General features: G+C 41.2%; 1 protein-coding gene and 1 pseudogene across 1 annotated transcript; both read left to right on the top strand.

The window, feature by feature from the left end:
• Positions 1-48,151: 48,151 nt before the first annotated feature.
• On the top strand, positions 48,152-114,925 carry TAP46 (2A phosphatase associated protein of 46 kD). The gene is made up of 9 exons (XM_087670719.1): positions 48,152-48,523; positions 50,146-50,268; positions 71,629-71,715; positions 71,799-71,903; positions 72,004-72,165; positions 113,454-113,489; positions 113,593-113,655; positions 113,788-114,065; positions 114,303-114,925. The coding sequence occupies exons 1-9, from the start codon at positions 48,401-48,403 to the stop codon at positions 114,535-114,537; spliced, it is 1,212 nt and encodes a 403-aa protein (XP_087526845.1). The 5' UTR covers positions 48,152-48,400; the 3' UTR covers positions 114,538-114,925.
• LOC148011763 (uncharacterized) lies at positions 62,457-68,554 on the top strand (annotated as a pseudogene).
• Positions 114,926-144,179: the final 29,254 nt, after the last annotated feature.

Here is a 144,179-nt window from a genome sequence, read left to right as displayed (position 1 = left end):
TCCTCATATTGTGCCTTACACCTATCAAGGCTCAAAGAGTCTTGTCATAGGCCTTTGATAGGCCCTTCTTGAGCCGCCCATTACCCCCTTTTCAGCCCATGTGGAGCAGCAGCAAGTTCAGCACCAACAGGGCAGATTGCATCATTTTTTTCCAGGCTGTGAGCACTCATCTACTTCAGCTCCACACTTGGCCATTGCTTCTTGCTCTCTACCTTGATCAAGAGGGCTATAGACTTCATGTTTGATGTCATTCAAGCTTTGGGCATTGGTCTTGATCATTCGGGGCTGATTTCTTCAGATTTGGGACTGTCATAACAGGCTGAAAACAGGGCAGCACCATTGGCATTAGCATTTGTTGCTTATACTCCATTCCGGTTGTGCTATTGGATGCCCGTATGCGGTCTACATGATGCCTAGTGCCTTGGGAATGTATGCACATGATTATGCCATGATTTTGGCTTGAAATATTGGCTGATTTGGGACTGTTATTTAGTGTTATACAGTGCTGGAAACAGGGCAGCCACACTTGGCATTGGCATTTGATGCTTATACTCTACTCCGGTTACCTTATTTGATGCCCGTATGCGGTCTACTTCCTACCCGGATGTATTGGGGATGTATGCATTTGGTTTGACCATGATTTTGGCTTGAATTCGGGGCTGAAATCTAATGTTTAGAACAGTAAATACATGCTGGAATAACAGTGGGCTGAAGGTACTTTACAAGCTTTGGCACTTACCTACCGATACCGGATGTATGCTTTGAGCTTTGGCATGATGTCTCTGACATTTGGGGATGACTTGGAGCATATGTATGAGATTATGGGATGCTTTTGAGCTTCGCATTAGCTCCGTCTTCACTGGCATTTGGACCGACTTGGCATGCTCGTGGACCGCCTATGCCTCATGTCTCTGCTTGACAATTAGGCTTTTGCATTACATGCTTTGGTTTGTGACATATGCTATTTGGTTCATGTATGCCATACCGACATTTGGAGCTTGGATTTGGATGTATTTGAGCATTCCCGGCTTGATCACTGATCTTGGTTGCTATTTGGATGTCACTGAGTTGACCGAGAGCTTATTTGGGCTTATGTATTGCTTCATGGTTAATACGACCGGTGATTCATGTATGTCATGCTCTCTTGGATGCGCTTGATGCATTGACAGGGTCACTTATCACTGGTGCTTTCTCTTGGGTTGTTTGAGCTTTTGAGCTCGCTTTGTACACCTTTTGTGCCAGTGGGAGCATTTTACATGCTTGCTTGACCTTTGACAGTTGCATGCTATTGGAGCACTTACATGTATTTGGAGCAGTTTATGTCTTGAGCAGCTACATACGCATTGAGACTTTGGGATCATACTCCGATCTTTATGGATATGCATTGATGTACTCTTGGTTCACAGGATGCTTATGAGCTGAGTCTCATATTTGGATCTTTCTCTTTGAGCAGACACCTTTTTGTGTCAGGTTTTGGCAGTTACAGGAACACTTTGCCTAGAGTGTCTGGGGGTGTGCCTTTCACTGGCAGATGTTATTTTGACATGCTTCGGTGTTGAGCTCATGTTCTTTTCACTGTCATTGGCCTTGCTTATGTCCGTTTCATGCCGGCTTTGGACCTAGCATTGTTTGCTTGACATTGGATCCTATTTTGAGACAATTTGCTCTCTAGATTGCATACCTACAATTTATTACAGCAAGCAGTTATTGGTGGACTGAGGTGTACTTTTCATGCTGAAATATCCTGATTTGGTGTACCGTACCTAGTACTAAGTGGGCAGCAACTTTTGGCACACTTTGCTCGCTCTTTGAACCCTGTTTTGGTCATTTTTGGGCATTTTTTGCAGTAAAACAGCAAGCAGTTTTGGACTGTTTGGGCATTTCCAGCCTGCATAATGGCGTCATCTTCGCATGATAGTGCCATCTTTAACATTACAAAGTTGGATGGTACCAACTACTCTTATTGGAAGAGTCAAATTTGGCAGATCTTGGTGCAGAAATCTCAGATTAAGCCACTTCGGTTGAGTGGGGAGCAGCCTGAAACTATGGACAATGACGATTGGCTTGAACTTGATGAGCTATGCAAGTCCACGATTGTATTGTCTCTCACTGAACATGTACATTGTAATGTATTTGAGGAAGCACAGAGTGCATGGGATCTATGGAATAAGATCAAGAATCTTTATGATAAGAAAAGTCCGGCGAGTCAGATGTACTAGTTGAAGCAGCTTATGGATCTGCGCATGAAGGATAATGCGACTATGTCTGCTCACTTGAGCCAGTTCCACGCTATACTAAAGAACCTGACTTCGCAGGATATCACCTTTGGAGAGAAGTAACTCCTCTTTTCTTGCTTGGGACTCTGAATGAGTCATGGGATGTTTTCTATACTGCTCTTTGTGCCTCTAGTGCTACTCTAAAATTGGCAGATGTTGAGAGTGCTCTTCTTCAGGAAAATGTGAATCGCGAAAACTTGGATGCCTCTCGTGATAGTCATGCTTTGACAGTTAGAGGCAGGAATGACAGGAATGATCATGGTAATAACCGTGGTCATGACTCGCAGAAGGGTCGGTCTAAATCTTGTGGCAAGTCACGTAGTAAGTCGCGTGGGCGCAATGCAAATGTCACTTGTCATCATTGTGGGAAAAAGGACCATATTAGACCACAGTGTCATGAATTGTGCAATGAGAAGCGCAAGGATAAGGGGAAAGATAAAGTGCAGGAGAAGTCCTCTGATCGCAGCATAGTACCTGCGAAGTCCAGCGTCAAGATTGAGGAAATTAATGTCACGCAGACTGAGGAGTCCGATGGTGGTGATGAGTTTATACTTGCAGCTAGTTCTTCTGATGCTTCACACTTGACTAAGGCATCTAGTATGTATGCACAGTGCTGGTTATTGGATTCCGGAGCATCCTTCCATGTGACGCCTTACCGTGAGTGGTTCCACTCTTACCACACTATATCTGGTTCAGTTAGACTTGGAGACGACAGGTCTCTTGACATTGTGGGCATGGGTGATATTCAGTTGCAGTTTTCCACTGGCAGTTCATTTTTGCTTAGGGATGTACGTCATGTACCTGCGCTTACGCGCAGTCTTATGTCTGCAGGACAGCTGGATGATGCAGGATTTCATGTATGTTTTGGGGATTCTGCCTGGAAGATTACTCGTGGCAGACTTGTGCTTGCTAGAGGCGCCAAGTCTGGTAGCCTCTATCCTCTTGTTGTATCTGGGTCCTCAGTTGACCATGTTTTGGCAGTGGGTTCTATCCCACACGTATCACTTTGGCATGCTCGTTTAGGGCACATGTCTTTGAAGGGAATGAAAATGTTATCTAGTTTGCAGTATCTTCCGCCTTTGGATTATGCATGTTTTGACTCGTGTGATCATTGTCTTTATGGGAAGCACAATAGGTCTATGCATAAGAAATCGGGTAGGCCACGCATGAGTGAGCCCTTGGCATTGGTGCATTCCGATGTTTGTGGGCCTATGCCTTGCATGTCTATGGGTGGCGCGAAGTACTTCGTTACCTTCATTGATGATTTTTCTAGGAAAGTGTGGGCTTATCCCATAAAGCAGAAGTCCGATGTCTTGGCAGTTTTTCAGAGATGGCTTGCTCTTGTTGAGAACCAGACTAGGTATAGGCTGAAATGCCTTAGGACAGATAATGGGGAAGAATATGTCTCGCATGCTTTTGAGCAGTTTTGTGATGACAGGGGTATTAAGCGTCAGTTGACCGCCCCTTACACCCCACCCCAGAATGGTTTGGCTGAGCGCATGAACAGGACTATTCAGGAGCGTGTGCACTCTATGCTTGGCCATGCAGGCCTACCCCAGAGTTTTTGGGCTGAGGTAGTTAGTACGGCAGTGCATGTCATAAACCGATCGCCTTCCAGTGGATTGGATTTCCAGGTTGCAGAGGAAGTTTGGGCTGGTAAGCCACCCTCTTATGCGCATCTCCGTGTCTTTGGATGTGAGGCATTCTGCCATGTGCCCAAGGACAAGAGGAGCAAATTGGATCCAAAGAGCATTAAATGCATATTCCTTGGCTATGGTGAGTCAGGAGAGATGGGCTATCGCCTATGGGATCCGCAAGCGCGGAAAATAGTACGCAGCCATGATGTCGTCTTCCATGAAGACAAGATGCACAGGCAGCCTGAGAAGGTGGTTGAGATCCGCAGAGTGATCTTTCAGGAGGATCCTAGAGCTCCAGCACAGCCAGTAGTACAGCTTGCAGCAGTTCCTCCACAGGGCCAAGGTGTTGGACAGGCAGTTAGACAGGCAGTAGAGCCTGCGGTGAGACGGTCTGCTAGAGACAGACGCCCACCTGACAGATTTCAGCCCTCTATGCATTATGTTTTGGTTACAAATGCAGGAGAGCCTTTCACTTATGATGAGGCTATGCGCAGGGGTGACAGTCACTCCTGGGAGAGGGCTATGCAGTCTGAGATAGACTCCCTGCATAAGAATGAGACTTGGGATTTGGTTGCCTTGCCTAAGGGCAAGAAGGCTTTGCCATGCAAGTGGGTGTACAAGCTGAAAAGTATCCCTGGACACCCCAAGCCGGCATACAAGGCTAGATTGGTAGCAAAGGGTTTTAAGCAGGAACATGGTGTGGATTTTGATGAGGTCTTCTCTCCTGTGGTTAAGATGACCACCCTGCGCTTAGTCTTGGCTTTGGTTGCACAGCTTGACTTAGATCTATATTAGATGGATGTCAAGACAACTTTTCTACATGGGGACTTGCATGATGAGATCTATATGGATCAGCCTAAGGGCTTTGCAGAACCTGGCAGGGAGCACCTAGTGTGCAAGTTGAAGAAGAGCTTGTATGGCTTGAAGCAGGCACCTAGGGAATGGTATCATAAGTTTGATGCCTTTATGCAGTCACAGGGCTACAGTAGGAGTGCTATGGATCCGTGTCTTTACACGAAGAAAGCCCGTGATGGCAGTTTGCTTATCTTGGTACTCTATGTTGATGATATGCTGATAGCAGGGAAAGCTCATGATGAGCTAGATGCTCTTAAATCTCAACTGAAGAAGAGCTTTGAGATGAAGGATTTGGGACAGGCCTCACATATACTTGGGATGCGCATTAAGCGCGATAGGCATCAAGGGCTTTTGTATCTCTCACAGCGGGAGTACATTCATAAAGTCCTTGAGCGCTTCCGCATGAAGGACGTAAAGCCTATTGGCTATCCATTACCTTCTTATGTGAAGGTATCATAGGCCGATTGTCTGCAGACAGATGAGCAGAGGGTCGAGATGGCCAAGATCCCTTATGCTTCAGCCGTGGGCAGTTTGATGTATGCCATGATAGCCACTCGTCCAGATATTGTGCATGCAGTTGGTGTTGTGGCACGCTATATGGCTACACCTGGCAGCAGACATTGGGATGCCGTGAAGGGTATCATGAGGTCCTTGAAGGGCACAACAGATATGTGTATTTGCTATGGCAGTCAGGATACAGGGGTCGTGGGGTACACTGACTCCGATTATGCAGGACATGCAGATAGTAGGAAGTCCACTTCTGGCTATGTATTCACCTATGCTGGAGGGGCTGTCTCTTGGATGTCCAGGGTTCAGAAGTGTACGGCTTTGTCTACCACTGAGGCCGAGTATGTTGCAGCCACTGAGGCTTGCAAGGAGGCCATATGGTTAGGCCGTCTAGTTGTTGACCTTGGGATTGATGCTACACCTACACTGCATTTGGATTCTATGAGTGCCATTCAGTTGGCTAAGAATCCGGTCTTCCATGCGAAGACGAAACACATTGAGGTGAGGTATCACTTCATACGTGGTGTCGTGGAGGACAAGTCTGTTGACCTTGTCAAAATCTCCACTGACGAGAATCCTGCAGATCTACTCACGAAGAGCCTCACTACTGAGCGCTTTGCCTTCCTCAGGAGGTTGATGGGCGTTGGATGAGATGTCGCCTTTCCTCATCCCTTGTACCTATGTACATTTGTACTGTCTTTTCTTTTTCTTTTCTCTCTCACTAGGGCAGATTCGCCTTTAAGTGGGAGGTTGTTGGGGGTAAAGGCGCCTCCGCCGTGCCACCACCCCGTGTATTACTACACTAACAGTGCCGCCCCGTGTATTACTACACTGACAGTACACGCCACTGCACACTGCAGGTGGCGGGCGCCCGTCACGTCACTTTATTCTTTATTCTTTTAGAGACAGTTTGAATAAAGGAAGGCCCGGTCACACATTGTGACTGTTGGAGTTCCCATTTCTTGTCTCTCTCTTTTCTTGCTCTTGCTCTCCCGCCATAGCTCGCGTGCAAGCTTCGATCCTTCTCACCTTTCACCCCAAATCAAGAGATGGAAGCTGCGCCACAAACAAAGAAGACCGAAGGAAAGAAGAAAAACAAGCAGCCAAGCTACAAATTGCAGTTTGACATAAAATCTGCAACCGATCTCAAATGAGTCCTAGAATAACAAATTCTGGGAAGCAAAATTGAATTCACCTTAGGCGAAATTCTTGGAGTCGTCAAACGTGAATTCCATGATGTAATTATTAATGTAATCAAAAGGAAAAGACAATATGTTGGTGATGAAGCTGAAGAAATAGTGCATGCTTTTTTGCAAGTTCTTCGAGTTTTTGTGCAGGATGAAGAGAAGTTGACTTCACAAGGAATTCATCTTGAAGCAGTTAAAGAATTAATTGCAACAATTGAAGCTGAAGATAAAGAAAGCATGAATGCAAAAATTAAAGAAGTGAAACCTGAAAATGTAATGGTCAGCTGTTTCAAACCAGTTGGGCAGTCCACTCTCAAAAATAAGGCCGTCTATAGCACATGCATGAGGAGGAAGAGGCTCAATTCATTCCAAGTAGTCACTACTCCCGTACGCATTGGGCAAGAGCAACAACGGAGACAGTCGTCAAAATTGGAGAAAAAGAAACACCATGTATTGCACTCTTAGACCATGGCTCGGAGATAAACATCATGGCAAGGAGTCTCTAGGAAAGTGGCAGATGGCCCATAGATGTTGATCCAGATTAGCGAATGAGAGCTGCAAACAACTCTTCTTGAGAGTTATATACTGCATGTCCTAATGGGCAGGTAACTATTGGAGACATAAAAGAAAATTTTCACTTTTTTGTTCAAGATTCTTGTAGTTACCCTATCATTCTTGGGCAACCTTACATTTCTAAAGCCGGCTTGGAAACAAAAGCTCTTGATGATGGTTCTTCCTATGCTCAAATCTAAAGCAAGGATAATGAACGAGCTGTCCAATTTCTTACTGTCTGTGTTAACCATCATCGAAATAGAGATCAACTGCGTGATTATCCTGTGCCTCCTAATGCCCGAGAATTTAAGGGTTTTTGGGTTGCACTACTATAAAAGGAGGCTATGGCAGTACGTCATGTAAAAAGTTTGAACCTCCTTATGCTATAGAAACTATCTCTAGAAAATCTGTATGTATGTACAACCAATACTGTGGGCTATTATAAGTCTCTTCCAGCCATGACTAAAGCTGAAAGGACTTATTTATGTCATGTAGAAAGGGTGTTGAAAACTTATGACATGATGACTGAAAATGAAGATATTTCGAGTATTTTTTTTGGACTGATTTTTACTGACACATTGACTAAAATATATGTAGCTGCTCATACAAAAAATCAGGCTGAAAATCAATCCATAGAAGTATGTACATTGGATTTTTATCAAACAATTCAAGAATTTGTTAAGCAAGAAGACATTGGTTTACTCAACAAGGCTGAAGTGCAAGTGGAGACAAAAAACAAGATGATGGATAAGAAAGTCAAGCATGTGGCAGTCCCACTGCCTCCTAAAAGTGAAGGGCTAGCTGATAGGGCAGCAAATCAACCAAGTCTTCATGATCCTTCCAACATTGGTCATGAATTCACATCTAAAAGTATAAAAGAGCTCAAAACATGTGAAAATTCTTTCCGTTCGCCGGGGCTGAAAAACACTCTTTTATGCAAATGCTAATGAAACATGAAAAAGCTTTTGCATTTCAATGTGAAATAGGCTGTGTGGATCCAAGTATTGTGGCTCTTATGGTCTTTTTTATGGTCCCACATGTGCCTTGGAGCCTCAAGCACATTTCCCGTTCCAAGGGCACATTTGCCCAAATTATTTGAACTTCTAAATGAGAAGATCAGAATGAAGATTTTAGAACCTTCTTTAGCACCTTACTCAAATCGATGGTTTATCATTCCCAAGAAAAATGGATCTTTACGATTCATCCAAGATCTATAGCCCATTAATCGTGTCACAATCTGAAATGTTGGTTTGGGTCCAATTGTTGACGAGTTTGCTGAAGCTTTTGCATGTAGAGAAATTTATTCTATGGGCGACCTATATTCAAGATATGACCAATTTTAGCTTTCATTAGAAAGATAATACATTAACACAATGAAGACACCTCTTGGATTGGTCTGCATGTGCACTCTACCACAAGGTGCAAAAACTCTGTAGCCCATATGATGAATATGAAATATGCGATATTTAGTGCTTGCAAGAGAGAATCTAACCAATCAAGTTGAAGGTAAATCCTTAACAACCAAGACCACTCAAGGTGTTTGTCATTTTTTGCTTGAAGATGTGTTTTGCATATATGGTTGTGTGGGTAAAGTAACTGCAGATAGAGGAGAGTTGGATGCTGATGAGGCACGCAACTTCTTTGCTCAATTGGGTATTAAGTTGGATTTAACATCAGCCTACAATCCTGAAGGTGATGGGAAAAGTGAGAGAGGACACCAGCCTATTCTCAAAGCTCTAGCAAAGTTTTGTTGAGGAAAGATCAAAGAATGGCCTAAAATGCTAAATGCTACCTTTTGCATTATGGGCTAACCGAACTACTCACAGTACAGTGACTGGCTATATGCCAGTTGAACTTATGTATGGACAACAACCAATTATGCCAATTGAAGAATCTATTCTCACATGGAGTCTTCTACCTTAGGAGGAAGGCATCTGTAGAGAAGAATTATTGACTTTGTGCATATGGCACTAGAAAGAAGGCTTGAAGATGTTCAAGCAGCTATTGAGAAGCTAAAGACAGCAAGACTAAAGAAGAAAAGAATATTTGATAAGCAACATTGACTTCAAACAAGAGCAATTCAAGAAAATGACTAGGTGCTTGTTTATGACAGTAGCCTAGACAATCAATACATTGCTTCTAGGAAGATGGTAAAGCATTGGTTTGGCCCGTATGTGGTAAAGGTCATTCATGACAATGCCACATATTCATTGGATGAATTAGATGGAACAAGCATGAAGATACCTATAGGTGGAAAAAGAATCAAGCTCTTCAAATGAAGAGAAAGTTCAACATATGAGGTAGAAGACTTGGATATAATTCAAGAGCATGAAGATATAGAGGAAGAAGAAGAGGCTGAAGATGAAGATATCCACATGGCAAAAGATACTTCTTCTAACATTGTAGATTCGTAAGACTTTGGACATGCCAAAGGATGTGCAGGTTAGAAGGGGATGGATGTCATGCTGTTACGTGCACACTCTGTAAAAAAATCTAGAGTGTGGCTTTCTTATTGATTTAGAGAGCCAATGCCATTTTAGACATTAGTGTTAGTGTCCATGGTTCAAAAATATTTGATTTTTGGACAAGTTTTAGCACATTTTTTATATTCTAGATATTATTTCTAGTAAAAAAATCCATAAAACTGTAGATAACTTCTAGATTAGGATGACATGTAAAAAAAGCATATAGCTTTCAGCCAATTTGAGAGGATTTTATGTAAAAAGAGAGATTGACGAAATCATGCAACGCGCGATTACTGTTTTCAGGCAATTAACGGCACTCCGAAGTGGGAGATGGAGTAATCTTACGAAATTCTGGCCAAGTGTCTTGGTATTTTACCCCCCTTTCGGAGCCAATGGAAGCATCAGATTGGCGATCTGAGCAGCATGGAGGAAGGTATTACTTTATACACGTTTTTGTCTATTAGAGTTTTATCTTCTCATTATGCAGGAATAAACTAACAGGCTTCATCTCTGTTAGTATTCTTCTACATTTTCTATTTCTTTTTGTGAGTATTCTTCTACATCTTCTATTTCTTCAAACCCCTTCTCTTTCGTCTACTCCTCTCCCTGAATCTCCCTTCACTCTGTTGTCTCTTATCCCCGTGGTGGACTTTCAACACCAAACACTCCGACACTGTGTTAGGGGAAATTTATGCTATCAACAGAGGTGAATTTCAAAAGATGTTTGGGCTGATTTGGGGCCGATACCTTCAGCCATATTCAGAGAATCGGCTACATCGTTTTTCTTTTAATTCATTTCTTACTCTACAGAAGACATCTTTTCAAAATATGCAAGTATTATGTACCCCTATGGCAGGGAAATGTTTGTAGATCATTCATAGATGCTTTGAGTTGAATTAAGAGGAGCTTTTTCTCTTATTTCTTGGCTATGGTAACTTATCCTTATTAGGAACTCAATTTGAAGCTCTTTTGAAGCAAGTCTCTTTGCCCTACAAGCCTTGTAATTGACTCATAAGCTTTTGTCCCTAACAGTCTACATTGAATGTAATCATGCAAAGTTGATTCATGTTATGGCATCATGTATGAATGATGGGATGCAAAGTAGTTTATGATACATGACAACATATTGTACTTGATAAGAAAACAAGCTTGATTTGAGTTAGAACTTATGAGATAATACTCTTGTGATCTTTGCTAAGAACATGCAATTAGAAGCTCTATTAACATCTTCAAGAACTTGGCTTGAAACCTTCAACTCTTCTCTTATCTCTACCATCTCCGAAGTCTAAGCTCTTGAACCCCCATACATTCTTCTCTCTCCAACCCCTGTGATTGACTATGAAGTACCTCTTGAACCTTTAAACATTCACTATAATCAACTTATCTCTTGAAGACACATCTCCATCTATCTTGTCCAGTTTTCTTACCAAACCCCTGTGGTGACCTTCAACCCTGCTCGCTGCAACACCAAGAGCATAACCAAGCATGTAACATGAATCATAAGCATCAGTACATCACCTCGAATAATCAATAAGCACCTGGGAGCAATACGCATATGCTTTTACTGATAAAATAAGATATATCCCTGTTATTACAACAGTAAAAAACCTCTATAAAACCTTGGGGGGTTCATTATATATATATTCTCTATACAGCGTGCATTCATGGCCTATTTATGTGAATTTTTCTTGAATAAAACACAACCCTTTTCTATTCAATCTGTAAGTAACCCCTTTATATGACACCCTTTTGTATGTAAAAAATATATAAAATTAGTGTTTTAAAAACCCCTTATTTTGAACTCACGTTATATATACATATATTCATGAGTGACCACCCCCCCCCCCCCCCCTCGAGTATAAAACTAAGCAAAAGAGTGCTCAAATCAGTCCCATAACATTCCAATGCATTGGCATAACATCCCCAGATGATCCTACATCAAATAGACATCATAGGAAACAATGAGTGAAGGGCTGTCTAGAACTATAATACAACAAACTATCTCATAAATTGTGAGCTAATGGCTGAATCCAAGAGCTCCAACTAATTGCCAAAATCATGTCAAAGGTATCAGGTACAATGCCAAGTGATTGCTCAAGGCCAAGATCAATGCTCAGAGCTGGAGATTAGGTAGGATGAAGTAGACCTTAGTAAGAAAGGGTACAACTTAGTAAAAATGAATTGCTTCTGCTATCTTGGGCTCAGGGTTTGCTAGGTTGAGATCAGTAGAACACGAGGAGAGCTCAAAGGGAGCTCAATGAAGCTCCAAGATATGCCTTGATGAGCTGGGAAGTGAATGAGCAACAATACATACCACTTTAAGCCGAGCCATGGTTGCCATTAAAACTGTAAACTGAAGCTTTTCTCCGCAAGCTAAAGCAATGTCAGGTTGAGCTCCTCAAGGCCAGTACAATGGCTTTGAGACCAGTCAAAGGGATGAGCCCTGAAGTGGAAGCATGGAGCGGAAGCAAGAGAAGCAAGAGCAAGAGAGAGAGACATATACAATGTGGGAATTCCAATAGTCACAATATGTGTCTAGCCTTCCCTTTTTTCAAATGTCGCTAAAAGAATAAAAAATAAAGTGATAGTGATAGGCCCTCGCCACCTGCAATCTACAAGTGTGCAGGTATGCGGGTGATCTCAATGTAACTAATACACGAACATCTAGGCACAGGCACCTTTACCCCTAATATCTCTCTCTCCCCTTTTCTTCTCCCCTCTCTTTCCTCTCTTTTCCTTATCTCTCTCCTCTTTTTTCTTTTTTTATTCTCTCTCTCTCCCTCTCTTAAATATTATCTTTCCTTTTTATAATCCTCTCTCTCCCCTCTTTTTTCTTTTTTTATTTTCTCTCTCTTAGATTTTATCTTCCTCGCTCTAATTCTCTCGCTCTCTTCCTTGCCCCCCTCTCTCTCTCTCCTTCTTCTTCTTCTCTCTCCCTTCCCCTTCTCTCTCTCTCAAAAAGTACATGAAAACTATGTCAAAAATATTTTAAATCAAAAAAGGTTTTTAAAAATATTTAATTAATAGAGGAGAAAAAACTCTCTCTCTCTCCTCTTTTCTTCTCTTCTTACTTCTCTCTCTCCCCCCTTTTCTTCTCCCCTCTCTTTTTCTTCTCTCTCTTCTATTTCTCGCTCTCTCTCTCCTTTTCTTCTCTCTCTCTCTCTCTCTCTCTCTCTCTCTCTCTCTCTCTCTCTCTCTCCTCTTTTCTCCTTTTTTATTCTCTCTTAAATTTTATATTTCCTCATTCTATAATTCTTTCTCTCTATTTTCCCCTCTTTCTCTTCTTCTTCTCTCTCCCTCTTCATTCTCTCTTTAAATTTTTTTCTTTTCTCTCTTTCTTTTAAATTTTATCTTTCCATTCTATAATTCTCTCTCTCCCCTTTTCTTATCTCTCTCTCTCTCTCTCTCTCTCTCTCTCTCTCTCTCTCTCTCTCTCTCTCTCTCTCTCTCTCTCTCTCTCTCTCTCTCTCTCTCTCTCTCTCTCTCAAAAAGTACATGAAAAACTATGTCAAAACAATTTAAAATTTAAAATTAGCTTTTAAAAATATTGAATTAAAAAGGAAACAAAATTTTTGAATGCTTTTTAAAATTATTTAATTAAAAGAGGAGGAGAACAAAGGAAAATAAGTTTAAATTTTTAAAAAATCCTAATTGAGAGAGAGAGAGAGAGAGAGAGAGAGAGAGAGAGAGAGAGCCTACTCATGAGAGGGAAAGGGGGTTTAATTAAAAAGAGGAGGGGGAAGAGAGGGGAACTGATTAGACATGAGAAAAAAGGGGTTTTAATTAAAAAGGGTAGATTTGGGAAGGCGATAGGTTCAAGAAGCCCTCTAGAGGTTCGAAACTTTTCGAATCTACAACAAAAATAATATAGTAGTAAGATTTAAAAATAAAACTAAATAAAGAGAGAGAACCATGCTTGGTTGATTGCCATGTTGTTGACCCTTATAAGGTCTCATCTTGGGAAGGAATAAACAAAAAAAGAAAAATGTCACATAGGAAAAATAATTCAGCTCTTTTATATGTGATAACAGTCCTTATGGCATTAGCCTCAAGGCCATTATGTGCTTGAATGACCAATAGGCTTTAAAGCCCACATTGATTTGATGATTTGGCTTTCAAGAGGCCATTTCAACTATAATTAGGTGATGTGCCTATCAAGGCTCTTAAGAAATTCCATCGAAAAATGAATTGATGGATCAATTCCTGACCATTCTGCACAACCAATTATTCTTCACCTTGGGCCATTATTGGCAAATTGGCCAATCATTAGGGCCTACACACTTTCTTTTTCCACATACCATTTAGCCATCATGAAACACTAGGTGACCTAGAATAAGATCAAAGAGGCCAACTCAGCCACATGGGACTCAAATAAGGTCATGTGACCTAAGACCATTTAGGCCACCACAATGTCGTTGACTGATTGGATATAAGAGGGCCACGTAGGCCAATATGGTGATCACTAGTCTCACTAAGTGATGAAGCCAATCACTAACCCAACAATTTTACCATCAACAAAGCTTGAGACCCAAGTATTGCATGCTTAGATCCAATCGATTTTAGCTTGTTAGTTTAAGAAAAACTCAAGTGAGTTTCACTCACTTCACTAACCACAACTTGTAGCATGGCTTGCATTGTTACTTAACTTTAAGAGGATGAAGAATAATTCCTTAGGTGGCTTATTGACACGTCCCAATTAGGAGGCCAATTTTGCAAATCTTGAAAAGCTAGACACCTCAAAGACCAAGATAGACACATTCAAGCTCACAAGATCAATCAGGCCATGCATGCCTAGGGCATAGCTAAGTAGTGATTGCCAACCCAAGTATTGGTAATCCTTGCAATTGTGAAGGTACATGCACCGATTGTCATCACACTCATGGTGATATGAGCTAACAACCATCCTCTCATTTCATGCAAAACTAGGTTGTAATTAATTATTAAATGTCCACACATAACAAGTAGCTGTTATACTCACAATTGTTGGGAGTAGCATGATCACAATCTCTATAGCCCCATCCATATGCACACATCACTTTCATGAGTTGCAACCAATAAGTAGACATCAATTCACTCACTAACCACACGAGTTCACGCACATCACATTCACAAGTTGTAACCAACAAGTAGGCATTGACTCACTCAATAACCAACAAGTAGGCATCAACTCACTCACTAACCACACGAGTTTGCACATCTCACCTTGTTGTAGGGAATCCACATTGCATAGGATCACCACAACAATAGGGTTACCTTGCTCTTACACCAAAATAGGGCACACTAGGTCAATGGGGGATTGAGGCAAGAGATGTACCACTCAGACACCTAGTCAAGTAGAGTTGGAGTTGCATTGTTAGGAGGTTCAAGGGAAACTAAATAGTGCAATTGGTGCTCTTAAGGGTCAAAGCATAGAGTTGTGAAAAGCAAAAGCTCTTTTAGTTACTTTACACCCTTAGCTTCAAGTATCTTTGATAGAAAATCACACCATTTCCCAAGGTTGTGACTTGGAACCACACTGCAGGTGAGGCTAGAGCATGCATCCTTGATCTCAACTAATTCATTTGCAATGTTTCTAAGTCTTAGTAGTAAGGAAGGGTAGTTGTCCCAAACATGTGGCAATTGCTAACCACTAAAAGGATTTAAGCTTGACACAAGAGTAAAGTAGTAATAATGCCCTCACTAACTAGGGGATGGGTAAGGGAAGTACACTTTGAAATTGAGCCAAACTCCTACTCTTGATGGAAGGGCATTGAGGAGTGACAAAGAGAAGCACATGGGCAAGTGCTAAGCACACTTGACTAGGTCTTACAAAGAAAGACAAAAATACTTGATCCAAACAGGATAGCAAGCATCCACACCTACATAGCCTATGCACTTGAATCTTATTGGGAAAAGTGAAGATATGCAATTGAACGCCCCAAAGCACGTCATGAGGCCAACAGTAGCATTGTGAGAGTGTTGCCCTTGCCTATATTGAGTAGGGACACTAGCAAAGGGGATTTTCTAGTACCCTAAGGGTAACGACTTGAGGGACCACATGCACAAGTACTATATGCCCTAAGAATTCTTGAAATTATTAGAGCTTATGCCCTAGAGACACTTGAGAGTTGTAGGGAGATGTAACACTTACCCCACCATAGCCCACCTAATGCAACTGATTGAGTCAACATATGTCTAGGACAATACGTAAGCACCATCATGAGAAGGTACTATTCAACATGATCACCCATACACTCATTAAGTGTAACATATGGTACTAGACTTCCTTGGAGACATGCAATAATCAAGTCCCTTATCCTCTCACACTTTCCTTCCGATTAGACACAAGCCAGGGGACAACACTTGAAAGACCACATCTGCACAAATTCAGACCTAAAATTGTGAGACAAACATGAGTCTTGCAGTCACAAGTATCACCCACTCTCAACCTCATGTCAAGATATGAGTGTCCTTGGAAGTGTAGGGAGCACATTCTAAGAGCTGAAACCCATGCATCTTGAGTAAGTATTATCAATAAATGCCCACCACATTAGGACATGCTAAGGTTCAAAAAATCACGATCATCACTCAACTAAGCCCTTGATTCAATGTGCCATTGAGCACCTTAAACCCTCAATCTCCTCAAGGCCATTCAGGCATAGGCCACAACCTTAGGAACTCTCAACTGCATTAGGGTTAGTTGCAACCTACAATAATTGCTAGCCATTAAGAAGTAAAAACCTTGACACGACAACTTGCATGAGAAAAAATTGGAGTGTGCACACCCTAAGGTCTAGCAAAACCATTTCAAGCACAATTCTAGGGAAGGACTAAAGATTGCCTAGGAAGCCTTGCAAGTAGAAACTAAAACACTCCTAACTAGCCCATGTGAGAACTACTTGATCTCTCTAGACTTGAGAGAGTTAAGATGAACAAGGTGTAGACATGTGTAACTATTAGCCTGAGCAAAGGGGGGTTAAACAAGAAAGCTAATGTGAACTTTGCAAAATGTTGCATTACATGTTTTTGAGCTTTGATGGTTTTTTTGAAACTTTAACTTTGCATGTGATTTGTATGGAATAAGTAAAATTTTATTTTTCATCTATTCACATTGGTTAGAAATGATTGAAAACCTTTTTGTGCATCATTCGTTGTTCAATGCATTTAGGAAAAAGGGATTGTTTGTTACTAAAAGAAGTGGGTGTACATGTCAAGTCATTCAAAAAGAGGGAGAGAAAGAAGTAACCAATCACAAGAAATGAAGCAAGAAAATAGAACTCAAAAACCACATAAAATTGAACCACAACAATACTAAGAGAATGGGGGGAAAGGCAACAAAACAAACTTGTGGATTACACAAGTTAAGTGAACCCTAGTGGAAAAAGTGCTTGGGCAAAGTGTCTTTCACAAGGGCATTGTCGTGCCACTACGCGGACACGATGTGAAAAACTCTAGAGTGCATCATCATCTGACTTTCTTATTAATGTAGAGAGTCAATGTGATTTGAGTCTTTAGTGCTAGTGTTCGTGGCATGGATTATCCAAAAATACTAGATTTTTGGATAATTCTAGCTTATTTTTTATATGTTGGATATTATTTATTGTAAATATCCAAAAAGATTAGGAAAACTTCTAGATTAGGATGGCGTGCAAAAAGCAAGTTGCTTTTTCAGCCAGTTATTGGATTTTTCATGAAAAAAAGGACAGATGAGCGAAATTGCGCGTGTCGCAATTGCTATTGACGTACTAAAAATTGCACTTTGAATTGGAAGAAGAAGAAGAAGTGATCTGAGAAATCCTTGATCAGGTGTCCTGCAATTTTACCCCCCTTTGAAGCCAACGGAGCCATCAGATTTGGGTTCTGAGCAGTAACAGAGAAGGAGATGTTATTTTGATCCACGTTTTTGGTCTACGAAGAAGCTCTAGGAGATCTAATTCTTGGAGATTGTTTATGAGTAGTGCCAGACAAAGGATTTCAGGTTTTGTCAATACATATTGATTCAATTCATTGTGCTTTGTCTTTATTGTGTTTATCTCTTATCTATTCTTTTTCTTCTCTTCCATCTCCTATCTCTACTTCCTTCTATTTCTGATCCCCGATGGATATGACCTTTCGACAAAAACCCCTCTGACAACATCCACCACTGTTATATTAGACTTCATTAGCATAATCAAAGCCTTAGTCTCACAAGAACAAAAAGTGACCATGTCAGCATCAAGTTCAAGTGTTGATGACCTAGGAATTGAAGCTTGAGATTTTCCAGCTGAAATCCAATAGCTCCTTGTGCAATACAAGCAAAAAGCATGATTAGTGCATGTGGGTAGAACAACACATGAAATCATAACCAAAATAGAGAAGGAAAGAAGACTAGGAAAGGAGTTGCTACAATAGGTCGCAAGATTTACACAAGTACAATGGGTCAATAGGCAAAGAAAAGAGGCCAAACTTTACAAAATGCAATACATCTTGGCATTCGTTGGGGGTGCATGGGACGAAGAGTTAACACTAACATAGAGAGAGTACTGAAGCTGACCTCCTAATCAAGCTATTGCTGGATAATTTTGTTAATGAGTAGAATAGTGTTGCACTAGCTACCTCTATCCTAGCTGGATTAGATATTGCACCCTACACCAAAAATCAAACTAAAATCTCAATAGTCACTATACAAGTTGAGAAATACAAGATAGGAGATGTCCCATACAATTTCGAGCAAGTCTGTGAGGCCAACAACCTCCAAGATGTTGCCCAACATCCACAAGCCTTCAAGCTATGCTTTGGAAAAAAAGAATATACCTAGTTTGCCAATCTTGGTAATGCTAAACACAATGATTTTAATACCTTGAAGGACCTCTGTATTAAGAGATTCTTTAAAGCAGGATATACAAATAATCTAATCATCAAGTTGATGAATGTCAATCAAAAAGACAAAGAGAAAAGTTGTGATTACATCACTCATGTTCGGAGTCTCTACAAAAGGATTATGATAGTGGAATGACCCACTTAGAAGGTGGTCTCCATTGTATTCATTAACGAGATAAAAGAGGAAGAGCTCTACAAGACACTAGCAAGCAACTCAGGTTTGCAAAGATGAACTCTACAAGATAAACTCATTGTATGTATTAACGAGATAAAAGATGAAGAACTCTACGAGACACTAGTAAGGAACTCATGTTTGCAAAGAGACACACTACGTAGGGTTTTCAAAGAGGCAATTCATGTGGACAACATGCTAAAGAAAAGATATGCCAAAGCTATACAACCCGCTGTGTCAACCTTAACATCCATAGCGAGAGAGCCACAATTCATAGTTAGCAACTCCTCATAGACATCCAAAGTAAAGGGAAGAGTTCAGATACCTCAAACAAAGTGGTAGGACTTAAGTTTGGAGATGGCAAAGATTTAGGATGCCTTACGAGATGATGACCCATAAGACCACACATTCAATGCATCCACCAGGGCAACAATCATCTCTCGTCAAAATGTCTAAATCCTCCACCATGCACATGTACAAATTGCAAGAGAACGGGCCATAAGGCCAGACATTGTCTCCTACTAAGAAGACTTGCATATCCTCAAATCTATCCATAGCTATTTTATTCGATGACCGTTGGACCTATAGTCACACATCCACTGAGTGACACACCAATACACTTCATGGAAGAACCAACTAAAGAGGAACTATACATAAATCCATATGTTACATATGACAAAGAAGGATATCCTGTCATGATGTATTTTCAACCAATGCTAGAGTCATGGCTTAGGTAGGGGACAAGGTCAAGGCATGGGGGGAACCCACTGTTAAGAACCACTGACTTGCTAGACATGTGACCTCCCCAAACATATATCATCTAGATGTCCAAAAATTACACAAGCAAATAAAGACAAGGTGGACTTGAGGCATCCATGCTAAATTAAAAACATGTATGATGATTGTTTGAGGCAAAAACCCTCCACTATCTCGGCTATTGTACCATTGATGCCACTCAAGCCCTTCAATGTCGAAACACTCGATGATGAGGCCATGTTGATCCCATTAAATGTCATGAATAGAGGTCAATAAAAACATGCTAGCATTGCAATGCCTCAACCTAGCAACTTGGATGCCTCATTCTTAGGCAAAAAGAATCGAAAGAAAAGGAAAAAGAGAACCAACGTGGAACTAACACTTAAGACCTATAGTGCAATAACCTTGACAAAGGGGAAACAAGTTCTTGATGTTGGAGCCAATACTTCGGCTCCCAAAACAAACAAAAGAGGGGGTGCTAAAGTGGGGGAATACTCAAATCCCAAGCAACAATTGGATGGAATCAATAAAGTGAGAAGCTGGGTAAAAGAGGCTTAAGCACACTTCTAGGATACTAAGCTCATAATGGATGAAGGGTTGCAAGACTTGTCAGCATTGAGCCCACTCGCTTCTCCTACCTACATGGGATAGAGGACAACTGCATGCCTGATGCAACTCCTCTCCAAGCAAGCAGAGCCATGGCTCATCAACATAAATTGCAACATGACCATTGGAAACAAGACATTGAATATGTGCATAAGAAACCAAATGCTAGCCTGCTAGCTACTTTTACCTCAACGTTGGTGTCCCTACCATCAGGATTGTTGTTGAAGTAAAGCATTGAAATTTTGAATCAGAGAACCAATGCAATTGGAAACACCAATCCCCCAAGACAAGGAGACTCCACCAAAAAGAAAATCATAGACATAGGAGCAGAGATTAACGTCCTTAGCCATATGGTATTGCAAACTTGGGGTAACCCACCTCTTAAAACTGTGTGATTTAACATCACATTGGACAATGGTACAAAGGGTCAAACCATTTGGGGTATTGAAGGACTCACCTATCAAAAATTGAAAGGGTCAAATTTTCAATGAACTTTATTGTCATAAAGGGAGTCGAGTACAACATCTTGCTTGATCGACCTTGGATGAGAAGTGCATGAGCAATGGAGGATTGGGGTAGTAGCTTGATGTTCTTTGAAAATTGCACAGATGTTGTTAGGATTGAGATGGATACTTGGAAGATCTCACCCATTGACCTAGATGTCATCTCCGCCTTGTTAAAGAGCAACACTAAATCCATACCAAACTATGGTCCACTCACGAAAGACATCCCCTATCTTGATGATGAGTGAGATTGGATACATATCCTTGCTACCATTGACTTGCCCTTCTTGAATGATAAAGATGATTATAAGAAAGTAGCTAATGCAGCTAGTAATGTGGAGAAACAAGGAGATATGAGGAATGACCTAGACCAAACACCACCTTCAATTTTGATTTGCATGATGGCACCATGCAAAGATAGCCCTTGGCATGTTCTACCATGTGCCTACAAGGAAGTTGGAATTCATGAAGATCCTAGACTTCTTGAAAGAGAAGATGCATGATGACCTTGGTGCAAATCTAAAACCACTTGAAGATCTTTTGGAAGGCCAACGTTGGAAGTGGATCAAGGTCCATGATTTGTATCTATTGTATAATTGGGCTCTCCTTGAAAGAGACAAGGAATGGTAAGATTAATAAATAGTTATGGATGATGAGTACTCTCATGCAGAAGACATAGAAATCACATACATGGATTGTGAATCAAAAGAAGAGGCATCAACCATTGAACTCGTAGCCATAGACTATTACACTAATGGGCATGCAATTGAGCCACACAATGTATTACCAATAATTTGTGCTAAACTACACACTAATTGCTCAACCTCTATACAAGCTATTGATTGTTTGAATAGAATGAAGAATTCCAAAGCACCTATGAAACGTTGAAAAAGGATCTAATCACAACACCAAATTTACAAGCCCTAGATTGGAACATAACCTTCCATGTGCATATTGATGCCTCAAAGTTTACCATGGGAGTAGTATTGTGCCAACCTGGAGAACATAAAATAGACTACCAAGTGAGCTTTCCAAATCGCCACCTCATGGACATTGAGATGAACTATTCCACTACTAAAAGAGAAGGATTGGCAATGGGTTTTTTTCTAAAGAAGTTTCGGTATTATTTACTAGAACGACACCCTTCACTTTCTTTGTAGACCACCAAGTTCTACTACATCATATGCTGCCAATTGCATACCCCAATAGTTGTTGCTGCTTCTTCCTGAATTTGACTTCTCAGTTGTAGTACGAAAGGGAAAGCAATGTTACATGACCATTTGTCTCAAATACCCAACGGCATCACAAATGACCTATCGAATGCACATTTGTTGAAAATATCTAAAGCAAAAGATCTCTTTAAAGCCAATCTCATGCCCCATTAAGCTAATGACATTATTGAGATGTTAGAAAATAGAATACCTAATAGGCCATAATTAAAATGCAACCCTATCAGTTGATCACTAGATAGTTGTATCAATTAGGCCAAGATAGCCTCTTGAGGTGTTGTGTCTGCAGCAAGCATGAGATACATGAAGTTGGCTAAAGTGCACTTAGGAATTGCAAGAAGGTCACTTGGCTCAAAAATTCTTGCAATTTTGACTATGCAGGCTGACGCTATTCTGCAATGCTACAAGGTTTGTCAAACACTGTGATGAATCCCAATGCACAAAATATCTAGTCAAGAAGGATAAGATGGAGCTAACACTAGTGATCGCACAACAACTATTTGAAAAGTGGGGGATAAACTTTCTAGGACCTATAGGTCTTGCAACTCAACATTCTCATGCTAGATATATTATCATTTTGTTGATTATTACCTAACTAAGTGGGCTAAGTCTAGGGCTACAAAGAAAAATGATGCGAGAACAACAACAAAATTCTAATGGGAGCAAGTGATCTCACGATTCAGATGTCCTATTGAGATTGTGAGCAATCAAATTATACACTTCATTAATGAAGTGATTTCACACTTGATGTCCATATCCATAATCATACACAAAAAATCCTCCCCATATTACCCACAAGCAAATGGTCAAGCTAAAGTTACAAATAAAATCCTAATTAATGTCCTGACCAAAATTGTCTTTGCCTCTTGAAGCGATTAGGAAAACAAGCTGATGACAACACTTTGGGCTTATCACATAGCTTATAAGACTGCAACTGGCCAAACCCCCTTTAAATTCACATATGGTATTGATGCAATTATACCAGTTGAATTCTTTGTCCCTAGCTTAAGAGTGTTAGTGCAAGAGCAATGGAAAGGTAGGAAAGCTTAGGCCAACTACTTAATAGAATTAGAATGATTATTGAAAATCCGATTACTAGCAACACATGCTCTTTTCTGCAAAAAAGCACGAGAAAAAGCCTAGTTTGACAAACATGTCAAGCAATAGGTTTTTGAGAAAGGTGACCTTATGTTGCTCTAGTCTATCAAAGAGCATAAGCAGAAAATGAAATTCTGAGGTCTATGCCTTTTGCAAGTACATACAATTAGTAGAACTAATAATGTCAAGCTTGAAACATTGAAAGTGAAGGCATAGGCTTCTTCAACAGAAGCCTAATCAAAAAAATATTATCCACCTACACATGTACTACATGAATCTCTAATGGCACAACCACCCATTGCTATATAGGTGGTTAGAATCATCGAACTTAACCATAAAGATGAAATCACCATATCCATAGCTTATCTAAGTATCACACTAACTACAAGAAAATATGGTAAAGTCACTACTCTCGTCAATGAAGGCAATAACTATAACATTCTGACATATAATGATTGGATAGAAATTGGGCAACTGCCATTCACACCAATGATTGCAAAAGTAAATCCATACGAAGGGTCTCCTTATACATTATTAGGAAATATAAAATCATGTTGACAGTCTCGAGACTAAAAGTCTACCGATCATCTTTTATGCATTGCTTAATACCAAAGAAGTTGGTAATAAGATACTCTTGGGATGCCCAATTAAACAACAAACCAAGTGTATACTCGACCTCAAACTTCAACATATCCATCTGGAGTTACCCAATGTAGAAGTCATCACAGCTTTCAACAAGGGTACTAATGTCTCGAATAAGAAGGTACTACCACTGACACTCCCCACACATCCCAATTTACCCCTTAAAACGAGCAATGATACTCTTCTCAATGAATTTTTGAAAGCTTAGGTAGATCATAGTAAATCAAACAATCTTGTACATCAATCCAACACAAACCATCAAGAGTGGGTGCCGATGCTAAATGGAAAAAGCAAGCATGCTCACTCATGCTCTCATCACCAATGAAAACTAACCTCCAACTAAGTACAATGATGACACAAATGTTACACCTCAAATCCAACTCAATGGGTTCCTAAATATCTACTGTGAGCACAATGCTACTATGCCAGTAACAAGCACATTTGGTTGCCAAAGCTCATATACAAGGCTACCCTAATATCCCCATAGCTAAAATTTTGGGACATCAATCCTCCACAACCAAGGAGACAAACACCACGACCACCTACACCTAATGCTATATCTCAACAAGCCTAGAAAATGAAAAAATCATAAGGAGCATGAGTCAATCCTACAAAAAAACCACGCTCTGAATGCTACCAAACAACCCACAAAGTGCCCACAAAGAATCACAATTCAGTGAGGTGACAAACCCACATAGGCTAGCTACTCTTCCTAATTGCGAGGAAATGCCAAGGATCATTAGAATTGAACCTTATTCTCATCCCCAAGCCCAAGACCAACCAATGGATGCAAGACCCCATACCTAAGAACACCCTCATTTCAATGCCTATAATAAGCCAAGGTTAAGCAATCACACCACTTGATCAAATTAGCCGCCAAAACCACCCCTCTCGGCCGCCGCTGACCTTCTTATGAGGGGTAGTCTCTCTTGGAACTAGTTGCCAGCATGGATATGGATACTAACGATGACATAGTCACATATATTTGGGGGCTAGATAACACCTTCACTCTATTTGCATGTAGTTACAAATGGCTTCACCTAGGCTTCCTTGATGAAAATATTGCAAACAATGTGAAGTCTCTACTAGGATCATGGGAGGAATATGAATTCATCTTTACTAAGGCTTCCTCAATCACCAAGGAGCTCATTGCAACTTAGATTTCATAAGAGCAAGTCTTGAAAGGAAGATTAATCACCTCCTTCAAACATAGTTGTACATAGTTGTATTGAGACCACCCCTGTTGAACTTACCAACCTTGATTGTCTTTTGCACAAACCAACTTCTCCTTCTTGCAACACTAGTTTACTTCGAGCACAATGGGAAAGAGTGGGATGTCAAATCATGACCAACGCAGAGCAACAACATGCCACTAAGGTGTTAAAGGATGATCCTACTTATGTTGCCCCCACATCACTTTGGGTACTTGCTTTAACTTGTAAATGTCCATTAGAAGATAATGTAATGTTGCATCCACACATGGATCAAGTCCTTAGCAAGAAAAAGCTTAATATTTCTAGTCAAATAAGTTTAGGAGACCTTCTCACAAATGTTCTGACCTACATTACACGTATCGGCATTCGACCATAGGATATGGACTATTACATTGCCATGGAATATAATTTGTGATTGTACAATTGGTGGTCGCAAAAATAGTTGAGGTTCTCCTTGTGTATAAGCCCATGGCCTAGCACCTCAAAATCCTATCCTTGCCATAACCCCCTCTCACACAATCTTGGAAGTATTACAATCCATTAGGTAGAGGAGGGGCTTGCATAAACTTTATACAAGCTTTGAAAATTGATCGCTCTACATTAACTTTACAAATTCATCTTTTCCCTAATATGCAAAAAGTTCTTTATTTTTGTGTGAAATTTTAGTTTTTCTTGGCAAGTTGTACATATATTTGTTGTTCTTAACAAATTCAATAATTCTCAAAATCTCACCACAAGATGTTGTTAGACTTTGAATATGTCAAGACAAGGAGACAAAGCCACATGCAAAAGGATGGCCAAGTCCCAAACACTGCTTTTCAAAAGAGAATAGGCAAACTACAAGTTGAGTACGAAAGCTAAAGGATATCACCACTTGCAGTGTAAAAAAATCCACAACATGAAAGAGATGGCAGTTGAATATCCAAATGCCAAGGAATTAGTAGATGAGTGTGGATTGAATGAGTATATGGGAAAGTTTGGGGGGGAAATAGATTACAAGCAATACACATAATTTCTCATGACCTACAATCCCAATAGGCATAGTGGATCAATGAAAATAAACAACAACCATAGATAGAAATAGGTGAAGGTCTTAAAAGTGGTGCATGAAGCCTTGGGCCTACCACATTAGCATGAGAGATGACCAAAGAGAGATGTCTATGCAATGTAAGGGATGGGTGCACATAAGGTTTTTACTCATGATGGTGTCAACTTGGAAGGCATCCTAGATTCCTCAATTAAAATTCAAGCTAAATTAATACATGCTTTATTCTATGGAAACCGGTACAACTCCATGGTGAGTAGAATCCAAGTAGCAATGCTAGAAAGTATAGCTACTTGAGCAATAGACAACCAATATCTCAATTCCTACATCACAAAAATCATATGTGTGGTAGCAAAGGCATTGCGCTCCAAAGCACAAGAGTCCAAGAAATCAAGACCCATCTCAACAGCAACAAGTAAAGAGGCAAACAAAATCAAGGCAGCAACCAAAGTCGCTCTAGTAGGGTTCGGGGGTACTAATAGCCATTATATAAGAAGTCACTAAGGAATCAAGTCCATGACCAAAACTATCAGCATACGAACCTCTAGGAATGGCAATACAAGAGGTATCATCTACGCGTACTAAAACGTTGGAGCATTGACCCTCAAAAGAGCAAGAAGAATATGAAATTAGGAGATTGCAATTAGAGGTAGAGGAGATTACTAAAGGCTTGTAGCCACATGGCAGAAGTTCCAAACTAAGAAAGCACCTAGTAAAAGAGTTGCAACCAAAGATAAGCTCAATTGGAGAATAGGAAGCGACTCAATTAGAGTCCATAACAATTGATATTTAGGCTCAAGCCATGGTGTTGGATTGATTGCTCATGTTGAGGAGTAAGAGGTTTCAAGATCCACAATACCAAAGTCTAGACACCTAGCAACAGTAACGAAAGCCACAATGAATATCAGTCAATTTAAGGAAAGAAGAGGGAAAATTCATCATCAAGGTGTCAACTAAACAAGAGAAGGGCATGGCTAAAGAGGAGAAAGAACATGAAAAAATCAAAGAAGCCTCTAAAAGGGAAGATGAGGAATGAAGGCAAAAGTAATACGAGGAGGAGAAGTGCCTTAGAAAACAAGAGTAGGAAGACATAGCCCTAGTGATTAGAAGATCAATAGAGCAATCCTCAAGAGCAAAAGAGCTGCTCTAATGGGCCTTAACCTAGGAGGGTCTTTAGAGGCAAGCACCAATGTAACAAGACCTACATCTAGGCCACCAATCATCTTGAGCAAGGGCAAGGCTCCATTAGAAATGCCTCCCCCTTCACTTGTACCCACCACATTGCCCATCCTAGACCCACCATAGAAGACTTGGCTAGAAGCAGGCTAGAAAGTATGGTTTATCAAGTCGCTACACTAGTCCTTGCACTTTCATAGGCAAGATCAGAAGAAGCCACTACAACTGGTACTAAATTGTTGGCAATTACAAATGCAAAGTTTGGTTAGAAAGTTCCTAAAACACCAAGGGTGGAAGGGTCACCAGCTTCTTTACCTATGACTCAGTACCATGTTTTGAAGAGCTACTAAAAGAGCTAGAAGAGCAAAGGGATCAGGTAGATGAGGAGAGTAAGTTATCCTTAGCAGCTTTAGAGGAGGAAAAGAGAATCCATGCTACATATACTAATGACAAAAAATGAGAGAGATTTTCAATCTTAAGAGAAAACTAGCTACAGTAAAGAAAAGTATTGACAAGGAAAAATGATATGTCAGCATACATGAGCTTAAATAACAAACAATGTGTCTATGGCTCAAAAACACACCATTCATGGATGACAATGTCCATGAACCTTTGCATACCTTAGAGGCATGAATATCCCTATTCTAAGTCACAAAACTACTCTTCTTTCAACTGCGAACATCAATCTTGCATCAACAACAATAGAAGAGCAAGATACATCAATATAGTCCATAAAAAGCCTTGATTTGGGACAATTGAAAGCAATATTTAGACATAAAGTAGTGAGAGGTTGCTATATGAACATCAATAGATGACATAATACCCTCAACCCATAGTAATAAGAAACCTCATGCACCAATTCTCATCCACACAAAGGTTTTTATTCTCTATTCTCCTCTCTCTTTTTTAGCATAACACTCCCACTTGCTCATGCACACAAACAATATGCTTTTTCCTCTTTCTAGTTGTCCCTATTATCCTAGCTTGTTTGCACTAGTTCTACTTGCAAAATGCAGAGGGGGGGGGGGGGGGGGGGGGGGGGATGGGCTATTCCTCCTCTTAATCCTCACTATGTTCATGCTCATAATCATGTCTTAGTCCCCAAAACAATCCATTCTAATGTTCACTAAAGGCCTCCATTGACTCCTTTCTCTTATCTGAGGTGTAAAATCAAACTAAACTTCATGATAGAGGTGGTCACTGGGTATACGCATTTAGTATATAGGCAAGTCTAGTGTCATAGACAAATAGGTAAAATCCTTCATTGACAGTCTTCCTTAGAATTTTCAACCATTGTACATACATCCACATGACAACAGTCACTGCCACTGCCACTGCCACTACTATTGCTACTGCTACTACTAATAAAAGAAAAAAATTCTCTTTTACAAAATTGATATAATTGATGGTCTAGAGGCTTTGTACACCCTTGTGCTCCTACGAGCTTTTATGGTAATCTCTCTAGACATATATCGGATGAAAGATAGTGCATGTAAAAGGTATGTAACAACATGCTTAAGAGCTCTTTTTTCTCTATATACGCAATAGTCTTACACACATGATTTGCCTTAATTCACCACCCACATAGTCCGTTTGACCAACCACCACTATCCAAGAATATTTCAAGAAATGTCTATTTTTCCCAAATCCCTATAACTTGTCACTCAATGTATACCACTATCTTCATTTACTCTTTCCCACTTGATCCAATAGTCATGTCTACATAAGCCATCTCATAACCATTTGATCTTCAATGTTAAACCCCTTCCCGTGTCTAAATTGCAAGTTGTGGCAATGCCAAATGCCCATCATGGCTTCATCTCATTTGGGGGCCTTAGAATGTTTGGCACTTGAAGCATAGCCATGTGACTAAGAGATGGGGATTTGAGTGACTTCCAACATCTTTATGGACATTTTTAGACCCTCAAGTTTGAGCCAACAAACTCCATCTAGTCCTTTCTTCTTTGATTGATGACTCACTCCAAAGACCAACTTCATATCATGCAAGATACTCTTCTTAAAGCACATATTGTGGGGGTGGTGCTTTATAAGCTCCCATCTGAGTTTGACAATATGGCCAATGCCTTGAGAGCCTAAAAATTGATGGCTTCACTTAGTTTTCTTCACATGCATTCTATGTTGATAAAGTATGAATCTACCCTAAGACTACAAGGGAGATGTCATGTTTGTGCTTCAAAAGATTGAGCTTTTGTAGTACAAAGAGGGGTGGCAAGAAGAAGAAGAAGAAGAAGAAGAAGGTCAAGTGCTTCTTTTCTAGCAAGAAGGGGCATCTATAGAAGGATTGCAAAAGCTAGTGGCTTTTTAAGAGAAGAAGGGAAAGAAGGGCAAGGTTGACTTAGACTCTTCATCATCCTTGTTCTCCAACTCTAATTTTAATGGCATAGCTAAGGCTATGATGAACTAGGAGAATCGATTTTTTTCTAGCTCTAATGTAGCTATCATCTCTCATGAGTTTCCATTCTAGAGAGGAATTGTGAGGGGGTGGTGGTGGGACTTGACTCACCTATCTCTAGGTGTGGTAGACCCTAAAGGAGGCTTTCTACATGCATTCAATTAACAGCTTGTATCTTGAAGTTGGTATGATCTAGGCCCATGATGGGAGGTTTGGACAAAAATGTTTGCTCACAATTTGTTTGCACATGGGGAGACACTTTTGTGATGCAGTTGTAGGAGGGTGATCCATGGTCGCAATGTGCTTCTTCAAGCATTAGTGATAGGCATTGATTTTGTGTACATTGTATCTATGTCACTTTGAGGCCATGGAAACTACTCTTTCAAGATGCATTTAATATATGTACAAGAACATTGCTTCCAAACAGCATTCAATTATTTCCCTAGTCTCAATAGGACTTCAATAGCATGATGGATTTTTTAGAGATCAATTTAGCTTCTTTTACTTGTCTCGATGACTGCCCAAAGTTCATGGACAAGGATAATAGCTAGTGTAAATGGGGAGCAGATTGTGAATGTGAATGTGATTAATGTTTGAACTAGTATGAAAAGTTTTGTGAGATGGAGGGAAGTGAATAGCACCCTACCACGGCACAAAATGAATCACGAACCGGCTAGGTAGAGGCTGCAAGCACACTTGGTGGCCACTAAAACCTGCAAGAAACCTTTCTTCTTCACCAAGGACCATTTCTCCAAAACACACAAGGAAATGGCACCCAAGAAATGGATAGATGAAAACCATCCTCACCCTCTTCCTCTTTCTCACTCTCCATGAAATCTTGCAAAGGAGCACAAGAGAGAAAGAAACAGGAATAAGAAAGATGAGAGTTGTGCCAAAATGGAAGAGGAGGAAATGAAGCGTGAGAGGAGAAGATAAAGGAAGAGAGAGGGTGTAACCACCTCAACCTCCCACCTCCTCAAATCACCCGACAAGCCTCTTCCTTTTCTTTTCTTGATATATAAAATTGAATATGCATATATCTTGGCAAAGGTCTAAAGAGCCTTCAATCTGATAATAAGACAAAAGGTGTTGACCATTCTTTTCCTTTCATATTTTAATTGTGAGGCTTTGGACCCACACTTTTACATTGCTTCATATTTGTTTGTTTTTTTTTCCAAGAGGTACATTTGCAATGAGTCATTTTACAAAAAGTTGTTTCCATGTGAGCACATTTTGGTGCCTTTATTTGCACTAATTTCCTAGTCATCATTCCTCCCACGCTTAAGAGTGAAGCGTCCTCGTGAACAAATTAGAAAAGAACCATGATCAACACTTCAAAAATCTTCATCTTCATCTTTGACTTCGATCTTCATTTCTTTTCTTCATCATCGTTGAATTGTCATTGGATAAGGAAGGAAAATAATCACACAAAAATACACACGATTGGAACGGGGAGCCAAGGTTGAAAATCACACCAAATAAAACCACAAACAAAACCCAAAAGATAGGGCTCTTCAACATTTTTGCTTACAAGGATGGCATCGCACCTAAGATAGGTTGAAAGACAACCACACCATGAAGCACAATAGTAAACCCGAGAAAGATATCACATAGAAGCACACCCTTGCAAGTGATATGGAAATGAGGTACTCCACTTGGTTCTTGTTTTGAAGAGAAAAAGGAAAGTGGTCTTATTATGAATGAAAGAAAAAAAAATGATAAAAATGAGATTTATAGGAATTTTTGTGTGTATCAAGGATGGTACTAAAAAGAAGAGAGAGAATTGGAGATAAGAAGAATAAGCACATGAACTGGCTAAAAAGGATTTTCTTTTTCACTTATTTTATTGTACATGCTATGAAGATAAGGAAGAAATGGACGATGCATGCTATTGCAGAAGAACGAACTGTCAATCCTTGCTCGCAAAAGATAGAGGATTAAAGCATGACGCCATCTACATCAACGCAGCAGACGATTTGCAAACTGGACGATCATGTTTCCTAGGGAGTAATACCCGCAAACATCACAGGCGTCACCACTGGCAAGGCAGGTGATTACGCACTCTTGCAAGATCTTGGCAGTCTCAATGGCTACCCATGGATGATGGGGCTTTGACAGAAGAATCAAGGTGGATTATCTTAGAGGGAGCACCAATGTCAAATGAATGAGGTACGTCAAATAGTAGTTGTTCTACACTTCAAAAATGGCTTTCCAAATGAATATTCCATGCCATAAACTGATTTGAAATTGTTATGAGAGCATGACTGCCAATTATCTTGGATTTGTGAAGGTGTAGGCTGCCTAAGTGGGATGAAATTGTGATGTTTATGTCTCCTCCACAGAGAAAAATAGGTTGAAAGGTTTAGGTATAATGACAATGGAGGGAAACGTGATGCTTGATACAGTATGTGTATACAGACGCACAGAGACCGGGGGCGCACGGGAAAGGTAGGCTTGGAAGAGAATGGTATAGGCAATGGTAGCAAAAAAGCACAAAATTATCGATAGATTTAGAGGATTTGGCATGGTACACAGAATGGGCACATTGCGTTTTCTTGCAAGCTCCATAGCCACCTCTTTTCCCGGCCAGTGCACCAAAATCAATAGCACCCTGTCCCACGGCACAAAATGAATCACGAATCGGCTAGGTAGAGGCTGCAAGCACACTTGTTGGCCACAAAAACCTGTAATAAACCTTTCTTCTTCACCAAGAACCATTGCTCCAAAACACACAAGGAAATGGCACACAAGAAATGGATAGATGAAAACCATCCTCACCCTCTTCCTCTTCCTCGCTCTCCATGAAATCTTGCAAAGGAGCACAAGAGAGAAAGAAACAAAAATAAGAAAGATGAGAGTTGTGCCAAAATGGGAGAGGAGGAAATGAAGCGTGAGAGGAGAAGATAAAGGAAGAGAGAGGGTGTAACCACCTCAACCTCCCACCTCCTCAAATCACCCGACAAGCCTCTTCCTTTTCTTTTCTTGATATATAAAATTGAATTTGCATACATCTTGGCTAAGGTCTAAAGACCCTTCAATTTGACAATAAGACAAAAGGTGTTGACCATTCTTTTCCTTTCATATTTTAAATTGTGAGCCTTTGGACCCACACTTTTACATTGCTTAATATTTGAAATTTTTTTGCCAAGAGGTGCATTTGCAATGGGTCATTTTACAAACAGATATTTCCATGTGAGCACATTTTGGTGCCTTTATTTGCACTAATTTCCCGGTCCATCAGGAAGTGGATAGCAATAGGGTCCCATGTGGACGATACAAGGAGAGAAGAAAATGACTAAATCTTTGTAAGGCTTCAATCTCAGGACCATCAAGGATCTCCAATTCATCTCCGGGATACGTTGTAGCAAAGGCATAAGATGATTCACTTTATATGCAAAGTTACTTAATGGGTAGGTTTATATAGAAAAGAGGAAAGAGAGAGCATAACATTCTTTTCCAAATTTTAACTTGCTTATTTTCCTAAAACGAGTAACCTAATTTGAATTTTTATATCATGCACCCAAAGAGCAATCGTATTTTTCACTAATTTCTATTTTCTCAAAAGCAAATTGTATTTTCACACTTCGAGTCTTTCTTTTCAAAACCTCTCAATATTTTAACTCCATGAAAATGGTATTCCTATATGATTATTGTAAAATTAGTCTACGGACCTCTTGCTATCAGAAAAGTGTACTATAAAATTATATATTAGTTATTTTATAAGACAAACATGCCTACACAAATACTTTTTCTTGGTTTCAATTTTAACGTTGTCAAAGGGGTTTTTGTTGAAAGGTCATATCCACCGGGGATTAGAGGTAGAAGGAAGTAGAGATAGGAGATGGAAGAGAAGATAAAGAATACACAAGAGGTAAACACAATAATGACAAAGCATAATGAATCAAATCAATATGTATTAGCACAACCTGAAATCCTTTGTCTGGTACTACTCAAAAGCAATCTCCAAGCATTAGATCTCCTGTAGCTCCCTCGTAGACCAAAAACATGCATAAAAGATAACAGCTCCCTCTCTGCTGCTTGGAACTCAAATTTGATGGCTCTGTTGGCTCTCAAAAGGGGGGCAAAACTCCAAGACACATGATCCAGGATCTTCCAGTTCACTCCTTCTTCTTCTTCTAGTTCAAAATGCAGTTTTCAATCTATCAACAGCGATCGCAACCTGCGCGATTTTGCCCATCTGTCTTTTTTATAAAAAATCCCAAAAACAAACTGAAAAAGCAACTTTCTTTTTGCATGCCATCCTAATATAGAAGCTTTTCTAACTCTTTCATATTTTTACAATAAATAATATAAAAAATATGCTAAAATTATCCAAATTTCTAGTATTTTTGGATAATCCATGCCACGAACACTAGCACTAATGACTTAGATGTCATTGACTCTCTTGATCAATAAGGAAGTCGGATGATGATGCACTCCATAGTTTTTCACACCGTGTCCACATAGTGGCACGACATCCACCCCCTCTAAACCTACACATCCTCTGATATATGCCATTGATGCACCACCCGGGTCAAACACCCATAGCATCAACTTGTTGCTCATCATGCATATAAGAAAGCATCCCCCTGGATCATAGATCAAAATACTTGGCATTTGTACAACTCTTGAGCCATACGTAGTACCCCCTCTAGGGTTATAAAGCCTTGGGTGCGCATCATACACTAGAGGTTGTTGAATCTCCATAAACATGCTATCAATGCACCCATCAATAAATACATAGCAACATGCTTGCTCTTTCAAAGTCCATCGCATGGGAAGTTGCTTCTGATAACCTATTTGCTCCACATCCAACATAAACTGAGCCTCACTTGCATTCAACACATTCTCACCATCACTGAAAATAGTGAAACAGTCCATATCTTGAAGCATCTTAGAATTGCCAATCAAGGCCTTTGACAAAGCATCCGAAACATTTTCTAGTTGTAAAGCATTACATCTAACATCTTGTAAATGCATATCCTCGAGCTCATGAACTGTTTCAGAAACGATAACTTTATCATCCTGCAAATCATGTGCATCCAACAAGTCACCAATCTCCATTTGAGTCCCTGCATCAAGTAAAACATTATCTTCACAAACCTCTTCAAATGCATTAAGAAAATATATAGGTGCAATGGCTGAATCTTCTAGTACAAGATCTTCCAAGGCATTTGTGGTTGTCTCAATATCAGACTGCAGCTATCATGTTTTCGCTCCTGACTAACCTCTTCCATAACATGCTCAGGAGGTGGCTAATTTGCAGCTTTAGGCAAATCCACACTTCTTCTTGTCACTTCCTTAGATATCCCTACATTATCTTCATCTCTCTTCTGTTTCTCTTCCACAAGTACATCTCTATTTTGCCCTTTTGCTAAATATACATCCACTAAAAATGCATCTTTCAGTGATTCCCAACTAGTTATGTCACGAATGTCTTGCCCTATATGAGACATTTCACAATCAGTAACCTTTCTCTTTTCAGCTACATGTAAAGCATGTGTCCATGTTTTAGCCTTTGGACCAACCACCACTTGGTCATGCATTCTATCCAAGTGTAGACCAAAAGTAGAAGCATGTACCACTGCATAAGCATTTCGAACAACCAAGTCTTCCAATAACTTCTGCATACCTCCCTTTCCAAAATTCAAAGCAAGAGGCAATCCCGTTTCTTGTGCTTGGATTTTTCCATCTTTCCAAAAGATGAGCTATCGTGCCAAGGCCTCCTGATAGGTAGCACAATCCTTTCTCTCATGCTGCAAACTATCACACCACATACATCTTTTTCCTAGCCTAGGGGCGGCTGCCCGTCCCCTATGCTCTTGTCCTTTTTCATCCAATAGCAAACCTTCAATTGAAGATCCCGCATGCCTTTGACCAATTCATCTAAGATATATTCCCTAACAAAGGGAACAATAGCAGGTACAGTCATAGGGTTAGCCACAAAAGTAGGTGGCTTATTGGATACATTAGCTGTCTTGCCCGTAACAGTGGGCAAGCTAGAGGTATGCAATCTTTCTCTCCTTCTATGTTTTTTCACAAGTGCAGTAATAGCTTCCTTGACATGTCTCCACTCTATTTTCAAACGTGTCTCTGTAGTCTAATCTTCAAGCAAATCATCAAGCTTCTCTTGAAGCTTAGGATCAGCTGCCTGTAGAAACAATTGAATTTTCTGACTTGCAAGAGCTTGCTATTCTGCAAGATCCAACTACTCAAATTGACTTTTAAATTCTCTTAACAATTCTGTAGCCACAAGACCCTTATTGGGTTGTAAAACCCACTCTTGAAAATTCTTGCGCGTAATCATTAGACTTTTGACTTTCTTCGGCAATTCTAAATGGCCCATTCCTTAATCCAGCTACCCGTAAGTTAGGTACTAAGGCAAAGTAAATTGAAAATATATTGATGGCCACCCGGCTCTCATCTTTCAGTCCAAATAACTATCCTTATCCCAACCCTTAGCTCATGGGCCTCCTTTAGGCTAGAGAGTTGCAAATTGCTTTGGAAAGTCTCGTTTGTGGAAGGCTTTACTGTCATTAAAATAAACATTCGCATAGGATGGCTTCGCTTGCCTTCTTTTTCACAGGCTACCTTAAAGCTCTCTGTTTGTTAGTTTTGCCGATTTTGTTTCTTTACGAAAAGAAAAATAAGCTGAAGCAACAAATGTAATGAATCTCGCAAGTAATCTTCAATGTAAAATTCTTCCTTGAGTGTCTTCTTGAAAGCTAACCAATCAGCATCTTGCATGTATAATTCAATGATTCGCACTTTTAGTTCATGTATAGTAACACGTACAAAATATCGACTCCATGCAGGTTGATCCACTCCAAAGAATTCCATCTTTTGAGCATAGATATGTACATATGCAAATACATTCCTGCCATTGAATAACTTCACCTCACACTCAACTGCTTGCAAAGAATTCATCACAATACTTTTTGTTTGAGTAGAAGCTTGCATCACCTGTTGTTGTTGTTGTTGTACCTGCATAAGTATATTCATATTTTGCACCAACTGTTGCAAAACACCATTGGAGATTGTGTTTGAAGGTTCTCCCATCTTACCTTTCCTTCTTCTGACAACCTTTCATGTTGGGTTCACCAATGTCAGAGGGGTTTTTGTCAAAAGGTCATATCCACCGAGGTAGAGATAGGAGATGGAAGAGAAGATGAAGAATACACAAGAAGTAAACACAATAATGACAAAGCACAATGAATCAAATCAATATGTATTAACAAAACCTGAAATCCTTTGTCTGGCACTACTCAGCAGCAATCTCCAGGCATTAGATCTCCTGTAGCTCCCTCGTAGACAAAAAATGTGCATAAAAAATAACAACTCCCTCTCTGCTACTTGAAACCCAAATCTGTTGGCTCCGTTGGCTCTGAAGGGGGGGTAAAACCTCAAGACACCTGCTCCAGGATCTCCCAGTTCACTCCTTCTTCTTCTTCTAGTAGTTCAAAGTGCAGTTTTCAACCTGTCAACAACGATCACGACCCGTGTGATTTCACCCATCTATCTTTTTTATGAAAAATCCCAAAAATTGGCTGAAAAAGCAACTTGCTTTTTGCATGCCATCCTAATCTAGAAGCTTTTCTAACTTTTTTAGATTTTTACAATAAATAATATAAAAAATAAGCTAAAATTATCCAAAAATCTAGTTTTTTAGATAATCCATGCCATGGACACTAGCACTAATGACTCAGATGTCATTGACTCTCTTGATCAATAAGGAAGTCAGATAATGATGCACTCTAGAGTTTTTCAGACCGTGTCCGCATAGTGGCATGATAACATCCCATTTTTATTTTTTTATTTTTCCCATATTTTAGATGTTTATATAAATACTATTATTTGCACTAGTTTTTAGTAATGTGCAAATCTTAAATATTTCATTTTGTCGATGGAAACATAAGTTTGGCAATGCTTGCATGTAATTTAAACAGCTCATAATTCATGACATTTTATTAATAAAGAGTTACATAATGGGATGACATACACAAGAAGACTAGGCAAGCAAGTGTAGCCTAGCCTAGGTTATGCTAGGCTAGGCTTGTGCTTATACTAACACTAGAATATGCTATGATAGGCATGGCTTATGCTTCATCTTGGGCTTGGGATATGCTAGGATATGGACTTACAAGACTAGGACATGTTATGCTAGGCTACACTATACGATGCTAGACTAGCCTATGCTATGCTAGGCAATCTATTATGGTTAGCTTATGTTTAGGTTATATACTCATGTCATCATTGATTTTGATGTGCTATACATAGATGTCATCACAATCATCATCCTAGAATTCTACTCATGAAGAGATGATGGCAAAGGTGTATGCTTTCATTTGGCACCCCCTCATTATTGAAGAGATGTTTGAGCATATGTCCACTCTTAGGCCATCTGTCATCATAGAGTGCTACAGTGCCTCCATTGATTACATCTCAACCATCTCGATCGTAGCTAGCTACAAGGACTCCTCATGTCATACATTGACCATCTTGATTGTAGAAACTACAAATGGCTAAATAGACTCTTCTGATAGGTTATTGTACAACACAAACTCCATTGCCCATAGGTCTAGCACCTCCTACAAGGTTATCTCATATATAGAAACTGATTAAATGTTGGACCCCTCCTTGAATATTGCATAATGGATGACGGCCATGCAAACATTAGATTCTATAACTGAGCAATGCTTTCTCAAGCAGTTAAATAACCTCTTAATTTCATGTTAAACATGTTGATTATCATGTATGAACTTCACCATTAAGAACTCTGAGGAGCACACTAGCCTACCACATGGTCAATACACCCCATGTTTCTAGCACGATGCATGTAGCACTTGTAGCACCAACCCACCAATATGAAAAGGAGGGATACATAGCCACATATGGCCATTATGTTGCTCACACCACTCATATGTGGCATAGACTAGCTAGAGCTATGGGGACCATAATGGTATTCAACAACTACTCGTATATGGGCAAGAGATGTGGCATGCTCTGAGCACTCATGTGGCACTTAGTCACATAGCATGGTGGCTTGCCATGGTCAATGTGGCTAACTTGATAGATTTAGGGCATGCATGACTTAGTTGGTAAGCATCATGTGAGTGATAGTGGAAATGTTTATAAGCACTCACTATGGAAATGTTTATAAGCATTTGAAGGCTATTAGCTTAGAAGAGAAGCCCAATTTGGTAGCTAGAGAAGAGATTGTGATTATTAAAGCAAGAAACTGAATGCTATTAGCTTAGAAGAGATAGCCCAATTTGGCAGCTAGAGAAGAGATTGTGATCATTAAAACAAGATTCAGCTCTTTAATAGGATCATTTTGCAAAAGAGGAGAAAGCATGGATTAAAAGAATGTTCTTGTTGCAAGAGTATGAAAGACTCGGCTTTTTATTATAACCTTGGGAAATGTGAAAGAGGGGATCATCATAGATAGTGGAAGTCTACTCCTCTTTAATGGATGATGATTGTTGCATGAGAGATAAGAGGACTTGAAGATAACGTGAATATATAATGTATGTGACATCATCATTGATAGCAGAAGGAGCAAGAATTACAACAATAAGCACTATTCAATTGTAGATCAAAAGGAGAAGTAAAGCATCATCCTTATGCAACTAATAGCTACCTATATTAGAGAGACCAAACAACTAGGGTATGAAGTTCTTTGTTTGAGTAAATTGAACATGTGTAGATCTCAAGGGATGCCATTGTTGTAGTGTTGGGAAGACCTTTCCCTTTTTTTGATTGGAAGAAGGATAATAGTTGATTGTAGAAAATACTATAGTGGCAAAAGCAAAAAAAGAAGCAACAAAAACTTAATGAGGCCTTATCGTTGTAAGTCAAAAACAAGAAAAAGGAAGCAACCAATCTAATGATTCCCCCTATAGCAAGAAGTACCTAGAGTAGAACTTCAAGAGCAAGAATATCAAGGACATGAAGGAATTAGATATTATTCTTCAGAAGAAATTTGTTCAAAGAATGAAACATAGATTGAAAGAAACAAAGGTTACCTTCTACACAAATTCTAAGAGTTTTCACCCCTATTGTGCATGTCCTTTGTGCTTTCTTTTAAAGAAGTCAAACATTATCCAAAGTCACAATTTACCATGAAGCTCAATGTGCCCCTCTTGAGGCTCCATGATGCATGTAATAATGAAGGTTTAATTAGGAATATTTTTCTAAATTTTTTATGAGCTTAATAATTTCTAAGTTTTATGAATCATGAAAATAATATATTCACATTATGAATTTCAAAAATCTTAAAACTATAGAGAAAACAAGGTATTGTGTTGTAAGCAAAAAAAATACATCAAAGGTCAGTTTTCTATAGAATCTTGGTCTATATCTTTGAGTGGTGGCTCTAAACATTGCACTTTAAGTCATAATATGAATTGTCTAATAATTGGACAAACATTTTTTCTAGGAGGCATGTCACACAAGAACCAAGTGCTATTTTGGACAATAACATCAAACTAAGGATTGCATAATAACCATCCAATTTCTTGAATTTTACACATCTTCCAAAGAAATAGGCTCATCCTCATCTTGCAAAATAGAAACATCTAGTGCATAACAATTTGATGTACAAGATGCACCATGAGAGCCCGAATGAGTACAAGTAGACAAAGGTGTATCCAATTGATTGTCTTATAACATATGCACTAGCGATTTTGACATAGTTTTGGACTTCTCAATCTCTATTCTCTCATCAACGATGCATCATTCATTTTTACATTAGAAATAGGTTAAATGGATTAAATAAAAGTATGTGAACTCAAAAACTCTCTCATTTCATGCTACATTTGACTGTCTGCCACACTGAAAAGTGGCAACAAAGTGTTGTGCATGTCCTATTAGCATAGATATATCTCCTTGGCACATGAAAGCAAAAGTTGCATAGCATCTTCCACAAATATATGATGATTGATGATAATGTGCCTAATTTATGGATGATATAATTTGTAATCTTTGTGTTTAGAACTATGATCAACAAACGTACATTTCACATCCTTCTCATCTAGTTTTTTGCAATGTTACAAAAGTAGTAATGCATAAGGTAATAAACCAACAATATGCAACTAAGAAATAGAAAGTTGTTTGCCATCCCACTCCTCAAATGATATATTGTAATGCTTGGGGCAATCTGTTCACCCATAAATATAAACTATTTGAAGCAAAAAGAGGGAAGTTCAAGCTTATTTTTCAAAGGATACACACATGTCTGCCTAGATTAATCATTAATAAAAGTCACAAAGTATAAGTCATTGCCAAAAGATGGTGTCTACATTAAACCATAAACATAATGTATAAGCAATAGTTTATGAGAGGAGCTCTCATGAAATGATATTTGGAAAGGAAGCATGCTACAATTTAACCAATATGTATCCCTCAAAAATACTTTTACAAGACCCTCAAGGGTAGGCAATGACGAACCCCATGTCAAGTTTCTATAGGGGTAGCAAACTAACAAGCTTCAAATGACCAAAATGCGTATGTCAAAGTTTTGCATATAAAACAACCCATGAATTTACAAGCATACATGCCATATCTTCCACACATTTTCCATAATTATTAAGCTTGTACAATCAATAATATAGTGCACTAGATGCAATATTGTATCACCACAAGAGAGATCATGGAATATTGCATCTATCATTTGATAGTCAAGCCAACCTTAGAAAGTGCAAAAACTTATAGCAAATTTGTTTCTATTTGTGGGTATATAAAGTATCCAAAAGTGTGAAAGCACTACCATTAGTAATAATTCACACAAATTTACCAATACCTTCAATAAGATCAAAGATGTAATTGGCACATGTGATAGTACTACCCTTAGAGGTATACTCAAGAAAAGTGAACAAAATACTTTGCAAAGTAATATTTTTGGTGGCACCTTTGTGATAGTACCACACTTAGAGGTATATTTAGAAAAAGTGAAGAGATTACGTTGCAAAGTAATGGTTTCGGTAGCACGGGATCTAGAGCATGGTAGAGGCAGAAGCTATGGAGGTTGGAAAGTAGAGAGAAAACTCATGATGATAGAGACAAAGACATTGTTTGTTACACAAGTGAATTAAGTTCCAAGTTGGAAGCTTGGACTCATAAACACAATCTTGTGTATGACTGACAATGACAAGACACTTAATTGAAAGTACAAAGCATCATGACATTGTATTCATTCTATATGAAAAGTGGTAGTCAAGTACAATGCTTTATAGTTGTTGGATGGGTAGCAATCTTCCCTCTCTGTGCATATGGGATTGATGTAGCCTACATGTCCTAAGCCCAGACTGCCTCATACAAAGAGGCTACATTAGGTGTGATTGCAAATATCTCAACACCCCTCCTCAATCACAACCAGAAAGTACAAAGTGTGTAGAGGATTTAGTGAAAGTAATACCTGCTAAGTGTGGGCACACCATAAACATGGCAAAACACCAGAGGTTGTCGCAAAAAAGGCTAAGTGTGGGTACCACAAACATGATGGTCATCCAGAGGCTATAACAGGGGCCTTACAGAGGCTGTAGTACAAGGCTACATGAGGAGTTTACAAACTTATGATAAAGACATTTGGGCTGGGCAATACAAGGCTAAAAAAATTAGTAAAAAATAGGATCAAGGACTGGCAAGCCCTTGCAGTTTTCAGCATTACTTTTGACATGAATCTTCAATTCATTGTAGGTCTTCTTGTCTAGCTTCCTGTACTTGTACTTGACTTTGTTTGCCACTTCAAGGTCTTCATGATTTTTCTACTTCTTCTTCTTATTCTTGTTCTTTTGGTCCTCTTGATCTGCTTCTTCATTGACTTTTCTTACAATAGTTGCATCTGTATTTATGTCCATGTCCCCCTCAAGCAAAGGTATCATTGTCTTTGAGGTAGCGGAAATGACTTCAAACTTTTGCACTATCTTCAAGGTAGGAGGCATTTCTACAAATAACGATAGCACTTGAATGCTCTCAACTCCATCATTCTCTACAAGTAAGACAAACAAGTCTTCCATATAGTGTTGATAAGAAACATGAGTCATGCTACTCTTTATGAAGTGTATCTTCATGAAAAAATTCATGTTTGTTATTGAAAAAACAGCTCCAAATCTCTGATTTTTTGACTAGCAAAAGAGTTGAAACTTAATGTGTCAAAAGACACAAGAGATACCAGTGCCAAAAAACACTATGTAAGTATCAAGAGATACTAGCAAGTTTAAACTTTTGATGTTTGATGTTGATGTTGACTCTTTGCTTGGCTCAAGTAGCTTGATTTCTTTCTTATCTTGCTGATTTGAATGGGGCAGTGAAATAGATCAGAGTGACAAAACCTTCCAATGGAGTGAGAAGAGTGAGATGGAAGAGGACCTTGATGATGATATTTCATTGAATATTCCAAGTCTTCCAAAAACTCCACAAATATCTTTACCTTGATGTTTATCATCACTGAGTAAGTCAATGAATCAGAGTGGTAATGTCTTAGTCCAAGTGATAAAAGAGAGAAAATGAAGAAAATGATGAGTTTTTTAAGAGCTTGAGTTCAAAAGCTATGGATGACTATTAGGGTTTGAGGTGCAGGCAACTGATTTTTCTGATGATTCAGCAGCTACAGTGGATCATTTCGTTGCATATTTGATGGAGATGAAGCTTAGGAGTCTTTCTTCAAATGCCCTATGCCTAGAGGCGCAATCGTAGTGTGCAGACAGAGATCAAGCTATACGAACTGATACAGGCGTAGAATTTCGAGCGACCACAAATTTTTGTAATGCCGCACCATACGATGACCAATGTCATGGTTGTTGGTATTGGGATGAAGTGCCTTGACAAGAGGAATGATCCTCTAAAAGAGAGCAAGAGGAGATATGTTTTGTATTGGGAGATCCAAGGACTCCAATCAGGGTATGTCATGCAGGTCATAGATTTAGGCTATGGCAGTGAGACTAAGAGTTTGAGCAATGCTGGAGCTATTGGCTACCGATGTTAGGCACTGAGGTACCATAGAGAAGCTTTATGAGTAGGAGAAGAAGTTCATAGAAGGAATCATAATGAGATATGACTTGTGGAGAGAGATCCAAGAGTTAAAAGTAGAGAGGTTATAGTCTAGCTATGGCTGCCAAGGAAGGTCAAGTAGAGATGAAGGTGAGAAATGGAACCAAGAGCTGGACGTGACCTGAGGTTAAGAGGGACTGAGAGAGCAGACAAGGGAGTTATGCCATGCCCAACTAGGCTCTGATACCATGTTGAGAAACATGGGATCTAGAGCATGGCAGAGGCAGAAGCTATGGAGGTTGGAAAGTAGAGAGAAAACTCATGATGATAGAGACAAAGACATTGTTTGTTACACAAGTGAATTAGGTTCCAAGATGGAAGCTTGGACTCACAAACACAATCTTGTGTATGATTGACAATGACAAGACACTTAACTGAAAGTACAAAGCATCATGACATTGTATTCATTCTATATGAAAAGTGGTAGTCAAGTACAATGCTTTATAGTTGTTAGATGGGTAGCAATATTTCCTCTCTGTGCATATGGGATTACTGCAGCCTGCATGTCCTAAGCCTAGACTGCCTCATACAAAGAGGCCACATTAGGTGTGATTGCAAATATCTCAACACCACACATCCAAATCCTCAATAGACATGCAAGAATCATGTAGCAATGCATTGCTCACTTAATGCCCTCTTTATCCTATGTAACATTTACAAATTTTGAAATAAAAAGAGAGGTATATGCACTAGCCATACTACTCTCTTTTCTGTTGCCCTCTTTCCTAGCTAATTTAGGATAGTCCTTAATGACATGATCGATTACCTTACAATACCTTCTTCATCCAATGACATTATCTCTTACCTTACAATACCTTCTTCATCTAAATAGAAATTGCAAAATTTTGTGTGCTAGTAGAAAAATTTTGTGTGCTAGTAGAAAATGCTGCTTTTTATTTACATCTTTGACTAGACACAAAATCTTAATTCATAACATGCACAATGGACTTGTTTTATTGAGATTGTTATTGTTGCAGCGAAACCAAAATAAACTCCTAAAATGACAAAGCATTTAATCATCAAATGAATAGTTTACACAAAGTTCTAATAAGAAAAAAAAATACCAATGAGAATTTACAAACTAAACTATTTGGAAAAATCTTACTTGTGGAAATTAGTTGCTCTTTAAGATCATTGATCTTTGTCAAATTATTTTTCATAGAGTCACCTTCATACATATGTTCATTCTTTAATTACTTAAGCAAGGAATATAAGCCTCATTTCTTCCTTGATATAATGTGCACCTCAAGGTACATTAACATATAATGAAATCAAGGCACCAGCCTCCACATCTTTGCCATCCTAAAAAATTTTCTCAATGGTAGAGGTGGTGGTGCTTGAGGTATATTAACATATAGTTCAATCAAGGCATGACTTTGCAACTTTGCCACAGTGAATTTGCTCAACAATAGGTGGTGGTGCTTTAGCATTAACTAATACAAAACTCAAACTTGCAAAATACTCAACATCACTCATTCAGTTGCACTTGTAGCTCCCATAATGAGAGAGAGAGAGAGAGAGAGAGAGAGAGAGAGAGAGAGAGAGAGAGAGAGAGAGAGAGAGAGAGAGAGAGAGAGAGAGAGAGAGAGAGAGAGAAGGAGGACGAGGAGAGACGGGTGTAGATCAATTGGTTTAGTTGAATGGATGGTGACCATAAGGTATTGGATTCATCTCCTACATAGAGAAGAAGAAGAAGCCTCACGAGCTCTGCAAGTCCACAAATCACACAAGCATGCAAGGTGCCATGCATATCTCAAATCTCCATGAAGGTTGTAAAAGCTAGATATGCTCTTGATTTGAAATCCTTAATGTTATTGTTAGCTTGTTTTAACATGCAAAAAAGGTTCTCTACTTCACAAGTGCATATTTATTTGCTTTATGAGGTGCAAGTCTATTGCAATATGTTTTTTGTTGTAAATTCACTATCACAATGTGTGTTTATTGTACATGTTGTGAGTGCTTTAAGTTTTACATGTATGTTTTTGTTGTATGGTTATTGCATGATGTGTCTACCTACATGATTCATGATATGACATGTGCCAAGTGTTTGTTGCTTTGTGCTCTACGAATGTGGAGAGTGCGTGATGTGTGATATGACTGCTAGTGGGTGGTTCCAATAACCAAATATTTATAGGTGATTTTGAGAGATTAATTCGCTTAAAATATATATGTTTGTTATAGATTAATGCATGATGTGTTTGCATATAGCAATCATGACACAATACCTAATCTTTGTTGGTTACTTTATATATTGTGCTAGATATACTCAATGCTCCACCCTTGAAATGTGCAATCAATGATCCATGGTTCTCAAAGTTGCAAGGCCCCCCATTATGAGGAGAAGGCATGTGTGAGCTCAATCATTTGGGTTCTGACTTGTAAGTTAGATGAGAGGTGACTTTTTGTTAGTTTAACCTTTGGGTTAGATAGAGTAGTTAAGCTAGTAGCAAGGCACACAACATCCAATTGTGAGGCGTGGAAGTATCTCAACGATAAAGGGAATATTCCTTATTCCTTGATTGACTAGCAAAGATTCATAATATGTCCATCAAGCCAACCTAACCACCTTTATAGGCTATAAAAAGGAGGCCTTCCTAGAACCATCATTATCTTTCTTTTACCTAGTCAAAGTTCTTTTAGTTAGCCTTAAGCTCATCACCTATCACTTGTCTAGATTGCCATCTAAGCTTCATATAGTGAAAGCACAAGGGTGGACATAGCCATATTTGTATCAAATTTTAAGGAGTTATCGAAAATGTTATTCTTCTCTTATTCGCTATGTACTCTCTATTTCTTGCTTAGATTTTGTATGATGTGTTGCATAAAATTTTACACTGATATATAAAGTGTGTGACATATCATGTGATTGCCAATGGTCGCCTCTAAGAGCTTAATATATGTGTGTGACTTTGAGAGCTTGATCTTGTTACTTGTTTTTATTGTTTAACAGTGACTAACTGTAATGCTGCATTATTTCAAGATTCAAATGTATGGAGATTGAGCCTTTGAGAAATTTAGAAAATGTCACATTGAGTGCCATTCAAGTATCTCATGAGAATCTTTACTACATCCTAATGCTTCTTGTTGAGGTTTGCATATACTTGCTAACAACTCCCATTACATAGGCAATGTTTAGATGTGTAGCAATCATGACATACGTCAAGCTACCAATTGCAATTGCATAAGGAACCTTGGCCATTTCAACCTTTTGCTCATCAAACTTAGGGCAATGGTGGGATATGAGGTAGAAGCTATGGAGTGTTAGAGGATTGAGACACACACATATACACACACAAAATAAAAAAAGAGTTATGTGGGTAAAAATGAATGCTTCACTTATTCTTTGTTATCTTCACCTATATACGGTCGTACAATGTGTACATATATAAGAGGTGCTCGCTCAGCTATTGGCCATTGGCCTTTAGCCCAACACTATGCACACTCTAAATCCCTCAAGCATGCCACAAAGGTTGTAGCCAAGAGACAAGCATTGTAAAAAGGAGAAGAAGAAGGATAGAAGCCCAAATCAAAACCCTACATATGTGAGGTTCAAAATGAATGGAAGAGACTCATTTTTGTGTGTGTAACTTTGTGAGCTCTACTTCTCTATAACTTCTCCTTCCTTTTACTCCAAAACTAATGTGATAGTGGCAACTTGACAATTTGAGAGAGTGTGTGCAGGAAATTTCTCTTCTTGCTTGCAAGTGCATGTGGGAAGGATTGAAAATCCTGGATCAAGCGGATTGGAAATGTTGGGATACACACTTGAATTGAAGCTTAACTAGAGCATCTCTCTTTTTATCTAGACTACAATAGAGAGAAAAATGTGTGTCTTCTTGCAAGCTTTTAAGTTTTCTCTTGCTTTTTTACATTCTTGGGAGAAGGTCGAAGCTTAAATTCCATGTGACCCAAGCGACAGTTGAGTTTGCCGATGAGTCTCTGTTAATCAAAATTTGAATTTGCTAAAAATAAGAATTGCCAAAAATAGTGCTTGCTAAAGTCTGAGTGTGAAGGACATTGCTAAGGTCACTAAGAGTTACTAAAAGTACCATTTTCATAACATTTGCATCTTCATTTTACAAGATCTTCACTTCTCACATCTTCTAAATTCTTCACTCCTCACGTATTTTTTGAAAACTTTGACAAGCACTATAAAATATTCCACAAAGTGTAGTTTTAGTAGAACAACACCAACACTGGCAAATGGTAATGCAAATTGGCTATTGGCAAACTTTGAGGGTTGAATGAAATCATGCTAGCAAGGAGGAGTTTGGCTCGCAATGTTTTAATATAGAAAAGGAGAAGGACACTAATCTCTTGGTGTGACCATGCAATTAATTTGCTAGCCTACTTTGTGCTCTTGCCTTTTGGGAGGTGGTGCACTGCATGTCTTAGAGACAAGCAGATGCAAGGGCAAATGTTTATGAACATGTGTCCTCTTGCAAGACACTATGAAAAAGGAGGAGGATGCAACCTTGAGTGCCTTCTCCTAGGACCATTTCAAACACATGAGATTTGCGGGCATCTTTTATGTGTTTCAGGACTTTTGTGATTTAGCAAAAGTTACGAAACTTTGCTAGTAGTGTTTTGCTGCATTTTACTTTTTGCAGTCGGTTCAAGTGGTAGGATGCTCTTTTTCAAGATTGCATGCGCTTTATCATTGACCTTAAACATCCAATATCGTCACTTGTGTGCACTTCATCATTAAGCTTTAACATCTGACATCCTTGCTTGTGTGAGAGCGATTGTCCACAAATTGTGTAGTAATGTGAGATGAAGTCTCAAACTCCATGCATGAAACCCCTCTTTCTAGGTCTTTATGATTTTACAGCCTTGTTCTAGAAATTCCACAAGATAGAGGGTCATACTAGTAATTCTTATTTGTATATAAACATTGGCGTCCATTTTCATTTACATTGTGTCTTTCTGCGTGTTGGAATTTTGGCGGAGAGAGAGAGAGAGAGAGAGAGAGAGAGAGAACAGAAGGCAGCCTAGCCTACAAATCGATAGATAATCAGGCAGATTTACACGACAAAGCAGCAGAATTCAACTCAAATAAGTACATCAAATTACATCTCGAAATCGAATTTTAAACATCACCCGTTCTCGGAAACAGGCCCTGCTGATCTCTTCATCATCTGTCGACCGTGCTTGCGTGCGTTTTGCATATTACTGCTGCCATGGAAGACGGTTTGCATGTTGCTCGGGCAAGCCATGCCCAGTCGGAGCATACAACCTTGCCATCTCTCTTTGACCAGGCTCTTCAACTGCATGCGCGGGCCAGAGACTCTCAACTTACACCTGTGAGTACAAATCCACCCCGTTACATCGTTCCTGAAGGCAGCGATTTTGTGCTGTCTCATAAATGGTTGATTTATTCGATCGGCATCTGTCATTTCCGAGTAGAGTTCTTTAGAAGCATAGACTTGTCCTTAGTACAGTAGGTACAAAACCGGTACAAAACTATCAGAAACTAAACCCCGAAGGTGTAATTGTTCAATTTGATCACCTTTGGGAGGGTTTCAAGTTCAGTGTAGCTGTGCACATGATCACATCATATTCTGTTAGGAGTACATGTGTACATCGCGTCTGCATTATGAAGTCTATCGTTGTGCCGGTGTGAGGAAATGCTAGGGCAAACAGAAGAGACAAAGAGTGTATGACACACCCCAATAAAACAATTTAACAAATGTTTAATAAACAGAAGATGTGTAGAAATGAGAATATGTGGCCTCGAGACAGAGTGAGAATATGTGGCCTCAACCCTCTGTCTGGAGGATGGGAATATAGGCGAACTGGAAAAAGTTGCAGGGGACGTTGAGAACAGCTCCAAGAGCATGCCATACTCAAGTCTGCTATCAAACATAGCAGCAATCCACTTGCTTGATGTTGGGGAAGTGCCACTCTCCTGTGCAGCAATGTGGAACAGCAAAACGTATCAGTATGCTGGCTGTGAGATGATGTGACAGTCTAATGGGAGACTGTCAATGCAGGCAGCAGTCCTCCAAACCTGAATATGCAGCAATGAAGAGCCTCCAGCATCAGTGAACAGACCTGAACACCAGCATGAGAATGTCAATTGTCTGAATGCAGTAGGTCCATCAGGCAAATAAGAAAATGTGATGGCGATAGCAAGCTGATGATTGCTGGGCAGACCTGATATAAAAGCATGAGAGAGAGATGTAGGCAATGAATGCTAGAGATGACAAAAGGTGATGACAATGGAGAGAAAAGGCTGGTGCTTGGAGATAGAATGGCAAGGATGCCTGCAACTACAGTTTGTAGAGAATTTTGAGCCTTTTTTCCTACCAAAAATAAATACTCCAGCCCAGTCAGAATTGGCAAATCCCTGCGGGGTTGAAAGAGCAGCCAGTAAATACACTTGGCATACCTTAATATATGCATACATAATCCAATGAGACTGCTTAGGTGCATTAAACTAATGGCTTAAAATGGAGACTGAATGAGCTAGATCAGGGTGGGTGTGAATGAGCCATAAGCATGGTTACCAGGAATGGGGAATGGGGAAATGCCCAGGGTCAGGAACGTGAAGTTTGTTTTGGACAATATTTCTCCACCTTTATGTGTTTTATGCATATAAGCTGTTAGACTTGCCTTCCTCTTAAGTTTGTAGTATGTTGCCTTGGCTTAGCTCCATCCAGTAGCAGGATAAAGATAAGTTTTCTGGTCTTGAAAGTCTGCACCATTTGTATTAACAAACTTGATTTTGGTAAATTGGTTTCTTTATTTTGTACGATAGTCTGTGTATGCCACGTTAGTCAGCTGCTAGAAAGCAATCAATCTTGTTTATTATGCAAGAGAAACTTTTTCTTGGCAGTGAGACTCCAACTATGTGGAATGCTGTCCGAGCTATTATTTATCTTGTTACTTGCAAAAGAGAAACTGATCAACCTTTTTTTTGTAGGATGAACTTCTCAATGGCTGTGCACTTTTGACACAATGTGAAGCAATGATAGATAAGCTTGGTTTATTTTCAGCTAATGAACAGCAGGATGATATTAGCACTGGTGACCTGAAATACCTACTGGTGAGTCATGGCAATGTGAGAGAAATTATTTCTGTTGAGTAACGTTTTTTCCTTCTTTTCTAGGTCTCGCCAAACTAGCAGTCTTCTACAAGTAAAACTGCACCGTTTTAGTTTGCTTGCTTTGATCGCGTTGTGTTTATTGTTTTGCTCCTGCCTAACAGGCAGGAAATAGGTATAACATGCCCCTTATTGAGTCAAAGTCATGGTTAATAGATATTAGTATTTAAGTGCTTACATCGCAGTATTTGGTGGGTTATGGAGAAACTAATATTCTTAAGATTTTGGGTCCTTTTGTTGCTGTGTTTGAGGTTTTTGCATTTAATATTTTGCCAACTGTTGAATAGGATGGCTGCAACTGTTCCTCTCTATGTACCGCCCCTACATATAGCGGTCCTATTCATGTATAGCTCTCACATGTAGGGTCTTATTTTTCTTCTTGTTCAGCTTGCTTTTTCATTCAACGCTTTGACTTGTTCTTTTTTTTGTACTTTTACAATTACATATCATTTCTTACTTCTATTGGGGTAAATGCCAATGGCCAAAGGCTGCCGCGTGGGCACCCCACATGCTATTACACACTATATAGTCATATGCAAGTGAAGATAATAAAGAATAAGGGTAATTGAGTACCCACCTAAAACTATATTGTGTGCTTCCTCTCACTCTCACCTTCTTGCACTCCATAGCTTTGACTTTGCATCCCACCATTGCTTCCCTCTCAAGTGGTGTTAGAGCTACGTTTGTGGGAGCTTATGGCTGAAGGGAAGAGCGTGAGGAGTCAAGCTTCATCGCAAGGTTGAGGATTCGAGCTTCATTTGTGACATTTGTGCTTGCTGCCTGGATTATAAAGAGGTGCTAATTTCCCTATCGAGCTCTTCGTTGAAGTCAAACAAGTGCTTCAGTCTGAGGAGCCATTGAGACTTGACTCAAAGGCTGCTATAGCCCATTTTGGAAGTATTTGGGTAGCCAACAGTGGCTGGATTCAAGGAAAAATAGTTTGATTTTTGAATGCTTGGGAAGAGATTTTGGTCTATGTATCTGATGTATGCAACGATAGGGGCTGCTTAAGCTCAAGGGAAGCTTGTTCTTCATAAGCAAAGGGTTAGCTTGTGCTCACAAGTAGGGGAACATCAAATTGGGGAAATGGTAGCTATCCTCCAACTTGTTAATGTGGTCTTTCATGGAAAGAATCATCAATAGCGAGCATCCGTAATTTCTTCTTGAGAGTAATCCTGTGGGCAAATGTCTTTTGATGGTACAAAGAAGCAAGCTTTGTCCACACTGCCATCGCTTTTCGCAACCTGCACACATGCACTAGATAGAGTCCTGTAAGCTCATAAAGAGGAAAGATCGGGCTCTAGAGTTGAGACGATCCCATAAGGTCGCACGATCCATCGATGATCCAACGGTGGGATCCTCCACTAGACGACAGGGATTAGGTTGGGTAACAAACTTCCAAAGATTGAAGATATCAAGGATACACTCCACCTTACATGACCAAAGCGAGTAGTTTGAACCATCAAGTTGGTCCTCTTTGGTAAAGAAGGGAGTACAGGCACTTGTATAGAGGGTGCCATGAATGGCATATGAAGGCCAAAAGAAGGGGCCTTCTGTGAGACATGGAGAGAATGGGGAGGAGAGGATTCCTGAACAAATGGGCTAGGCGACCTTTGTTCTTCACGATCCGTGTGATAATCTTGCCGCCATTCGGAGGACTGCTGAGAAAGCTCCTCATATGTATCATCAAAGCCGTGAAACTAGTGGTAAGGTATCTTCAAAATCTTGCAAGACATCCACAAGAAATTTGCGTTTTAGTGGAAGACAGCTTCAAAATAGGAGGAAATGGCTACATGATCACAAGGAAGTCAATGTAGAGGGTCTATCTGGGGGAGAAATATTGTCACTTGCACAAAGAAGTTATCGCCTTCAATAAGAAAGTTGCGTTTTCATCAAAACACAGATGTGGATGGTCTCCCTTGCAAGAATCAGGAACTTCGTGTCTCTCTTAGACAATGATACCATGCTTTGATACCATGCGAGAGCGCGCAGTGGAAAGAAATGCAAACACAGACACAAAAGGAACAGAGAGAGATTGCAAGAAAAAAAAGACGAAATCTGCACCTGAATAAGAAAGAATGCGGATACAAACGAGAAAGTGGAAGGAGGCTGATCAGTCTTTGCACACGGTCCATAGTGTTAGTGAGGGCACCAAATTAGGTTGATGATGACAGTGTTGTGCCGCTACGTAGACACAATGTGAAAAACCCTCGAGTACTTTATCATTCAACTTTCTTATTAATCTAGAGAGTCAATGTCATATTAGTCATTAGTGTTAGTGTCCATAGTATAGATGGCTCAAAATGATGGGATTTTTGGACAACTTTAGCTTATTTTTGATATTTTGGACATTATTTCTTGTAAATATTCTAAAAAGGTGTAGGAAACTTCTAGAATAGGGTGTCATGCATAAAGCAAGTTGCTTTTCAGGCAGTTTTGGAGATCTCATGCAAAAAGAAGGGCTCCCAAATCCGCGCTACGCACAATTGCAGTTTTTTGGCAGCAAACAGCATTTCGGATGGTGAGGAGGGAGAAGGAGTGATCTGGGAGAATTCTGATTAGGTGTCCCCTAGAGTTTTACTCCCCTTTCAGAGCCAACGAAACCATTAGATTTGCCGTTTGAGTAGCAAAGTAGAAGCTAGTATTTGGTGTCTTGGAGTTTTACTCCCCTTTTAGAGCCAACAGAACCATTTGATTTGCCGTTTGATCAGCAAAGTAGAAGCTAGTATTTGGTACAAGTTTTGGGTATAACAGGGTGAAACAGGGCACGATGAAGGGGCGACTCATTGTAAATAGGTTTTCTTAATCAAGGATTGGTTTTGGGATACTTTGAGCTTTGATCTCTTGCATGGTGTGTGGTTTCATCTCTCATTTGTCTCTACTCCATGTAATCTCTATTATCATCTAAGCTCTCATACAAGGATTTGCCTAATCTCTTACTACCGTTAATCCTCGCTTAAGAATCTCTCTAACATCATATAGATCTATCTATCCATTACTACTCTTATTCACTTTCACAGCCAGAGACTTGGTGTCTTCTTGGCATATGCACAGATGATCTTGACATCTTTTTGGTGAACCTAACATGAAGGCCAAGGTGAAGACTCAGGTATGGATGTAGATGCACAGGTACTTTTGGTACAAGATATAGAGCAGGCTATGGAGTATCTTCAAAAGCTGCTTGAGCTTAGATACATAGATGATGCAGTTGGGATGCAACTTTTGGTTATATGTCTAATGCTTCTTGAAGCTTATAAGTCCTTGATGAAATTGGACGAGTCTAAGGATGAACATACGCTTTGTATATGAAAGATACAGCAAGTGTTGGATATCAGTGTAGAGATGAGCAAGCTTGGATATGTAACTTATGTCACTTATGGATTTTGGAAGAAATTTGAGGTCGTATGCAAGAGGCTTATTGCAGCATATAAGTATCAATAGCAGCAATGGGAGAAGCGAGGAGGAAGAAAAAAGGAGGTGGAACGAGGAAGAAGCAAGAAGACAGATAGAGGAGGCATTTCAGATGATGTGGAAAGAGGAGAAATTAAGGATGCAGATGCAACCAGAGAAGGATAAATGTATAGAGGAAGCACATGCTTTTGCCCAAGCTTCACTACTTGCTACCAAGGCTGAGCAATGACCTGCGGCTGTTGCTATGGATGTTTTTAATGCACCTATTGAGGAGTTGAGCACGTATGCAATGAGTGCCTATGTTGAAAGTATGGAGGTTGTGATTTTCCCTATTGAGGATGCGTATGCTAGTGATGCTTTGAGTTGCCATACCGATGAGGTCTCTAGAATTACTATGGATGCTTTAAGTCACCACATGGATAATGGTTATGCCGATACTTTTGATGGTGTGAGTACCCATGTAAATAATGTCTTGAATGAGACTAAAGCGAATGATAGGGACAATGCATATGTAGAATTTTTGAGTGCTTATGAGAAAGCCTATGAGACTCATGTACTATTGGATGTAGGAGAGACTATTGATGTGTTGACTAGTCATACCACGGATGCCTTGGAAGAGTCTGTAGTGGAAGAGTTTTGTATATGCATACTTTTTTACTACGTATGAAGAGGCTTATGAAGCTCATGTTTTACTTGATACAGGGGCTCAAGGAGAGATTGGTGACTTGCTGGATGACATGATTTGCAAGACATAGTTATTATCTTTGAGATAGTTCATGAGCTAGAGGCTATGCAGATAGAGAATCTTGTGTATAATGCTATATAGCTAGAGAATGTTTCGGATGCTTTGTCAGAGGTTTTGATAGGCATTTCAAAGATGCTTCAAGATCAAGGTTGTCCATGTCCTACGGACAAGTCAACTTGTCCGACCTGTCCAGGCCCGTCCGCCACGTCCGGTTCCGTCTGGTTTGTTTCCCGCCGAGTCGTCTGATTGTGTCATTTGCGCCCTGTCCGAGTCCCGACGGTTGACCGTTACTTGTACGCCTGGGCTCTGCGGCCAATAAACGGTCACTTTTTTTGAGTGTTTTCCCCCGGGCCTCGTAACTGTCAGAGTGCAGCGATGCGGAAGCGTGGGACCAAGACTGAGAGAGAGAGTGAACATAGAGAGGAGAGAGAGAGAGACAGTGGAAGATGAAGATCTGCTATATAAGGTGTGCTGTATACAAAGATATGCAGATATATACACGGGCGCAGTGCGCGTGACTGCGTGTCTCCACCTCGATGATGCAACCTGCTGTTCACCTCGAAGTACGCTGCAATCTGCACGAATCTCCAGCCTGAAATCTGCAATCACCAGTGAGAACAATGTGCAGACTGCCGGCTATAAATAGCCTGAAATAATGCGAAAAATATGGCAGGTCGGCTGCATTAAATGCAGCCGACTGGTACAGATCTGTCCGACTGTACCAGACTGCCACGTGGCAGCTGATGTGGCACGTGACGTGGCTGCCTGCTCCGCCAGGGGATGACTGACAATCGCTAACACCCCCTCTCAGAGCTTGGACGGGGCAAAAGCCTGAGGGATCTAGCATGTCTCCGAAGTAGAGCCTGGGGAAGCGCCTTCGTAAACAAATCTGCAAGATTGTCCTCCGTCTTGCAGTACTCCACAGCTATGGTCTCATCCAGAAGCTTCTCCCTGATGAAGTGGTACTGGATCTCTATGTGCTTCGTCCGGGCATGGAAAACAGGATTCCGTGCCAAGGCAATGCAACTCTCATTGTCGCATCGCAGAAAAGTAGGACGAGTCTGGGGGCATCCAAGCTCCTCCAACAATCTCCGAAGCCACATAGCCTCACATGTGGTGGAAGACGCGGCCCGATACTCCGCCTCAGTAGACGAAAGAGCTACCGTGGGCTGCTTCTTGCTACGCCATGAGATAACACCTGCACCCAAGGTAAAACAGTAGCTTGTAGTAGACCGCGTGTGGTCCACATCGCCAGCCCAATCTGAGTCGCTCCAACCTGCAAGTACAAGATCTGAACCACCTGTGCCTATTGGATAATGAATCCCTAAGTCAGAGGTCCCCCTCAAATACCGAAGTATCCTCTGGGCAACCTGCCAATGCATCGTCTGAGATTCACTCATGAACCCCGCCAAGAGACCAACAGCAAAACAAAGATCAACACGAGTGTTGAGGAGCCAAATCAATGATCCAATCAACTGACGGTAGCGGGAAGCATCCGCCAAGGGAGAATCTGAATGTGAAGTGGCCTTCCAGTTCGGATCCATAGGAGTAGAAATGGTCCGACAATCCTCCATCGCAAAAGAAACCAAGAGCTCCTGTACATATCTCTGCTGAGAGATGAAAATCCCCCTCTGAGACTGATAAATCTCATGGCCCAAGAAGAAGTGGAGTAGACCCAAGTCCGTCATCTCGAACGCGTGATGTAAAGATGCCTTCGTCTCTTTGACCTTCTGTGCATGATCAACTGTGACAATCAAATCGTCAACATACAACACAAAAAGCACACAACCAGCCTCGGAAGTGTGTACATAAAGCTGCGGATCGGTCTTGGAACGCCGATATCCTAACTGTGACTGAAGGAACGAATCAATCTTCTCGTTCCATGCACGCGGAGTCTGCTTGAAGCCATACAAGGCCTTCTTTAACCTATAGACCTGCCCATCTGAAGATCCAAAGCCAGGAGGTTGCTCGACATAGATCTCCTCCTTCAAATCACCATTGAGAAAGATCGACTTCACATCCAACTGGTAGATAGGCCATCTCCTATGGCCAGCCAAGGCAAGAACAGCTCGAATAGTCGCCATACGAGCAATGGGGCAAAAGTATCATGACAGTCAATCCCGGGGCGCTGTGCAAAACCTTTAGCAACAAGGCGAGCCTTGTGCTTGTCCAAAGAACCATCGCTAAGGTACTTGGTCTTGAAGACCCATTTGACGCCAATTACCTTCTTATGAGAGGGGCGAGGCACGAGGTACCAAGTGCCATTCCTCTCAATAGCCTCCAACTCGGCTTCCATAGCTTTCTTCCATGGTGCGGACTGTAAAGCCTCCTTCACGGAGGTGGGCTCTCGATCCTGCATAACACGGGTCATCAAACAATAGTTAGAGCAAACAAGCTCTGTAGAATGTGCCTGGTGCCTTCGTGACCGCCGCGGACCATCCTGCGGTCCCCACTCCTCAGGGACCCCCTCGATCCTTGAATCTCTGAGTGTGTCACGGGCCCAACGAGGACAAGGCCGGACCTCTTCTCGTCGCTCTCCATCAGTTGAAGACTCTGGGATATCCACCGGTGGTAACTCCTCAGGGGTGACCGGTGGAATAGTAGACTCTGTATCAAAAACAGAATCGGAATCAAAAGGCGCTGGCTCCAAAGGAACTGTCTCGGGAGCCCAACTCTCCCCTGGATCTCCAAGAATGGGATGCTCCTCACCCGCTTCTATGGCGGGAACCTCAACGAACCGCACATCTCGACTGGTGTACACATCCCGCTTTACGGGATCATGCAAACAATAGCCTTGGGACTGAGAGCTGTAGCCAACGAACACCTGTCTTCGGGAAGCCGCTTCAAATTTATCACGATGAGTCTTGGGAATGTGAACATAGGCATCACACCCAAAAACCCTAAAATAAGAATCATCGGGCTTAGTCCCAAAGTAAGCCTCAAAAGGTGTCATCCCATCAACAGCGGAAGTGGGGGATCGCTTGAGGATGTGAACGGCAGTAGCCACAGCCTCGGCCCACAGAAACTGAGGTGTCTGTCGGTGCTCCATCATGGTGCGCGCCATCTCGATCACACTTCGGTTCTTCTGTTTAAGAATGCCATTTTCTTGAGGAGTGTTGGTGTTAGCAAACTCCTGGTGAATGCCTTTATTTGCACACAAACGAGCGAACTCATTAGAAACAAATTCACCGCCCGGAGTGCAAGGTCTCCAATCGCCAGCCCAATCGGTTCTCCTCAAAGAGAAGCCAATCCTTGAAGTGGGAGAAAGCCTCCGACTTCAACGCCAAGAAGTAGGCCCAAGTCATCCTGCTGTAGTCATCTACGATCAACATGAAGTACGAGCTTCCTTTCAAGGACTCGTTCCGCATAGGGCCACAAAGATCCGTAGATACAAGCTCCATCGGTGAAGTAGACCGCTGCGAAGCTTTGTTGGGAATCGCATCCCTATTCTGCTTCCCACGAATGTAGGAGACTCATGGCTGCTGGCTCACCACTATGTCCGGCAACCCTCGAACAAGCTGTCCACGTGACGCCCTCCGAAGATAATCATAGTTTAGGTGACCAAACCGAGCATGCCATAGCTCGGAGTGTGTCTGAGAGGTAAGAAGAAGAGTAGGAAGAGCGGTAGAAGACGTCAATTTGTAGATGCCGTTCTCCCATATCCTGATGAGAGAACCTTCCGTGATCCACGATCAAGGACTCGTACCGAATCACTGTCAAACTCCACCAAAAGTCCAAGGGAACAAATCTTATGAACCGAAAGTAGATGATACCCTAAACCTGGCACATGCAACACCTCTGAGGTATGGGTACCACCACGTCCATCTGGAATAAGCTGCATCTCACCCCGTCCTGCAATAGACACAGAAGAGCTATCTCTGATGAGAATCTGCCCACGTGAAGGACGCAACTGGGCAACACCAACTGATGAAGGAGTCATGTACCGGGAGGCACCACTGTCTACGATCCACTCTCGAGCCTGTGGGGCTGTCATCGCAGGATCAGAAGCCTTCGGTGTAGAGTCCTCAATGACTGCTAGATGAAGAAACGCAGTTGATGAGGGTGCAGCCACCACTCCAAAATCCTTCGAGTCTTTCTTGGTGGTGTCCTTCTTGTCTTTGTCGGGGCAATCCTTCTTCCAATGGCCGGTCTTACCACAAATATGGCATGTGGATTCTTTTTCCTTGTCCTTCTTTGACTTGTTGTCCTCCTTCTTCTTCTTTTGGTCCTTCCCCTTCTTTTGAGAGGCTTGACCTGTCAATGCTTCCGACTTGGAAGCATGCTGTCCCTTCAGTTGTTCCTCTTGGTCCAAGACCGTAGGAACCAACTCTTCCCACTGAAGAGTAGACTCACGCCCTGAAGCAATAAGGGCAGAGTAGAAAGCACCGAATCGTGGCGGCAACTGGGACAGGAGTGTGATCGCCATGTCTTTGGAGGAAATCGGCTTCCCCACATTCTGAACCTGCATCTGAAGCTGTCTAAGCTTGTTGATGTGCTCGCGCAACGAAGAAGACTTGTTCACGGACAAGGTTTGCATTTGCACCTCCAAAGAAACCTGCTTCATGAGGGTCATCCGGTTATACATCTGGTCAAGCTCCAGCCATATCTTCCGAGCCACCGTCAAGTGCTCGATGTGGGCTATCATGGCTGTAGTACAAGACAGAAAAAGAAAAGAACGAATCCGGGCATTCAGTTTGTCCCAGTGAGACTGTGCCTTGGCCAACTTTGCACGAGCATTGGAAGAGAGTTTGGACTCATCGCTCATCGAGGGCCGGTCGATCTCCTCCTATACAAGCTCTGCCAAATCGTAAGACTCAAGGATGGCCAACATCATCACGCGCCAGATGCGGTAATTGTCGCCATCGAGTTTTTGATCTGAGGGAAGAGCCGGTAAGACAGGCACCTTCCAATCCATGATCGCGTGGAACTCCAAGTCAATCTTTGTAGACATCTTCACCTGTAATGCCTGCACAAATGCAAAAGTAGCCCCCTCTGACTGTGAAAACGCAGCCTGCTAGGGCTCTTTCTTCCGCGTCCCGAACCTTCTTCAACCGCCGGAGGCGATGAAAAAGTAAAACCTGCACTTGAAAGCTGAAAACACAGCCTTCCTCCTCTTCAAACAGCAGCAAACAGCAGCAAATTCACCAACTGGACTCCTCTCCCGCGCGCCCATGCTCGCTTCAGCCTTGTTCCGATGCACAGCCCTCCCGCTCGCCCTCGAACGCTGGAAATGCAGCCTTGTGTCGCGATGGAATCTCCTCTTCAGGTAGGTTCTTCACTCAGTCAGCCCTTCTTCACTCCTCTGATACCATGTCAGAGTGTAGCGATGCGAAAGCGTGGGAATTAGACTGAGAGAGAGAGTGAACACAGAGAGGAGAGAGAGAGAGAGAAAGAGACAGTGGAAGATGAAGATCTGCTGTATAACGTGTGCTGTATACAAAGATATGCAGATATATACACGGGTGCAGTGCGTGTGACTGCGTGTCTCCACCTCGATGATGCAACCTGCTGTTCACCTTGAAGTACGCTGCAATCTGCACGAATCTCCAGCCTGAAATCTGCAATCACTAGTGAGAACAATGTGCAGACTGCCAGCTATAAATAGCCTGAAATAATGTGAAAAATATGGCTGGTCGGCTGCATTAAATGCAGCCGACTGGTACAGATCTGTCCGACTGTACCAGACTACCACATGGCAGCTGACGTGGCTGCCTGCTCCGCCAGGGGATGACTGACATTCGCTAACAGTAATCTGTTTCTTTTTTATCTTTCTTACCTTTCTTTTCCTCTTTTCTTTCTTTTCTTTCTTGAATATTCTTTGTTCTTCTTTTCTTTCTCTCTATCCTTTTCTTTCTTTCTTATATTTCTTTTCTTTCTCTCACACAAAGACTCAAGAGAAAAGATTAAAGATTAAAGTTTTAAACTAACAAGTTTAAAAACTCTCTCTCCTTCCCTCTTCATCTCTCATGATTCAAATTTCATCCATCTCTCTCTCTCACATACACACAAATTCACAATGGCACAATGCAACCATCCTCTCCCATGGATGATGGGCCACCATTTAAATTTCAGAATTTGAAATCTCTCTCTCTCTCTCTCTCTCTTCCCCCCCTACCCCTAAACCCCAAAGCACTCTCCCTTTCTATAAAAATCTCCCCTTCCCTACCATCTCATTCATCCTTTCAAGTTCTCTATCCCTTCTACTCCTTTCAAGCTCTCCATCCTTCCTACTCTCTCAAGCTCTCTCCTTGAGTCCTCCCTTAACCTCTCAACCCTTCCAACCTCCTCCTCCATTAAGCTCTAGCCTCTCTCTATTCCCTCAAGCTCTCTACTCCTTCAAGCTCTCTACCCTTTTCACTCCTTCCTTCAATCATCTCACCCTCCACTCGTGACCATTTAGGCTCTCTCTATACATCATCAATGGCATCTCCTCTCCACGAGGTTTTTCGCTTGCATTGTGCCTATTTCGACCACCACCTTTGCAAATTAGGGGGGGAGCCTACACCATGCCCTGGTATTCTCGATGATGTCTAAAAGGATTGTCGTCGGAAATACTTGCCATTAAAGCGACGCAAAGGTCTTTCAAGGGCAAGTGAAGAGGTGATCTCTCCCAATCATTAGGTCTTGAATGCGGAAGATCGATCCCTCTCCAACTGTCTCGGTTTTCTTCGTTGGAGGGGCCTTTTCTATCCCATCTAGAAAAAGCCATTCGAGTGGTGTACCTATGTCCAAGAGATAAGCCACTCTTGCCCAAGCAACAGGGCAAGTTTTGGGTCCTCTCTCCTTTCTCAAGGAGAGGCAAAGGCAAGCAGAAATAGAGATTGCACGCACCATAATTGAGTGCAATCTGTCTTTTCATATTCTCAAAGTGGATCGATGGAAGCGGATAGTGAAATCCATTGCTGCCATTGGTCCATGCGAGGGATGGTACAGTGTCATGTACAATGACATGCGTACCAAGAAACTCGATGAGGAGAGAAGAGGATTGATAAGTCCCTTGAGCCCGTGTGTGTCGGTTGGGCGAAGTATGGATGCTCTATTCTATCCGATGGATGGAGTGACCACAAAAAAAGGATTATCAACATCCTCGTCTCTTGCCCACTTGGCACATACTTTCTATGGGCGGTGGATGTGGGCACAAGGAGAAGGAGAACCACGGGCTCGTTCATGTATCGGCACAAAATACGGTGCATGTTGTCATGGACAATGCCTCGAATTGTGCATCTATGGGGCGGAAACTTGAGGCCGAGTTTCCATCCATAGTATGGACACCCTATGCTACACATTTTCTCGATCTTTTTATGGAAGATATAGACAAGTTGGAGTGGGTGGCGAGGTTGTCAACGATGCTTGCACAATCGTTGGCTTTATCAACTCCAAGGTTTGAGTTCTTGTGATTTATCGCTCATACTCAGACTTGGAATCGAAGAAGCTTTCAAAGACTTGGTTTGCAGTCATGTGGCTTTTCTTGGAATGTCTCTATGACGTTTGAATAAGCTACAAAAAACGGTCATGTCAGATGAGTATAAGGAGTGGCTTGAAGGGGAGTCCACATCAAGACAAGTGGAAGCAAAGGCTGTTCAAAGGCTTTGCTTAAATGAGGAATTTTGGATGGATGTGAGAGGCATTGTCATTGCCGTCACTCCCATCTACAAGGTGCTTCGTATGACGGATATGAAGGGGGACTACTATTGGCCTCCTCTATCATCTTATGGCGGATGTGATGGAGGAGATACAATCATCCACTATCTTGGATGGGGATGCCTCTTCTTTATGGTTTTGTTTTTATTTCTTTAAAAAAAAATCATGTTTCTTTTTAGTTTTAGAATTTATCATTCATATTATCTCACACTTTTTCTTTTCAAATTTCACCTCTAAATCTCTATCATCTTAAACATATTATTGTAGCGATATCTTGAATACCATCCCTAAAAGAGATAATATTATCTTTTTTACAAAGAAAAGATGGGAGTGGATGAACTGACCAATACATGGGTTTGTGGCACTCTTACATCCCGCCTTCAAAAAATCCTCTCTCTTCATGGATATTAATATTCTTGTCAATCGCGATGCCTTTCTTCCAAAGGCTTTGGCGGAAGAGCACCATGGTGCCTTTCTCTAGGAGCTCATCAATTATAGTGATCAAAGGGGCACCGCTTTTGCATCTACCATTTGTTGGAAGTGGGAATCATTGGTGAAGCCCCTTTTTTGGTGGGAGTTATTTGGCTATCAATTGCCTCACCTCCAAAGAGTAGCCTTATGTATTCTTGCGCAGGTTTGAAAGTCTTTTCTATTTTTTTATTTAATTCTAGTTATAATTATAACTTGTAAGTTTAAAGTTTAAACTTACTTTTTTTAAATATGGTTTAGGGTTGTTTGTCTGGTGCATGTGAGAGGAATTGGTTCGCCTATTCCCTTTTGCACACTAAAATTCGTAATAAGCTTAGTACACGACAATTGGAGTGTCTAATTTATTGTCGCTCCAATTTACGTATGCTACACAACATGCATGAGATACCTATGGCAAGACAAGTATCGTATATCTAATTTTTATACTTTTTAGTTCATAACTTTATTAATCTATATTTAAAGAAGTTTCATTTGTTTAATCTAAGTTTTTGATTCTTTAAATGTATAGATAAATGTGTATTCACTCAAGCTCTTTGCTAGCACACTTAAAAGTGTGACTCGCGAGAGAGACTTGAAAGTTGGAGAATGAGCAAATCTTTAGGGAGCTTTACTTGGAGCTCGAGGAGATAGACCGGCGAGTTTCTCACAATCATGCACGTCGTGTCCATGTTGTTATTCGCTCTCGTGCTGGTAGCAATGGAGCTTTCACTTCGGCATCCACATCGGCTACCCATGATGCTTTTGGGGCCTTAGATGCTACACGAGATGTTGGAGTAGCTCGAGAAGTACTTCTAGTTCAATTGAGGAGGACATATCTATCATTGCCTCTCACCTAGAGCTTAGAGAGCCTGAGTATGATGACAAGGGCAATATCATTAGTGAGAGTGATTTAATTGAGGAGGGTGATGGCTCCTCAAGCGGCGACGAGGATGCTTCCACCTTCGATACCGAGAGTGATATGAGCACCTAGAGTAATCATGTATCTTGATTCGGATTGAGCCATGGATGGTGGCTTTTATCTCAATTCGTTTTTATATACTTTTTGTATGAGATTGTACATCTGACTCATGATAAAGTTGTTGGTTTCATTATTCATGCTACACTCTTGAGTCCTGTTTCAATTCTCTTTTGTACTTTTGATTTCAATCTCTAAGTTTATATTTTAACTTTTAAGTCCAAACTTTAAGCATAGACTTAAAATTATATGTATTTTTTATTTGATCGGACGTAGGTCCAAGATTTATTAGTTCGATTAGTACCGTACTAGCATCGGACTGTACTAATCAGATACCATCGGACGTGACAACCCTGTTTAAGATATGGACCGCTTCACTATTTTGGTGATGGTTAGCATGTGTTGGATGCAAGTGAGGCTTAGTTTATTATTGATGTGGTTCACAATTGTCAGTATAAGTAACTTTCCATGTATTGGACTCTGAAAGAGCAGGCATTTTGTTATGTATTTGTTGATGGGTGCATTGATTGTATGTATATGGAGATTCAATAGCCTCTAGTATATGATGCACACCCAAGGCCTTATGACCTTGGAGTGGATGCTTGGTATGGTGTTAGAGTTGTGCAAATGCTAGTCATTTTGATCTATGATCCAGGGGGAAGCCTACTTATGTGCATGATTAGCAAAAAGTTGACTATATGGGTGTTTGACATGGGTGGATGCATAGTTGGCATATATTGGAGGAGGTGCAGGTTTAGAGGGGGTGGATGTCATGCCGCTATGCGGACACAGTGTGAAAAACTCTCGAGTGCATTATCATCTAGCTTTCTTATTAATCTAAAGAGTCAATGTCATATTAATCATTAGTATTAGTATCCATAGTATGGATGGTTAAAAATGACGGAATTTTTGGATAATTTTAGCCTATTTTGATATTTTGGATATTATTTATTGTAAACATCCTAAAAAGGTGTAGAAAACTTCTAGAATTTGGACAATTTTACCCTATTTTTGATATTTTGGACAATATTTCTTGTAAATATCCTAAAAAGGCAGAAAACTTCTAGAATAGGGTGTCATGCATAAAGCAAGTAGTTTTTTAGTTAGTTTTGGGAAATCTCATAAAAAAAGAAGAGCTCCCGAATTCATGTGGTGCGTGGTCACAGTTTTCAAGTAGCAAACAGCACTTCGGACGGAAGGAGAGGAGCAATCCATGAGAATTTTGGATAAGTGTCTTGGGGTTTTACCCCCCTTTCGGAGCCAATGGAACCATCAGATTTGCCGTTTGAGCAGCGGAGTAGAAGCTAGTGTCTGGTGCGTGTTTTTGGGTATAACAGGGAGCTCTAGGAGATCAATGCTTGGAGATTGCTTTCAAGTAGTAGTAGACATTGTCTAGATGATGTAAGAATCGTTTGTCTTGGAGTTTAGCCATCAAACGATCAGCTTAGACTGCTGTAATAACTAGGAATATACAGGGCTGAAAGTATGTTTGGAGTCCCATACAAGGCTTTTGTTTCCCTTCTCAGGTTCTATCAATACATAGTACTCCCAGGAGAAGTACTTGGGCTTCTCCTACCAAGAAATCACTAAATCTATTGACATTTGGATTGTTTGGACTCTTTGTCTTGGACGTACTTTAGAGTTTATATGCAATACATGCAGAGTCTGAATCATTGAGCTTTGTCTTTATCTTGTGTAAAGACTTTGGCAAACTTTGTAGAAGGTTTTATGATTGATTCATGATGTATGGACATGTCTTGAAGAGAACTTGATTTCCAGCATTCTGGGGATTTATTTGAATCTCTTGCCTATTCTTTTTCTTCTCTTCTATCTCCTATTCTCTACTTCCTTCTCCCTTTGATCCTCGGTGGATACAACCTTTCGACTAAAACCCCTTCGACAATGGCAACACTGGAGATGGAGAAAGGTGATGAAGTTGGAGTGTGCACTGGCAAGGGAAGAAGGAAGATGAATGAATATTAGGAAGGGCAAGCTATATATAGCGAAAAATGCCCAGATATGACTGACTTGTATTAGGGGAGGCTATAGATACTGACGGTCAGTAATGAATGCTGGTCAATGACGAATAAAATGCCAAAAAATAAGGGCGACCTTGGAAAAATCCCATATGACAATGACAATGTTTGGTAGGTGTAGGCAAACTGTGGAAAGCAGTAACTGCTTGAGAAATGCACATGAAATCTCGACTAGGGGAGGAGGGGCTGATGGTTTTTGGGGGGGGGGGGGGGGATCAATCAAAGACGTAATTGAAGACGAAGAACCACTTGTAATAGAAGAATCATCAATAGGACCCTTGGAGGTTGTAGCGTCATCAAAGATCACATTCCTGCTCACCTCGATCTTGAGAGTCGTCGAGTCATAGAGCTGATAGCCCTTCGTGGTCGTATTGTAACCAACAAAGATAAGCTTATTCGACTTGGAATCAAGTTTGCTCCGCCTTTTCTTCTTGTCCACATGGACATATGGCTTGCATCCAAAGATGTGAAAGTGGGAAACAAAAGGCTTCTTTCCAAAGAAAGCTTGGTAGGGAGTCATATCTTGCAATGCCAAAATAGGTGACCTATTGCGAATTTAAACTGCAAGCCATAGCCTCACTCCATAAGGAATGGGGAAGACCCTTGTGCTCCAACATCAATTGGGCCATATCAAGCATGGTCCGATCGGCATGCTCTACCACTCAATTTTAGATGGTGTGCTCGGATTGAAATATTCCACCCGAATACCTTGATCCTTGAAAAACTTAGAAAATAGGTGAGAACAAAACTTTTCGTGGTGATCAGCTCGACACCGTGAACTTTGAAGGAGGTTTGCTTCTCTGCAAACACCTTCCACTCATAGAAACGAGAGTACGCCTCACTCTTGTACTCTAAGAAATAAGGCCACACACAACAACTAAACTCGTCAACAATCAGCATAAGGTACTTGGCCTTCCCAAGGGAGGCCGTGCCCATAGGTTCCCAAAGGTTAGTGTGAACCAACTCAAGCAGGGTAGAAGCCCTCCGAGTAGCAACTTATGGAGGAGGTTGCCTATGCTGCTTGTCCCTCAAGTAGCTGGGGCGTAGTGTGCGAATGGGAGGGAAATTTGGAAGTCCCTCAACTATCTTCCTTCTCGAAGCCTGCTGAATAGCATCAAGATTCAAATGCCCATAATGAGCATGCCAAAGTAGTCCAAGCTCACGTGAAGATTGCGCAACAAGGGCTATGAGTGTGTAGAGTCCACCCTTCTGTGTAACTGTCCAAAGAGCAACTCTTGAAGATGCATCCTCCACTGTAATTGCATCTTGGATGAAGAGGACTCAAGTACCTAGCTATGTAAGGCCATAAATAGACAGAAGGTTAAAGCCCAAATCTGGTACATAGAGGACCTTGGCTGAAGAAGAATATTGATTGGGCAACGACGGAATGGTCCCCACTCCACAGACGAGGACTGAAGAATTGTCACCAATGGTGATGAATCTTCCTGTGGATCGTATATCTTGAAGCCAATCTTGTCGGGTAAGTCATGTGAGAAGAGGCCCCAGTATCCACGAGCCAAGGCTTCTCCTCACAAGAAGAAGCAAGAGCCGTATCATCCACCTCAAACAAGTGTACAAAGATGGACTCAGTGGTAGCGGGTGTAGCCTTCGAATCCTTGGACCCCTCCTTAGGCTTCAAAAGGGGGATACTTTTGCTAAGACTTCTCCTTAGGATTAGCGCCCTTCCCACAGTGTTGGGCGGCTTCTTCTCATCCTTGGAATCATCCTTCTTGTCCTTCTATTTCTTAGCATGTGGCTTCCCCTTCTTCACTCTTGCGATACTTGCAATAAATGCCTTTGTGGTTCTGGATCCACTAGTCTCCACCTCTGTGAGACACTCATCATGCTCCAAGACAAGCGGTAAAATTTCCTCCCAAAGAAGAGTATCTTGGGTCCTTGAAGTTAGAAAGTTGGTATAGAAGACTTCATACTTAGGAGATGGTAGCTAAGTCAATAGAATCATAGCCAAGATATGCGAGGGATGCAAGGTTCTCTCACATATCCTCTAGTTTGTTGATGTGATCCCTCATGGAAGGAGAGTCATCAACACTAAGCATCTGAAGCTTCTTCTCCAAGGAGATCATGTGGGCAAACGTTTTTGATGGTAGAGAGGAGCAAGCTTCTTCCACACCTTCACCACAGTCTTTAGTTTGCGAACATAAACTAAGACAGAATCCTGTAAACTCATGAAGAGGAAGGATTGGGCTCGAGAGTTGAGCTGATCCCAAAGGGCTACATGATCCATCGATGCCATATGCCATGGGCCGGGGAATAGGTAGAGATATAAACTCCCAAAGGTCAAAGGTATCGAGAATACACTTCACCTTACACGACCATAGAGAATAGTTGGAACCATTGAACTTGTCTTCTTTGGGCAAAGAAGGAAGCACAGACATTCGTATAGTGAGTGCCATGTAAGGCATCTTTAGGCCGGTAGACCAGGCCTTATGAGAAACATGAAGGGAGAGAGGAGGGGAGGGGTGCTTCAAACGGGGTGGTTGCACAGGTGACTCAAACTTGCAATAATCTCGTTGTTGCTTAGAAGAATGATGAGAGATCTCATCCTTTGAGCCAATAAATCTGAAAAACTGGTGTTGAGACATCTTCGGGAACTTGCAATCTCCCATAAGAATCTGCGTTTGACTGGCAACAGCACAGGAAGAGGAGGACATCAGCTACAGAATTTTGTGTAGATGTGCTGCGTGAGGGAAATATTCTGTCACCTGCTGCAGAAGGTGTTGTTGACTGGAGAAGATTGTCGCCAACCAGTGTTTGCAGCAAATAAACTGTCGCCAGCAGCCACCAAGCAGGAACATGCTGTTTGCTTTAGTGCAGATGCAATTGCCTCATGCAGCTGCATTTACTGCTAACACAAGAACTGATGCTTGCATTTTGGGGCTGGGTGGACTTCCACTGCAGATAGACTGCACTGTGTCCTTTATTAGGCGATGATACCATGTGAGGGTGCACAATAGGAGGAACTCGAACACAGAGAAAGAAGACAACAGGAAGATGAAGGAAGAAAGAAATCTGCACTGACTGAAACGAATGCCGAATACAAATAGATGGACTGATCAGTCCTTGCACGCAGCCTGAGGCATCAGTGAGGGCACCAGATCTGGTCTGAAATGATGACAGCAGCATCAGCACTGGAGACGGAGGAGTGTGCCCACAGTTGGAGGAGAAGCCTGCAAAAGAGAGAATCTGCCCCAGCCAGCCAGCCTGCTATATATAGCAGAAAATGGGCCAAATTGGCTGGCCAGTTGCCAGCTGGCTGACACTTAATGCAGTCGGTAGCATAAAAAATGCAGAAAAAAATACAGCTAATGTGGGAATAAAATCAAGGGGATAGGGACAATGTCTGACAGAGTGACCCAAGCTGGGAAATGCTAAAAATGCTCACAAAACTCAAGAAATGCACACTAAAATCCTAGAGCTTCTCTATCTCCGTCAAACTCTAATAGGAGCTCACAATCGGGAGATGACAGATTGATACCACTAAACGTGATATGCTAAGACGACTTTATTTTTGGCTCATCATGATACTGGCCGATCTGATTAATTTTGGGCATTATTTGATGCCTATTTATTCGGGCTCCCTCCTCCACAATGTCTCATTCACTTGTAGTCTTCCAAAGTAGGTCCTATTGGAGAGGGGTGGAGTTGGTGCTAGTGTTCACACAGCCAATGATTCGTTGTTGTAAGCGATTGTCTCATGTTTGGTATATGAATTCCATTTCCCGAGCATTCTTCCAAGTTCTTCTTTGATGTGTTCTTTTGTTTCTCTTTTCTCTTGTGTTGTGCATTCTATTATAGCAATCTTCTATGCTTCCATTGTTGCACCCACTTCTGACAATAGTTAGATTTGGAGAAAGCTTTTGATTACCTAGAATGATCTTTTCTTGTTGAGCATATGCAAAAGATGGGCTTTGGGCTGGCATGTCTTGTTTGATATATTATTAGTAGGGGTGCATCCTCTAGAGTCTCACTTAATGGTGGTGTTATGGAACCATTTGTTCTCTCCCAATCGGCTAGACTTGATTGCCCCCTTAGTATAGTGTTGTCACACTTGGCTACTAATGGGGAGTTGATGGACTTGTCCCTTTCTTTGAACTACGAGTTTATTGGCCAAGCTTTGATTCATGATACTTTCATGATTTTGAAGGCTGATTGGGATAACTTTCGTAAAGTGTTGACATTTGGGATTTGTCTGGTCAGGTTTCCAGGCTGCATATTAACACCTCTGAACCACTCTCATCAGCTGCATGGACCATGATTTGCAGGGCCTTGGGGTGGCAAGGTGAAGTGGTACCCAAAGGGAGTTATTGCAAGGCACTCGGGCTATCCTTTGGGAGTGAATGTTTTTCTTAAGCAATTGTTGGGATGGATTTCTGCTAGGGGGGATGGTAAATCTACTTATTGGAAATTGCAAGTGTGGCCTTTCTATGCACACCTTAAAGTGGCATAGACAATTATGCTATCTATGCTTTCATACTATTTGCCGCTATGATCTTGGTCCAAGACTAGTGTGAGGGATATTACTTGGGCTATCCGCTTTATGCGTTGGAAAAAGGAGACTCTGCATGCTGGAATTTCTTGGGTTTCATGGGGTCATATTTGTACAGCCAAAAGAATGGGAGGTGGAGTCATTGATTGATGTGGAAACTCACATGATGGCACTTAGATGGTCCTTGTTTCAAACCATATGCTCTGGTTACGAGCTGGTCTCCGTAGCATGCTTTTTCCTTGAAGACATGGATATTGTACATAGGAATACTAAAATACAAGGTTCTTGGTGGCATGTATTCAATGTTGATCAGCTTGTTAGTATACAATCTTTAATCTTGTTGACTCATTTGGTTTGTTCACGGAAAGTTGTGCTTTAGCAATCGGATTGGAACATAGGCGAGGATCGATTGCATGCCAATTCTATGCAGATTGAATTGCTTGCGGTTTCCAAGATAGTTTCATGGGTTGGAAAACAAGATGCTAGACCCAGGTTTAATCAAATGACATGGCTTGGATTACTTTCTATTGCTGATGGGAGTCGCGACTTTGCTGGCACGGTGTGTATTGATGTCCTTTTGGCTGATTCTATGGATTTTTCATGTCCCTCCAGGATATTAGGACTTATGGGATATGCTCCCCTCATCTTTGCATGATTGGCAACCCTTTCCAAGGCTCTCTTTGGATAATCCTTGGCTGGATTGGAGACCTATGGGGTGGCTGCATTTGGAGTGTACGTCAGTTAATCAGATTTATCATTTGCTTATTAAGGATCTTCATTGGTTGACAGCCAAGGGCAGTTCAATTTGGGCCCTTTGACAAAGCAAGATATGACAGAAAGTGAGCATAATGGAGGGATGGATCAATAAAACTCCATTTAAACACAAATTCTTTCTTTGGCAAATCCTGATTAGGGGCTTGACCCTTGCTTCAGCCCTCTCTCAATGCAATATGTCTAATGGCTCTTGCTTCTTTTGCACTACAAGTGTGGAGACTTCTCACCATAGGTTTGTCTCTTTCAGGTGGCAAGGAAGATTTGGTCTCTTTTGTTGGAGATTTGGTGATGGGTGGTGGGAGCTGTTCTGTGTCCTTGTGATTGGGTGTTCTGCAAGCCAAAATTTCCATATTATGTGCAGCAGTGCATGAAGATAGTGTTCCACTTTTTGCACTTCTGGGGTTGTTGGCATAGCTGGGTCACCCAGAACACTTTTAATTTTGACTCCCATTGAGGTGTTCAAAGTCTCATCGCTCAATTGAAAGGCCTTCTTCACCGGCAGCTTGATATTGTGCATCATGCAGGGCTTCTCCCCTGGGAGGATTTGGGTCTCACGGCATATGTCAGTTTCCTCTGTTGCTTTGCTGTCCTTTTAGCCCATGTGTGACTCTTGTACTTTTTCAGTAACCAATATAATTACCCTTTACGGGGAGAGAGAGAGAGAGAGAGAGAGAGAGAGAGAGAGAGAGAGAGAGAGAGAGAGAGCTTTTTTCTTATAAAAGTGGTAATTTTTGTTCTATGGCAGGTACCATATTTTCTGGCAGAAATGACTGAGAAGGTACCCAGCCCAGATAGGCTGCAAACTTTGCGATCTGCACAATCATATCTTAAGGTACTCTGCTGTCACATTTCTGAAGGTATTTCTAGTCACTTTTAGCAGCTGGTCTCATGTCATTGCTTGCATTATAATATCAGATGTTCCTGTCTTCTTGTGAAAGATACGAGCTGTTATCCGACACTGAACTGATCACTCTTAATCAAGAAGGTCCAGTATCGGCAGAGATGAGAAGAGCCACAAAAGTAAGCCATTCTTCTAAATTCTTCTTGTAGTCTACTTCAGTGGTTTTCAATGCAGTCAGATTTGGTAGTTACCTGATTTGTGGGATGCATTGGATCAAAGATAGCTCGCTTCAAGCGGTCAAAGGCAGCAGAGGCGAAGCTACAGGAGATTAAAGAAAAGAGAGAGAGACGAGGACGCTCTATGCAAGCTTCTGCCAAAGAAGCTACTGTGGAGCACGGGGAGGATGATACATCAGATGAGTTTGGAGAGGAGGAGCGAGAGGTATCTGTTGCTTTTTGTTTCACTTGGAACTTATCTGAAAGCTAGAGTTATGGTGGTTCGTTGCTGTATAATGTCAATAAGTTGATACTATTATGTTACCAAGCTTAAGTGTTACGTGCATTAATATTGCTAGCTTATAGACTATATTGACCACCAATTTAGAGTCACCTTCTACTTACTTGCTAACTGGCCAAAGTCTGACTTGCTAGTGTGTAGACTATCTCAATCATCAATTTATAGTCACCTCATCAATTTCCTCACACAAGATCTGTTAGCTTGCCTATTTTAGTCATGTCAGTCCATCTCCTGGTTGTGAGCTCCCATCAAAGTCTAACAGAGACATGGGGAACTCTGGCATTTTCATATGCATTTCTCCTGTTTTAGGCCCTCTTCCTTATGTTTGTCAATTGGTTTACACCTCTTGTTTGTGCGTACCTGCTTCCAGACTGTCCAGGTTGCCACCTCATTATTTGTCGTATGCAATTGGATTGCATTTTTTGCAGCCTGCAGGTTATTTGCAGCAGGTCGGCCAGATTTAGGGCCCTCTTTGCAGGTCAGCTAGATTTGATGGTCTTCAGCTATATATAGCTGGCCACTCTTCACTTTGGCCATCATCTTTTGTAGGTTGCTCCTTTGACTTTGGCATCCTCCTCCATCTCCCGTGCCACTGCTGCGTTTACAGCCTGATCTAGTGCCCTCACTGACACCTCGGGCTGTGTGCAGGGACTGATCAGTCCTCCATTTGCTTTGTATTTAGCATGCATTCTCAGTTAGTGCAGATTTTCTTCCTTATTCTTCCTATTGTCTCTCTCTCTCTTTCCTTCTCACTGTTTTCGTGTTTCTTGTTTTGTTGCACACTCTCACATGGTATCATCTCGTGAGAGAGGACACTGTGTAGTCTACTTGCAGAGGAGACCACCCAACCATCAAATGCAGGCATCAGCCTTCGCGTTTGCTACAAATGCAACACTACCTGCTTGAGGTGACCCCATCAGGACTAGGCGACAACATCTACTTTCTTGGCAACTGTTGGCAACAGCTTTCTACCCTCAATCACAAGGTTGTCGACAGTCTACTCCATCAGGCAATGTCACAGGATGTGAAATTTTTGAGATGCTTTAATCTTGCTAGTACCATTTGATTAATTTAATATCAAATGTGCAAGGTTGTAAAGAAGCACATGTGTTGCACATGACAGTTATTTCATGGTAATAGGCCAGAGGACCTCGAGGATTTAGTGGGTGTCAAAGGCAAAAGTTGTGTTAAGTTATGCCAATTGGGCTTTGGTTATCAATAGGTGCTAGTTTTGACCCTAGGACAGTTATTTGACCATTTAAGTGTCAATGGTGACACTAGGGACTGGCATTGATTAATTAATTAATGCTAGTCTAAGGGTTTATAGAGGTTTGGGACCACTCCAGGTTTCAAATGGCCTAACCAATTTATTTATGGATGTCCAGGTTTCAAATGGCCTAACCAATTTATTTATGGATGGGCACATTTAATTTTTGACATGGTTAGAAGGCTTGAAATTAAATTTCAGAATTAATTTATCTTGAAAATTAACTTAACGACTGGATAATGTTGAAAAATAGGGTTAGAAGGCTGCCACTTGGCACGAATATCCATGCAACTGAGAAAAATGTTTTTTGGGCTGGTGGAGAGGCATTCAGTGGATTTTCAAGTTGTGTGAGAGAGAGGAGATGTTGGTTATTTTCTGAGGAGAAAAGAACAATTTGCTGCATGCGACAGCCAATAGAGGGCTCTAGGAGGCAGGCAACAGCAGGGAGTCGCCCATTAGGGGTTGGTGACAACATTCTAGAGTGCTCGGCAATAGGTGACTGCATGTACTACAGGCTGGAGTAGGCAGTAGGCAGATTTTGGGGTTTCCTTATGAAGAATCTCAAATTTCTCTCTCATCTCTGCATTTTGTCACATTCTCCAGCCCATTTGCAGGTTATCTTAGCATTTCTCAGCCATTTGGAGAAGATCACAGCCAGATTTGGTGGACAACAAGAGCATTTCTGCTGGAAAGCATAATTTACAGCAGTAATTAGGGATTAGCAGCTACCTTGGGACCCATGCCATCAATCAATGGCATTGTACACTGAAATCAGTACCTAAAATGCAAGGAATTGTCAGGGATTTCAGATGTTGGCTCATCCATTGTGAATTTTGGGCAGCATTTGGCTAGTCGGGGTTTCATTTGTGCAAGTCTTGGGTGAAAGTCAAGGGGGCAATTGACCTGAATTGTTTGCTGTTTGTTTGTACAAGGGGCTTTAAATCTCAGCTTGTACTGAATCCATTGGCAATTTAAGTTAAAGAAATACCGAAAGGGGTGCTAGTTTTGGGGCAATAGGATGTTTGATGTCTAAGATTGATAAGGTAAAGTGTGCATTTCAGTTTATGCCAATTTATTGATTTTTGTAATTAAGTGCTTAATTAGGTATAACTACCCTATTCGAGAAGGAAGGTTGATTTCATGCGACAGGTTTTTTGTACCGGACAACAATATTTACCACTTGGGCGGCACGTCCACACACCTATTGTAGCTGATTTACTCCTGTTCTCGTGCTGTTGAGCATCAATTGCAGCTTTTCTGGTGCTTGTAGAATTTAAAGATGTCTCATCAACAATTTTTCGGCTTTGATGACTCAAAGGATGAGGTCTCTCATCATTCCTCTTAGAGACGGTGAGATTATTACAAGTCACAGTTCCCTATTTAGACTCCTTGTTTGGAGTGACCCTCTCCTCCTCCCTCTCTTCATGTTTTACATGAGGCTCAATCTACTGGCTTGAAGATGTTTTACATGGCACCCATTTTATGTCAGAGTGAAGCAATGCGGAAGCGAATGACCAAGACAAAGAGTGAACGAAGAGAGAAGAGAGAGAGAGAGAAAGAGCCAGTGAAACACAAAAAAAAAGAGAGAGAAAGAGAGAGCGAAACACAAAAATCTGCAGTGAAGGATGTTGTATAAGGATGTAGAAATATACACAGGTACAGAGAGAATGTTTGCGTATGTCTCCACCTTGAAGATCTCGATCTTCGTTAGCCCCGAGGGCAGTCTCCATGGTATGTAGCTTGAAAATTGGGAGCACAACTGAGGACTGCAAAAACCAAGGCCAATAAGTAGGCCAATAAAAAATGCTAAAAAATACTAGGTTGGCTGCATTTAATGCAGCCGGCTGGTCAGTAAACCAGCTTGTCCGATTGCCATGTCACCTGTCGCCTGCTACGTGTTGCTGCCTAGGAACTACACCTGTTGCTCTTACTTGTCCAGGGAATGTCCAACTCTAACCCCCCCCTCTCAGATCTTGGACATGGAAGAAGTCTAAGGGATTTGGAGTGCTATCGAAGCAAAGCCTAGGGAAGCACCTTGGTAAACAAGTCTGCAAGATTGTCCTCTGTCTTGTCATAGACTAGGGAAATGGTCTCATTCAAAATCTTCTCCCGAATGAAATGGTTCTGGACCTCAATATGCTTCGTTTGAGCATGAAACACAGGATTTCGGGACAAGGCAATGCAACTCTCATTGTTACATTGTAGAACAATAGGACCTCTTTGCGGGCAGCCAAGCTCCTCCAAGAGCTTGCGAAGCCACATTGTCTCACATGTAGTAGAAGATGCCGCGTGATACTCTGCCTCAGTCGAAGAGAGGGCAACCGTGGGTTGCTTCTTGTTGCTCTGTGAAATAGCACCAATACCGAATGTAAAGCAATAACTTGTCGTGGACCACTGATGATCCACATCACCAGCCCAATTCAAACCACTTCATCCTGTAAGTACCAAGTTTGTAGCACCTGTACGAGCTGGATAATAGATCCTAAGATCAAGAGTCCCCCATAGGAATCGCACAATCCTCTGAGCAGCCTGCCAATGCACCATTTGGGGTTCACTCATGAACCGGGCTAGCGTATCTACAGCATAACATAAGTCAACAAGAGTATTAAGAAGCGAGATCAAGTAGCCAACCAACTGCCTGTAACAGGGAGCATCTACCAAAGGAGAATCAGAATGAGCTGTAGCCTTCCAATTTGGGTCCATTGGAGTTGTAAGAGACTTGCATCTCTCCATCTCACACATAGTCAAGAGCTCCTGTACATACCGCTGCTGGGAAATAAAGATCCCCTTCGGAGTTTGATAGATCTCATAACCTAGAAGGAAGTGAAGAAGTCCCATATCCATCATCTCAAACTTCTCATGAAGTGCTACCTTCGTCAGCTTGACCATCTGAGTATGGTCACTTGTCACAATCAAGTCGTCCACATAAAGGACAAACAACACACGACCTCCACTTGAGGTATGTACATAAAGCTGGGGGTCGGCTTCGGAATGTCGATACCCCAATTTCTCTTGGAGAAATGAGTCAATCTTCTCATTCCAAGCACGGGGAGCTTGCTTAAGGCCATAGAGAGCCTTCCTCAACCTGTATACCTTCCCATCAGAAGAACCGAAGCCTGGAGGTTACTCAACATAGATCTCCTCCTCCAGAAGATACCAAGTGCCATTCCTCTCAATCTACTCCAGCTCCTGTTCCATCGCTTTCCGCTAATGAGCATACTGTAAAGTCTCCTTTACGAAAGTGGGCTCACTATCCTGCATGACACGAGTTATCAAACAATAATTAGTGTAAATAGCTTAGTGTGGTGTGCTTGGTTTTGCTAAGAATGCCACGGGCCATCCTGCGGCTGCCACTCTTGAGGGACCTCCTCAATCCTTGTATCATGAAGAGTGTCACGAGCCCAATGAGAAGGAGGCCAGATCTTGCCTTATCGCTCTTCATTTGTTGAAGTTTCTGAGAGGTCCACCGATGTCTGGGGAGGAATCAGTGAATCTGGTGGTTGAGAATTGAGCTCCTCGTCCAAAGAAGAGTCCTCAAGAGGCACATGCTCTAGATAAACAGTTGCATGCACCCAACTATCACCAGGATGTCCAAGAACAGGGTGTTTCTCACCCCCCTTTGAGACTGGAACTTCCATGAACCTAACATCACGGCTTGTATAGACATCTTGCTTAACGGGATCATACAATCGGTAGCCTTGAGATTGCGAGCTATAGCCCACAAACACCCATCTTTTGGAAGCCGCTTCAAAATTGTCACGCTATATCTTCGGGATGTGAACATAGGCATCACAGCCAAAAACCCTGAAATAAGAAACATTTGGTTAGATCCAAAGTATGCCTTAGACGGAGTCATACCAACAACAACAAAAGTAGGGGAACGATTAAGGATGTGAATTGTAGTAGCCACAGCCTCAGCCCATAGACACTGAGGTGTCTGACGATGCTCCATCATGGTGCGGGCCATCTCAATCACACTGCAATTCTTCCGCTCCAATATGCCATTCTCTTGAGGGGTGTTTGTATTGGCAAACTCTTGGTGAATACCATGATCTACGTAAAAACGAGCAAGCTCATTAGAAACAATTTCTGCGCCTTTATCTGAGCGTCTTCAGCTTTCGGCCCGATGGGTTCTCCTCAAAGAGCAACCAATTCTTAAAGTTGGAGAAAGCCTCCGATTCATCTTCAAGAAATAAGCCAAGGTCATCCCGTTGTAATCATCCACAATTAGCATGAAATATAAGCTTCCTCTAAGGGACTCCATCCTCATCAGTCCACAAAAATCGGTAGAAACAAGCTCTTAGGGTGCGGAATACCGCCTTGAAGCCTTGTTGGGAACAACATCATGAGTCGGCTTCCCACAGATGCAAGATATACAAGGCTGTTGGCTCACCACAATATCTGGCAAACCTTTTGAACAAGCTGTCCCTTGGACACCTTTTGAAGGTAATCATAGTTGAGGTGGCCAAACCAAGCATGCCAAAGCTCAGACGGGGTTTGTGAGGTAAGAATAAGAGAAGTCAAGACAGAAGAAGATCGCAACTTGTAGACTCCATTCTCCTCATAGTTGGAAGAAAGAATTTGTTGCGATCTATGATCAAGAATCCGAAAAGAATCCACATCAAATTCGACTAGAGCCCAAGGGCACAAAGCTTGTGTACCGAAAGTAGATGGTATCCCAAGGCCGGCACATAAAGCACCTCGGATGTATGGGCACCACCTCACCCATTTGGAATAAGATGCATGTCTCCCCATCCTTGTATAGGAATAGACGAACTATCACCAATGAGAATTTGGCCATGTGAAGGCTTCAAATGAGCAATATCTACTGAAGGAGTCATGTGCCGTGAGGCACCATTGTTAACAATCCACTCCCGAGCGTATGGGACCGTCAACGCAGCATCAGAAGCCGTAAGGGTCAAATCCTCAACCACCTCTAAGTGGAGGAAAGCAGCTGATGAGGGAGCAGCCACCGCTCCGGAATCCTTGGAAGATTTATTCTTCTTATCCTTCTCCTTCTTTTCCTTGTCAGGGCAATCCTTCTTCGAGTGATCTGTTTTGCCATAGATGTGACAAGTGGACTCCTTTTCTTTGTCCTTGGATTTGTCCTCCTCCTTTTGGTCCTTCCCCTTTTTCTGAGAGGATTGACCAACCAAAGCCTCAAATTTAGAAGGATTGGTCCCTTTGTCGAGAAAAACAACGTACCAGAGAGACAATAGGGTTTGCGGGGTGAAAGACAAAGTGTATATGGCAAATACTGAGAAAGAAAAGAAACTCAAAAGAACACGATGATGATGCACTGAATCATGCTATAATGAGAAAAGCTGATATAGTGGAGCCAAAGCTCAAAAGATAATTGTACTGTCCTGTCTGAATGAGACGGCAACATCTGTAGGGTATTTGCACAGTGAAGGGAGCGAAAGGCAGTCGTCCGGCAGTAGGAATATCAATGATGTATGCTGAAGGTGAAGGATAGTTGTAGAGGTAGGGAAGTGCAGTCCTCTGATGCTGTCTGAGTGGGGGAGAGTGATCACTAACTGTTGAGGGAGCAGAACGTAGTCTTCTAATGCTAGGAGGAGAGTCTGGGCTGCAAAACGTAGATGCCAGACGATGGAAGTGGGGGCCAGGATGCCAAACACAGACTCCAACAGCCTCAAATGATGACGCCAGTTGTGTAGGTCGCCAGTGTGAGCAGAAGCCAACAGGATGATCAAACGCAATGTGCAGAGCTTGGAGAAGATGAAGCCAGCTGAGGATGACTGACGCCAGATGGCTGGAGGCGCAAAACGCAAGGTGTAGAGCTTGTTGGGGAAGACGTCCGCTGTGGGGAAATGACGCCTGACTGGGAGAAGGCCTCCAGAAGCTGAAACGCAAGCAAGGAGTGCCTAGATGATGAAGGAAAATTGACGCTAGCTGATAGGGATGGTTGCCAGGGTGTGTGAGCTGTCGCCAAGGTGTATGGATGACGCTAGCAGATGATGGACTCCAAAATGCAAGTAGGGTGATGGAGATGGTGAGGAAGAAGCCACCAATCACAAACCTCAATGTCCTCCTACAAGGGGTGTGGGGGCAGTGGAGAGGTGTCCGATGACAGAAGAAGAGAGGTGAAGAATGAATAGTGAGTGTATAGAATGTGTAAAGAGGTGGCCTATAAATAGGCATGCATAGTCTAGGGTGGCGCCCCATTGATGTGGGCGCCCATTGATAAAGTGCCCACAAATGAGGGCGCTAGCCCTTTTTGGGGCTGTCAGTGCGAAACCCTGACTGAAGGTGATGAACTGAAGAAATGGTTTCTCAACCCCTCTCTCAGGCCCAAAAAGGGATGGAGAAAGAGGAGGGAAAAGATGTAATACTACATGCGGAAAAATGCTCATGCAGTAGGTGCCACTTGGACAGTGTCCCTCGTGGGAAAATTGTTCACTTGTCCAAGCGTCCTAGTACAATGATGATGAAAACATGCAATGCATAGGAGGAATGTCGGACTTTGTGTGGTACGGAGAACCATAAGGATATACCCGTACTCGATCTCGAGAGTTGGCTCCATGCTGACTAAGTGACCAAGGCAAGAAGAAGAGGAGAAAGAAGATGTAGAGGATCCCTAAGATCCAAGATTTCCACCTGAAAGGTAACTTGCAGTAAAGAATAGTAGATAGAGTGAACTGGAGAACACGAAACTGAACCTCGAGAGAGAAGCCACTAGCTCCGTGCATCCATGCTGGAAGGAATACGAAGGCCTTGTCACCAAGTCGCGGCTGAACCTCTGAGGTCCCGATCCAGGTGGTACTTGAAGATCCTGGGTATCAGTAGAAGAGATGACTGCTCGAAGATAGCCACCCCAAGAAAGTAGAGGATGGGTGAGGAACGTCATGTGTAGTAGGTTCCCCCTTTGAGGTGGGACGTGGAGGGGCCCTCGATGAAGTCGAAGAACAAGTAGATGCCCCCTTTGAGGGCAAAGGAATAACATCCCCCTCTGAAGTAGATAGAGAATTCAAAAACTCATGGATCACGGATTTCGAAATGTCTGATGACAAAGGAAGTGTTGCCGGTTGTGTCGAATAAGGTATCTAGGGTGCCGAAGAGCTCCTAGAGGTAGCCTCTCGAACCTGAGTAGTCGAGGGTTGGAAAGGGTGGGACTCAGAATGAGCAAGAGGTGGGCAACAGTCGTTGTCTCTTAGTGAAGTGGACTAGGTAGCCGAAGAAGAGGAAGGAGTCGAGTAGCCACTGTCTCTTGAAGGAGCAGACTGATGAGGAGACGATATCAAACAATCACTGTCTCTCAATGGAACGGACTGCAGATCCGTAGGTCGTGGACGCCACTGTACCTGAAAATAAGTGGGAGAAGACTACCGCTGGCATTGCGATGATCTCCAGGAGATTGTTGCGCCAATCGATCCTCCATATGCTCGAAAGAACTTAGTGTGCATTGGATGCGTCTTATTGCCTTGAGCATAGTACTCTGATAGTCGATGCAGAACGATCTTTGTGGCCTAGAAAGGAGTGGTGGCACAAGGAGTGCCTGGTGGAAGATGCATATACTCTGGGGGGGTGGGGAGCAAAGGTCGAATTTGACAAGTAGCGGTGGTGTGTCCGGTGATGCCACAATAGGAGCGCCCAGTGGTATGTCCATCTACCTGTGGAGACGTCATAGCATGAAAGGTGAGAATGATGGAAGCTTGCACTCGAGAGCTATGGCGGGAGAGTAAGAGCAAGAAAGAGAGAGACAAGAAATGGGAACTCCAACAGTCACAATGTGTGACTGGGCCTTCCTTTATTCAAACTGTCACTAAAAGAATAAAGAATAAAGTGACGGTGATGGCTGCTCGCCACCTGTAGTGTGCAGTGGCGGTGACTGTTAGTGTAGTAATATACGGGCGGCTAGGCGGAGGCGCCTTTACCCCCAACAACCTCCCACTTAAAGGCGAATCTGCCCTAGCGAGGAGTGAAAAGAAAAAAGAAAGATAGTACAACATGTACACATGTACAACAGGATGAGGAAAGACGTCATCTCATCCCACGCCCATTAACCTTCTGAGGAAGGCAAAGCGCTCTGTAGAGAGGATTTTCGTGAGCAGATCTATAGGATTCTGGTCAGTCGAGATCTTGACAAGGTTAACAGACGTGTCCTCAACGACCCCACGTATGAAGTGATATCTCACCTCAATGTGTTTTGTCTTCGCATGGAAGACTGGATTCTTGGCTAACTGAATAACACTCATAGAATCTGAATGCAGTGTAGGGATAGCATCAATATCAAGGTCAGCAACCAAACGACCCAACCAAATGGTCTCCTTGCAAGCCTCAGTGGCTGCAACATACTCGGCCTCTGTAGTAGAAAGGGCCGTGCATTTCTGCACCTTGGACATCCAAGAAACAGCACCTCCAGCATAAGTGAATACATAGCCGGAAGTGGACTTCCTACTATCTGCATGTCCTGCATAATCAGAGTCAGTGTACCCCACGACTCCTGTATCTTGGCTGCCATAGCATATGCTCATATCTGCAGTGCCCTTCAGGTATCTCATGATATCCTTCATGGCATCCCAATGCTTCTTGCTAGGTGTATCCATATAGCGTGCCACAACATCAACTGCAAAGGCAATATCTGGACAAGTGGTGATCATGGCATATATAAGACTGCCCACTGCAGATGCATAGAGAATCTTGGTCATCTCGGCCCTCTGCTCATCTGTTTGCGGACAATCAGCCTGTGATACCTTCACATAAGAAGGCAATGGGCAGCTAATAGGCTTTACGTTCTGCATGCGGAAGCGCTCAAGGACTTTATGAATGTACTCCCTCTGTGACAAGTAGAGGAGTCCCTGATGCTTGTCGCGTCTAATGCGCATACCAAGTATGTGAGCGGCTTGTCCTAGATCTTTCATCTCAAAGCTCTTCTTGAGCTGAGCCTTAAGAGCATCTAGCTCATCATGAGCTTTCCTTGCTATGAGCATATCATCCACATAGAGTACCAAAATCAATAAAGAACCATCACGGGCTTTCTTCTGTAAAGACACGGATCCATAGCACTCCTGTTGTAGCCCTGTGATTGCATAAAGGCATCAAACTTATGATACCACTCCCTAGGTGCTTGCTTCAAGCCATAAAGACATTTCTTCAATTTGCACACTAGGTGCTTCCTGCCAGGTTCTGCAAAGCCCTTAGGTTGCTCCATATAAATCTCATCATGCAAGTCCCCATGTAAGAAAGCCGTCTTGACATCCATCTGGTATAAATCCAAGTCAAGCTGAGCAACCAAAGCCAAGACTAAGGGCAAGGTGGTCATCTTAACCACATGAGAAAAGACCTCATCAAAGTCCACACCATGCTCCTGCTTAAAACCCTTTGCTACCAATCTAGCCTTGTATGCCGGCTTGGGGTGTCCAGGGGTACTTTTTAGCTTGTACACCCACTTGCATGGCAAAGCCTTCTTGCCCGTAGGCAAGGAAACCAAATCCCAAGTGTGATTCTTATGCAAGGAGTCTGAGATCTATCTCAGATTGCATAGCCCTCTCCCAGGAGTGACTGTCACCCCTGCGCATAGCCTCATCATAAGTGAAAGGCTCTCCTGCATTTGTAACCAAGACATAATGCATCGAGGGCTGAAATCTATCAGGTGGACGTGTGTCTCTAGTAGACCGTCAGGCTCTGCTACCTATCCAGCTGCTTGTCCAACACCTTGACCACGAGCATCTGCTGTAGCTGTAGGCTGTCCAATTGGCTGTGCGGGACTCTCGGCTCCTCCTGAAATATGACCCTGCGGATCTCAATAACTCTCTCAGGTTGCCGATGCATCTTGTTTTCATGGAAGACTACATCATGACTGCGGATGACTTTTCGCACCTGCGGATCCCAAAGACGGTAATCCATCTCGCTTGTATCCCTATAACCAAGGAAAATGCATTTGACACTCTTAGGATCCAGCTTACTTCTCTTGTTCCTTGGCACATGGCAAAATGCCTCACATCCAAAGATACGGAGATGCGCATAAGAGGAAGGTTTTCCAGTCCATACCTCCTTTGCAACCTGGAAATCCAAACCACTAGAAGATGATCTGTTTATGACATGCATAGTTGTACTAACTGCCTCAGCCCAAAAGCTCTGTGGTAGGCCTGCATGGCTAAGCATACTGCGTACATGCTCTTGGATAGTTCTATTTATCCGCTCAGCCAAACCATTCTGGGGGGGGGGTAGGGGGCGGTCAATTGACGCTTAATACCCCTCTCATCACATAACTACTCAAAAGCACGTGAGACATACTCATCCCCATTATCTGTCCTAAGGCATTTTAGCCGATACCCAGACTGGTTCTCAACCAATGCAAGCCATCCTTAAAACACAACCAAGACATCGGATTTCAGCTTAATAGGATAAGCCCAGACTTTCCGTAAAAAATCATCTATGAAAGTAACAAAATACTTTGCACCACCCATTGACTGACAAGGCATGGGTCCACAGACATCCGAATGTACCAATGCCAAGGGTTCACTCATGCATGGCCAACCAAAATTCTTATGCGTAGACCTAGTCTGCCTGCCATAAGGACAATTGGCCCAAACAGGCATGCCAAAGAGATACATGTGGGATAGAACCCACAGACAAAACATGATCAAGGGAAGAAGCGGATACAATTAAGGGATAGAGGCTGCCAGGCTTGGTACCTCTCGCAATCACAAGTCTGCCATGAGTGATCTTCCATGTAGAGTATCCAAAAGATACATGATAACTTGCGTCATCAAGCTGTCCAGCTGACATGAGACTGCGTGTCAAAGCAGGTATATGATGTATATCTTACATAACAAAACTGCTGCTAGAAGGAAACTGCAGCCTAACATCACCAATGCCCACAATATTAAGAGAGCTGTCATCACCCAAGCGCACAGAACCCGAAACAGTGCGGTATGAATGAAACCACTCTCGGCAAGGTGTCACATGAAAGGACTCACCTGAGTCCAAGAGCCAACACTGTGCATACATAGAGTGTATCTTTGTCATCTGCGAAGCACTAGAAGAAGCTATAAGGATATAATCATCATTAACATTCTCAGGCTGCATAACATTGATCTCTTTAATTTTAACACTGGACTTTGCAGGCACTATGCTGCGATCAAAAGACTTATCCTGCACTTTGTCTTTCCCCTTTTTTTTCCGCCTTTCATGACATTGTGGCCTAATATGGCCCTTTTTTCCACAATGGTGATAAGTAACATCTGCATTCTTGCCACGGGATTTGCTACGTGACTTCCCATGAGACTTGGACCGAGATTTTTGAGAATCCCGTCCACGGCCACTGCTACTGCCATGCTTTCCATATCCATCATTCCTGCCTCTAACTGTCATAGCATGCGACACACGAGAGGCATCAAAATTCTTACGGTTAACCTCTTCTTGCAGAAGAGCACTTTCAACATCAGATAATTTCAAGGTAGCAGCAGAGGTACCTAATGCAGTGCGAAATACATCCCATGACTCGTTAAGAGTACCATGCAAGTAAAGAGGAGTGACATCCTCTGCAAAAGTGATGTCGTGCGAAGTCAAGTTCTTGAGTATAGCATGGAACTGGCTCAAGTGAGCAGACATGGTCACATTCTCCTTCATGCGCAGATCCATAAGTTGCTTCAGCCAATACATCTGACTCACTGGACTTTTCTTGTCATAGAGATTTTTGATTTTATCCCACAACTGCCATGCACTCTGTTCTTCCTCAGATACATTGTAATGAATTTGTTATGTGAGAGATAATACAATAGTGGACTTGCATAACTCATCAAGCTCAAACCATTCCTCATCTGGCATAGTTGCAGGCGGCTGCCCACTGAACCTCAATGGTTTGATCTGCGATTTCTGCACCAATACCTGCCAAATCTGGCTCTTCCAATAAGAGTAATTTGTACCATCAAGCTTAGTGATGTTGAAAATAGCATGATTAGTGGTCGAACTTGTCATAATGCAGGCTGGAAGACTGTAGATAGCTCAAAATTGCTTGCTGTTTACTGCAGAAAATGTCCAAAAATTCACCAAAATCGAGAGAAAATGGCGAGAAAAGTGTAATCAAAGCTGCTGCCTACCAAGTACTAGTGAAAGTACACCATTTCAGAATATTTCAGCATAAAAAATCCATGTCAGTCCGGAGCTATATGCTTGCTGTACTAAATGACAGCATGGTACTGTGAGAGTCAATTGCTGACCAAATCACTACACCAAGTCAATAAATGACAGCCAAGACATGACCATCCATAGCCAAAGCATAAAGCATTCACCAAGACATCATAACCCGTACTGGGTAGCCTAGGCATAAATCATGTCATAGATGAAATGCCAATTGCAAAGAAATGATAGTCAAACCCAAATCGAGCTCTAATCTCAGCTCAAAAGCATTCCGGAGCATAAACAAGACATGTGGCATAGTCCAAATACATCATGACATTATACCGAGTAGCCGGGAGCACCCCGTGACCAATAGACATAACCCAACTGTAGCATAAATAGCTTCAGCCCTGAAGTTTCCAGTAGCATATAACCTCTGTAAACTGAGCAAATCAGTGCTCAATCCAAGCTCAAATCCATAGGCAAACTATAGGCATACATTCTCGTATGTATAGGTACCAACCGGGCATAATCGGGCATCAAATGCCAAGACCTGTAAGCATTAAGTTGAAGTAACAGGTGGCTGCCCTGTTTTGGACAGATCTGGGATTGTTCAAAATAGTCAATGACTGAGCTAAATCAGCTCCGAATGTGTCTCACATAAGAGGCATAACATCCACAAGTGATCCAGTATCAATAGACATCAGTAGAAGCATCATATAAGCCATAGGCATACAAATACATGCTGTCTCAGACTTGAAATCTGTTGCAGAATATTCTGTCATCAGAATTTGACAAATCCGACATCACCATCGCATCTGGAGCGTGCAAAAACCCCAAATTAGACTCTTACCTTGCCTGAATCGGGTTCCGAATGCCCAAGATATGACAAAAAGAGTGATTTTTGGGCCAGATTTTGAAACAGGCGCAAAAAAAACGTGAGCTAGCTAGGGGGGTCTGCTGTCCCACGTGTCAACAATGGGGCCCAAAGGGATCACAAATGGGGGCCAAAGAAGGCCTACACCAAGTCTCAGTAAGCCTTGATAGGCTAGAAGTAAGATTTAGGTGAAGGAAGCTCCAAGAGATGTGAGCTATGGCTGCCCACAACCTGTGAAAACCGTATTTACCTAGACCTGTGGACTGAAGTAAAACTCTGAAATAATGAAGCAATACCTCAATGTCAATGCCCTAATGGTGCCTCAATAGGTCGGGAAGAAGCTCGGGAAGTTGGGGAGTGACGGGAGCTCAAGAGAATGAGCTATGGTTGCCGGGAAGGAGACCCAATGCGAGTGGGGAGTCGACGGGAAGCTGAGAATGTCACGAACCAAGCTCAAGAGTTGGAAAGCCGTGCTCTGATACCAGTTGAAAGGTGAGAAGGATCGAAACTTGCACTCGAGAGCTATAGCGGGAGAGCAAGAGCAAGAAAGAGAGAGACAAGAAATGGGAATTCCAACAGTTACAATGTGTGACCGGGCCTTCCTTTATTCAAACTGTCACTAAAAGAATAAAGAATAAAGTGACGGTGACGGGCACCCGCCACTTGCAGTGTGTAGTGGCGGTGATTGTTAGTGTAGTAATACATGGGCGGCTAGGCGCAGGCGCCTTTACCCCCAACATAGCATTGGAGTGTCAACCTGTAAAAGGGAGGGAGGGTGGGAGAAGAGGAAAAGGATATCTCCCAATGATGCAGTGAAAGATGGGGGGGTAGTCAGAAAAAGATGCCAAAGCCGCAACCTGTCTTTGCCTTCTCTGATGTAGAGGATCTTTGAAGCTCTCTGAGCACCTCCAGCTCTGATACCATGTCGAGAAAAATGACGTACCAGAGAGACAATAGGGTCTGCAGGGTGAAAGACAGTGTGTACGGCAAACACTGAGAAAGAAAAGTGCTGGGAATAAAGGCCCTCGTGCCTTTAACTGTGCTCGGGTGTGAACACACCCTTAGCACTTGTACTTACACATGTATATATCTATCTAAAAGCCTTAAGGTGCACTTGTCATTGTACCTACAAACGTGCTCACTCTCTGCTATTGCTCTCTCTCTCTCACACTCTCCGTCTCTCGGCAACTAAGGAACACCCAGTGTCTCAATCTTCGTGCGCCTCTCGGTCTCTACAAATTGGTATCAGATCCATCAGATTCTGCACGCTTCCCGAGATCTGACAAGACCAGCAAATAGTTGGAGTTCTTGGCGACGTGTGTTGGGTTGAGGCAGAAGACCACGTGCGTAGAGGGCGAGTTGAGGAGTAGACGTCAGGTTGCAGTTTGGGCCGTATGTAGACAGCATATAGTTGATGGCGTGAGTCAGTTAGCGCGTAACGGGCAGCAGCTGACAGGTGACAGCATGCGTTGACCTGCTAGGCAGTGGGCAGCAGCAGTCATGACGTGCAGCAGCGGGCAGCCACGACCAGGCACCAGAAGGTGCACGTGACTAGGAGACGAGTAATGCTGACCGGCGCTGATGACGTGACAGTGTGCCGAGCTGCATACGTGCTGATGAGTTCAGCAGTGAGCGGGCTGCACGACGGAGTTTTGCTGACGGCCTCCACACGCGACGCGACAGTAGGTACCAGGCGGTGACTTGCACGGCAAGTCCATTGACCTGCTTAACCTTTTTTTTATTTCAAAAATTCTTTTTTCCTTCAAGTTCCCCTACCGAGGGAGGGTTCACGCGTGGAGGCACAACACAAATTTCTGTGCAATTCAAGCCTAGAAATTTGGGGCTTTTCGCGAATTTGGGGATCTTAACGCAAAATTGGACAATCTGACTCAGAAATTGCAAAGTCGGTGCAATTTGCCCTGGAATTTTGGGGCTTTCTCACATTTTAGTAAAATTCTTTCAATTTCACTAAAATTAGTGCACGCAAGACTTGGGAAATTTGGGGATTTGTCCAGATTTGGTGCGAGCAAGATGCAATAGTGATATTTGTCTCAGAAATTGCAGGAATTTGTGACATTTTGCCTCCAACATTTGGGGCTTTTCATGTACATGCACAAATTGGGCTGAAATTTACCCAATTTCTTGACATTGATGCACATTGGACCCCGTGCAATTTAGGGCTTTTGAAATTTGGGCAAAATGTGTGCAGCATTTGGTCATTTTATGTACATGCAAGTTGAATTCCACACAATTTGGACATCAACACTTGGTAAAATTTGGGGGTTTTGGTGAAATTGCTCTATTTTGGCAAAATTGGTCTGTTCTATGCATGACAGAGAAAATGCAGATGTGTGGTTGATGCTTTGAGCACAAAAATTTTGGGGGTTTTGACAGTTCGTGTCAAATTTTATGCCCGTGGATACTGTACAACAGAAATTGCAGCTAAAATTTGGGATTTCTCATGTTATGTGATGCATATGCCCTTGGAACAGCTGTAATCAGTTGTGGAATGTTGTAGCATATGGTTTGGTGCTTCTGAAAATTTAATTACAGATTTGAAATCTGTGCTTTTAAGTGGTTATTTATTACTGATTGGTACTTGTTTGTATCTTGGTCACTTGGGTGACAGTTTTGGGTCTGCATTTGCTGTTTTTTGGTCACATTTGGGTTGAGAATCATGGCTGGCAGCAATGACAGTAGTAATCAAATGCACAGAAAGAAGCTTGAAGGAGCACATAACTTTGCAGTTTGGTAAAAACAATGCTACAATTTCTTGTTGCAAAAGAAGCAGGCAAAGCCGATTAAAACCAAAGGGGCAAAGCCCGCGGACATGGAACATGAACATTGGGATGAGTTAAATGAGCTTGCATGCTCAACCATCGAGCTATCGATTTTTGATGCCTCGCTGTTTAACATTGAGGGTTTGGATTCTACATATGCTATATGGATTCGACTAGAAGAACTGTATGCACGGAAAAGTGCTGCAAGCAAAGTTTATTGGCTGAAAAAGCTTATGGATTTGCATATGAAAGAGTGTATAGCAATGTCTACTCACCTGAGTGAGTTTAACTCTATTTTCAACTAGCTGGTTGCCTTAAAGTTTTTGATTGATGAAGAATTTAAGGCTATGTTTTTGCTTTGCACTCTTCTAGAGAGTTGGGATACATTCAGGACTGCTATGAGCAATTCGAATGCGATTCTTTTGTATGCTGATGTAGAGAGTGCTCTACTTATGGAAGAAATGAATAAGCAAAACAATGCATCTAGTAAGTCTTCTGGTGCTTTGCCTACTAGGGGCAGATCACAGCAGAAAGGCAAATTTGATAGCAAGGGACGCACTAAATCACATGGCAAAGATGTTGAATGCCATCATTGTGACAAGAAGGGTCATTTTAAACATGATTGCTAAAAATGGAAGAAAGAGAAAGGAAAGGGTAAGAAGACAGATGATAGCAAGGAAGAGAAGAAGGATAGTTAACCTAAGAAGAGCAATGTAAAAATTGAAGAGGTGAATGTAGTCACTCATGATAGTGATAGTGGGAGTGATGTACTCTTTGTCTCTTCACACTTTGGTGCACGTGCTTTACTTGCAGATATAGATGATGACATGCATACCTGGATTCTCGATTCAGGTGCTTCCTTTCATGTCACCCCTCATCGTGAGTGGTTCTCTGCCTATATAGGGGGTTGACATGGTGTTGTTCATCTTGGGGATAACTATGCATGTGAGATTGCAGGTATTGACAGTATGCAGTTACAGTTTCAGCATGACTTTATCTTTATACTTCAGCATGTACGGCATGTATCTCAGCTCAAGAAGAGCTTGATTAGTACAGGGCAGCTAGATGATGATGGTTTTCATACCACCTTTGGTGATGGAAAATGAAAGATTTGTAAGGGATCTAGAGTGATTGCCAGAGGTTGTAAAAGTGATACTCTGTATCCTCTCTATGTATCTAGTGTGAGTGATCATGTTGTTGCTGTGACTGAGCAACCAAGCGTTTCTTTGTGGCATGGCCAGTTGGGACACATGAGTCAAACATGAATGAAAGTTCTTTCTTGGTTGGGTTACTTGCCTCGTCTTCATTATGCTGATTTAGAGCATTGTGATCATTGTATTTATGGTAAACATGCATAGACGTCTTATAAAAAGTCTATTTCTTTGAAATCTTCTCCTCTAGAGTTAGTACATTCAGATGTATGTCAGATGCGAGGATTATCTTTAGGGGAAAAGAAATATTTTGTCACCTTTGTCGATGATGCTATATGAAAGGTATGGGTTTATCCTATTCGTAGCAAGGATGAAGTGCTTGACAAGTTTAAAAAATTCTTAGCATTGGCTGAAAATTGGAGAGATAAGACACTCAAGTGTCTTCACTTTGACAATGGTGGGGAGTATGTGCCCAAGGCCTTTCAAGCATTTTGTGACAACAAAGGGATAAAGAGGGAGCTCACTGCCCCTCATAATCCACCCCAAAATGGAGTTGCAAGGCGTATGAATTGGACCATATAGGATAAGGATTCCCCAAGAAGCGTGGTCGGGCAAGCCACATTCATATGCTCATTTGAAAGTGTTTGGATGAGAGGCTTTTGTGCACATTTGTAAAGAAAAACGCAGCAAACTTAAGCCAAAGTCCTGTAAATACATTTTCCTAGGATATGGTGACGAGGGTGAAATGGGGTATAGATTGTGGGATCTTGAGAAAAGAAAAGTAGTACGCAGCAATGATATTATCTTCGGGGAAGATCGCATGTATAAACAGCCCGAAAAGACTGAGGAGGAACGTAGGGTTGTATTCCGGAAAGAAATACCTTTTGGACAGCAAAATGTGCCCGCTGTACAACAGCAAATAGTTGTTGTAAATGAATATGTAAATGTAGAAAATAATGCTGAAAATGATCAGCTAGCTATTGCCCATGATAATGAGCCACTACATGTGCAGGAACAACCAGGACAACAAGCTGTTAATGTTGATTTGCAGGCTGAAATGCCAGGACAGCAAGCTGAAAATGCTCAACAGCCAACAAACAATGATCAATCGGTTAGGAGATCGTCTAGGGCTACTAGACAACCTAACAGATTTGTTGTTGGTGCAAACAATGTGGCTGATTATGTCATGTTGACAGACTGTGGTGAACCATCTTGTTTCAAGGAAGCAATAGACAGTCAGGACAACAAGAAATGATATAAAGCCATGTTGTCAGAAATTGAATCTCTTGAGAAAAATGGCACTTGGGACTTGGTGCAGTTGCCCAAAGGGTAGAAAACACTTCCATGCAAATGGGTTTACAAGATGAAGGTCACTTCTCGTTTCTCACCAAAGTACAAAGCAAGATTGGTTGCAAAGGGGTACAAGCATGAGCATGGAATTGACGTTGATGAGATTTTCTCTCCTGTAGTCAAGATGACTACATTGAGAATCATTTTGGGCTTGATTACAGTTGAAGATAGGGAGCTCATACAGATGGATATAAAGGCTACATTCTTACATGGTGATTTGCATGAAGACATATATATGCAGCAGCCTGAAGGGTTTGTTGAAAAAGGGAAAGAGAAGATGGTATATAAACTCAAAAGAAGTTTATATGGGCTGAAACAAGCACCAAGAGAATGGTATCATAAGTTTGATACATTCATGCAGTCTCAAGGCTTTCATAGAAGTCAAGTGGATCACTGCTTGTACACCAAGAAGATAGCAGATGACAGCCTGATTATCTTGGTTTTGTATGTTGATGACATGCTAATTGCTGGCAGGGATACTTATGTCTTGAACTTACTGAAGCAAAGTCTTCATGGCAGCTTTGACATGAAGGATCTTGGTGATGCAAATCACATTCTTGGCATGCGAATACTTAGAGATAGATCAAAAGGCCTACTCTATCTATCTCAGCAGGAGTATATCTTCAAGGTTTTGCAGCGTTTCAATATGGAGGGGGGGGGGAAAAACAATTCGGGTTCCATTGTCTCCATATGTGAAACTCAGTGCAGAGGACAGCCCTACATGTGATGATGAGAAGGCTGAAATGACCAATATACCATATGCTTCAGTTGTTGGCAGTTTGATGTATGCTATGGTTGCTACACGTCTTGACATTGCCTTTGCAATGAAAGTGGTTAGCAGATATATGGAAACCCTTGGCAAGAAGCATTGGGATGCAGTGAAAGGTATTATAAGATACTTCAAAGGCACAAAGGAGTTGTGCATTTGCTTTGGGAAGCACTAGGCATCTGTTGTTGGCTTTACGGATGCAGACTATGCTGGTCATGCGGATTGCAAGAAGTCCACTTTTGGGTATATGTTTACTTTCACAGGAGGAGCAATCTCTTGGATCTCCAGGCTACAAAAGTGTGTTGCATTGTCTACTACAGAGGCAGAGTATGTGGCTGCTACTGAGGCATGCAAGGAGGCTTTATGGCTTTCATGTCTGGTGGGAGAGCTTGGCACCACAAAGTTACCTGTTCTCCATTGTGATAGTCAAAGTGCTATCATGCTAGCATGGAATCCTGTCTTTCATGCAAAGACAAAGCACATACATGTGAAGTACCCCTTCATTAGAGATGTACTTGACAGCAAGAGCATTGAGCTTGTGACAGTACATACAGATAATAATCCTGCAAACCTTCTCACGCAGGGTCTTCTAGCAGAGCGGTTTGCTCATTGCCGACAGATGATGGGAGTTGGATAGATATATGTATTTTAGCTTTGTACATATCGAGACTTAGCTGATTCTTTTCTCCTCTTAAGGCACATTGTCTTTAGGTGGGAGATTGTTGGGAATAAAGACCCTCGTGCCTTTAAATGTGCTCGGGTGTGAACACATCCTTAGCACTTGTACTTACACACATATATATCTATCTAAAAACCTAAAGGTACACTCGTCATTGTACCTACAAAGGTACTCACTCTTTGCTATTGCTCTCTCTCTCTCTCTCTCTCACTATCAGTCTCTCCGCGACTAAGGAACACCCACTGTCTCGATCTTCGTACTCCTCCCGATCTCTACAAAAAGAAACTCAGAAGATTAAGATGATGATGCACTAAATCATGCTATAATGAGAAAAGCTGATATAGTGGAGCCAAAGCTCAGAAGATAATTGTGCTGTCCTATCTGAACTAGGTTGCAGCATCTGTAGGGTATTTGCAAAGTGAAGGGAGCAAAACATAGTCCTCTGGCAGTAGGAATATCAAAGATGTATGCTGAAGTAAAGAATAACTGTTGAGGGTGCGAAGCGCAGTCCTCTGATGCCGTCTGAGTGGCGGAGAGTGATCACCATCTGTCGAGGGAGCAGAACACAGTCCTCTCATGCCAAGAGGAGAGTCTGGGCTACAAAATGCAGATGCCAGATGATGGAAGTGGGGGCCAGGATACCAAACACAGACTCCAGCAGCCTCAAATGATGATGCCAATCATGTAGAAGGTTGCTAGTGTGAGCAGAAGCCAATAGGATGATCAAACGCAATGTGCAGAGCTTGGAGTAGATGAAGCCAGTTAAGGATGACTGACGCCAGATGGCTGGAGGTCCAAAACGCAAGGTGTAGAGCTTGTTGGGGAAGACGCCAGTTGTGGGGAAATGACTCCTGACTGGGAGAAGGCCTCTAAAAGTTGAAACACAAGCAAGGAGCGCCTAGATGATGAAGGAAAATTGATGCCAATTGATAGGGATGGTTGCCAGCGTGTGTGAGCTATCGCCAAGGTGTATGGACGACGCCAGCAGATGATGGATTCCAAATCGCAAAGTAGGGTGATGGAGATGGTGAGGAAGAAGCCACCAACCATGAACCTCAATGTCCTCCTGCAAGGGGTGTGGGGGTGGTGGAGAGGTGTCCGATGACAGAAGAAGAGAGGTGAAGAATGAATAGTGAGTGTATAGAATGTGTAAAGAGGTGGCCTATAAATAGGCATGCACAGTCTAGGGTGGCGTCCCATTGATGTGGGCGCCCATTGATAAAGTGCCCAGAAATGAGAGCGCCAACTTTTTTTGGGCTTGTCAGTGCGAAACCCTAACTGAAGGTGATAAACTGAAGAAATGGTTTCTCAAAACCTTTCAATTGCTCCTCTTGGTCCAAGGCCATAGGAACCAACTCCTCCCACCGAAGAGTCTCAGATTGTCCTCCTGAAGCAATCAAGGTGGAATAAAAACCACTGAAACAAGGTGGTAACGGTGAAAGAAGAGTCATCGCCATGTCTTCAGAAGTGATCACCTTCCTTGCGTTTTGAACTTGCATCTGAAGCTGCCTCAACTTGTTAATATGCTCCCGCATAGAAGATGACTTGTTGACACTCATGTTCCGTATTTGCACTTCCAAAGAAATGCGCTTCATAACGGTCATTCGATTGTACATTTGATCAAGCTCCAACCATACCTCTTAGGCCATCGTCAAATGCTCAATATGAGAGAGAACAATTGTAGTACATGAGAGAAATAAAAACGAGCGGATGGGAGCATTGAGTTTATCCCAATAGGCATGAGCCTTTGCCAACTCCACCTTATCACTAGAAGAGAGTTTGGAATTGTCTCGTGAAGAAGGACGTTGAATAGTCTCTGTAACAAGCTCCGCCAAATCATAGGACTCCAAAATGGCAAGCATCATGACTTGCCAGATGCGGTAATTCTCGCCATTGAGCTTTTGATTTGATGGAAGAGCTGGTTAGATGGGCACCTTCCAGTCCATGATTGCCTGAAACTTTGTCTTGGCTTCAGCAGACATCTTCACCTACAATGCTTGCACAAAACACAAAAAGCAGCCCCCTTTGACTCTGAGAATATAGCCTGCTAGGGCTCTTGACCGCTCGTCCTGCTCCTCCTTCACCTGCTGGAGGCGATGAAAAGGTAGAATTTGCACTTGAAGGCCCTAAATGCAGCCTTCTTCCTCTCTAATAGACAGCAATAGCTTCAGCAAATCTTCTCCTTTCTAGCACGCCCATGCTTGCATCAACCTTGTTCTGATGCACAACCCTCCTACTTGCCCTAGAATGCTGAAAATGCAGCCTTTTGTCGCGCTGAAATCTCCTCTTCAGATGGGTCCACCCTAGGTCAGCCACCCTAGGTTAGTCCTTCAATGCTTTGATACCATGTCAGAGTGAAGCAATGTGGAAGCAAATGACCAAGACAAGGATTGGAGAGAGAGAGAGAGAGAGAGAGAGAGAGAGTGTGTGTGAAACACAAAATTTGCAGTGAAGAATGCTGTGTAAGGATGTAGAAATACACACGGGTGTAGAGAGAATGTTTGTGTATGTCTCCACTTGAAGATCTCGATCTCCATCAGCCCTGAGGGCAGTCTCCATGGTCTACAGCCTGAAAATTGGGAGCACAACCGAGGAGGATTGCAAAAACTAGGGCCCACAAATAGGCTAGCAAAAAATGCTAAAAAATACCAGGTTGACTGCATTAAATGCAGCCAACTGGTCAGCAATCAGTCCAGCAATCAGTCTGACCAGCCTGTCCAACTGCCACGTTAGCTGCCGCCTGCCATGTGTTGTTGCTTGGGAACTATGCCTGTTGCGCCTGCCTGTCTAGGGAATGTCTAGCTCTAACATTGTCTAGGTGCTCATGCTTCCTTCTTTGCCCAAAGAGGGCAAAGTTGAATGGTTCTAACTATTCTCTATGGTCGTGTAAGGTGGAGTGCATTTTGGACTCCTTCGACCTTTGGGAGTTTATCTTTCTCCCTATTTCTTGGCCCTTGGAAGATCCTACGCATGGGACATTGATGGATCATGTAGCCCTTTGGGATTGGCTCAAGTCTCGAGCCTGATCCTCTCTCTTTACGAGTTACAAGATTTTGTCTTCGTTCATATTCATAGATTGAAGACTGCGGTGGAGGTGTGGAAGAAGCTTGCATCTCTTTACCATTAGAAGATATTTGCCTACAGGATCTCCTTGGTACCTTATGTTAATTGTTGATGACTTTAGTTGTTATGTGTGGCCCTATTTCTTGGAGTACAAGAGTGAGGCGTAGTCTCACTTCTGCGAGGGGAAGGTGTTTGCAGAGAAGCAAGCCTCCTTAAAAGTTTGAGTAGTTCGAGTAGATCATGGTAGCGAGTTTTGTTCTAACCTATTTTTTGAGGTTTGTAGGGACCACGGTATTTAGGTGGAGTATTCCCATCCTTCAAAGTTCGAGTAGTTCGAGGGGAAGGTGTTTGTAGAGAAGCAAGCCTCCTTCAAAGTTTGAGTAGTTCGAGTAGATCATGGTAGCGAGTTTTGTTCTAACCTATTTTTTGAGGTTTGTAGGGACCACGGTATTTAGGTGGAGTATTCCCATCCGAAAATAGTGTGGTGGAGTGTGCCAATCGAGCCAATGCTTGAAATGTCCCAATCAATGTTGGAGCACAAGTGTCTTCCTCATTTTGATCCCCCTCCTAGGTTGTGGCCTCCAAAGATCGGACTGATGGTTTTTCTGTTACGGGTGGTTCTTCATCTTTGACTGATCCCCCCCCGGCGCGTGCAAGCCTCTTTTCCTCCTTTCGATCATCAGCCCCTCCCCTTTCCCTTCCTTCTAGGTTAGCCCTTGGCACCCCTTCTTTGTCTGCAACTCCTCCCCCTTGTTCCTCACCTTCTACCCTTGATGGCTCCTTTGTCTACTACTTCGTCATTGAGTATTTCTACCCCTTCCCCATGTCCTCAAGTTTCCTTTGGGGGGATTGAGCCATCAGAGGGGGTCTTCTTCATCGGATGAGGAGGATCTACCTTCCCTTAGTGGAGGGAAACCTTCCATAGATAGGTGCTTTGCAGAAACCGGAGGTCTCTTGGTCTCCTTCACAGTAGGATGAACCTATCACAATTCCTTGGTGGTATCAGAAGCTTATGCAAGATTTAGGGATTACTCAATTCCTTGAGACGCCTCTTGGCCCACGTTGGTTAGCTGGGCTTCAAGCCTGGCGAGATAGTTCACTCTGCTTGAGCTACACCCTTATGTCAGATTCTTCAAGACCATGAGCCTACTACAGTTGATAAGGATGGCCCTTTCTTCTATAGAGGTTGAGTATTGTGCTATTTGTTCTACAACTATGGAGGTAGTTTGGCTCCGTTGTTTGTTGGCGAGGATTGGATTTCCATAGATAGGACCTACGGAGCTGTGGGTGGATAACTAGAGTACCCTCTCTCTGGCAAAGAACCTAGTGTGTCATGCTCACATGAAGGACATTAAGGTTCAATACCACTATGTTCGAGAGTAGATCATGGATTCCAAGTTGGTGGTGGCCTACTGTCCCACTGTGGACAATGCGGTGGATCTCTTCACAAAGCTTGCCTAATTCTTCCAAGCTTCATCACATGAGCTTGACACTCCTAGGATCTAAGAGGGGCTGTTAGCTTGCCTATTTTAGTCATGTCAGTTCATCATCTCCTGGTTGTGATCGTGTTAAAGTTTGACGGAGACATGGGGAGCTCTGGCATTTTAGTTATGCATTTCTCCTATTGTAGGTCCTTTTCCTATGTTTATCAGTCAGTTTATACCTCCTGTCAGTGCCTACTTGCTTCCAAACTGTCCAGGATGCCACCTCATTATTTGCCAGATTTTTCTATGTAATCGGACTGCATTTATTGCAGCCCCCAGGTTATTTGCAGCAGTTCAGCCAGATTTAGGGCCCTTTTTGTAGACCGGCCAGATTTGGTGGTCTTCAGCTATATATAGCTGGCCACTCTTCACTTTGGCCATCATCTTTTGCAGGTTGCTCCTCCAACTTTGGCATCCTCCTCTGTCTCCAGTGCTACTGCTGCTGCCGTAATCATTTCCAGCCTGATCTGGTGCCCTCGTTGACGCCTCAAGCTGCGTGCAGGGACTTATCTGTCCTCCCTTTGTATGAAGCATTCATTCTCAGTCAGTGCAGATTTTCTTCCTTCTTCCTGCAGTCTCTCTCTTCCCTTCTCATTGTGTTCACGTTCCTTCTTCCATTGCGCACTCTCACAAGATCATTGCTAGCCATCCATATTAGAAAAGATTGGGTTGAATAGCCCCATATTATCAACATGACTACTTTATCATCCATTTCACATGAGATTACTGTTTGGTCCATACTACATGGTCTAGTTTAAACCATAGCAAATGGAACAGGAAGGGGGGAGGGGGAACGTGAATGGGGATGAAAAGGGACATTCAAAAGCTCTCATTTACAAAGACACTTCAAAAGCATCATTGTTAATGACCATATTGCACAAGTGCACCGTATATTAAGATCGCTAGACAAAGTGGACATTACATCATATATTAAGATTGCTGAAGGAGCAGCACATAAAAAGGAGCTGAATAAATGACATCAGCATTGGAGTCTATTGAGCTCCTAAACTTGCCACTAACTTATCATATTTTTTTGGGCATTTTTTGGCTTATTAAAACAGCCCCAAAAGGGCATCCTAGCCATTTTTGTATGACACTCTAGACAGTTGTGTGACACTCTAGACTTCTTCTAACTCCAACAATTTCTGTAAAAGGGACTTAATATAACTTGGCTGCTGTCAGCCTGTACGCGGACTCCCCCTACTGCCACCAGCTGCTACATGGCATCCAACAGCTGTGTGTGATTGCTGACAGCCATTTTGGGTTGGTGTGCTGCTGTTTGGAGGCTTTCCGACCCTGTTGCAGCTGCTTGGACATCATCTACAACATTTACATTGTCTACACTCCAGACCAGCAGGCGACATCATGTCTAGTCCTGATGATTTGTTTGCTGCCATGGTAACCTGTTTTCCAGCTGGTCAATCTGATTCTACCATGTGTTTTGAACCAGATCAGCTGGATTTTTCCTTGACCACACCAGTGCGATGTGCATTTTGTTGCTACAGCAAGTTGTGATCAAATTTTGCAGTGTCTTCATAGATTTTCTGTCATAGATGCCTCTGACTGGCACTTGACTGGTATCTGACATCACCCTCAGCTCCAGCCAGCTGCATTTTCATCAAATTTGGTGGTTCTGTTGCACTTGGGATGCATACATGAAGGGCAACACTCTGGTACACTCTTGTAGTTTGCTCCCATGAGAGTGAGTTGTTGTTGGACATCTCGACTCCTTGAGCATCACATCTATATGCCCTTCACTTATTCATATTCAGCATCCATTCATTAATGAGATTCTACTTTTTTCCTTTTTTGTGGTGGTGTTGGAGTTATTGTGTTTTGATTGTATTTGTACATTTTGTGTTTTCTCAATTCAAACCCTAGCATATCTTCACACGAGAGCTATGTCGGTGCTTTGCTAATGAGTATCTTGTGGTTATTATGAAGGCTTGGTTTGTATGAGTGACACGAGCGACATATAACAAATTCACAATGACATAACTTTCTCTTGGAAACCCATAATACCTTGTCAAGCTCTGCTTCACTTGAGGCCCTGAGGCAGCATTGTGCTCCTAATGATAGAGTACTTGCATAGAAGATGGCTTGAATACTCTCCTCTATCTTCATTCTACACCCGAGCTACACATCCTTCAGAGTCTTTTGGTGAGGCTGGTCACCTCTCCGTTCAGGGCGGACATACCACATTTGTGATGATCGATGAACCGTCGTCTTCATCACAACCAGGCTTGGTTTCAGGTTTGTATTAATTTTTTTGCTTTATATGAGCGGAAATCCATTTTTGTTTCTCCTTTTGTGCACGATTTGGCTGTAAGTCACCATAGAGATCATAATTGGTATGAATATGCTAATGGCCATAGAGGAGGCTCTAGAGATAGGTGTACGTGTTTGGGTATTTATGTTACATTTACCTTTGCTTCATTTGAGCAATGTTGGTGGTGCAGACCAATCTCAATTCCCTCTCATTCTCCCTCTTCACATGATTATGTGGGATCTCTTTCTTATGCCTTAAGTAACTTAGGCATAGTAACATGGAACGGGGGATGGGAACGGGGACAAGGATAGGGTCGGGTATAGGGGATGGCTAAAAGCGGAGAACAGGAACGAGGGGTTGGACAGGGGAAGAGACGACATACATAAATAGCATTTGAAAATGTATACATGTGATGTGGTGGGGGGATATGTGGGCATAGTAACAGGGGATGGCCATTTTTTAGCTTCTTGTCCCAATCCCACCATCCCATCCCCATGTTAGAGTCCCCTCTCATGGTAATAGGGGATGGCAATTCCTGCCCCCGTCCGTGTTCCTATTCCTATCCCCAAAACCAGCCTGATACTATGTGTGTGGGTGAATGTATACTACCAAAGAACATATGCATGTGCCTGCATACATACATGTATTTTTCATTGTAGAAAAATTGCATGTGTAACGTGGGCTGATTTGATTTGACTTCATACAAAATGTGCTGATTTTATATGTGTATGTGTAACAAAAGGGGAAGTCCTTGGAAGAAGTCCCACAAAAAACCCACCAAAAACCCACCCCCCAAATGACACCCACTCAAAAAAGAAAAAGAAAAAACAAAAACGTCCCTTGACACGGGACGTGACAAGGGGATGCGGGAACAGCTGTTGGGGACAGGATAAAGGACGTCCCACGTCTCAGGGCCGTGAGATGGTTGTTTCTTGTTAGTATGAACTTAGGATTAGATTTTTTATTTGGATCATCTACATTAGGTTCTATTCCTTCGATGTCAAGTCCATTAGGCCTAGGATCTTCTGTTTCATTGCAATGCTCCTTTTTATTTTCAGCTCCATATGTTACTTATCCATAGGTGCATGCCACTTTGCCTCCTCATATTGTGTTGCTAGGAATGCCACCTATACACACTATTCCTCACACCTAACTACAAATGAGCACGCTTGCCTCTCTTGGGATGGTTGTCTTGGATATCCCTCTCCCACCCTTTGGACCGCTTTCATCCACCAATTTAAGGGAGTTGTGGGAATCCTGGCAATGAAACAATGAAACTAGTCTTTCTTCTTGAATAGGGCGGTAAATACCTTGATTAAGCACTAATTACAAGAAGCATAAAATTCACATAAATTGAAAGTACAAATGTCATCACTTAATCTTGGATATTGGACACTCTATTGGCCCCAAAATTGATGCGCCTTGTTGTATTTCTTTGACTTGTATTTCTAAGGGTTGAAGTACTCCAAGTGTCAGAAGTGGTGCAACAATGGAAGTATAGACAAGTGCTGAAATAAACTATTAAACATAAGACAAAAGAGAAAGAAAACATAAGACCATTGCAAAAGAAGAGAACTCAAATATGTGCTCAGGAAATGGAATCCATATACCAAACATGAGAATGATATGCACAATAGTGAGTCTCTAGCTCTTAGGCACTGGCATCGGCCCCCTCTCCATAGAACTTGTAGGTGATGATGTGACTGAATAAGGAAGGAGTTGGGTATATAAATAAGAAAATAATGCCAAAATAGGGATAGATTGGCCGGCATAAAATGCCCCCATCATAATAACCGTAATAAAATGCGTGAATAACCTAGCCATGCTCGCTCACACATGAGCTGTTTGGATTGCTAACACCCTCTCTCAAATCATGGGTGAGATAATACAATACAATGATACAATGATAAAGTCTAATCATAGTCCATACAATAAAGAACCACCAGAGTAGTACCATGGATACTGAAGTAGTGGGCGATTAAACCACCACTAAGGTGCCTTGGAGAGAACCTGATGTCAATGTCAATTCTACCAATGTCTGAAAATAGAGAAGAGTAATAATAGATCTCTATGTCCATCAATAATGTCTTGCAGTAGCATACAAGACTATCCTGTCAAAAATACCTTTGAACATATGTGACCATGGATTCCTTGCCTTTGGTCAAGATTACCAAAGTGTCCCCTCATGTAAACTCAAGACTAGGAGGCAATCCCACTCTCTGTTAAATAATAGCCCATCATGAACCTGGATGTCAATCCCAGCTCCAAGATTTGAATCTGCTAGACTTTGGTCGATGCGTCAGGGACGTCTCTCTTTGGAACTTGTGCTCCTGTATACTTGTATAGATGAGACTTGGGTAGCCCATTGCACCACCTTCTCACAATCTCTCTCTTGCACTGGAGAGTTGTGAGGGATGACCACATCACGTGGACTAGAAAGTAGCAAAGGAAGGGGTAATCAAGCTTTTCCCTCGATTTGAAGAAGTGGATCCCTTCCGCACCTTGGACTTTTCCTTGGCTGGAGCATCGGAGTCGGAGTCTGAGGAAGCAGATGACTCAGCAGAGGAGTATGCATTCTGCTTCTTCTTCTCATCCTCCTTTCGGGAGGTTAATAGCTCCTTACAGTCCTTCCGCAAGTGTCCTTTCTTACCGCAGTGTTAATACTAGGTCTTTGACTTGTTCTTTTTGTCACCCCTCTCTAAAGCTGTAAAGACCTCACTAGAACCTCCGTAATGAGATGAAAGTCTTCCTTGTAAACGCAAAGATGCCTCATGCTTAAGTAGCATTGATGACATATGTGTAAAGCTCATAGGTGTAGAGGATGTCTACACCAACAAAGCATTGGCCACTCCATCAAACTTCGGGGGGAGCTTGTAGAGTACCGTTTCTACTAGATGTGCCTTTGGAAGGGTAGACTGCATGTGTTGAAGCTGGTCCTGGACGTGTGCAACACAGAGCAAAAAGGAACGGTGTCCTTCAGCTCAAACTTCATCTGCTGAAGTTGTCCATAAAGGGTCACAACATACATTGGGAAAGGTGCCTTGTATATCTGAAGCTTCAACCATATTTCTAGGGATGTTCGACAAGAGGTAATTGTTGGTGTAACTTCTTTAGAAATTTACCGAAGTAGTGTAGAATACACATGTGCATTGTTTGAATCCCATGTAATCACAACTTCCTTATGGTTTTTCTCATCAAAATCTTTTGGGAGAGGAAAGGGATGCTGACGCCTCCCTTGTAAATGCAAAAATGCCTCATGCTCAAGCAGCATCGAGGACATATGTGTAGAGGATGTTTGTTCTTGCAAAGCATTGGCCAGTCCATCAACTTCCGGGGAGAGTTTGTAGAGTATCATTCCCACTAGATGTGCCTTAGGAAGGGTAGATTACATGTGTTGAAGTTGGTCTTGGACCTGTGTAACACGGAGCAAAAAGGATTGAATGGTGTCCTTTGTCTCAAACTTCATCTGTTGAAGTTGTCCATAAAGGGTCATGGCGCACATGGGGGAAGGTGCCTCGCACAACATTTAAAGCTTCGACCATATTTTTGGGGACCTTCGGCAAGAGGTAACCATCGGTAGAACTTCTTTAGAATTACACTGAAGTAGTGCAGAATATGCATGCCTATCGTCCGAATCCCATGTAAGCACAGCTTCCTCATGGTTGTTCTCATCAAAATCTTCGAGGAGAGGAAAAGGACGTTGAGGCCAAGGAATAGCTCCACATACAATGTACCGAATTTGCTTTTGCATGAACCAAGCTTTCATCACAACACTCCAAGTAAGGTAGTCAAGTCCATGTAACTTATCATTTGTAGAAATGCATGGAGGAGCTATCAGGAGAGGAGAAGAAGAGGAGGTAGAGGATAGAGGGTATATTGAGAGGGAATACAACCAAAACAATAGCAAAGACTTCACAAATTGAGAGTTCACATGCAACACAACCAAAGATCTGATTAGAAACGAAGGGCAACTTTTGCAAAACGAAGAAAACCTAGTCAAGAACTGCCAGATTCAGCAAAAACGACCTAGAAAGATAGTCATTAGAGGCAAAAAATGAACTAAAGGCATATCAGTAGGCACGATAGTAGATGATGTATACCATGAGGCCATTTCATCAAATATGAAATCTTTGCTGAAGAGTCTCTCTAGTAGATGGATCATAACATTTATATGCCTTTCTCTCGTGTGCATAACCAATGAACACACACTTGTGTGCTTTAGGATCCAATTATTATGGTTATAGTTATAGTTATAGATAGATTATAGATTATAGTTATAGCTGGTTGAGAATTAAATGTAATAAATTGACGATTGTAGATTGGAATTGAGGGATAGGCTGCAAACACAGGCAGCATTGGACCTCTGACAAGTTGGAAATGATCAGCAACTGATACCATGGCAGAAGTGGTGTGGCAATGGAAGCGTAGACAAGTACTGAAATAAACTGCTGAACACAAGACAGCCATGCCATACTCACACATGAGTTGTTTGGATTGCTAACACTAAGATATAGCTTGATCTTCTTCAATCTTCAGACTTCAATACATCTTGCTGTCCATAGTAACCAGCAAGCCTTCAAACCAAGTTGCCCCTTGGTTTGCTCAGGGATTGATCTTTAATTTGCTCCTTGGAAGTTGAAATTTGCCCCAAACTTAATGTTGACTGGCTGGCCTCTTGAAATTCTTTGAAATCCCCAAATTTCAGCACTCTTCATAGATGGTTGGCAAACCCCAATTTCTACTATAAATTAGCGTTTACTAGCAGAAATTCTTCAATTATACCCTCCTAGGACTTAATTTTGTTGAGATCTTTGAAGGGAAGTTGTGAATTGTTTGAGGGAGTAGAGAGGAAGCCTTGAATTCCGAGCACTCTTTGTAGAGCGGTTGGCAAACCCTAATCTCTGCCGTAAATCAGGGTTTAGTAGGATAAATTCTTCAATTACAGCCTCCTAGGACTGAATTTTGTTGAGATCTTTGAAGGGAAACTGTGAGAGAGTAGAGAGGAAGCTGGAGAGAGAGAAATTTTAGAGTTTCATCACCAAAATTGGATGAAATTCGAAGATGTTCTACTGTGAAGGGCTGATTGACTGCAGCCCACCATCAACAGGAGCCCCACATGCAGCCACTTGCCCTTGTGGAAAATTGCAATCACTTATGTAGACAGCCTATAGGGGCTATCACTTGTCTCCAATGGCCTCCTGATTAGTTAGGGGTAGCTCTTTGATAGCCTTCAATGGTTGGCGTGATCACCAATGGCTGGAAAATTGTAACAAACAACTCTCTCTCCTCCTCTCCTAGTCTCCACAATGTTGGAATGAGGCTCCACCAGCCTCTAATAGCCTTTCCCTCACTTGCATGGACAAGTCTTGCCAAGTGGCAGCCTTCTAAATGTAATTTTCACAAAATTTCAGCTCAATTCAATTAAATTTCGAAATATTAGTTTTAAAAATTAATGTAATTACTAATTCTTACTCGGAAAAATATCTGTGCTAGTCAACAACTAAATTCGCTAGGCCAAGTATTCTTGAGCATTTATTAGCCCTTGAACTAGCTATAATTAACTAATTAATTAATTAATTAATTAATTAATGCCTAGTTCCTAATGTCACTATTGACATTAATGGCTAATAAAATGATCTAGGCCAAAACTTGTCACTAGGTACCACCCAGTATGTTGTCAAGTACAACTTATTGTAACTTTTATCTTTGATGGAAATAGGTGATGATGATGATGATGGAGGTTGGTTGATGATTGTGACAGTATCTTTTGATGATGTCAATGAGTTGCACCAAGCATGGAGGTTGGAGAAGACTATATACAATAATTGCAATGAAGGAGAGGGCTGGCCAACTGGCCAACTTGCTGGCTGATGTGCCCTGATGCAGTTTGGACTAGTAAAAGACATCTGCTAGGTCCATAAGTGGCCACCCAATCTTTCCCATCCACATGGAAGTTTCTGCCCTACTCTAAGTGATGAAATACTTATTCGGATGATATAAAATGGGCCACCTTGTCATGCTACCCATTGTGGATATGCAAAAGGATTGAAAGAGTCACAAGATGAGAACTGCCATCCCTTCTAACCCTTTGGTCCCACCTCATGATTGTCCTCGAGGTCAGTAGGTCATCTCCCATCTATACCCTCTCACCTCTGGTAGGTAGGTGCCTAGGTTCAAGTGTGTCTTTGTGTATGAGATAACATCCCTATCAATGAAGGTCTACAGAAATATGCCTACATTGGTTTGCATGGATATGTTGCAATTTCACATTGCAAATCTCAAGTGTCTCATAGGCTGTGCCTCGTCATGGGTGCCTCTCTTTGTGATGATAATCCAAGGACCAACCGTCTTTGTAAATTGCCCACTTGCTAGTGGGTACTTATACAATGGTGTGTGACCCTAGATAGCTTATGCCTATAAATAGGATATCACTTTTTTCATTCTTCTCCACTTCAGTCATTCTTCACCCCTCTTCTTCTGTCACTCCGACACTCTCCCTCTTGTCTCTCCATTGCCCTCACACCCCTTTAGGTGGACATTGTGGTTCATGGTGGGCATCCATCCTCCTTCCAGAGTATGGCGATTATCTTCCACACCTTGGCGTTATCATAGACTGCCATTCCCCTTGCGTTTGGTAGCTTGGAGTGCTCCCATCATCATGGCATCATCATCCCACACTTGGCGTCACCTCTTGGACTTTGTGTTCATCACTTGGATTGCTCCCCTTAGTCTAGCATCCTTCATAGTCACGTGGTGGCACATCATACCTTGCGTTTGTTGATCAAGAGCATTAGGCATTAGCTTTCTTCTGCCCATGCGATTCAGTATTTTGTGTATTGCTGCTATCATCACTGTGGCGATCTTCCTTCACACAAGGGCCATCATTTGGAGGCTCCTATATTTTTGGTTTGCAGCCTTTTAGTCTCTGGGATTTGCGTTTGCTGCTTGGCCAACTTCTTGGCATCCGAGGACTGTGCTTCACTCCCTTGACAACTGGTGATTGTCTTCCTCATCTTTGATAGCATTAAAGGATCGTGATTCGCTCACTCGATAGCTGTCCTTCATCTTCCAGTGATTATTTCAATAGCCTACTGCCCCGAGGACTACGTTTCGCTCCCGTCACTGTGTAGATTTTCCATAGGTGTTGCCGCTTGATTTACATAGGATAGTGTAGTCATCTTTTGAGCTTCGGCTCCACTGTATCGACTTTTCTTCTCATAGCATGATTTAGTGCATAATCAGCGTGCTCTTCTTGTGTTTTTGAGTTTCTCCTCTTTCTCAGTGTTTGCTTTATACACTCTTATGTTTCTCCCTGCAAACCCTACTCTCTTTGCATCGTTGTATATCTTGACATGGTATTAGAGCATACCTGTTATTCTTGACATGGTATTAAAGCGTAGAAGCTCATAAAGCTAAAGACCATGTGTATCAGAGAAGGCAAAGGCAGGTTGCGGGTTCGGTATCATCTATTGATTTTCCCCTTCATTTCCATTGCATCCCCGAGAGAGAGAGATATCCTTCTCTTCCTCTCTCTCCCACCCTCCCTTTTACAAGTTGCCACTCTAGTGTTGTGACTTTCTCACAAGCAGATGGACAGACCATTGGGTGCTCCTGTTCTGGCATCATCGGACCTCCCATCAATGCTTGGCGACATTGACCTTTGCTCCCTACACCGTTGGAGTATATGCATCTACCCTAAGCCACTCGTCGTGCCACCTCTCCCTTTTGGGCCATAGAGTTTATTTTGCACCGGTTTTCAAATTTTTATGCTCATGGCCATAAGATGCGTCCAATGCACACTAAGACCTTTCGAGCCATAGGAGGATCACTTGGTACCTTGGTCTCCTTGCAACCACCGCGATGTGCTATGGAGGTTGCTTCTACTTCTTCTAGGGTTTTAGGAATGCCACCTCAACAACCCGCGGTTTTGCAGTTCGCTCCCTCGAGAGATAGTGATTGCTAGATACCATCCCCTTGGCATTCGGCTCCTTTGTGAGATAGTGGTTGTTTGACACCTTCCATTACTTTGGCTCCATAGTTTCCTCCATTGAGAGACACCGATTGTTGCCTACCCTTGGCTTAGCATGAAGCCCATCTTTTCTCACTCTTGATTACTCAGGTTCGAGAGGGCACCTTTGGGAGTTCTTCAACATCTTCGACACTTGAGATACCTTCTTGGGCACTCCAGGCAGCACTCCCCTCGTCATTAGATGATTTAGAGTCTGTGATCCATGAGTTTTTAGATTCCCTATCTCTTGCAGAGGGGGATTCAGAGGGGAATTTACTCTCTTTGCCCTCAAAGGGGGCCCCTACTTCTTTGGCTTCAAAGGGGGCCCCTGCATCTCCATCCTTAGAGGGGGCACCTATTCATCATGAAGTTCTATACCCACTCTTTACTCTTTGGGGATGAATGTCTTCGCGCAATCATTTCTCCTATTGATACGCAAGATCTTCAGGTATTTCCTAGATTGGGACCTTGGAGGTTTAGCCACTGCTTAGCCGTGGCTTGGTGATGAGGCCTTCGAATTTCTTCTAGCATGGAGGTATAGAGCTAGTGGCTTCTCTCTGAAGGTGGAGTCAGGTTCTATAGTTAATCCTGTCTACCATTCCTTACTATAGGTTATCTTTATGGTGGAAATCTTGGATCTCTGGGATTCTCTTTGTATCTCTCATTTCTCCTCTTTCTTCATCTATTTTTGGACTTGAGAGGGGGTGTTGAGAAACTACTTCTTTAGTTTCTTCACTCAGTTAGGGTTTTGCACAGACAAACCCAAAAAGAGCTCGTGTCCACATTTTGGTCATTTTCATTAGTGGGCGCTCATACAATGGTGCACCACCCTAGATAGCTTATGCATATAAATAGGTAGTCACTTCATTTATTCTTCATCACTTTAGTCATTCTTCAGCCCTCTTCTTCCGTCACTCCGACACTCTCCCTCCTACCTCTCCATTGCCCTCACACCCCTTTATTTGGACATTGTGGTTCGTGGTGGGCATCCATCCTCCTTCCATAGCATGGTGATTATCTTCCACACCTTGACGTCATCATAGATTGCCATTCCCCTTGCATTTGGTAGCTTGGAGTGCTCCCATCATCGTGGCATGATCACCCCACACTTGGTGTCACCTCTTGAACTTTGCGTTCATCACTTGGAGTGCTCCCCTCAGTCTGCTGTCCTTCACAGTTACGTAGCAGTACATCATACCTTGCATTTGCTGATCAGGGGCATCAGGTGTTAACTTTTTTCTGCCTAGGCCATTCAACATTTTGTGTTTGATTGCTCCCATCACTCTGGCGACCTTCCTTCACATAGGTGCCATCATTTGGAGGCTCCTGAGTCCTATAGCTTGCATTTACAGCCTTCTGGCCTCTAGGATTTGCATTTGCTGCCTAGGTCATCTTCTTGGTATTTGAGGACTGCGCTTCACTTCCTCTAGCTGGTGATCATCTTCCTCATCTTCAACTTCATCAAAGGAGTGCGGTTTGCCCCCTCGACAGCTTTCCTTTATCTTCCAATGATTATGCCAATAGCCCACTGCTTGAAAGACTCCATTTTGCTCCCTTCATTGTGTAGATTCCCCACAGGTGCTGTCACCTGATTTAGACCAGACAATGCAGCCGTCTTCTAAGCTTCGGCCTCGCTATATTAGCCTTTCTTTTCATAGCATGATTCAATGCATCATCACTATGTTCTTGTGTTTTTGAGTTTCTCTTCTCTCTCACTGTTTGAAACTCTTCTCTCTCAGTGTTTGCCATACGCACTGTGTTTCTCCTTGCAAACCCTATTGTCTCTCTGCATCGTCGCATATCTTGATATGGTATTGGATCATACTTGTTATTTTGGACTCAAGGCTCTAACTTTTCTTCTCTTTTTTTCTCTAGTGTGGTATTTATGAACTCATCTTTGTTTAGAGGGGCCTTTCTCACCACTTCAATCCATTTAGAAGTTTTTGCTACATCATCTTGAGCCTTATTTGCAATGGCTGCCCATGTGTTGATCTCCTTCTCCATGTGCGTTTGCAGCTCATTAAACATGTTTGCATTTTCTCGGGCATATTTTGCACGATCTCCCCCTTCCTTTTTTATAAAGAGGTCAAGTTGGTTTTCCTGGGCGATCATCTCATTTTGAGTTCCTCAATCACCATGTTTCTCTCTTGAAGTCATGACTCAATGTCTTCTTTCCATTAAGTGAACTATGCTTGTATCTCTTATTAAATTTCATTCTTCCATTCTTGCATCTTTGCAAGCATTTCCTCCTTGATTTGCTACATTGCTTCATTGCCTATGGCTATCATAAATTCTTGTACATTTTCCAAGTCATGGTCATGGATCTTGCACACATCTCGGATTGCTTCCATACTTTTTTTTGCAGTATCTTTGATTTTGTCGAGGCAGCTCCAAATGGTAGAGTACTTATTGCTTGTTCTCCCCATGTGTATGCCTTTCGGATTTTGGGTAATTCTACCATAACAAGATTTCCACTTGGTTTTAGAGAGAGAGAGAGAGAGAGAGAGAGAGAGAGAGAGAGAGATGGATTGATATAGGCCAAATGGACCTATGAGACCATGAGTTACAATCACTATATGATGGTACAACTATTTGAAAAGAACAATAAATGAAAATGTAGTAAATAGTACAAGAAAGATAAAAGCTATTAGTAAGGAGAACTCTAACTGACTTCTCTCATTCTTCATCCCACACATTCATTCCTTTTGACACTATGTTACTCTCTTCCATATTCTTCTCTCCTTTCTCCATCCTCTCCACTACCGTTTACACCCTGCGAGGACATCATGATTCGTGGCTTTTGCATCCATCTCCACCTACCGTTTTGTAGTCCACATCTAGCATTAGCCCTATAGACTTGGCATCATTATTAGGCTGTCTACATAGGTTGCACCCTCTTTATCAGCGCTACACCAGATACTTGCATTTTTGTGTTTTCTTCACTCTTGAAGGGCTGCCCAGCAGTCGCCTATCTGCAGCCACTTACACATAGAGATCTTCATCACATTTTCTTGTGTTTTCTTCCTTAGCTGGCTGCGCAGCAGTCACCTTGACAGCCATCATCTCGGAGAGATTTCAGCATATTCTTCATCTTTGACAGCCCTTGAGGATTGCATTTTTCTCCCTGTACAGCTGGCTGTTCTTTTCCCTCACCATTCAGCATTTACCTTCGATATCCTACAGCTGGAGGACTGTGTTTCACTCCTTTCATTGTGCAAATTCCCTACAGGTGTTGCCGCCTGATTCAGACAAGATAGTGCAGTTATCTTCAGAGCTTTAGCTTTGTTGTATTAGCTTGATTCACTTAGCATGATTCAGTGATTCATCATTCATCATCTTCTTCTTTTGTGTTTTCTGAATTTCTCTTTACTCTCTGTGTTTTCCGTACACACTCCTTGTTTCTCCTTGCAAAACCCTACCGTCTCTTTGGTTTGCTTTTACATCAGTCATATTTTGACATGGTACCAGAGCATACGTGTTATTTTGACATGGGGGACATTGGCAAACGTTGTGATGGACAGGTTTTAGCCACACACCTAGGTTAGATCTTGGTCAAGGACGTTACATATCCCCTTGGAAATGACATTTGGTGTCATGGGGGTTTGAGATTTAAATGATTTGATTTCCTAGACTAATGTCTGTGGAAAGTTTCAACACTTTTAGGTCCAAAGAGGGAAGGATTTGAAAATTGAGGATGTGCAACATTTAATGCTATTTCAAATGAGGGCAAGGACAAAATGCTTGGGCCATGCAAGGCTACATAAGGCTGCAGAGATCAGTTTTGAGACAATACATAACAGTTGATGCACATTCTGGAGCAATTGACCGTTGCTGAACTTGATTTTGGAGGATGAGACAGCAGAAAAAGCCTAATTTCTGCAAGGTGACCCGACCCGCAACAATTTCTCAGCCTGGAAACAGAGGGTGACTGCTGTGCAAGCTTCTCTCTTGCAAGAAAGTTGGAGATTTCACTCTAATCTGCTACTTATCTCTTCCTCCCTTGCAGATCTGAAATTTCTCAGCCTTGGTTTGCTGTTTAAAACGTAATTAGGACTTGAATGAGTACCCAGCAGATCTCATCCATTCATGAGGGATTGTGGCTGTCAAATTGAAGATTTATAACAGATTTGAGGAGATTGGTCATCTACAGCAAGTATGACCTACATGCAATTGTTGAAAACTCAATTTGGCTACTTGAGCATTCAGAAACAAGGGGGAGGGTTAGGGTCGCAGGAGGGAGAGAGGGAGGGAGAGGGAGAGGGAGAGGGAGGGAGGGAGTTTTGATGACCTGAGAATATGGCAACATTACTGGGGAGACTAGATGTGTGGTTTAAGACATGACTATTGGCAGGCTTGATTTGACGAAGGTGAGTACTGGAGCAGATGTGACTTATGCTTACAGTGGGCTGCAACTAGATGATGTGGCAAGTTGACATCTGAAAGGGACAGACTGGCCAATAACAAAGGACTCGTTGGTGAGGGTCCAGGTATTGCTGCTAGATAATGAGGAGCTTGATAAAAAAGGAAGTTAATACTTCAACTGGGTGATAACAAATAGTGAAGGCGGCAGTGCTTCTCGATTTTTTGTGATAAAGATGAAAAGAAGGTGAAAGAATTTGTTTGCAGGGTTGAGCCTGAGGCAAATCATGCAAAGGGGGTGAGACAGATGGATTCATGGGTGTGTGTGCATACACACATAGAGGAGTTTTTACACTGGCAGGAAATTATGTCTAACATTTAAGGACAACACACAAGGAAAACTATTTAAGCACTCGCCTTGAATGTAATTGTGAAGAAAATCATTCCAATATCTTTTATTTTGGTGCAATCACTCATCTTAAGAAGATCTATATTACATGAGATCAGACCTCAGAATCCATCTTACATAAGTTCATGCCTTACACAGATCCCTGTTATGCATGTCACATCTCAAAATATATGAGCTACTTTCACCAATGTTTGGGCTTTCACATTTTAAAGGATGAGCTTCAGAATCATTATTCCATTATCTAAGTACAATAATTGATACCCAGGTAAATAATTCTCTAGTTCAAATCATGAGTGGAGAATGAAAATACCTTGTGTTATTTTACCTCTATCCAAAATAAGTTGAAGCGTTTTGTTAAAAACAACTGAAGAGTGGTTAGCTTTTCCCACAATTTCTGGAGATTCATTACAAAGTTATTATCTTCAGTTTTGAAGCTGTGATCATCGTGGGATGTGCCTGGACATGGGCGTCCTAGACTGATCTGTTCTGTGGTCGAGAGTTTTCTGAAGGCTCAAATAAAACAGACTAATACAGAGATGATTGAAAAAAGCCTGCAAGTTCATAGAGAGATTTCTTTGGCTTTTGTACACCGCATTTTACATTGTGAATATGTATTTTGCAATCCTGAACTTTTATAAACAAGTGTATTTTTCAATTGGTCCAGGCTTGGTTAACGCAGATATCATTAGCTCTGTGCAAGGTGAGTCATCAATAATCTTTGGAAGATCGCTCAAAGAAAGTGTTAAAAAACTTGATGATAGGTCTGTCTACTGATAGTAATTCGTTTGTGTCTCTTTTGTTAGGCCTTAGATCTTTCAGAGATGCTGAAGCTGGAAGAGGAGATTCTTGCGGTGAATCGCAATGAGGTGGTTATTGCTTGTTTATTTGACTGCTTTCATAGTATAACAGAAGGAGATGCATTGCTAGTAGAACCTCGACATAGGTGGTTACTTTTGTCTCACTTACCAGCCTGACTAGTTATCTTGATCGTCCAATAGGACGGTCAGGAATCAATTACTCGGGTAATGTTGGATGAGAGAGCAGCCAAAGCAGAAGCATGGCACAAAGGTGCAGCAGCACAAGCAAGGACCTCTAAACCAGCCCAGCCAATTACATGTGCCACATTTGCTCAGGATGTGTTGGAGGGAAGAGCAAGTCTAGCAGCAGGACACCAGCATAACCATCAGCCTGTATTTGGTCCTGCTAGCCTCGTTGGAGGCCCAATCACAACAGAAAGACAGAAGATTGCAGCTGAAGTTTTTCAACCAAGCCACAGGTTGAGATCTGCCCTGCACTTGAAAGTTTGTGCATAAACTTAAAAAAACTGTCTCGAGAAGTGTGCTTGCCTATTTGGCTGCCTTCTAAAGGGGTAACAGTTTCAACTATTTGCATTTACAAGGCTACATTCCCCTTCATGGCGAACAAGTGTTTTTATTTTGTTTTAGTATAGCATCTGTGTAGCTTTGGACATGTGTTTGTTGTCTGATTAAGATGTGGATGACAACTTCTCCAGGTTACCAACCATGAGCATTGAACAGGCAGGTTTGAAGGAAATGGAAATTATGAAGAAATGGACAGAAATGAATGCAAGGCTTCAAGAGGAAGCGAATTCATCATGGGCAAACGAAGGAAAAAAGGGCAATGAAAGTGATGACGAAGCAGCTGAGTACAAGGCAAGGGCTTGGGATGATTGGAAAGATGAGAATCCGCGTGGCTCTGGAAACAAGAAGCTTACTCCTTGTGGATAAGCATTCTACTCTTGTTGATAATCTGTAGGCATCGGTCTTTAATGTAAGAGCTATTCCATCCCTATGTTGTCGTAACTATGTTTTATGAGAGGCATTGTACTCTTTAGTCCCAGATATATAAGTTTGTTGAAGCCATCATCCTTGAACCGCAGCCAAGCAATGGGATATCTTCTATTTGTATACAGTATGTTTGCATACTACTTTTAGAAAGCTTGTAGTGAGTAGCACACACACAAAGGCATTGTTCACCAGAATAGTAGGTTCATAAGTATTTCAAGCTAATATGTGCAAGATTAAGGTACCGAAAAAGATGAGCGAAGGACACTGATGCCATAGATGAGGTAGCTATATATTATTTCTTTAACAATGTTGAAACTCTGGTTCACAGGTAAAGTCTGTTTAGAAGTGCGACATCATAGATCTTTGGTACTAAATATGAACATTATCTCTTTAAAAACCTTGAAAATCTGGTTCACAGGTAAAGCTGTTTAGAAGTTACTAGATATGATGTATTATGTGCCTCTTTCCCCCTCCTTCCCTACACCACCAGCACCCCCCTTATTCTCCCATCACCACACCACACACCACCACCCCACCACACACCCCCACCCACGGCCCACTCTATCCCGCTCCTTCCACACACACCCTCCTTTCCCCCCTTTTTTGTAATGCACATGTACTCATTTTGACACGGTGTAGAAAGGTAACTCGATATGTGAGAGTAAGGTATACTCTTGTATTATTCAATCAAAGAAATGGTATAACATAAGTACACCCTAGGACTTGGGGAATCACACCTAGAAACAACTCATGAGGCATCATCCAACACTTGGTGGTCCCAACGGCCTGTGAAACACCTCATGAGGCATCATCCAACACTTGGTGGTCCCAACGGCCTGTGAAAGCGTAATACGACATGGTGCACGATACAAGTGAGCTCAATGGAAAAACAAGGGCCCCTCTTAGGGGCCAAATATTTGTATTGAAAGTAAAGAGAATACAAAGATAGCTGGGGCATGAGAGGGATTTGATTGTGAGTTGAGGTAGGAGGTATCAACACCCTTTCGTTAGGACTCGGCATCATGGGTGAGGGATTGGCTCATAGAGGCTCATATTCCTCATAGGTGCATTTGTAGGCAACACCATGGTGTACCTACAAAGCCTTTATATGCAACCTTGCCAAATGAATTGTTGTCCTTAGCAATCTTAAGGGTGGTTATTTTGACTCATTTTGGGATCTTAACATAGCTCATGCTATCAAGCTAGTTAGTGTCTGCCGGTTTAGGACTTGACTCTCTTGTGGGGTCTTAATGCAGCCTTTACTATTAGATTGGTCAGTGTTTGTTGCACTATGTCTTGGGGGTCTTAGTATAACTTTTTTTCTCAAGTTGGCTAGGGTCTGTACATTAAGATCAAAATTTTAATTGATTTTTTGGCAGTTTCATCTATCCTTGACTCAATTATATTTTAGGAGTAGAGGTTTCAAAGTTCTATGATAAGCTAAGTAATGGCTCAAGATACATTGGAAGTATTGGTTGGATTTTCCTTGAGCCAAGTAGAAAAGGTCTCTTATTTCATTTGTGAGCCTTCACTTTGGAAATCCAAGTGGTTTCTTTGAGAGGACACTCTTTTCACTTGCTTAGATGCTCAAGGCAAACCTTTTGTTTTTGGCATTGAAGGTTTGTCTCTACTTCGAAGGGGCCATTGGAATGTAGTGGAATGTGTGTCCCATTGTGAATTTGGGTAGAATGTGTGCAAAAGATATGCATGGAAGACATTGTGCACACAAATGCTCTCCGGTAGGTCCAACTTGTAGGTGACATAATTCAGAACTTGGGTGATTCGGTATGGTTTGTAGTATTGAAGATTAAACTCCGGGCTGATGTTTTTGGGTAAGGACATATGCTTGGAGTTGATAAAGACCTTGTCTTCCTTGGTGAATAGAACTCATTTTGTGCTACTTGTTGACTTGTTCGGTTGTAGTGAATTTGCTTTTTTCTAGATTTTGCTTGGTTGCTGCGTTTCTTTGTCTCCATTTCTTTAAGTAGTCGTTAGCATATTGATCTTTTGCTTTGGCGGTTCCATGTCTTGAGGTGGTCTATAACCTCCTCCATGTTTGGTCAAAAGAATTATCTCCTTAAGGCCTCTTGGGTCTTGCTTTGCCCTTTGTGTTCCCCTAGTTTCTCATCATGCACCTCATTTAAAATTATTTTCTTCAACTCCACACTATTGGGGATGTATAGTTTTTTCCCTACAAAAAGGATCCCTTCAAGTATATACATGCCGTGCGATATTTTCTCAACTTCTTTTGTTAAGTTGTGTATCCCAATGTCTTGCTCTAGTGGTTCCTTCACTAACTCTAAGAAATTGTTGTTGGCTACATTCATTGCTCTCAAGTTCGTGTTTCGGTTAAGCACATTTGCTATCTTGTTCGTGGAATTGGGCTTATGCTTTGTTTCCATGTCAAACTTTGTAAGGAAGTCTAGCCATCTTGCTTGTTTGGTAGATAACTTAGGTTGTGATTGGAAGTATTTTAGAGAGATGTTGCCAGTGAAGACTATTGTGTGTTTGTCTTGCACACAGTGCTTTCACTTCCCAAGGTAATTATCATCGCTAGCATCTCCTTCTCATGGGTGATCCACCATGTTTCAATTTCTATGAATTTCTTGGATTTATAAGCCATTGGATGGCCATCTTACATCAACACTCCCCCAATGCTATAATTTGAAGCATCTGTTAAGATCTCAAAGGGTATGGTGAAGTTTGCTAATTTGAGCATAGGGTTCTTGCTCATACATTCTTTCATAGGGTCAAAGGTTGCGTGTTGGTCCCTATCCCCCACTTGAAATTTCCTTCACCCTTGGTAAGTTGAGATAATGGAGCCATGGCCACGGTGTAATATTTTACAAATCTTCTACAAAATATTGTGAAGCCTAGAAATCCCCTAACTTTGGGGATTGTCTTCAGGACTGGCCATTGCTTCATTGGTTCTACTTTCTTTGGGTCTACTTTGATTATGTCCTCTCCTGCAATATATCCTAGGGATTCTAGCCCTCTTATTGCAAACTCACATTTTTTTGGCTTTGCATATAGTTTGTGCTGTCTTAGCTTCTTGAATACTAACTTTAAGTGTTCCCTATGCTCCTCTAAGGTTCTAGTATAGACTAACTTATCGCCTATGTATATAATGACAAACACATCTATCTTTGGCTTTAATATTCCATCCATTAATCCACAAAAGTTCCTAGCCCATTGCTAAGTTTGAATCGCAAGCCTAGCCATTCCATATCTAATGCGAAAGGATATCTTTAGGATGTCTTCTTTAGCTATGCGGATTTGGTGGTACCTTGACTTAAGATTTATGCATTGGATGAAGCCTTCCTTTTTGCAATTCATGCAATTACTTCTTCAATTCCATCAACTTAGTGTGATTGATTCAGTATGGGGTCTTAGTTGGTGGAATTGCCCCATGGGATCAACTCGATCTTATGGTCTACATCTCTTTTGTGGGATAATCCTTTGGGTAGTTTTGAGGGCATCACATCTGCATATTCCTGAAGCACTTTACTTTTTTATTGCTAACTTGTAGTTTTGGGCCCTTGGTTGTTTGACTCCTTCTCTGGGAGTCTTAGCATGCATAAGTACACCATGTCCCCTTGCTTCATTGACTTCTCCACTACTTTGGCACTGCATGTCATGATGCAACGCCTAATGCTTGTGATGGGTTGTTGTGTTTGCTGAGTTGGAGTTCTTGGGTTCTCTTTTGGCTTGGCAAGAGGCTTTTGGTTTGCTTTCCTTTATTTGCACTTTGATCGGTGCTCTATTTAGGAGTTGCATTCTCTCACATGGGACTCTTCTCCTTACATATTTAAGATAATTTCATTGACTCCTTTCCCAAACATTGCAATGCTATACTTATGATAAAAATCGAGGGCTAAAATGACTTCAAGGTCATCCATAGGTATCATTAGAAAGTTGAGCTTGGCCTTTCATTTCCCTAACTAGTGATACTTGAACTCTAAATACTTGTTTCACTACTTTTTTTTCTCCTTGCGCATAGGTAATTGTTAACCCTTTTGGTGTCTTGGTCAATCTTAGTCCATGCTTTGTTGCACACTTTGGGATGATAAAATTGTGAGTTGCTCATGCATCCACCAAGATTGCTTTGGTCTCTCTTATTGACTATTCCCTTAAGTATAGGTGGTGTACTACTTCTACTCATGTTGCCATGCATTGGGGACATGCACTCACTATCCCCACTCTTGGATGATCTAGGTTCTCTTCACTCCTACTGGGAATCTCCTGAATGGGTAGGAGTTATGGCTCATCTACTCCATATGCACTCGTAGCTGCTACTCTAGATCCACCTGATATTGTGTCTTCGATAGGCCATCTATATATTCTAATAGTGTGGATTGCCGCACTTGAAACATCTAACTCCTATGGCTAGGGCTTGTGGTCTACACCATGATGTATTTGACATTGTTGACTCGTAAGATACACTTAGAGTCGGTCTATAGTGACAGTTCCCCTACTTTCCAAATGCTCCTCATGGTACCAAGGCAGAATGTGATGTAGTTGGGGTTTCTCATGGGCCCTAATTTCTAATTTTGGAAGCAGGTCCTCTTGGGGGGTTTAGTCTTGTAGTTCAATTGATGGTGGTGAGGTTGGTGTTGAATATTGCTTGATTCCCTTGGGTTGTCCTCCTTTCTTCCAAGTCTACTAGTCTCTCCACCATTCTCATGGCCTCGGCTAGACTTACATGTTCTTGTCTCTCTATATCTCTTATGGCCCACTCTTGCATGCCAAATAGGAATCCATGTAACTTAGTGTGTGTATCCATGTTTGAGACCTAAAGCACCAACTGCCTATACTTGTTGACATACTCCATCTTCCCTTGTGCCTACTTTAGGTTTCTCCATTGTCCCTAACTTTGAATTTCTCCATCATTGGGATCAAATAGTCCTTTAGTTCTTCCCATAAGAAGATGGTGTGGTCTTGTTCTTGTTTGAGCAGGTGCCAACTAGCCACATCCTCCTCAAGATAGATGGCTGCCACTTCTCCCTTCCTATCTTCAATTATCTTGTCATACTTCAAGTACGTATCTACTTCTGCAATCCACTTCTTTCAAAATTAGTCCATCTCTTTCTTCTTTATACTTGGTAGGTTATGGTATCTTGAACTTCCCATAGTTATCTCTTGAACTCTCACTCTCCCCTCCATCATTCATCCCTTACTTCTCATCCTTATTCTTATCATTGTTCTTGTGGAGTGTTGCAGTTGCCTCTTCCTTCTCATCCCTCTTGCCCCCTAATTTAGTCTTTTTCTCTTTGTCATTTTCTTGGTATTTTCTAACTGCTTCCTCTAGAGCTAATTTATTTTCTAACATTTTTATGTCCTCTTGAAGTTTATGTCTCTTCTCCTTCTCTTCTTATTGTTTCATCCACTCTTTAAACCCTTGCTCTTATTCAACCTTTCTTCTCCATTTCTCCTCTTTTTCCTTTTATTGCATGCTCCTCTAGATGGAATGCAATAGGCTTGACATGCCTTCTAACTACCTCTCTAATCCAACTACTTTATTGTCATGAGCCTCTCTCTTCTCATCTTCTACTACCATAAGTGGGTTGAATGCATTTCTTGCATTGTTTCCATGGTGTTGTCGGAAGATGCATATTGGCTTTCGAGTGGTAGTAGGTTGCAGGGGAGATGTGCCTTGGTTTTGGGGTTGTCGCCACGATGAAGTTGTGTTTTGCCTTTGAGTAGTAGTTTCATTGTGGGGAAGTCACATCTCACCTTCAAATGGTATGTCATGCTAGGGTTGTTGCGCTGCCGGGCAGGGCATTGTGACAGGGGCGATGCGATTTGGGGTGACATGACATGGAGCGTCACGACGTGGGTTGTCATCACTACATGATTTCAGGGCAATGTATCTTCTCTTCTACTTTCTAGACTTCAAGAAAGAGACTTAGATTCCAAGCCTAATGCACTTGCACTCAATCACTCACTTGACATAGCACATAAAGGTAGCACGATATGTGAGAGTAAGATATACTCTTGATTATTCAATGAAAGAAATTGTACAACATAAACACATCCCAGGACTACACCCTTGTGATATTGCACAAGTGAGGGTTCACCATTGGGTATAGAGAATCACACGTAGAGTGGAAACCAAGCAGGTCTCAGAGTCGCTACTACTCTCTACATAGGTCCATTCATAGGCAATAACTGGGTCCCCACAGTACGAAGGGAAATCATACAACTTATCATAGTTGCAATTTTTTCCTTTGTGGATAGTGTATGTTACCCTATATGTTAGAGATGAGGACTTTATCCACCTCAAAAGAGCCTTTCTAGTTTGTCATCTGAATTCTACTGCTGACAAAGTTGTGCATAGTTTGAGTATTCATGTACTGCCTCACAATCTTTTGAATTGTTTTTTAAACATTTTAATTTTTCAACCCTTTTTTGTGTAACCATTGTATGATCACTCATTAATATACACATGTGGTAGTTCTTAAAGGAAGCAATGTCAATTTTTGGTACATCCAATCAAATATGTGTACCATCAATATAGTAGTTGACATATATGGATTGCTACAAATAGCATCCAAAGAACGTACAAGAACAAAAGAATAATGCTTCAAGAAAAGCATGATTTCTTTGCTTTCATATTGTCCAAAGTCACCATTTTGTAAATGAAAAAAACACTTTAATGATTTGGAAGATACGTTGAAGACCCAAGATTGTTTCTAGTAGTATAGTCTAGATTATTGAAAGGTGAATTAGCAATCACCAATTAGTTTTGCAATGTTGAATTAAATGAGGTGGTCAGTTTGTGAAGTAGGCAAAATTTGAACTTGGCTAGTTTTTAATCAATTTTACTCCAAGCACACCTCTTCATTTTAAAATGGGTATATGGTGCTCGCCAAGTACATAAGTATAATGTAATCACACCTCGTTTTTCAAAAAAATGATATATGATGCTCACCAAGCACATAATTTCTTTGAGCATACAATACATGGTTCCCTTTAAGGACTTATCTATGATTTTATGTTATAGAATATTTGGCTAAATTTCTAGCTTAGAAGTTTAGAAAGTGAGGCGATTTTTTGTCTAAATAGAAAAAAATCTTATAATCAGTTTAGTGAATACTTTCAGTGGCACTTATGAAGATATAGAACTTTAAAAGTGTTGTTTTAGATTAATAATGATAGAATTTTCTCAATAATAAGATAGTGAAAGCATAGAATGATAAGTAGTTCAATCATATTAATGCAAAGAAAACGATATAACTAAAGCAAGATAGATCATGAAATACAAATGATCAAAACTCAACCTTGTTGCAAACAAATATCCAAAGATAATATATTCATTAGATATAGTGCAATATTGGCCTACACTTTCTATTGAAGAGCATTTCTATTCAGGTTTATTATGTACAAAGACAAATGCTTGAATGTCTCAAGCTTGCCATCCAGTCAGGGTAGAAATTAAGGACCAAGTCATGAGTTTTAAGTACATATACTTGGGCTATTTTTCCGAAATCCATAGGTCCATCCTACAAATATTATGGGAGAACCCTTTTTGGGCCCAAATTTGAAAGTGTAAAACATGGATGAATCTTGTTGCCTCTAGGAGACCCCAAACCAACTCCACAAGAGAAAACCAAGGATCTCCCTACTCATAGTCTCATCTAAGCAACCCAATGGCAGCCACATCCAACTCTTGACCAATTCAACCGTCTCTTGATCTAAACAATACAGTCAAGGACAATGTATTCCTATGCTTATGGATAAGTCTAATTATTTTACCAAGCTTAAGGATTGGTGGCACTTTAGATCAATATATCTACACATTCTTCACATTCATCATGAGTACAAATATATCTAGTTTGAAGGCCTTTCTCTTGTATTTTCCATGTAAAGCTCTAACTCTAGTATAGCTTATTATAGGAAAAATTATAGTAGCCTCAAAGTTAGATTTAAACTTAGCCATTGAGCTACTTTAGAATATGAAAAAACATATTAGATTCATGTTTGAATATTTGGTATTCCAATTTTGGAAGTGGCATGCTCTTACAAATTCAAAGATAAAAGATGTTTCAAAAGGGTTTTGGCTCAATATAAAATTGCCATGAAATCTGATACAAAAGTTTAAAACAAACCTAGATATGACATACCCAAAAACATCTTTTGCAAGCCAAAAAGCATTATCATTTGTTGCTTAAAAAACTCTAGGAGTTCTATCAAGGATTCCCTATATGCAAGGACCTTAGTACAACAATTCAAAAACTGCCATATATACATATTAATCTTTTCATTTCTTTGATGGAAAATGCTATGCATTTTAACATCTTATTGAGTTTTTCATTATACAATAGATACCAAATAAATCCACATTTCAATGTTAGTAAAATAGTTGTTTTAGACCAGCATATAGATGGCTTGATCCTCATTGAACATGGGAATGGCTAGAGCAGTTGCCACCACTACTCTTACTAATAGGTTGACATGACCACTACCTTTTCAACTTGAAGAAGGAGATAAATAAAGCCTTCAATTTGTACATATACTTTGAGAAATATAAAATCCAATAGAGATTTAGAGTGCACATCATCAGAGAAAAATCGAAGAGTTACTTTGTCTTTCTTGATGCAGTTAGTATACCTACTATCACTCTTATAAACAAACATGTTGTTTCTACCAGATTTGTTGATATTACTCATTCAAACCTATAGACATGTTGATGTTCCTTTCTATATGAAACCCACACTCTTGGTACTTCTTGTTGCATTTTTACTAACATGGCTGCTACAACAAGATTTTCCATTGCTAATGAGTTGCAATTTTCTGCACTATTAACTCCTATTACTACTTGGACATCAATACTCTTCTTTCCTTATGTGCCTTCTCATAATAGGGTGTAGCAATGGAAGCATGAGAGTACATTGTAAGAAATTTCACAAACACAAGAAAGAAGATAAACACTGCAAAGAAAGAAGAAAACTAAAAAAGAACTCAAAAGATAGATGCTCATGAAATGGATTCCATATATCAAGACAAGAGATAGTACATAACCAATAATAGTCACTAGTTGTGGGCAATGGCTCCCTCTCTCCACGAGACTTGAAGGTATGAAGTATGTTGACAATGATTGTATAATAACGAGGAGGAGAGACTTTCTAAATATAGGCCCCAAACATGAATTAGTTGGCTAGCAATAATGCACCTCATAAATGTAGGTTGGCTAGTACAAAAAGCTAGCATAAATAATGTAGCCACAACAAATACCAATAGGCCATAAATCTATTTGAGATAATGTGTGATTTAGTAAAATATATGATAATGAATCATCATAATACATACAACAATGACACTCAGGTAGGACCATGGATACCCAAGCAATGGTGGGTGATCACGGCACCATCAAGGTGCCTTAGAGAGAACATTATGTCAATGTCGTTAACATCAATTTGATTTTTTTCGACATGTGGTTATCTCCTTTCATCCTCGTTCTCTTTTTTTTTTTTGGTCTTCTTCTCCTTGCAAGTTACTTTCTCATTCTTCTTCTTTTTCAAATTCACACTACATTCCTACTCAAAGTTGCAAATCACATCCTTAGCTATGGATCATTAGTCTAATGATCTTTCTAGCACTAGTAAAAGAGCTCTCTATCATCTTCATATTGAGCTAGAATGTGAGTATGAACCAATTAGAAAAAGAACAAAATAAAACATTGTTTCAAAGTCCATGAAACATGTGTTTCGATTTGAAGAAAAGAAAAACCTTGATCTTTGGTTGGATGGAACGTTATACCCCAAAGATCCTTAATAGTACTCCTTTTTATAATAGCTCTTCACTAATGAGGTTTATGGTGGTAGTTATAATGGATTTTTAGGCTATACGCTTAATCTTGTTGCAGAGAATGATGTTCTTAGATTAGAGAATCACATATTAACAAAACATAGAAATTAGTTGTTGCAAAAACTATAGGATTGTCAACAAAAGATCTGTTCATTGGAGAAATACATCAAAGCATACCAAAGAAAAAACATTACTTTAGGCCTTTAAAATTGGTAAAGACCTCTCAAGAATATTGAGAAACTCAAACGAGGGGGAGGCGGCTACATTAAAAGAATCCAAGCAGCAAGATGTTGAATATAACATTGCTTATCATAGTATTTGAGTTATGATGTTGATCTTGTTTAGGTCTCTTCTTCAGCCAAATGCAAGTGAGAGAGATGCTTCAAAGGATCTCCGTTTTATTATCACATTTTTTCGTCAATAGTCCCAAATGATATTCTTGAGAAGAAGAATTTCAAAAAAGTAAAAAGACAATGCTTGGATTCTTTCATTAATAATCACTCTTTGGATTTTGAGCTAGTGCAAAATACTTTGGACAATATCGATATTAGTCAAGATGCATATACACAAGTTTTCTACCTAATATAATCAAATATGAAACAAGGTTGGCTACACAATTGTTTACTTCTAAGGCCATTTGTGGTGAAGGCTATCAAACAAATAGTTAATGGTAAAATGATGGAAGATTCAAGTAAGTTTTTCCATATCAAAGAGCAAGAAGAAAGACGTTCTTTTCAATAAATTTAACAACATTTTTTTTTGATTTACCTACCCTACAACATTTGATTATCAAACTATGATTCGTCTTTGAAAGAGCAACAAGAAGTAGCTAGATTTGTTAGATATGCTCAATGCCCCACCCTCATAAGGTGCCCCCAATGATCCATGGTGCTATAAGTTGTAAGGCCCCCATTATGAGGAGAAGCCATGTGTGAGCATGGACATTGGATGGGCCTGCCTTATGTTAGATGAGCTCTATGTGATCGTATGACAAAATGTGATATTTGTGGATCTAGCTGTTGGGTTAGATAGACTAGTTATGTTGGTAGCAACTTGAGACACAATGCATTGAGTTGCGTGGTGTGAGAGTTATCATGGGGACCTATTTTGGGATTTGGGAGCCGCAAAAGTAGCCCTTGGCTAGGGGGTCTCATGGGGGCTAGCATTCCTCCTAACGTTGGGTCTGGGGGCAATACTCTCGGCCCACAGTAAAGGGAATATTCCCTAGCCGACTACTAGGGAAGGTTCATAATGTGGTTGCTGACTAGACTACCTTCCCACCAGGATATAAAAGGAAGACCCCTCTAAAGCCATCATCAATCTATCTTTCACCCAGTTAGAGTTCTTCCAGCTGCCCTAAGCTCCTGGCCTATCATCTATTTGGATCACCACCTAAGCTTCATAGTGGAAGCGCACAGGTGGACATTAATCCATAGTCCTAGCTCTTCATCTATATGCTAATCTACATGTCGTATATGGCTTGAGCACAAGCTTTTATATCAAAATCATAATCTACAATTGAAATTCTTACATATATTGGATTCCTATTGTTTCATACCATCTTTATCTATATGAAAATTCTTCTCTCTATAATGTGAGCTCTTTTTCCTCGAGTCTCTATGACTTTTAGCCTTACATGCTAAAACTATGACATCACTCCCACATTCATATCACTAGCATGGTTGGTACTTGCATTGACATATGCTTTCAATGATACTCTACAATTGGATACCAGTTAATCCACCTCCCCAAGCTATAGGATATCTATCTAGTTATCTTATAGTCACCATGTTCACACTATGGACCACTTATATATTATTACAGTGCATTTTTCCTTTATATTTTATAGACTATTGTTCTAAAGAAGAAGAAGAAGAAGAAGAAGAAGAAAGAATATGGTTTTTAGCTTCCTATCTTCTCATGAAATCAAAGTCTCGTCTAGGCAAGGAGTTGTGAGTTGCAAGCACAAGAGTCTACAAGGAAGTCTTACTATGGAGAAAACTTGTGGAGATATCTCTCATACAATCTCTAATTGACAAGTCGTCTTAAAGTGCAGATTGATAATGATCATAAAGTGGCTACATATTTTGGATGGTCTAGGTGAATAGTATGAGTTCAAAACCTCCATCAAACACAAGTGATAAAATTCTCAATCTTATAGATCTAATATCTACGTTGATATTAGAAGATAATAACTTGGGTCTTGTTGCATCCTCATCTTAAATCAAGAATAGTTTAGAAGATGCTCTACTCTAACACAATTAGAGGTAGAGGTTACAATGATATAGGCCATGTTGATGGCTATTATAGGCAAAATTAGGGCTTATGACTTGCATGAGCAATCAATGACCTTTCGCATTTTGCGAGCAATCATGTTAACTGCACATCTGTCCATGCAGTCTTGACTCCTGATTTGGAGATAGCATCTTCTAGGCAATCAGCAAGCTTCTCTTGCAGAATGGGATGTGCAGTCTTAAGGAATAATTCAATCTTCTGACCTTCCATACTTTGTTGGTCTTCAGCATCAAGTTGTCCAATTTTACTTTCAAAATCATGGTATAAAGTTGTTGCAGCTAAACCTTTGTTGGGTTTCTCAACCTAATCAGTGAAACTTTTCTTTGTCATTAGGTCAGAGACTTCTAAGAAGAATTCTTTGCATAGGTCTTTTTTTAATGCAGCCCAATCCACATCTTGCTGAAAAAGACCATGGATTCTTTCTTGAAGACCATGCTTGGCTAGTCTGGTAAAATAGTGACTCCATGCATGTTGCGGTACACCAAAGAAAAGCATTTTCTCAACATACAAGTAAATAAAAATAGAGATATTTTGACCATTAAATTGTTTTAATTCCCGCCCAACTTCCTCTAGGGCCTTGATAGCTATGGAATCAATCTTCTCTTCATCTTGCCTTTGTTGTTGTTGTTGTAACATTTGGATTTGCTGTTGCTGAATCTGCTACAGTATGTGCACCAATCGTTGTAGAGTAACTCATGGAAGAATCCCTCATCTTGGAGTTCTCTTACACCGACCTTCATGTCGGGTTCACCAATATCGCAATGCATAGGTTTGAAGGTCACCACAATGGCTTGGCAAGAAAAGTGGACAAGATAGATGGAGATGTGTCTTCAAGAGACAAGCAAATAAGAGTGAACGTTTGAAGGTTCAAGAGATACTTCACGGTCAATCACAGTGGTTTGAGAGATAAGAATGTATGGGGTTTCAAGAGCTTAGACTTCGGAGATGGTAGAGATAAGAGAAGGGTTGAAGGTTTCAAGCCAAGTTCTTGAAGATGCTGATAGAGCTTACAACTGTATGTTCTTAGCAAAGATCACAAGAGTATCATCTCAAATCAAGTTTGTTTTCTTGACTATAATAGCAATCACCAATTATAAAATCAAGTACAATATGCTATCATGTATCATAAACAACTCTGCATCCCATCATTCATACATGATGCCATAGCATGAATCAACTTTGCATGATTACATTCAATGTAGATTGTTAGGGACAAAAGCTTATGAGTCAATTACAATGCTTGTAGGGCAAAGAGACTTCTTCAAGAGAGCTTAAAATTGAGTTTCTGATAAGGATAAGTTACCACAACCAAGAAATAAGAGAAAAAGCTCCTCTTAATTCAACTCAAAGCATCTATGACTGATCTACAAACATTGCCTTGCCATAGGGGCACATAATACTTGCATATTTTGACAAGATGTCTTCTGTAGAGTAAGAAATGAATTAAAAGAACAATGCTATAGCTAGTTCTCTAAATATAGCTGAAGATATCAACCCAAATATCTTCCAAAATTCACCTCTAATGATAGCATAAACTTCCCCTAACACGGTGTGTCGGTGCGTTTGGTGTGTCGAGAGTCCACCACGAGGGTCAGAGACATCAGGGTGAAGGTAGATTCAAGGAGAGAAGTAGACAGAAGAGAAGGGGTTCAAAGAAATTGAAGACGTAGAAGAATACTCCCAAAAAGAATTAGAAAATGTAGAAGAATACTAATAGAGATGAAGCCTGTCAGTTTCTTTTAGTATTATGAGGATATAACTCTAATAGACAAAAACGCGTATAAAATAATGCCTTCTTCTATGATACTTAGATTGCCAATCTGATGCTTCCATTAGCTCCGAAAGGGGGGTAAAATACTAGCACACCTGGCTAGAATTCTTCCAGATCACTCCTTCTTCATCTCTCCCTTCGGAGTGCTGTTCACTGCCTGAAAACAGCGATCACACGTCGCACAATTTCGTCAATCTCTCATTTTACATAAAATCCCCTCAAATTGGCTGAAATCTACATGTTTTCTTTTACATGTCATCCTAATCTAGAAGTTGTCTATAGTTTTATGGATTTTTACAAGAGATAATATCTAGAATATCAAAAATAGGCTAAAACTTGTCCAAAATTTTAATATTTTTGAACCATGGACACTAACACTATTGTCTAAAATGGCATTGGCTCTCTAAATCAATAAGAAAGCCACATTCTAGATTTTTTTACACGGTGTGCGTATAGTGGCACAACACCATGTGTAGCAAAAGGTGATAAAACATATAAAGGGATAGGTGAATATAACAAGGGGAAGGTGAGCTTAAAGATATATAGAAGAGAAGGGTAGGCATAGATATCGAAAGATAGGAATAGGTGAGTTTAGCAAAGGGGAGGGGGATAGAGGGGGCGAGTGGCATTAGCAAGGGATAAATGAGGCTAGTGGAGTGTAGGATGGCCAGGATGGGGGAGCTACAAAATGAGTTAGGATAAGTGTATAAAAGGGAGGTAAGAGATAGGTACAAGAGGATATATGGGGTAGGTGAGGGTCTAAAGGGTAGAGATGGAGACATGAGTAACAATGCACTTAGGGCATCATTGCTTTGCCTTTTTATCATTTTTTGGTTTTTACTTCTTTGTCCATTAAGACACATCATGCTCAAGTTGACTGCAAAATGCCAACAAGAGATTCCTTTCCTAGTTTGCAAAATTCCTTATTCATTGCATTCAAGGACCATCATTAGAGTTGTTCAGTAGTCCCTTAGGGATTGCATTGCCCTCTTCATTGCGTAAGAGATGTTATGACTGATGTAACCCTCTGTTCCTCCACATAGTGGGCTAGAACATCACTTTGCTAGGTATGTGATAATAGGGTTGTGTGGTCTTGGAATCCTTGTATGATTGATGCCACACTTCGATCTTTCTAAGTCTTTGATTATTTGGCACAAGTAGAGCTAGTGGTGCACCTTTGGCATATGGTAACCCTCTATTGATGTGATAAGTATATTGACATATAAACTTGTACATAGAAATTTTTGTGGGACTTGACACATGGGTGTATCATTGCTTGTACTAACCATAATTTGTGTTAAATCTTCCTGAGGCTCTTGCTATTTTGATGGCAAGTGATTTACACTACAATTGATTTAACAAATGTTGGTTTAGATTGGGTCTAAGGCCTCCTTTGATTCTCATTATCTCTCTTGATAGAGCTATACTATGACTTGAGCTCCACTTCTTGAGTTGTGCTTGATGGAGGTTTGCTATAAAAGATTATGTCTATAGTCTAGGTTTTTCCTTGCTCTTTCTTCGAGAGGTCATCAATTCTAATGGCTTATTTATAAAATGTGTTTGTGTCATTTTAGTCAAGGTTTGATCTTCCAACTAGATCTTTATAAAGATATCTATCTTTGATTCTTCTGATAAAGACCATTATTACAACCTTGGGACTAGGTTTATCAAAGGCATGGATTCTCTTGTAAAGACCTTAGATGCTAATCATATAGAATCTAATAGTGTTGTTTTCCTTTTTCCCCATATTCATTATGTTGACTTCTATCATTGTATCCCCATAGCTAGCTTTAGAGAATCTTTTTATAAATAGGTATTTGAGTGTATCAAAGTTACTCTTTTTTTGCTTGTTTAAGCCCATAAACCATGTCCGATCCCCTTTTCCCCAAGTACATACACCAAAATCTTATGCTTTCTCATTGGGAAATACACATGGCTCAATAGTATAGACCTTTCAATTTGTCATTCATTCTATAGTTACAATAGAATTACCCCCTTATATATTCGTTAACATGGAAGTCCCTTATAGGGCTACTTTGTACCTTATATTTTACCTCAATATATTTTGTTCAGAGAGATCTCATGATTAGAAATTTCTCTTATTTGGAAAAAAAACCTTCTCTCATTTTCTTATCACACTAGCCTAAAGGTTGTTAGCCCCACAAGCTTGTTTGAATGGATCCACAAAGTTTCAAGGGTTATCTCTTGTAAACATCTTGTTACCATTGGAATCTTCTACCATACAATTGTTTTGCTTGCTTGTGTGGATTGTTCTATTTCATGTCATATGTTGTTTGTCAAGCATAATAAGGAAAATACATGTATCGGATTCCATTTCATACTCATCATTACACATCTTATGACTTAGTAAGTGGTAGGAAATGGCCTCTCATGATTGCTACATGTAGTAAATGCATAGTTCTTTTGCTTGCTTATCATTTGGATGCATTGTGCTTGGCATTAACCACAAGTATGAGAGGTTTCTTGACCACCACAATTGTTGCATGTGTCTAGCACAACAATTAGATTTGAGGCCATAAATCTTAACTTTTCAAGCTTTTTTGGTTGAAAATTTAGTGTGAATAATCTGGAAGGCAAGTACTAAACAAGACATATCTATCAGAAGCAATATACCTTGACTTGACAAGCAAATGGGAAGGCTCTTATCAACCACCGTGACTATAGCCTTGGAACACCATGACTACATGGTTAGGATTTCAAAAAATTATCATTTCTTTCCTTTGAATGCATAAAATCTTTATGTGGAATCTAAAGATTAAAAGTAATCTAAATAATTTACCTGAAGACCTTGGATATTGTTTAATCTACAATTTGGATACTCCTACTGATCACACATTTACTTGACACAAACACTAGTTAAGATTACCACTATTGTTGGTTTTGATTCCACAAATCTTATCATTTCAAGATTTTGAATTTGGAAACATAATGGTAAGCATCTAGGGAACAATGTCTAAGCATGACATATTAAGAGTAATGCATGCAATTTTGACCCACAAATAGAGAGCTCCTAGTGACCACCATGACTATGTTTGGCACCAACTAGTTGGATCTTTAATCTTTATCATTCCTAGAGAACATTTGGTACAATACATAAACAATAAATAAAACATTGTGTGTGGTACGCAAATAATAAGTTCTAGTTATTGCATCTCACTTTGATGCCTTGGATATTATCTATTCTATACTTTATGGACACTTCTATTGATCACCACAACTGCAAGTTTTCTTCCTCATGACTGCATTAGTAGAGGCTTAAATCATCATGATTGATTGACTTTATCATTCTTAAATAATGTGTAACCCTTAATATGTAAGACATAGTCACTTTTTGAAAACATGATGAGTATGCATCATTGTGATTGATTTCTGACACCACCATGACTATAAGCCATGTATGGTGGACCCATCTTAGGTGACTCATAGATCCATCAATATCTGCTACCAAAATCATTCAATATCCAAAATACCTTTTAGCAATATGTAGCCAACATCTAACCTACGAATGCTATGCAATTAACTCATGCATTCTAGTTTTAGAAGCATTGAGATCTTAGGGCCAAAAGTATTATTATGGGACAGGATCAACTTGTTCTTAGTTCATACAGAGTGGTAGTTTTGGTTCCATGCCCTCAAGGGCCAATGCTCTATCATCCCATTCCCCTAAATTATTTTGACAAAATGATCTTTTCATTCTGCCATTCCCCTAGATTAAGTTAATGCAATGATCCTTTCATGTTGTTTTAACATCTAAGCTAATGTGATCTTATTGGAAGGTTAGTCAAGTCAACCCATCCATAAGGTGCGTCTATTGAGAATGAATCCACCCACTTTCCACATACATACCCAAGGCATCTTTTAGGCTACTAGATTTCTTGATATATGAAAACATCTTTCTCAAACAAGTAGACTTTTTACACAAGCTTCATTGGCATGTTCTTTAGAAATGCAACAATAACAAGTCAAAAAGTCCTTTTAAAATACTAGTTATAGATAAATCATATATATTCAATTCTTTCTTAGGATTCGATATCATAAATTCTAGGATACTTGGACCTATCCTAACTCATACCCACCATCTAGAATAGCATCTTTTGATGGATACTACATTTGGGTCATGGATTCTTTTCTCCACACTATAGAACCAGCAAGAGATTCAAATTAGAGCCCCACTAGTTCCTTAGCTACAGTAAAAGTGAATCATTCCATCTATGGAGGCCTTATAACATGTTGACAATACTCCAAACAATCATATTTAGCTCATTATAATAACGATGTCATTGCCTAACACAATGATATCACCAAAACTCGTTGGCATATTAAAGGACTTAAAGAGGCAAACATTTAATTTACTTATGGGGATCGAATGAATGGAGAGCCATAAGAAATTATTCATCATAATAACCAAAAGCAATCAACAATAACACATATTAAATTCATATATGCACTTCAGGTGTAAGGATTTCTTTTTTTGGGGGGTTGCACATGTCTTTCAATGATTTCCAACAACTCCTCTTCTGCATGCACATATTAGAATAATTTAATAAGCTTCTCAGATTGCATCTTGATTATGCATATTCATTTAAGCCAACATCCTTATCAGATAAGTGCAATGATAAATGTGAGGCATTACTCTCAAGAATGGGGTTTCATGGAGGACAAGTTCAAATGAGAAAGGACCCAATTGCTTCAAGAAAAACAAGAGATGTCTTAGCACATGTCTCTATGGGAGGTGGAGAGACTAGAAAATTTATTGGAAAGCACAATGGAAAACAAGTAAACGTGGTATGGGAGTGTTGGAGAGAGTTGTGTGAGATCACAACAAATGTGACCGGCATGCCTTGAGTTGCTTTTTTGTATCTCGACATCTTTTTGAAAGTGCTCAGGCAACAATACACATCTAAACCAAATTCTGTTAGTTGGTATTAGTGCAAAAGTGTGGGAGTCAAGAATCAGATTGAGGAGCATGACAAATTAACAATTCCATGCACGATGTTGTTGAATTTTTCATAATAAGAAACTTGATGTGCAGTGATTGCAGATTCACTTGCCTCGCAAAACATTGTCATTTTCCATGATAATAATGATGTTGGAGAACTGGTGTTGATGACAAGATTTAGAAAATAGCCTTGACAGAGTGGTTTGCTTGCAATTTGTTGAACCCTAATGCAAATGAGTTTTTGTATAAAAACTTCTCTACAAAGTGAGTTTAGAGTGTAAGAAGGAAGATATGGACCACAAGAAAAAAAGGCATCACATTTATTTTGTTTTACCTTTTGTGGGTGAGCTTTATTACCTACGTATGCTTCTTACAAAGAGCATGGGATGGAAATCTTTCGAGGAGTTGTGTACTATGGATGCCATTTTATACCCTTCTTTCAAAATTTCTTACATCAGCAAGGGTTTGTTGGAGTGATCATGAGTGGTTCATTTGTAATGAGGAAGCCATGATGGTGCAAATAGGAAGACAATCACATACACTTTTTGCTACTTTGTTGGTCTTTTGTGACCTAATGAATCTGAGCCCATTGTGGGAGCAGTTTAAAGAGCATGTGACAAATGACATTCTACATGGCGTGGTTGCTACTCGGTGATGTTCTTGCTCTTTGAGACATGGCTTTCAATGTTGGATTGATGCATTTAGAAGCTATCTTGCGGAAACATGGTCACTGCCTTGATTAGTTTGAGAGGATGCTAGAGATAGATAGAGCATTGGTTTTAATTTTTGACAACCCTTTGATTGGATGTAGACATTTGCAACTAGAAAGCATGGCATGTTTGATGGAATGGTTGTTAGAGGGCTTTTCTAGATGTCCTTGTTGCTATGAATAATATGCAAAATGTTGTGCTTTTTTTGGATGGCCTCAAAGGGTCATGGAAAGCATACTCATACAACTATCTCTTGGCAAGATTGTGAGTAGAAGGAGAAATTGTGTTGGCAATAGCATCATCTAGAATTGCATCATTGTTGTTGCTGAAAGGTTGCACCACCCACTCCAGATTCAAGATACCTCTCAAGTCGAAGAGCACATCATGCTACAATATCCTTGTTCAAGGGAAACTAAGAGATTTGATATGGGCTACTGGACTTTAGGATGAAGCATCGGGATGAAGCACCTATGATGCATTGATTGGCTTTCGAGGCTCCATTTTTCTCTTAAAAATGGTAAAAGTTGTTTACCTAGTGATAATTGTGTTACCATTCCATTGCACATGGTCTTGCATGATGCTTCTATGGATGATCTAATTTCACATGTCTATATGACTAGTTTGTCTATGCAGAACTTGCATCTTTCTTTTGTGGGTAGCTATTTTGGCTTTGCAAAGTAGTGATGTTGATGCATTGAATTTTTCCACCTACTTGCATACAATGCTTGGGGATTCTCACATGTACTACAATGCTTGGGGATTCTCACATGTACTATAGTGCTAATTACATGCCCAAGAGTGATGCTAATTCTTTCCTTTACTCACTCGAGTATCTTAAGTCTAAAGGTCTTGATGGTGATTTCTCTCCCCATTGTCTAGTACTTTTTAAAAACACCCTTGTTATGCTCTCAAGGAATCTTAATCCTAGAATGGGGTTGTGCAATGGCACTAGGTTGGCATGTAGGCAATTCCATACAAGCTGATGGAAGCCAAAATCATTATGATAACAAATACTGGTGATATAGTTTTTATTCCAAGGACCACATTTATTCCTGTGTCAAATAGGTCTTCCATTCATGATGAGAAAAGGGAAATTTCCCATTCATTTGGCATTTGCAATGACTATCAATAAGTCCCAAGGAGAGACTCTGAGCTATATGGGTATGAATTTGAGGCTCCTAGTCTTCTCCCATGGACCATTATATGTTGCCTTATCACGAGTGAAGCCTCTCGATTCAATCAAAGTTTTGATGTCCGAAAAGGATGTTAAATCAATATTGAAGTACTAGGATGCTTTGCAAAGATCAATATAATTTTATGGCATGATGTTGTCCCCTATATGAAGAATTTATTTAATAAAATTATTTAAATACGATTTTTCTATTTGAGGGTTCGAGTCTTCCATTTGGCTACTGCCTCTATTGGCACTCTACCTCCCTAAGGTATATTCTATGCAAACCAATAATGGGTATACTCATAATTTCACCTTCTTTTTTTCTTTATATAAAATTTCTTGATTTTGTGGTTTTATTAGAACCTTGCACAGAGTTGGCCAATGGCAAGAGTAATAAATTCTAGGATTAAGATTCGTTAAGAGCATAACAAGGGTATTTTTTAAAAGTACTAGGCAATGGGGAGAGAAATCACCGTCAAGATCAATAGACTTAAGATACTTGGTTGAGTAAAGGAAAGAATTAACATCACTCTTGGGTATGGAACTAGCACTATATTACATGTGAGAATCCCCAAGCATTGTACAAAGGTGACAAAAATCAATGCATCAACATCACTATTTTGTGAAGTGAAAATAGCTTGGCCCCACAAAAGAAAGATGCGGGTTTTGCATAGACAAATTATTCATATAGACGTGAAATTAGATCATCCATGGTAGCATCATGCAAGACCATGTGCAATGGAATGGTAACACAATTACTACTAGGTAAACAATTTTAACCATTTTCAAGAGAAAAATGGAGCCTCAAAAGTCAATCAATGCATCATAGGTGCTTCATCCCAAAGTCTAGTAGCCCATATCAAATCTATTAGTTTCCCTTGAACAAGGATATTGTAGCATGATGTGCTCTTCGGCTCGAGAGGTATCTTGAATCTAGAGTGGGTTGTGCAACCTTTCAACAACAACAATGATGCAATTCTAGATGATGCTATTGCCAACACAATTTCTCCTTCTACTCACAATCTTGCCAAGAGATAGTTGTATAAGTATGTTTTCCATTACCCTCCGAAGCCATCCAAAAAAAGCACAAAATTTTGCATATTATTCATAGTAACAAGGACATCTAGAAAAGCCCTCTAACAACCATTCCATCAAGCATGCCATGCTTTCTAGTTGCAAATGTCTACATCCAATCAAAGGGTTATCGAAAACTAAAACCAATGCTCTATCTATCTCTAGCATCCCCTCGAACTAATCAAGGCTTTGACCATGTTGCCACAAGATAGCTTCTAAATGCATCAATCCAACATTGAAAGCCATGTCTCAAAGAGCAAGAACATCACCATGAGTCGCAACCACGCCATGTAGAATGTCATTTGTCACATGCTCTTTAAACCACTCCCACAACTAGCTCAAATTCATTCGGTCACAAAAGACCAAAAAAGTAGCAAAAAGTGTATGTGATTGTCTTCCTATTTGCACCATCATGGCTTCCTCATTAATGGCTTCCTCATTACAACTGAATCACTCATTATCACTCTTCGACAAACCCTTGCTGATGTAAGAAATTTTGAAAGAAGGGTAGAAAATGGCATCCACATTACACAACTCCTTGAAAGATTTGCATCCCATGCTCTTTGTAAGAAGCATAAGTAGGTAATATAGCTCACCCACAAAAGATGAAACAAACTAAATGTGATGCCTTTTTTTCTTGTGGTCCATATCTTCTTTCTTACACTCTAAACCCACTTTGTAGAGAAGTCTTTATACAACAACTCATTTGCATTAGGGTTCAACAAATTGCAAGCAAACCACTCTGTCAAGGCTATTTGCTGAATCTTGTCATCAACACTAGTTCTCCAACATCATCATTATCATGGAAAATGACAACGTTTTGTAAGGCAAGTGAATCTGCAATCAGTGCACATCAAGTTTCTTATTATGAAAAATTCAACAACATCGTGCATGGAATTGTTAATTTGTCATGCTCCTCAATCTAATTCTTGACTCCCACACTTTTGCGCTAATACCAACTAAAAGTATTTGATTTAGATGTGTATTGTTGCCTGAGCACTTTCAAAAAGATGTCGAGATACAAAAATACAACTCGAGGCATGCTGGTCACATCTATAATCATCTCACACAACTCTCTCCAACACTCCCATACCACGTTTACTTGTTTTCCATTGTGATTTCCAATAAATCTTCTAGCATTTGCACCTCCCATAGAGACATGTGCTAAGACATCTCTTGTTTTTCTTGAAGTAATTGGGTCCTTTCTCAATTGAACTTGTCCTTTATGAAACCCCATTCTTGAGAGTAGTGCCTCACATTTATCATTGCACTTATTCGATAAGGATATTCGCTTACATGATATGCATAATCAAGATGCAATTCAAGAAGCTTATTAATTATTCTAATATCTGCATGCAAAAGAGGAGTTGTTGGAAATCATTGAAAGCCATGTGCAACCCCCCCAAAAAAAGAAATCCTTATACTTGAAGTGCATATATGAATTTAATATGTGTTATTGTTGATTGCTTTTGGTTATTATGATGAATAATTGCTTATGCTCTCCATTCATTCAATCCCCATAAGTGAATTATATTGTTGCCTCTTCAATATGCCATCCAATTTTGGTGATATCATTGTGTTAGGTAATGACACCTTTCTTATAATGAGTTAAACAAGTTTGTTTGGAGTACTTTCAACATGTTACAAGGCCTCTATAGATGGAAATGTTCACTTTTATTGCAGCTAAGGAACTAGTGGAGCTCTAATTTTAATCTCTTGTTGGTTCTATATGTTGAGATGGCAAGCTCAACACGTGCGGACATTGATGAAGGACCGCCTGGCTAGATGAGTCCGCATGTTTACACTTAGCACGTTGGTGGTCATTATGATACTTACATGGCCACTGACTTATCACTTATTATATTTAGTTTGTTACACCTACCTACAGCTGGCAAAGATATAACGCCAGTTGATTAGTGTAGTCGATTATGCACTATTTTACTTAGAAGGCCACTATCCTTTATGTTGTATCTTATCTATACTTTGTGTACATTTTATAGTGTGTTAAAGAAGAAGAAGAAATCAGCAAGAAAACGTTTCGGGCCTCCATCTCTCTTCTTGTGTTCTTGAGTGAGCTTCCTCTTGTGTATACAGTGTGTGTTTGGTACAACACCTCATGTCAAGATTGTGGGAGAGAAGGAAGGAGTCTCACTTGTAGCTTTCTCACTTACACAATGGGGGAATACACACAAAGGTGGAGGCTGAAAACAATTTTCCTCTTCTCAGTTGTGTAAGCCAAAAAGAACTCTAGTATAGAGAAATAGAAGAACCCTATATATGGGTCTCAAACCACACTCAATTAACTAAGGTGGCATATTAACTGAGCCACGAACTAGAGTAGATAAGGATAGTTGTTATCTAGCTATTATTCATGGGCGGTGTACCAACCGCATCTGCAGCAGCTAACAAGTCGGTGACATAAATGCACAACGGTCCCCCTGTCATATCACGAGTGGAGCTCAATATCTCAACACTCCCCCTCAAGCTCAATCCCAATTCCTGCACACCAAGCAGGTCTTTGAACTTGCGTAGCTTCTCTGCACCCAATGCCTTCGTAAATATGTCAGCTACCTGATCCTCTGTGCTGACATAAACTAGATCAATAAGACCTAGTAAAACCCTCTCTCGCACATAGTGATAATGCACCTCAATGTGCTTTGTTCTAGCATGATAGACTGGGTTATTTGCCAAGTGTATACTACTCATGTTGTCACAATAAATGAACTGGTCCATCTGTAGGCTGATGCATATCATAAAGTAGCTTATGCAACCAAGCTACCTCACATGCAGCCATTGCTGCACCCCTGTACTCAGCCTCTGTGCTCGACAAGGCAATTGTAGGCTGTTTCTTGCTGCTCCAAGTGATTGCAGCACTCCCAAAAGAGAGCACATATCCATTGGTAGATCGTCTATCAGAAACACTACCAGCCCAATCAGCATCAGTGTATCCATGCAATTGTATCTGAACCCTAGTCTCATAAAATAGTCCATACTGCAATGTGGACTTCACATACTTGAGTATGCATCTAGCCGCATCCAAATGTGGTTTCCTTGGAGCCTGCATAAACCGACTTATCAATCCAACAGCATAGCTCAAATCTGACCTGGTAATAGTCATATAAATCAAACTTCTTACTATGCGTCTATACATAGTAGGGTCTTCCAGAAGCTCACCTGCATCTGCGCTCAGCTTCACATTCTGCTCCAAAGAAACTGAAATAGGCTTACAGCCTGTCATCCCATATTTGGATAGCATGTCCAATCCATACTGCCTCTGCAAGAGCCATATCCCACTTGGTGATCTAATCACCTCAATGCCCAAGAAATAAAGCAGCTCTTCTAAATCCTTCATCTCAAACTTCTGCTTCAATAGCATTTTCACATGAAGGATATCTTCATCACTATCACCTGTGATAATCAAATCATCAACATAAATGACAAGCAGCATAATATCTTTCTCTGTTTTTCTCACATAAAGTGAGAAATCTGCCTTGGAAATTTGAAAGCCAATAGTGACAAGATACTGTCCTATCTTGTCAGACCATGCTCTAGGTGCTTGCTTCAAGATATACAAGGCTTTCTTCAACCTGCAAACAAACTCAAGATGAACAGCATGCACATAATCTGGTGGCTGCTCCATATAGACCTCTTCTTGCAAATCACCATGCAAGAAGGCATTCTTTACATCCATCTGATGTAAAGACCATCCCTTTGATGTAGCCATAGCAATGACTGCTCTTACGGTTGCCATCCTTGTAACCGGACTGAATGTTTCTTCATAATCAATGCCATATGTTTGTGCATACCCCTTGACTACTAATCTTGCCTTGTATCTGTTCACAGAACCATCTGCATTGTGCTTCACCTTATAAACCCACTTACAACCAATTGCATTCTTATCTTTAGGCAAAGGTACCAATTTCCATGTAGCATTTGCTTCCAAGGCATCCATTTCTTCATCCATGGCTTTCTCCCATTTTTATTTTCCCATGGCTTGCTCAAAAGAAGTGGGTTCTAGTTCCTGTATCACTTTGACTATATAAGCATAATGAATGGCTGTAAATCCATCATATTTCAGCCTATCCATAGGATATCTAGCTCTGGTAGACCTGCGCAAAGTAGACTCACTTCCAAGTGCTCTTAAAACATCCATGGTCTTTCTTACTCCAGGTGTAACAATAGAAGGAATACCCAACTCATCATCAAAGCTCTGTTCTGAGCCATTGGATTCACCATCCACATAAGAGTGACCTGCATTCACATCAAACATGGGCTGATCAACCTTCTCTTTTCCTTTTCGTGATACCTGCATACCACTATCTGCATTGCTTTGAGGAGATTCTCCTGATCTCAATCTGCCTGTCCATGGCGAAGAATGTGAACCATTGCTAGAGGACACTCTAGGTCCACTAATATCTTGTGACTGTTGCTGTGAATTCTGTGCGGCATTACCATTTTGTGCATCTACATTATCAATCACATTTATTGGTTTATACCAGCTACTCATCTCATCAAAAATAACATCTCTGCTCACTGTAAACTTACGGGTAGAAGGGTTATAGCATCTATACCCTTTTTGCTCTGCAGAGAGTAACCAATAACGATGCACTTCTCAGCTTTTGGATCCAACTTGGATCTCAACTCATTTGGCACATGAACATAGGCAATGCAACAAAAAAATTTCAAATGAGAAATATCTGGTTTCCTACCAGTATACCTCTCCTCTGGAGTCATGCCATGTATTGCTGCAGTGGGAGTCCTGCTCATTATGTACACTGCTGTAGCAACTGCCTCAGCCCAGAAAAATTTTGGCAAGTCTTTTTCATTGAGCATGGCACGAGATACCTCTCCAATATGCTTGTTTTTTCTTTCTTCAATTCCATTTTGCTGTGGGGTATGACTACATGAATATTGCTGCTTTATGCCATGCTCTTGCAAGAATCTTGCAAACTCATTTGAGAGGTACTCTCCCCCTCCATCTGACCTTAGGTATTTTATTTGCAGGCATGTTTCTTTTTCAACCATAGCTTTAAGAGTTTTGAAATGCCCAAAAACTTCACTTTTCTTTTTCATAAAATACACCCAAATTTTTCTGCTATAGTCATCAATAAAAGTGACAAAATAATGACAGCCTCCAATAGATGCAGCTTTAGTAGTCCACACATCAAAGTGGATTAATTCCAATGGCTTCTTACTCTCTTGAATATGTCTAGGAAATGGTTTCCTTTCTTGTTTTCCCAATTGACAGGCTTCACATTCCTTATGCATTTCTTCAACCTTGAATTCAGGCAATCCTGCAACAATATTTTGGACTTGCATTGATTTAATTCGCTGTACATTAACATGACCAATGCGTTTATGCTAGATATCAATATCTGCAACTACACCAGTCCCATGTGCAAACATTACTGTACTCAATTCAGGCATGTCTGCATCCAAGGTAAACATTCTGCCCTTCTTATTTCCTTTTGCTATCAAGCGACCTTTATTTTTCATATCCTTAACAAAGCATCCATGAGGATTAAATCTGATTTGCAAGCCCTGCTCAACCATTTGACCAACAGAAACCAAGTTCTTGGTGATATTCGAGACATGAAATACACCCGACAGGTATTTCTTTTTCCCATCCCGCATAGACAAATGAATTTTTCCAATCTGCACAATAGGATGTGCAGTATCATCACCAATCTCCACAAATCCTAGTTTTTCCATTTTCCTTGCATCTTGCATCCATTCTGCATAACCTGTCATGTGGTTTGATGCACCTGAGTCAACATACCACACTTCGTTGCTTTCTTCTGCACTTGTCACAGAATTGTTCATGTGCTGCACCATAAACAAATGCTCATTTCTGTCATCACCCTGTCTACTAGAAGATGCATAATTCCCTTGTTGCAATTTTCCATTCATGATGTCATTCTGCTTTTTATAGCAATCTTTAGCCATATGACCCATTTTACCACAGTAGTAGCATTTAACATTACTGTTTGCATTTTGGCCTCTTTGCCATCCTCCACGACCTCTTTGGATCCCCCTACCTCTAGAGTTACCACGTCCTCCTCCATAGGACTGGTTTTCTTGAGTTTGCTGCATATTCTGATTTCTACCACGGCCTCCAGATCGGCCTCCTCTACCTCTGCCTCTACCTCTTCCAATATTTGAGTAGAAGACAGCTTCTTTTGAAGTTCCTCCTGAAGAAGATGCACCACCATTTCTCTGCTCCTCAAAAATTAGAAGAGCAATCAACTCCTCAAAATCAGAAAATCTTTCACGGACGGAAATGGATGTTTGAAACTGTGTATAATCCTTTCCTAGACCATTCAAGGTCACAGAAACTAAATCATCATCTTCCACTGGCGACCCAATGGAAGCAAGTGCATCTGCAATCTTCTTCACCTTCATGTGGTAGTCATTGATGCTCATACTTTCTGTTTGCACATTGTGCAACTCTTGCTTGAGCTGCATTTTCCTGGCTTGCATATTTGTGCTATACATTTTTGACAAAGTATCCTATGCCTCCTTTGGCGTACTTGCATCCTGAATATGCACAATCATAGAGTCTGAAATACTGATAGACAGCCAGTACATAACTTTTCTGGCTCTCTCATGCCATCCTTTAAATGCCTGCATTTGCTGTTGATTGGGAACATTAGGAAGAACTGGTTCTTCTTCATTTCTTGCAATGAATTCCCAATATCCTTTTCCCATAAGGAAATTCATCATTCTAAACTTCCATGCTTGGAAGTTGTTCTTGTCAAGCTTTTCAATGACAATCTGTGAGAGAGAATCAGACGCCATTACAGAATACTACAAAGAATTCTGTCACTGCAAAAAACACAGCTTCAGCCTCACAAGGGCAAATATGCAAAACTGACAAAAGTGATATTTGACCACATAGTCACTTCCTAGTGACGATTTTGCATCAACAGGCAACAAGGATGATTCTGTAACTCCCAATGTCTCTGCGCACAGGCATACGATGCAATTTCTACGGTAACTTTTCACCGACTTGTGGAATAGTGGTCGCATAGCAAAAAATAGGCTCTTTTTCTGAGTGTGTGCGGAAAAAAAAAAAACAGGGCGTCTCAATCTGAGACAATGCACTCTTGCAATTTTCGGCTGTGCTACCTGTAGAGACTTGCTCCCAAACTCGAAAAATGAAAGCAACACTGGTCCTCTTACCAGAACACCGCGAACTTGGTTTGCTTTCTTGAGCTCCTTACCACGAACTAGGCTCTGATACCATGTCAAGATTGTGGGAGAGAAGGAAGGAGTCTCACTTGTAGCTTTCTCACTTACACAATGGGGGAATACACACAAAGGTGGAGGCTGAAAACAGTTTTCCTCTTCTTAGTTGTGTAAGCCAAAAATAACTCTAGTATAGAGAAATAGAAGAACCCTATATATGGGTCTCAAACCACACTCAATTAACTAAGGTGGCATACTAACTGAGCCACGAACTAGAGTAGATAAGGATAGCTATCATCTAGCTATTATTCATGGGTGGTGTACTGACTGCATCTGCAGCTAACAAGTCGGTGACATAAATGCACAACGGTCACCCTGGCATATCACAAGTGGAGGTCAATATCTCAACAACTCAAGCACATCCCCGCATCACGTGATTCTTAACACTATAATGTAGAGAAAAGTATCCATAACCCAAATGTGGTATTCATTTAGGATGGTGGGTATGAGTTAGGATAGGTCCAAGTATCCTAGAATTTAGGATATCAACTCCTAAGGGAGTATTTAATATATATGATTTATCTATAATTAGTATTTCTAAAG

This window comes from Lygodium microphyllum, chromosome 28 (assembly GCF_053477565.2).
Source record: "Lygodium microphyllum isolate KBCC chromosome 28, Lygodium_microphyllum_v1.1.10, whole genome shotgun sequence".
Lineage (NCBI taxonomy): Eukaryota > Viridiplantae > Streptophyta > Polypodiopsida > Schizaeales > Lygodiaceae > Lygodium > Lygodium microphyllum.
This window is presented reverse-complemented; position numbering and strand designations above follow the sequence as displayed.

Bases quoted from the DNA above. Each gene is read 5' to 3' on its own strand.
- TAP46 (XM_087670719.1), top strand. From the start codon at position 48,401: ATGGAAGACGGTTTGCATGTTGCTCGGGCAAGCCATGCCCAGTCGGAG. The intron at 71,716-71,798 runs GTACTCTGCTGT...TTATAATATCAG, and splicing joins CTGCACAATCATATCTTAAG to ATGTTCCTGTCTTCTTGTGA. The intron at 72,166-113,453 runs GTATCTGTTGCT...CAATTGGTCCAG, and splicing joins TTGGAGAGGAGGAGCGAGAG to GCTTGGTTAACGCAGATATC.